Source organism: Pinus tabuliformis, chromosome 1_1 (genome assembly GCF_031772625.1).
Source record: "Pinus tabuliformis cultivar Carrire ecotype Pingquan chromosome 1_1, CPIR1, whole genome shotgun sequence".
Taxonomy (NCBI): Eukaryota; Viridiplantae; Streptophyta; class Pinopsida; order Pinales; family Pinaceae; genus Pinus; species Pinus tabuliformis.
In genome coordinates this window covers 495,637,941-495,782,119 of record NC_142297.1, presented here as the reverse complement: position 1 = coordinate 495,782,119, position 144,179 = coordinate 495,637,941, and positions in this window count along the sequence as shown.

Here is a 144,179-nt window from a genome sequence, read left to right as displayed (position 1 = left end):
AAGCAACTCAAATTATATAGCCTAGAAGGACAGGATGGAGGCCATGTTGGAGGATAATGGCTTGAAGGAATTCATTGATCAAGACATTCCTAAGCCACCAACATCAGATGCAAAAGATCTGGCCAAATGGAGGAAGTGTGTGGTGAAGGCAAGGTGGATAATCTTTGGGGGAGTTCGAGACCACATTATCTCGAGTCTCCATGGGAAGGAGGCTCCGTACGCTATGTGGAAAACATTGACAGACCTTTTCCTGAATAACTGTGGCCATAGGAAGTTGGCACTGAAAGATAAACTTTGAAAAATAAAGATGGAGAAAGGTGAGACCATTCCAAAATACTTGACCAAGTTCACAACCTGTAGAGATGAACTTGGAAGTGTTGGAATAACCGTTGCCGATGATGATATGGTGAGCCTAGCTCTCCTAGGCCCCCCTAAGAGTTGGAATAGCTATCAGGACTCTGTGAATGGAAGGGGAAAGCTGCCAGATTGGGAATGACTGTGGTCTGATTTGATGTAGGAGGAGATGAGAAGGAACACCAAAGGTGGTTCCTCATCAAAGACTGATGATGAGAAAAATTGTGCCTTAGCAGGTAAGGCAAGGAAGGGGAAAGGGAAGGCTTCCCATTCCAAATCAGATTCTTTCCATAGAGGTAAGAAGAAAGACACATTAAAAGTTAAGTGTTTTCATTGTAATGAGTTGGGACATTTTGCTATAAATTTTTCGCTCAAGAAGTCCAAGAAGAAGTCCTCAGGAGGAGCAACGGGTGAGGCTTTGGCCTCTCAATTCGAATTGGAATTTACTCTCATTACATGCATGGTGTCATTGATGATGGGTAGTGTACGGTACCTTGATAGTGGAGCTTCATTCAACAGGACTGGTGACATGGATTTTTTCAGTGACTTGGAGGAGAAGGATATCCAAATGCATATCGAGATGGGTGACGACAGGAGGTATAGTGCTATAGGATTGGGTACGGTTACTTTTCTGAGGGAACATGGTGCTACTCTCACCTTGAGGGATGTTATGTTTGTTCCTAGGTTGAAGAAGAACTTAGTATCAATCGCCATGTTGGAGGATAGAGGCTATGATGTGGTATTTAGCAAAGGAAAGGTGTTCCTTAGACACATAGCCATGGGTAAGGTAAAGAAGAATGGGATTCGGGTGAATAATCTTTATAACTTGGAGGTAGAGGATTGTGTTGCCTTGAGCACAAAATAAAATATGGTGTAGAGCAAAGACATTGGTAAGTTGTGGCACAAGCGATTTAACCACTTGCATCATGGGGCTTTGAAAATCATGCAGCAGATTTCTACTAGGCTTCCCAAAGGTACACTAGAGAATGTTGATACATGCAAGGGGTGTACTTTGGGAAAATGCACCGGGGCTTCCTTTCACGATAGAGACAATCGAGAAGAGGCTATTTTAGAGCTAGTCCATTAAGATGTGTGTGGAACATTCTTGATAGAATCCGCAACCAAACACATGTATTATATTATGTTTGTTGATGACTTTTCTTGTAAATGCTGGATATTTTTCATGCAGAAGAAGGATTAAACTTTCACAAACTTTTTTGAATTTAAAGCATTGGTTGGGAACGAGTCGGGGAAGAAGGTTAAATCTCTAAGGAGTGATAACGGTGGTGAGTATGTCTCAAATGAGTTTAAGAGTCTTTGTGCACTAGAAGGGATTAAACGGGAGTTGACAACACCCCATAACCCACAATAGAATGGGGTGGTCAAGAGGAAGAGCAAAAGCATTGTAGGGGCAACATGGGCGATGTTTCACGATCAGAGCCTACCACTACACTTATGGGTTGAGGCATGAAACACAACAATCTATTTGCATTATAGAAGCCCGTATCAAATACTTGGGATGAAGAAACCAGAGGAGGCTTTCTCCAGTAAGAGGGTAGATGTTGGTCACTTCAGGATTTTCGGGTCATCGGTATATTGCCATGTGACCAAAAATGCAAAGAATAAGCTTGAGCCGACAACGGAGTTGGGGATATTTGTGGGGTACAATGATACACCTCACAACTATCGGGTGTACTTGTCGACCAGTAGGATAACAGTGGTTCATAGGGATGTCATGTTTGATGAGAAGAAGGCCATGTGAGTTTCCCTTGAGAGGGAGATACAACTACATGCGGTTGAGGAACTTTTGGTTCCTAAGATTGAGGAGCCTTAGATTAATGTGGAGCAGCCACATGTAGAGGATCTAGGAGTGGAGACATCCACTCAGGCAACATCTTCCATAGATGGGAGAAAGCACACCAGAGAGGTTGATAGATTGTTGCATGTTGAATGGGAGAATGTGGGAGCACCCACATCTCAACGCAGGTAGACGAGGTCACCTGAGAGGTACACTAGATACATGGCTCTTATGAGCAAATGTGTTGTGATAGAGCCATCTTCATTTGAGGAAGCAGTGCAACATATGGTTTGGGTTGATGCCATAGTGGAGGTGTATGATTCCATAGTTCGTAAGAATGTTTAGGATGTGGCCCTAAGACCGGAGGACAAGTCAGTGGTGAGATCCTGATGGATTTACAAGGTAAAGCAAGTTGTAGATGGTAGTGTAGAGAAGCATAAGCCCAAATTTGTGGCTCGTGGCTTTTCAAAGGTAGAGGGGTTTAACTATGATGAGACCTTTTCTCCTGTTGCAAGGTACTCATCGACCAGATCTATATTGGCACTATCAACACAAATGGTTTGGAAGATACATCAGATGGATGTAAATACAACCTTAATGGCATGATTGAGGAAGAGGTGTACATAGAGTGGCCTGAAGTTTTTGAGACGTTCGACCGTGAGTCGCATGTGTGTCGGCTCAAGAGAGCATTGTATGGCCTGAAGCAAGCACCCCGTGCTTGGTACACCAAGATCAATAGCTACTTCACTGGGTTAAGATTCATTAAGAGTGAAGCAGATGCGAACCTGTACCACATAATGGTGGAAGGTAAATTGTTGATCATAGTTTTTTAAGTTGAGCATTTGATTCTTACAAGTGATGATCAACTGATCAAGTCTTGCAAGGAGGATCTTGCAAGAGAGTTTGAGATGAAAGACATGGGGCTCATGCATTACTTTCTGGGCATGGAAGTATGGCAGGGTGGTGGGGATTTGTTTGTGTCTCAAAGCAAGTATGCCAATGAGATACTCAAGAGATTTCACATGGAGAGCAACAAACCCATGGAGACTTCTTTAACAGGTAACTGGTGGAAGGAGGATGTTACTTCAAGGGAAATAGTGGAATCTACTATTTATAGGCAGCTTGTGGGTTCACTCATGTACTTGGTGAACACACAACTAGATATGTGCTATGTAGTTAAACATCTTAGTCAAGTGATGGTTAGGCCTACCAAGTTGTATTGGAAGGCGGCGAATCATGTGTTGATATACCTAAGAGGAACTTCTCAGTATGGATTGTGGTACAGATGGACAAAGGGAGTGAAGCTTAAAGGCTTCACTAATGCAGATTGGGCAGGGAGTCCATCCTTTAGGAAGAGCACATCAGGAGGGATCTTCAGTATTGGGTTAGTGGCAATTTCTTGGTACAAAAGGAAACAAAGATCGATTGCACTCAGTTCAGTAGAGGCTGAGTACATGGCATCTAGTCAAGATACATGTGAGGAAATCTAGATGAGGAAGATCCTGGTTGGTCTGTTTGGTTAGCAGATGGATCCAACTGCGATTTACTGCGATAATCAGGTTCTATAAAACTCTCTAAAAATAATTCTTTTCATGATCGGTCCAAGCATATTGATATCTGATATCATCATCTCAGAGATTGTGTATTGAGGCGGATTACGTTGTTAGAGTACATTCCCATGGAGGAGCAAGATACTGACATTTTGACAAGGCATTGTCAAGATGTAAATTCGAGTTTCACGGAGACAGGATCAGGGTAGATGATAACCCCTTTCTTATTGAGAGGGAGTGTTGAGAAATGGCAACAAGAAATTCTAGTTTAATTTGTCCTTGAATTAAACTGAGAATTAAAATTGAATTCTATTCTCATAGCAACTTGTAAATAGTTAATTAAGTTTAAATAACTTAATTAGCTTAGGAATTTCGAGTTGGAATTCTTTCTGTAGTCATGTATATGTTTTCCCTAAGTTTTAGGGGTCCAAGATGAGTTTATTTGAGTTGTAATTAGATAACATAGTTCGACTGAGTTATAAACAGTTAAACTAGTTCTAACTCTTTGTGGAACTAGTAGAGGATTAGTAGTCAGTTGGTGCACTGATGCATCCACAGATGCTACTCCAGCTAATTGAAGATTCCATCATGAGAAACTCATGCATGTCAGTTTAGAAAAAGACCCAATTGAGATTAGAGTGCAGGGACAATGTACTATCAGTTGTAATATGATCCGAGTCGTACAGATCATGCATGCAATCAAGAAAAGGACCTAGTTTGGATTACGCAGTTTTGAGGAAGGATTTCCTGCATTAAATATGGGCTAATCCTCATATAAATTGCACAATGAAATAGGGGCTTAGCAGACAAAAAAATTGGATAAGTATTGGCTTGAGCGAGCTTGTGAGGCAGAGAGTGGATCATACTTGTGCAAGATTATTTCTTGTGAGAGAAAGCTTTATATTATCACTCAGATTTCTAATTAATGCAATAGATAGTCGAGGTTTTGAGCAGTGGATTTCCCCAAAGAAATTATTGTGTTGTGTGCCATTGATTATCTTCCTCTTTTTCATTATTGTTTTCATCGATCTATTGGTTTCCACAGTTTAAAGAGTAGAGTAGATTCTTGTCTTGTGCTTTAGTACATTACATGAGCTATGAATTTAGAGGAAAATCTACAAAGTGTTAGTCAAATATGTGATTAAGGGCATGGATTTATTTTCAGATCAAAGAGTTGTGTGGTAAGAAATCTGGATACAGGTAATATCATAGTCAAGGGAACAAGAACCCAAAGCAATGTTTATATCTTAGAGGGTGGCAAAGAGCATTGGTTTTTGAGAAAATATGAAGAAATCTGGCTTTGGCACAAAAGGTTGGGGCATCTTAGCTTTTCTCAATTATACAAATCAAGCAGGATGGGAGCAATTAGTGACTTTCCCAACATTTCTCCACCTGAAAACAACATTTCCAAATCATGTCAATTTGGTAAGAAATCCAAAGTTTAATTTAAAGCTAAAAAAGGCACTTCAAGTAAACCCCTTGAACTTGTTCACATTGACTTATGTGGACCTATGAGAAAGAAGTCTCCTCGCGGTGAATAATACTTCATTTTATTTATTTATGAATTTACAAGAATGTGTTGGATTTATTTACTAAAGTAGAAAGATGAGACAGTTGATAAGTTTAAAGTATTCCGGGATTTGGTATAAAATGTATTTGATAAAAAAATCAAATGTCTTAGATCTGATAGAGGAGGAGAGTTTATATGAGATGATTTTTTCAATTTTTGTGAACAACATGGCATCAAATGATAATTTTACATAGCTAAAAATCCTCAACAAACTTGAGTGGCAGAAAGAATGAACAAGACAGTTCAAAAAATGACATGTACCATGATGGATGAGTCAGTAACACCTCACACCTTCTAGGAGAAGTAGTACATACAGTCGTGGATATAATTAACAAGGCTCATGTTCAAGTAAACAATGATAAAACTCCATATAAACTCTGGTATGGTAATCTTGCAACTTTCAAACACTTTAGAATATTCGGAAGCAAATGCTTCATAAAGAAAAATGATGATAAGCTTGGAAAATTTGAAGTCAGAGCAAATGAAGGAATCCTCCTTGGATAATCTTCTAGACGCAAAAGATGAATGTTGGGTTAAGGCAATGCATGGAGTTATTAATCAAATATAAAGGAGCCATACATGGGAACTAGTACAAGGGCCTCATAATAGACATATAATTGGGACAAAGTGGGTGTTTAAGAATAAATTGAATGAAAATGGAGAAGTGATTTGAAACAAAGAAAGACTTGTATGCAAAGGTTATGCTCAATAGGAAGGGATAAAATTTGAAGATACATTTGCACCTATAGATAGACTTGAATCCATAAGAATGTTTCTTGAATTTTCAAGATTTTGTAACATCAAAGTATATCAAATGGATGTTAAATCTGCATTTTTAAATGGGGATCTAGAAGAAGAAGTTTATATTGAACAACCTAAAGGATTCATACTTGGAAATGATAAAAATCTTGTTTGCAAACTTAAGGAGTTATATGGGTTAAAACAGGCTCCTCGTGCATGGTATTATCGTCTCGACATGTATCTTTAGCAACAAGGGTTCAAGAAAGGATTTGTAGACAACCATTTATATATCAAATATGACAAAGACAAACTTTTTCTGGTAGTGGTATATGTTGATGAAATCATATTTGGGAGTAACATTGAATCTATGAGTCAAGGAATTGCTTCAGCTATGTAGCAATAATTTGACATGTCCTTACTAGGTGAGATAACATAATTTCTTGGTCTTCAAGTTCATCAAACCAAAGGTGGTATTTTTCTTTCTCAAACCAAGTATCTCAAGAAAATTATGAAGAGGCATGGAATGAAAGGCTGTAAACCTATGTTCACACCAATGGTAACAAGATGAAATATTAGTCAAAATGATGATTGATAATCTACTTTATCTTATCGGTGCAAGACCACACATTATGCATGTTGCTGGGATTGTTGGATGATTCCAAGAAAATACCAAGGAAAATCATCTTAAATAAGTCAAGAGAATATTCAATTATCTTCAAGGCACTCAATATTTTGGTCTATGGTATTCAAGAAACATAGATTTTACACTTCATGCTTACACAGATGCAGTTTGGGCAGGTAATGTTGATGTCCACAAAAGTACTAGTGGTGGAGCATTCTATTTGGGACCTCTCTTAGTTTATTGGTTCAATAAGAAACAAAGTTTTATTTCCTTATCGATTGTTGAAGAAAAGTATGTTGTTGTTTCCTCTTGTTGTACTCAACTTCAATAGATGATCTAAACACTGCAAGACATTCAAGTCACTTTTCCTCAACATGTACATATTCTTTGCGACAACACTAGTGCTATAAGTATCTCTAAAAATCTTGTCATGCACTCAAAAAGCAAGCACATTCCAATCAAATACCACTTTCTTAGAGAGTAGGTGCTTGAACAAAAAGTCAAGTTGGAATATGTTCCTTCAAAGGAACATGTTGCAAATCTATTTACCAAGCCTCTTCCATGTGATTCCTTTGAATATCTCAAATAGAAATTAGGAATGATTTATGCATCCTCTCTTTGCTAATTGTTCTTACATGCTTGTCATGTTCAAGGGAGTTATGGTTGTAAACTCTCGTAGTTTACTTTCTGTACGTGGATGGTATGAAAGACAGTTGAGAATATACATGGTTTTTAGCTAGATAATCGTGTATACCTCTCATTAAATGAAAAGGAGTGGCACAGATTCTGAGGGAGCTTCCTATATGCCTTCATCATTTAATTTTTGGTATTATGGTTCTAACATTAGTTTGTTGTGGTTTGTTGGTGATGCTCATATGTTTCTTAGTGTGATGTTGGTTCATGATAAGTTTATGAACAATTATTGTTGTTGTTAGAATAGTTCCTTGGTACATTTGTTGATTGATGAGATGAATATAACATGATCAAAATTGATGGTGAAAACTTGGCACACGTTTAGGGGGAGAATCTACTATGCTTCTCATGGTTCATTGTTGGCATTATGCTTTCTTTAGAACTCCTTGTTGCATGATGGTTTTTTTGAGGAGTTCATGGTTAGGGCTGCTATTGTCAGTCCTATTTCCTTTCTTGCTGGAAAATACACATGTTTTTATCATTATGTCATATGTTATATAGCACATCTAATGCAACTTTCCCTATACCATTCCTACAAGCACACACAAACTTCTAAATGAATTATGAATGTTTTTCTTTTCATTCCTTTAATGTTTAGATGAACATAAATAAACTAAATGCACAAGCGATCAATCAATGCTTTTCACAAGAATCGAAGACTTTATGATAGTTTCTTTTTCAAAGAAATGAAGACTTTACGACAATTATTTTTCAGAAACGTAAAGACTAATCAATGTAAGCTAACTTTGGGATTGATTCTACAATGATAAAGAAAACATAAAGAAATATTGAACAAACAAAGCCAAAGTGGGCATGGAAAAGAAATGCTAATTTTGACTTCCGGGATAGAGAAATATTGACCATTCAGCGAACAAGATGTGAAACAGTTTGGAAAAAATCAAGCAAAAAGATGGGTTTTTGGGTTAACAAGGACAACACAGCCCTGAGTGGTAGATAGTGCATTGCAAAGCACTGTCTCTAGGCTAAGGCTACTCTGCAACGCATTGTGTCAAGAACAATAGTGCGTTGATGCTAGAGAGCACTATCAACACACAAATAAGCACACATTTTGACCAAAGAAGCTTCAAAATGACTGAATATAGGTAAATGAACCCAAGCAACGTCTACTTGTGCTACTAAGACAAGGGATAACTACCAGCAACGATGGTCATTCCCTAGCGGAGTTTCCAATTTTTTATATAGAATTTATACCTGCGGATAAGTATATATTCCCTAAGTGGGTAGTTACACTTAGACCAACTGAAGTAAAGATGTTTAACCTTTTCCTATAATAAACAAATACGATAGAAGAACCTACTTGTGATCATTCCTTTGATCTCCTTTGAGTTGCTCCCGTCACTCCTGCTCAAATTGAATTCACTGAATGGTACCTACCAACATAAATAGAAGATGACAACATTCAAAGCATATGATCTATTTATTGTAAACAAATGGAATCGAAAACATTTGAACATACATTCATCATAGATATAGACAAAATTATTGAAAAAGGAACAAACAACTTTATTGATTGATAGAACGAGAAGTGACACCCAATGTGGTTCGATCTCATGTCACTCATCCAGCTTAGTCCAAGCCCTCATCACACCAATAGCAACATCAATCCAGCATCATAACATTACTTTGACAATGATTTAAAGTCTCTAAACCAACAATATTTCTCTATAATATCCCAGCCCATTGGCTCAATGATGGGAGAACAATTTATAGATGAATGCAAGTGGTTTTGTCATTAACATGGCATTGAATGGTTTTCCATAATTAGATGATTAGTTTCCATGTTAAAATGAATGAGAGGATAGAGGATTAGATGATCCAAGGCTATCCTAACTCAAGCTCATCTTGATAGGATAGGAGTTGGTTTCCTTCTAGAAGGCTCTAGAAATGAGGAATATACTCAGGATCCAATGAACATTTCTAGGATTCTTGCCTAGTGCAGGCTTGAGTGGGCTTGGGTGCTCTGCAACGCAGCCTTGAATGGGGCTACCTGCTCTGCAGAGCACTTACCCCGACCAGGGGTGTGCTAGTGACCCAAGGAAGCACTTCAGCAGGGTTTGAAGTTAGGAAACTCTCATGGATGAAAGCACTCAATGAGGTGGCATGTCTATGGCATGTAGCAACTGAATTAGGGTTTGATAGACCTTATTTATATTGATCTCATTGTTGAGAGTGATGTGACCAAATAGATCTGTAACACCCATTATGTTTGTTTATCATATACAAATTAACAATGATATACTTCCAAACATTTATTCAGTATCTCAATTTTCCCATAAGATTGAGGATGATAAGATGAGCTATGAGCTAGAGTTCCAAGATAAGAAAATAATCTTGTGCAAAAATTTCTATTGAAAATGGGATCTCTTTCACTTACTATAATCTTTGGGTTTCCATGAAGCTTTTGAATTGTTTCCATAAATGCAGTAGCAAGTGTATTGGCTTTAAAATGACGAGACAATGCAAAAAAGTCTTCGTACTTGGTAAGCATATAAACTACCACCATGATGACACTCTTTCCTTTAGACTTGGGTAAAATTGTGATAAAATCCATTGAGACCTCTTCCCAATGTTGACTTGGAATGGATAAAGGTTGTAATAGACCCGGGGTCTTAATTGCCTTAACTTTATTTTGTTGCCGAACCAAACATTCTGCCACAAACTTTTGAATATGAGATTTAAGGCCATCCAAAAAAATTTCCTTCTTCACCCTGTGGTAAGATTTTAAAATCCTGAGTGCCATCCTAAGGGAGAGGTGTTCAATTCCAAAAGAATATTTTGTTTGAGTTTGGAATTCTTAAAAATATATAAGCAATCTTTCTACCATAATGAATCTTTTTTTTGATTTAAATGTATTAGATGTAGTAGGTTCTTGCTACAAATTTTGAATGAGTGTCCACACATCTTCATCATTTTTCCATTCATCTCTTGCTTTGGTTATCCACTCTTGTTGGATAATAGAAATGGCACAAAGAAATGATTCCACATCCTCATCCTTTCTTGAGAGTGCATCTACGACAACATTTTCTTTCCCTTTTTTGTAGGTGATTTCAAAGTGATAACTCAACATATTTGTGACCCATTTTTGTTGTTCTTCTGAAGATAATATTTGTTCCAAAAAGTATTTAAGACTATTATGATCTATTTTTACCTCTAAGTGTCTTCCCATTAGGTAAGGTCGCCATTTCTTTAGTGCATATAGTATTTCCAACATTTCCTTCTCATAAATAGGTTTGTGTAAATACTTTCATTTGATTGGACGACTTTGAAAAGAAATGGGTCTTCCTTCTTGCATTAAAACCGCACCAATTCTATTTTCTGAGGCATCACATTCCACAATAAGTGTTTTTGTGAAGTATGGCCTAGATAATACTGATGCTTGGCACATTGCCTCTTTAAGATGTTCAAAGGCCTTATTTTCTTCTGGAGTCCAAGAAAATGTATCTTTCTTCAGTAATCATGTTAGAGGTGCCGTTATTCTCCCATAATTCTTAACAAAATTGTGATAATACCCTATCAACCCGAGAAATCCTTGAACATGCTTTATGGCCATGGGGATTTTGTATTCCTTAATGGATTTAGTTTTGTTAGGGTCTACCTTAACACCCTCATGAGATACAATATGACCCAAATATGCCACCTTTGTACTCCAAGGAAACATTTGGAGGTTTTGCATATAATACTTTCTCCTCCAATTGTTTGAGCACCCTGTCAACATGTTCAACATGCTCCTTCCAAGACTTGTTGTAGATTAGTATATCATAAAAAAATACTAACAAAATTTTTCGAAGGGTTTGAAAATGGAATTCATCAAACCTTGAAATGTGGAAGGTTCATTAGTAAGGCCAAAAGGCATGACCAAAACTTCATAATGACCCACATGAGTTCTGAATACTATTTTTAGAATGTCTTTAGTCTTCATTCTAGTTTGATGATATCTTGAATGAAGATCCAACATGGTGAAGTAAATTGCTCCATGTAATTCATATGACAATTCATCAATGACGGGAATGAGAACATTATCTTTAATAGTGAGCTTGTTGAGCTCCCTATAATCTGGAAACATACACCTTGATCCATCCTTCTTGTGAACTAATACTACTGGAGTAGAGAAATAACTTTGAATAGGTTGAATTATACCAGCCTCTGGCATTTTTGAAACCATACGTTCAATCTCACTCTTTTGGGCATAAGAATATCTAAAAGGCCTGATGTTTGGAGGAACACTTCTTGTAATCAAATGAATATCATGATCATGATAATGCATAGGTGGGATGCCTTTGGAAGTATCAAACACCTTGGAATTATTGTCCAAGACTTTTTGGAGATATGGAGAAATAGACAATTTCGATGTTTGAACCTTTAGTGAGCATAATTGTGCAATTATGCCTCGTTGTTATTTCTTCAGAAGATTTTTCATGACATTAGAGATGATTATATTTCCTGTTTTCCCTATGATACCCCTTAATTTAAATTCTTTTCCTTCCCAAAATAATTTTAAGAAACGTTCTTGAAAATTAAAGTCTATCGTCCCCAAATATTGTAACCATTGGACTCCTAGTACAACATCAACACCACCCATTGGAATGGAAAGCATTGAACTATTAAATACATATCTCCCCATGGTTAGGTTGATATTATGGCACTTTCCAGAGTGTTATAGCACCATTTACCACCCTTGGTATTTGTGATGCTTCATTTATGGCCTAGGGCAACCCCTCCTTCTAGACTTGGTCCAAATATTTTAAAAACAATGTTTTATTCCCTGTACGCTATTTTTACCTGAGATAAAAGTGTGCACACGCGGGTTAGTCAATACCCAACCCATTTATATGTGTTAAAACACTTAAAAAAATTAAATTTCCTTAATTTTGGGCGGAGTTCATGGGTTTTACCTGTTGATTACCTCCTAATGCCCATGGCCCAACTGTTTCCCAACTAAAAAACTAATTGGGAGAAGTATAAATAGACTTCTATGGGAAGGCCTTAAGGAGGAGAAGAGATAGAGTTATTATACTGAGATTATCCCCTGACTGAGTCTGAAGTATCCCTGTGCTTCATGCACTTCCCCAAGTTTCAAGAAACCCTTGTTTCCTTGATTGTTGATATTCTCCCACTTGCTTGAGATATCATGGTATTAGTTATGGAAGGAGGTTGTTGAAGACTGGGATTGGACGGATCTGGAGGACAGTTCCGCTTGGAGCCGGAAGAAGAAGACTCAGGTGAATTCTCTCCATGTTAGTTATAGCTTTCTACAATAAAAAGAAGCATTGTCTTGTTCTTGAGATTAACTGTGTTTATGCATCAGATAATATTGTAATTCATATGTGAATGTTATTTTGATGTATAACTAATCATTTTCTTATATGATACAAAGTTAATTTCATTAAAATGCTTTATCTATATGCTGCTATGTATGTTCGAATTGGTTGATTTGCAGGTTCAAATATCATCAGGAGTTGCATAGGGTCTAAACCCTGCTGGAACTACCCAAACGAAGGACATCCAGGTATGTGCGCTCTCGCATAGTTTCTTTATATAAGCATGTTTCCTGAGTTGTATGAATGTTTCTTTCTGTAGATTTCTCTTGCTCTATTTGGGTTCCAACCCAAAGCCCTAGGGTACTTACTCCTGTAACATAGAGCAATTTATAGTTCCTCCATTTGCAACCATCACTTGACACTCTGGTGCTGCATATAGGAAGAAATTCAATTCCTTGGCTATCTTAGAATGAATAAAATTATGGGTACTACTCGAATCAATCAACACTATTACATTTTTCTTCTTGATATATCCTTCTACATTGAGAGTTTAAGGAGTGGTAATTCCTACCAATGCATTACAAGATATGGTCAAATTCATTTCTTCTTTCTTTTGGTTGGTTCCTAGGGTATATCCTCCTCTTTTGATGTTTCTTGTTCCTTTTCTTCCTCCTCTTCACAATCTATGTAAAATATTTTTTTCTCAATGCACTTTTGACCTTTAGTGTATTTTCTATCATAACTATAACAAATCCCTTTTGCTCGTTTTTCTTCCAATTGTTGTGGTGTCAGCCTTTTAGGTTGTAGAAGGCTAGGAGTAGCAACACTTCCATATTTATAGTTGTGAGTGTTAGACTTCCTTGTTGCCATAATTTTCATTTCAACTTTTCTTGCCACCCTAAATGCCTTCTCCAATGAATCAGGTTCCCAAAGGAGAACATCATGTTGGATGATATCCTTTAGAGTCCCTATGAAGAAATCAATCCTATGATCCTCTGGAATATTAGTTACCCTGATATTCAATTTTTGGAAGTCCTCAATGTGCTCCGCCTTTGAACCCTTTTGTTTGAGATTTATCAATTGGCTAAAGAAGGTGTTTCTCTTTGTATCCTTCTAATGTGTTATCATTTCCTTTGTAAAGATTGACCAAGTGACAAGTGGTTTACAAGAACAAAGCCATCAATACCATACAAACTGAATGGGTTCTAAATACAAAGTTGCAATGCATACCATTTGTGAGTGTTGCACATCACGGAGATCAAAATATTGCTCCATCTGTAGTATCCATGTTACCGAATCCTTGATATCAAGCCTCCTCATATCAATCTTTGGAATGTGGTGTTTATTAAACCCAACATTGGAGTCTCTAAAATCATAATTCATATTCATTTTTTCCTCATCATGATTTTCATGGTTTACCTTGTCACCACTAGGAAGCCTTTCTTCTAGCAACTTTGCCAAACCTTCCTTCAACACCTCTATCTTGAAATTCATCATTGCTTCCATGTATGGTTTCAAACCATCATTCAAAAGTACCATGTCCCTTTTTATACCATCTATATTAACATTCACCATGGCTTCTAATTCATTTTTTGTTACTTTTTGAGAGAGCGAAATTTGTTGCACTTGGTCTCACAATTTTGATATATCATGTTGCATTTCTTCGTCTTCTTCATGCATCATAGAAGAGTTTTTTGGTTGCTTACTAGGTGTGTCCATTTTTTTTATTTCGATGCATTTTGGAATCAAACAATTATATATATGCTTATGTATGGCCTTTTAATCACTTCAAACTATTTTTTCAAACAAACGTTATGTCAAAAAAAAAAAAAAAAAAAAAAAAAAACACCATTTTCTTGCTTTATAGGAGCTCGAGATTGAAACTATTGTATCTCTATAATTTCAGATCTCAAATATCTAAAATTGTGACCTTTAGTATTCCTTTGAGTCTTCTTTCCAACCCCACATTTCATACTGATATTGGATTCTTCAAAAAATATTTATGCCCAATCTCCCACGATGTCTTGATTATAGATTTGTTCGGTAGATCAAAGTTGTAAGGAGTGCCACGTGTCATTGTTTCAGCCTTAAGCCATGAAATTGATTCCCAAAAAACTATAGGCTATCTAAATTCAGCCACTTCTTACGAAATTCAAATCTAATGCTCAGAGTGAAATTTATGATGATTTTCCCTAGGTTACTTGTTTGAGATGGAGTTCTGGAGCCTGCAAAAACCCTAAATTCGTCGAATCATATATTCAAAAATTTAGCAAAACAAGATTAGAAATTCATACACAATATTCATCAATATTTTGGCTCTAGGTTGTTTTAAATTAAGCATATGAATCTTCATAGAAATAAAGTTACATTGAAAATACCAATATGGCCTGTTTGAAGAAGCAAAACCCTAGAATCTAAAGCCCTGATACCAAATGTATGCAACCAACTCACAAAATAGAAGAAAAGATAGATCAACGACTTAAAAATTAGCCTCTTCAAGGGGAAACCTCCATTAAATTACATGAATGAAAAATTCTTGGATTATACAAATGACAATACCTCCTTTGTATATATAGGAGTCTAAGGGGTCACAATATAATCAGAGCCTACATAACAATAATAATGTAAGGTCACAACAATAACAATTGTGGGATTCTATGGGGCACAAAAATAAAAATATGGGGGCTATATGTGAACAAAAATAAAAATATGGGGGCCACATGTGAACAACAATAAAAGTAAGGGGGCTACACTAGTATTATAGGAACCTAACCCAGAGATTCACCTTGGATGGATCACTTCTTGGCAATGGGCTTGAGCAACCAAGAAGATATTATGCTCATATCACATAATTTGTTCTAGAGTTTTGAAAAGTCTTGTAGTTATTTTTTCTTCATATTCTCACCTTGTATTTTATAGGGGGGAATTGATGGTAATCTACAAGTTTCAAAGATAAATCAAGCGAGCATGAGCCACAACCTAAAACTACTACCTAAGCAACTAGAGTCAACCATACCCAGATTTAGAGTTGTGGCTAGAGATAGAGAAGCCCTAAGCATGCCTTTGGTTAGTGGCCTTTCTACCGCAGGTTGCATACCTCACTTTTTCTAGGTTGAAGGTTTCCCTAGTTAAACCATTAAGGAGCACTTCCTCTAGCAAAATACTTTAGCTTCTTTCCATATTTGGAAGAGTTTTGGGAATTGACTAAGTATTCAAGGTTGAGACCCCAATGGTATCCCTTTTCAAAACCATAGGGAGAACTTCCTCTAGTACAAGACTTCAACTTCATTCCAGATTTGGAAGAGTTACAGGAATTTCACTAAGCATTCTAGTGTTGGTGGTCATCCTTAAACCATCGTCGGTTGAGACCTCGAGTTCTCCCACCTTATATCTTCATTTCATAGAGCATATTTAATCATTGGATGCCACTTTTGTATTACAACTCTCTCCTTAGACTTGTATATACCCCTTCAAAATAAGGGGGAGACTGTTGGACACCTAATCCACTAAGGATTATGGTGTGGAATTTGAAAATTTAAAGGGAATCCAAGAGACCTTGGATTATGAATGCAAGATTCATAACAACGTATTATAAACGCATATCTTTGTTAACATAAATGTGACTCACATTCTATGCTATCTCCTATATTCTCCATGTGTGATTTTAACAACAAGATTAGTGTGTCTATCTACTTCTAGGTTTTGACATCTAAGAATGTGAAAGAAATACGTGAGGGGGAAGTAATCTAGGGCATGACTAATTCTATATAAAAGAAGTTTAAGATGATTTTATTTAGGGCAGGATCATTTTCTCAACTTTTTTATTGTGAGGAGAGAGTCCCTAAGGATTGTGATCTTATAGATATCCATATATTTCATGAAGTTTAATGCAAGCAAGAGGCTTAGGGGAAATTTTAGGGGTGAAATTTTGCTAATTGGGAATTTTTTGAACATTTAAAAAAAAAATGTCCATTTGGTTTAAAATTTTCCTATTTTTTACATATATATGATTGAATGGATGTTATTTTTCAAAAAAATACCAATTTTAATAGTAAATTACATGTTCTTTATTGAATATTCACCTCCATTATTTATGTATCTCTATTCAAACCAAAATACTCACCTATAATACTATACATATGAAAATTTTTTGAATCCTTAAAAAATACCTTGAAGAGGCCATGCATTTCATCTTGATTACTAGTCCTATTCCCAAGCCCACGTGAGTACCCGATAGCTGGTTTTCCTTTAGGATTAAAGATAATCGCTATCCTTGCTACCACCCCTGGATTATTTTTGGAAGATTTATCAAATTGAGGCATCCAACAATTCTTCTTCTTTTTCCATTTCTCTAGATCACCATCTGATAGCAAGAGCTTCTAGGTATTCTCTATTGGGTGAGACTTATGTGTGGAAATGTGAAGAGTTTTCAAAGGATCAATGAACAAGTCCATCCACTATACTCATATTGATATAAGAGAGAATCTTAGGCACTTGATTTTGTTTTGCTGAATTACAAACACAAAGAAAGAGCCTTCAAGGTTGTTCTATTTGGAGAAAGGATTGCATTTTTGAATATAATGCCATTCTGGGATAACCAAAGGAATATATTTGGGGAGAGAGATCCAAATCCATTTAATATTGGGTTTCCCAAAGTGAACCTAAATAGTGTTTATGCCAAGATGAGATGAAGGCAAAGATATTGTGAGGCCACATAGTGTAGGGGAATAGAGGGCTAAGGGAAATAATCCAAACTCTCCTTGTGTAAGGACATTAGAGGAAAATATGGACTATTGTTTCTTCTTGTTTTTCACATAAAGGGAAGCGAGAAGGGCCTTGTATGCCCCTCTTTATAAGGTTTTCAAAAATCAATATAGATATATATATATATATATATATATATATATATATATATATATATATATATATATATATATATATATATATATATATATATATTGAGTGATAAGGCAACATAAGGTATTTACTTTAGGAATAATATTGTTAAGTCAAAGCTTTTTCCAGATATAGGACTTTGAGGGAACTTGCATGGAGAATAATAGTTCTTCATATCCATTCCTGATAGTATAAACATGAGACTTGCAATCAAATTAATCTTTAACATGTTGATTCAAAAGAGCGTAAGCCATCAAATTTTCCTTCAGGATATCCACAAGGGGAGGGAGATTATTGGGGATTTCTTCAAATTTCCATCCAATCCAAGAGATTGAATCATCCCACAACGAGATGTGAGCCAACATGACCAACTCTTTATTGTTTAAGAAAGTCTTGAGGGGGTGTAGGATAGATAATTCTTGATGAGGTGGGAGATCCATTATGGAGTTTGTACAAAAGTAGATTTGAGATCCATTCCCTAGTGGCCAGTAAAGGTTTTTAATAATAAGACTAGCCATTGATAAGATAAGCTTCCAAATAGAGGATCCTTTACATGAAGGATGCGTTGGGCTGGTTCCCCTTATATAGTCTTCCTAAGCATGTTTTTCTATATGGACTTGAGCCCACCAAGTCTCTAGTTGAGACTTGAGTTTCCATGCCAAGTTAGCTTCTATGGCATGCTTCATCAGAGAGGAATCACATATACCAAACCCCCCATGTGATTTTGGGGAATGAACTATGGCCTAATTGACCAAATGGAATTGTTTCGTGGAAGTTTTACTACCTTCCTAGAGAAAATTCCTAATTGATTTTCCCAAACATTGGAGAATATATTGATGAGATAAAAGGGAAAAAAATTGATACATGGGAATAGGGAATAGGAAAACCTTTATGAGGACGATCTTCCCCACCACATTTAACGATGTAGCTCCCCATGAGTTGATATTTCCTTTTACTTTTGAGAGCATATTTTTCTAGGCCTATGGTGAATGAGATCTAAGATAAATGGGTATGCCTAGATACTTGAATTCCTTCTAGATATCCACACTATAAAACCAAAGGCCTCACTAATATTATTTTTCTTGGAGGTTGATATATTCCATGAGAAAATTTGGGATTTTGTAGAATTCAATAGGTTCTAAGAGGCTAAGATGAAGTTATCCATAACCTATTTAAATATATTGGCAATGATTAGGAAAGCTCCACCAAGAAAGATAGTATCATCTACGAACTAGGAATGGTTGGAACTTTTTATATTTTTCTCATATTGAAGACTTGGAAGGTAGGAATTATTATATTTGTACTCCATTCAATAGCTAAGGGTCTCTTCCATGAAAATATATATGAAGGGAGATAACGAGCAGCCTTGGTGGAGTCTCTGAGAAGCTTTGTTGAAACTAGTAACTCTGCCATCCACCAATGGAGAAATTTAGGGAGTGCCTATACAAAGATTGATCCATTCGATGATATTGGGATCAAAAACCATTTTTACCATTACTTTGAAGAGAAATTTGTGCCCGACTCTGTCAAAAACATTAGCCATATCACTTTGATAATCATTCCTTTATTGCCCCTTTTCTTAATAGAGTCTATGGCTTCTTAGACTAGGATAATATTGTTAATGATCTATCTCTGAGGCACAAATACTTGGTTTTCTTAGATGACTTCTAGGACGAATCTCTGAAGTCTTTTTTCCAACAAATTTGCTATAATTTTATATAAGACATTACAAAGGGATATAGGTCAAAATATGGAAAAAGAGGAAGGATTGGATTCGTTCAGGACTAACACCAAGAAGGACAAGTTAATTCCACCTCCTATGTAGTTTGTTTTCAAGGAGTATCCTACCATTATAAAAATTTAACTTTTAATAATGTCCCATAAGTGTTGATAGAAGTGAGTAGAAAACCCATAATTCCTAGGAGCTTTGTCTCGACTAAATGAGAATACTACATTGCTTATTTACGCTTTAGTGGGCAGAGAAATGAGCTAGCAGCTCATACCTTCCAATATCAGCTTCAATATTTAATTTAAAATATTTAACAATAGTTCTAGTTCTTGTTGAAATTGAATATGAAATAAAAGAACCACAATAAACATGTGAAGATGATATACCTTTCAAACCCATCGCTATGATTTGTTCCTCATTTCCAAAGTCTGATCCTAGATCTTGTTCGACTATTATTTCCACCCTATGGTTTCCCTTCCTATCTCGAAACCACTTAGGCATCATCTCTAGATAAGACTTCCAATAATGATCATTATTGTGTCCCTCTTTCTTCTAATGGGAATAAGAAAGTTTCTCATCGCTCTTCTTCAAAGAAGTTGTTTTGTTTAGATTCTTCTTCCCTTTGAATATATTGTCTTTCAAGTGAATGTCTTCCACAAAGAGTCCACCACCTTTTTTACCTACTTCAATGTAGGTCGCTTTGACACAAACCTCCTCTAGGTTAGATGGTTTCAACAAAAACGTAGTATTGCGGATATGACCATGCAAACTTCCAATATGCTTCAAAATAATATCTAGTGTATTATGTGGCATTAAAAATATTTTGATGTCTAAAATGGGCCTCCTAAGGGATATTATAAAATAATAGTGGAAACAACAAAATAAGATTAGATTACATCAACAAATTTTAGAGGGAAAAAAAACTATTGTTTCAACTCGTATTTTCAACTTCTCTCCCTATAATTTTTCTCAAATTTCAAGCGGGAGAACTCGTTGGATGAATAATTTAATTCCTCATGCAAGGAGTGCCATCATTGAATATTTATAAAGGACCATGCTACATGAAAATGAGAAATACATACAAAAATGTGATTGCAATCATGTTTTTTATGTATTTCTATTTTTTTTGTGTAGCAGGGTTGATTGAAAGTATGCAACATGGGTACTTTGTAGATGAAGAATTAAATTCTAAATCCAATGAGTGCTCCCACACAAAATTTGAGTAAAACCATAGGGAGATAAGTTGAAAATACAAGTTGAAAAAGTATTTTTTTTATTTTTGTATTTTTTAATCCTTTTCCCTTTTTACTCCAAAAATGGTGAATCATCCCCCATGGTTAACATCATCATCTTGAATCCTATTGGTTCTTATAAAGTTTATTTTCGTTGTAGATTTTTGTTTTGAGGGCCATTATAGACCTCAAAATGTCTCTAATGAATATTGAATAGTGTGTTTTTCCTAAATTCCTCTGTAAATGTTTTCACACTTTGGCCTTTATGCTTCCACATAGCTTGCCATTCTATTATTTCCTTCTAGTCATGTGCCAAATGATAGAATTTATTTTTCAATGCCAAAGAAAATGCAAACCATGAGGAAAGAGTTTTACCTTCTCAAAGTCTAGTCTCCCAGCATATTAATGCAACACCTTCTAGTCAAAGTTAGGCTAATTGAATCTTTACCTCGCTGTCGACGATCTTGTGCACATAGTAATAGAATTACATGTTGAAAACCCAGTTGTCAATATTTTCAACATTAAGATCTCCATCATAAAATCACAAGTCGAATTTAATATCCAACTTCAAAAATGACTTCTTTGAAGTGACATTTCCCCAAGTAGATGGAGGAGAAAAATGAGGAGGAAATGAAGGAGGAGAAGCGAGAGGATTCTTTTTTGAATCACCCTCATTTATTTCAACTTTAACTTCCTTTTTGATGAGATTCTAAAATCCTTTTGTAACCCACTCCTCCCATATTTACCCACTTTCACTAGTTTACCTAGAGTAAACATGAGTTGAGGATCACTATGATATGACTCAACCTCCTATATGACCTTAAGGAAATGGAGTCAATAACTTAAGACCTTAATGACTTCCCTTAGGTGCTACAAGACCTTCAGGGGAAACCCAACCCCTCTAGGCATCCAACCCCTAACATAACTCTCTTTTTCACTGACCTAGAGCCTCAACCGCTCCCTTTCCAAGGCTTGCAAGCGACTGTCAGCCTCCAATCGCTCCCATAGGCTTGCCTATCAATGACTGTGGAATTTTCTAGTCTATTCTATGCTAGTGACCCTGAATTTTGAGCCATTTTTTTCAGGGTTAGTACTCAGGCTTCTGCCCAAAACCCATTGAAACTTTCAGAAATGTTGAATCACATAAAAATAAAGCTTATAAACCAAAAATTGAACCAGGAATTGACCTGAAGTCTCCTATTTCGGATTGACATTCTGTCAAACATTTGCTAAACACACAAACTACAAGTCATGAATGCATATCTGAACATAAGGATTTGGAAAATTATTTGATATTTAACAAGAAGGACCAATGCATTCTCACAATAGCTGTCATAACACCAATTAATTCATGTATTGATTACTCATTCTGTTAAAAGTAGAAACATGAAGAGAGCCATGACTAAGATTTGTCAAATAACCATGCTTATTACCAACATATAACCAGATAAATAAAAATGACAGAACAAACTTTAAGACCTCATAGTAACAATTACATTTACTCATCAAAATAAAGAGAAACTTAGCTCTTATTATACACATGAAAAATCCAACAAGGTCTAAGACTTCCATGTACCGCCTGACCATATATTGGGTTGAACCAAATCTTTCTTTTAGCCAATCACCCTCATTCCATATTCCAAGCATGAATGTGGGATCTCATGGGATATAAAAATCCAAAAACAACCAAGGGAATCTATAGGTTAAACCACCTCCATCCTCACCATACCGTGATCTCAACCATTTTCGAGATGACAAATCCAAACTAATCTTGGATGCCTCAGAATTCCTTCATCATCCCTTGAGGAATTTTCCTATCTCCACCCACTCATTTAGGGAATCCCAAAGAAAACCATCTCCACCCCCAACCCTTGTTATTTTCCTGGATCACCTCACCTAGATCCAAAACCTTCAAACAATCCAAAGCTCAACCGAGAAAGAATCCCATCACACCATGGCTATTCAAAAATGGAAAGGAAAGGCTAAAACCACTGTTAAAACCCGACAAAATCCATGCCATTAACAACAAATAAATCAAATATACACATGCATATGCCATGTATTCCACAACTATCTAGGAAATGATACATGCAACTTGTTATCAACATGTATTCCCGCTGAAGCTACTTGATCCTTTCTTTTATTTTCTTTCCTTGTCCTTCCTTTTCTTGCTTACTTTCCTTCTCCTATTGGTGCTCTTATCCTCTCTAAGACTAATTCCAAAAATAAACTGACAAAAGTTGTGAACTGATCCTCATAATCATTTTTTGTCATTGATGCCTCTATTTTCTTCAATTTCCTCTATTTTCCTTCATTTTCCTCCTCACATGCAACTTGTGACCTTTGACCTCCCTTTTCTCCTAATTTACTTTATTTTCATAAATAATATGCCAATTAATGCCTCATTTCCTTTCAAAGCCTTTGCAATTGCCTTTGCCAATTTCCCCTTATCCATAATAAACAACAAGTGATGCCCACTACGATATTTTTCACAACATTCAGCTTGGAATACATGTCCCATGACATTGGTCTTATGTTGTCGTTAATAACTTTATTACATGATCTTTTAATCCGAGGATGTTATAGAGCCCCCCCCTTAGGGGAACATCATCCTCGGTGTTATATGACACCTACAACCAAAAAAACCATTGAAAATCAAAAGATATTGCCCACAAAGATTTGTAACTTAGCTCATTGCAATATTTATAATGAAAAACCTGCTCAAAAGCAACAACCATCATGACAAACATGGCAACATGAAAACCATATCACTTACTAGAGATTTATAACACAACTCGTTACGATATTTACAATAACAACCACACATACTTATGCACATTTTCTTCAACCAAAAAATAACCACACTGTCTATGGAGTTTTATAACCACAACTTGATACAATATTTACACTGATATACACATATACATATGAACATTTTCTCAACCAACAAATAGAATGATATGATGCCTGCATCTGCAGCAAGGGAGTCTAGAGGCTCACACCTCTGCCCTCAAAGTAATACCAGGATTCACCTCCTTCCCATGAAGTCCAGAATCTACTACTAAATTCAGATTCGCACCCAATTTCTAGTGCTACGATCCTTACACTACTTGTTCTCTCAACGAGTAGTCACTAGCTCATTGTTCTAGGGCACACTCCCAATGTGTAGCAAATTCCATTTGGTGATTCTAATGACCAAAATAAATCCATCCCCCAGCCTTCCCTTCTTTACTACATAGGCCCTCGGGAGATCTAGTCACCCGCTTCTGTGTAGTCACTCAACTTCCAAGTTCCCCAACATCCCCTTTCCCATGCAATCCATCCCTTGGCAAGGTTTCCTCACATCAGAAGTTCCAAAAACCAAGGCATATACCTACCTCAAAACCATCATACCGATCATAGCATGCTCATGGCAATCAATGGACACTATTGGGTACTGGTGTCCCATAATGACCTTGCTCCTAAAGTGCTTTACGAACATACTGCTACATGTTCCAATTCCTTTCACTGTTGCTACTAAATCTTGCAGTCAATTTCAACCACCCAAGTCAGGTATTTCCCTGCTTCCTTGTACCAAGCACATAATTTCCATTAGACTAAAAGGAATTGAAACTAATTCAAATCATACCTTATTGGTGGCCTATCAATAAGGTACACTTGTAATCCTATTTACTTCCTGTCAAAAAAGTAAAACTAGCTCTTTGAATAAATAATAATGTAAAATCATATCACATCCGGTTAGCTCAAACGCTACCATCATATATCACATGTAACCATCATAAATCAGAACCATAGATCACATGCATTATTTAAAACTGAAATAATATATCGATAATTATCTTTCAATGATTGTTTTCTTCTATCCTTGTTATTTATCCTTTCCACGCACACATTGAATCAATTTCCAAACTCAGAAAACTACAGTGCCTTCTATTTAAGCAACAAGGGAATATGGAGACTAAACAACCTCATCCCTCAATATCAACAACAAGGGTATCCTGAGACTAAATCACCTCAATTCTGAATATCAGCAACACGGGCATCCAAAGACTATACCGCCTCAACCATCAATAGCAACAAAGGTATCTTGAGACTAAACTGCCTCAACCCTCAATATCAACAACAAAGTAATTCAAAGACTAAACCTCTTGAAACCTCAATAGCAACAAAAATATCCAAACAATACCAAACATGTTTGTCTCATCAAACTACACAACACATACACATACACATACACATACACAGTGTACAACACAACACATAAACCAACACCCGGTGTACAACACAACACATAAACCTACACCTAGTGTACAACATGGCACATACACCTACACCCGGTGTACAACACAACACATACACCTACACCCGGTGTACAACATCACACATACACCTACACCCGATGTACAACATGACACAAACACCTACACCCGGTGTACACCACGACACATACACCTACACCTAGTGTACAATACAACACATACACCTACACCTAGTGTAGAACAAAACACATACACCTACACCCGATGAAAAACATAATATATATACATACACACCATACAACACAAAAAATACACATGTCATGATACAATGATTGCACAATACATGTAACACCATGCCAAATATACAAAACAGAACATGCACGATGTGTACACAATACCACATGTACACAGCGCCACCTGCACATGTGCACAACACCCAATGTACACATCACCACTTGCACTACATTCACACAACACCACATGCACTCAGTGGAACATGTACACAAAACCACATGCACACAATACCACATGTACACCATGCACCTAACACCATGTGTACGTAGCACCACATGTACAACATGCACAAAACGCCATATGTACATAGCACTTCATATGGAATATGCTCAGAACACTATATGTAGAGAACACCACATATACCATATGTACACAACACCATCTGTACATAGCACCACATATACAACATGCACAACAGACCATCTGTACACATCACTACATAAACAACATGTATACGACACCATATATACAACATCGCATGCACACAACATCAGAGGTGAAATATGTACAACATATATGCAATATTAGTACTACACATCCATAGACCACACACTAAATCTACCATTCAACCTTGCTTTTAGTGTCTCTCCACTATCCATGCTTATCCCAACATGTCGCAGATCACATTGCTTTAATTCCGCTAATCTATCCCTTAATATTACCTGCTATAACATAAACACAGGCATACACAAATAATATAAAATCATGACCATATGTTATTAACCTCATAGACCTATCAGGGCTACTCTTCCCATCTGATACCTCATAAGACTAAGAACCTCTTCATGCCATTAACCTGCGTACACATTCATTCCTCCATAAGAATGATCCCTGATGATCTTGTTAGACAACGACATACATACATATAAACATCAACATAAAACAATCATCATATCTGCTGACCTTGTCAGACAATGACATACATATATACATACACACACACACACACACACACACACACACACACACACACACACACACACACACACACACACACACACACACACACACACACACACACACACACACACACACACACACACACACACATATAAACATTAGCATAAAATAATAATGATCCCTGACGACCTTGTTAGACAATGACATACATATATATATTTATATACATATATAGACATCGTCCTAATCATACAACATAATGACCAAATATCATAATGTTAAGGTTAAGATAACTCCCTTTATCGGTGCACAACATGCACAACATTGAGAACAACAGTTCCCAACGTAGCCAAGGCATTTGACACCTCAAATCCATTTACATTACCTTTATCATGACTATCCTTCCATTGTGCACTATCCCAATGGACCCAACCAATCCAAGTTGTTGTCATACCCTCACCTTCAACTTCCCTTTGCATGCACTAAGATTCATCTGAGTCTTACACTTACCTGTTGGGTACCACCTAGCTCTTCCTGAGCCCATTAACTTCCTCCTTCCCCAACCAATTTCAAAGACCCTCAAAACATAAAAGGAAAGAACCAATCATGCAAAACAGAAGAAAAACAATGAAAACCAATAACATTATGACACCACAAACAAAATGGAATGACCATGCACCATATACAAGAAAATTTCAAATCAAATGCAAAAAAAATCACAAAACACTAAAAGAAAAAGACTCTCAATAGAGACCATGAATCAATCCCCATGGGTTCCCAATTCTTCTAAGGGAAATTTCAACCTGAGCATTCTTCGGGATATTAAGGAAATATCTTTCTCCATGCAATTCCTATATCATACTACCATAAACACATAATTGTCTGTGCATAAATAAATATAGAAATACACCAGTTAGCTTACCTTGTTGTGCCAATCACACTGCCTTGTAACTGAACACATCCATGCCATATATTAAGGAAATCAAATTCCTTGAAGACTCCATTTATAACTAGACACCAGTTGTTATACCTATCAAATAAATGATCAGGAATATAGAACATATCCACACAATGTCAGACGAAATCAAGGTTAAGAATACTTCCCATATTCATACAAAGCACTCATTCGTTTGGAATTGTGTTTTCCAAACATATCCAGAGGAATCTTAACCCAATTCCTTTCTTTTACCTTTTTAGCTTGCTACAATTGAGTCTTACTATGTACTGTCACATCACCCAACTGATAGTTATATAAACAAATCAACTATTACCTTGACATGCTAATCCAAGCATGTTTCCCTGCAATTGTTCACACATATTAGCCACATGTTCCAAGGATAAAAAAAACATGTCTATTAATTTGAAATAAATCTTTATCAAAACTATATCCATGACATAATTAATAGTCAATTCACAGTCACAAATCATAATACTACAACTAGCACACAATTGCACTCAAGTGTATATCAGTTATCTCAGCGCATATATGTTTTAGTACAACCATCTTAAAACAAGATTGTTTCTACATACAATCTAATAGACACACTCATATCATGCGGTTAATCAAACACTCAAACAATTTGTAAGCATAACATGTTTCATAAACAAAATTGATGACATAGTCAACTCATACCTCAATGTATCTCTAGGGAGGCTATCACATCTGCATAGTCAATCTAGATTAGTATGACACAATATCACAAATATATCAATTCATACCTGAATGTCATAACCATAACCATATGCATAGACCAATCCAGATTATCAGGATACTTATAACATCAAGATCTTAAATGAAATGACCATAATCATTAGGAATATGACCACAATGCATATAACAACAAAGTACTACCATTTATTACTATCTGATGCATGCACATAAGACCACATTGATTAGCTAACATATATTGTTCATATTATCACAACAATAATAGAATGACAAGAATGTGCATAACCATAACGCTTATAACAATCATTAACCAACATGCCTGCATTCCAAAAATACAAACCTGTATGATGATTTTCTCTTACCCTGAGGTCCAGTGTTGCAACCTCGCTTTGATGATCTGCTTCTCCTTCTCTATCTCAGCTAACACATCAAAATCATTCATGATAACATAAATTATGACACCTAATATATACATGAAAACCATAGCCACTATCATGCATGCATAACAATCACATTCTTCTCATCCAGTCCAAGTATTGAACCATGCTTTGATACCACCCTATAACCCACTCGTCTCACATTTACCCACTTTCACTAGTTTTCCTGGGGTAAACATGAGGTAAGGGTCACTATGATAACAATCAGCCTCCTATATGACTTTAAGGAAATGGAGTCAAAAACTTAAGACCTTATTGTATTCTCTCAGGTGCTATACGACCTCTAGGGGAAACCCAACCCTTCCAGGTGTCCAACCCCTCAGATAAATATCTTTTTCACTAACTTAGAGCCTTAGTTACTCCCTTTACAAAGCATGAAAGAAACTGTAAGCCACCAGTCACTCCCATAGGCTTGCCTTCTAGTGACTCTGGACTTTTACCGTTAGTTCTATGCCAGCGACCTCGAATGTTGAGCCACGTTTTCAGGGTTAGGACTCAAGCCTCTACCCAAAACTAAGTGAAACTTCCATAAATGATGAATGACATAAAAGCAAAGCTTAGAAACCAAAAATTGAAACAGGACTTGACCTCACCTCTCCCAACTGAGGCTGACATTATGTCAAACACTTGGTAAACATGCAACCTACAGGTCATGAATGGATATATGAACATAAATATTTTGAAACTTATATGATATTTAATAAGAAGGACCAATACCTTCTCATAATGTATATCATAAAACCAATTAGGTCATGCATTCATTACTCATTTCGTTACAAGTAGAAACATCAAGAGAGTCATGACTAAGATCTGTCAAATAACCATGCTTATAAACAACATATAACCAAATAAATAAAAATGATAGAATAACGTTTAAAGCCACATAATAACAATTACATTTACTCATCAAAATAAAGATAAACTTAGCTCATATTAATCATATGAAAAATCCAATTAGGTCTGGGACTTCCATGTACCACCCGGCCATAGATTAGGTTGAAACGAATTTTTATTTTAGCCAATCACCCCTATGCCATATTCCAAGCATGAATGTGGGATATCATGGGATAAACCAATCCAAAAATAACCAAGGGAATCCAGAGGCTAAAACACCTCCACCCTCGCCATATCTGATCTCACTCGAACAAGTTCCGAGGTCACAAAACCAAACCACACTTGGATGCCTCAGAATTCCTTCACCATCCCTTGAGGAATTTTCCTATCTCCACCCACCTATTGAGGGCTTCCCAGAAAAACCATCTCCACCTTTGGAGGTGAAAATTTGATATGTCGTAGAGCTACTAGTTTGAGTCAATGTTATTGAAATAGAGTTTGGAGCATGGAATTCATATATGATAGATATACTCCATGATGAAGCCATTAATTTGTCCCTTTCTTTGCTATAGCGACAACTTGTAATATTAGAGTTTTGTGTTTATTGAAGCATTGTCTTATATGTATTTTGTATTTTGTAAGTAGCGGGTCTAATGTAAAGACTCCAAGTGGCAGAAGTGGAATTTGAAAATTCATAAGTGGAATTTTAAGATTCAAATGCAGAATGTGAAGAGTTACATGGAAGCCGAAAGGTCATGGTAATCAAAGAGTCATGAGGAAACTCAAGACTCATTGTTGTTTTTAATAAATGGATCCTCATAACTCAAGCAAAGGGTTGGGACTTGGGATAATTTTGACTTTGTCTTTGGCTACTCTATTGTTACATGGGAGAGAAAATCAATCTTTGGAGAAGCAAGTTGTAGCTTCATGTTCCACTATTGGAGCTAGTGTTCTACCTATGTAATTGTGTATTCAGAATCTTTTATTAATAATCAGAATCTATTTGATCCAACACTCTTTCATGCATGTATCTTGAATGTAATAACACTATTGTTTTTATGTTCGTAGTTTATGTTGGTGTAACACGTGCTAAAGATAATAAGTTGTTTTGTTGCTTTAGATATGAATCTTGTTGAATGGGGGTTGTAGCTCCACAATTCTCTCAGTATGTCTCTCTTGCAAATGATCTATTTTTTAATTAAGCCCTAATAGAAATTGTAAATTTTTTTATTAGTAAAATAAATGTCAAGCAAGGAGGTAACTCCAGAAATTGAATTATGTTTTCAATTAAGATGGAACATGAATATATACATGGAGAGGGGGACTATGGGGTTTCATCTCCCAATGTCTCTTCATCTTCCAATTCTCTTTATTTTGATATTTACAATATTTACATGGATTTACCTAATCCCAAAGATTAGTTGTCAACCTTCCCACCTTAATCTAAATGGATGTTAGTGAGTCCAAGCATCATTTTGAATATTTCAAACTTTTCACTTCCAAACGCTTTAGTGAAGATGTCTATCTTTCGCTCATTTGTGGAACAATGGCATAAGTGGATTGTCTTGGCCTCAACATGATGTCGGATCAGATGGTATTTTGTATTGATGTGCTTCGTTTGATCACGGAACCTTGGTTTCTTGGCTAAGTTTATTGCAGAAGTGTTGTCAATCAAAAGAGGAGTTAAATGCCCTTGTGTCTCCTGCAAATCTTCCAAAATTTTCTTGAGCTACACAATTTCTTTTCTTACTTTAGTTGTTGCCACATATTATGCCTCAGATTTTGAATCTGCTAGAACTAATTGTTTGTGTGACCTCCAGGACACAACTCTTGATCCAAGACTCATAACATAACCCAAATTAGATACCCCAATTTCTTTATCTCCATCAAAGTCTGGATCAAAGTATCCAATCAAGCTGAAGTCGGCCACTTGTGTGTACTTAAGTCCAAAGTCATGATTTCCCTTCAAGTACTTTAGGACTCTTTTTGTACCAAACCAATGACCCTTACAAGGTTTTTGCATAACCTAGAAAGGATTCCGATAACAAATGAAATGTATGGTATGGTAGTAGTCAGGTAGTTGAGGCTTTCTTCGAGCTGTTTATGCTTCATTACATCCTCAAATTCTTTTCCTTCAGTGGATGTGAGCTTTAAGTTTTTTTCCATCAGAGCATTCAAAGGATTGCACTTAGTCATGCCAAACCTATTCAACAAATATCCAATGTATTTATTCTAATAGAGGAATATAAACTTCAGATGTTGAGTTACTTCAATACCAATATAGTAGTGAACATATCCCAAATATGTAATTTCAAAACCTTTCCTTGATTCCTTATTTATGTATCCAATGTAGCTCTCATTATTCCCTATCATCAGAAGATCATCTACATACACCAAAATATATACAAATTTTTTTCTGACTTTCTTGAAAAACAAAGTTGTATCATCAAGATCATATGTTTGCTTACCAGGATCACAGTGCTTGCTTAAGGCCATACAAGGATTTTACAAGCTTGCATATTTTGTGTTCCTGACCCTTCACAAAAAATCCTTCTCGTTGGGACATAAATTCATTCTCTTTCAGATCTCCATCCAAGAAATAATTTCTTACATCCATTTGATGGACTTTCTAAACATTTTGAGTTGCCAAGGCAAAGAGTGTTTGGGTGTTAGCCCATTTTGTTGTGGGGACAAAAGTCTCCTTATAGTCAACCCCTTCCTTCTATGAAAAACCTTTTTCCACAAGCTTAGCTTTGTGCTTGATAAGTGAGCCATCTTCTTTATACTTCATCTTGAATACCACTTGTAGCATATTGGTTTGGTTCCAAATGGAGGATCAACTAGCTTGCAGGTGCCATTCTTTATCAAAGCATCATATTATTTTTGTATCACTTCTTGCCATTCATCATGAGAAGAATCTTCTTTGAAGGAAGTTGGTTCTAAATCTGTAGACAAATTTAGTTCACAATCGTAAGAGACATCCATATCAACTGGTGAATTAGGATTATCTACATCACCTCCATTTTTTCTGGTTGAGATTTTTGTTCCTTTATTTCGAACCTCATTAGGACGAACACTTTCAAGTGTCTTTGTTATCCATTTTGGAGGACCTTTCTAAGATGGCCCAAGCTACTCAGTTGACTGAGTTAGGGCCGAATCAAGATTTAGTATCCCAATTATGTTAATAACATCACTCAAACTATCATTTGGATTAGTGGTTGGAGCTTCATGTGGGGGAGAGAGTGCTTCAAAAGAAGATTCCACAGATTGATCCAGAATAGGAAGCCCCCCTTCAAGATGTGGAATCTCATTATGAAACTCTTGAAAATATTTTGTATGTTTGAATCTATCCAAGCGATCAAGCTGGCTCTCAACAACATTGTCAACCTTGAAATATTCAAGAAATATCACATCTCTAGATATTATAAACTTTTATTCAAATCATCATAGAGACGGTACGCTTTGGAGGTATTTGAGTACCCCAAGAAGATACATTTGTGACTCCTTGCACCAAGTTTGTTTCTATGTTCCTTGAGTATCGAGGCATAACAGGTGGAACCAAAAACCTTGAGATTCCTTACCGAAGGAATGTGGCCATACCACATTTCATAGGGATTCGTGTTTTTTAATAGCATTATATGGACACCTATTCTTTATATACACAACACATAGATCTACATCAACCCAAAATATTAGTTTAACATTCTTGAAAAACATCATGGAACGTACCATATTTAAGATTTTCTTATTCATTCTTTCGGCTACCCCATTCTATTGGGGATTATAGGTCACAGTTATTTGATGTTTGATCACATGCTAAAGAAGATAGTTTTCAAATTCATTTGAAGTGTATTTTTTTCCATTGTCATTGCCAATAGAGCCAATATGAGATTGTGCATAATTTTCAATCCATGCATTAAATTTCTTGAATCTTTCAAAAGCTTTAGATTAGTTCTTCAATAAATAAATCCAACACATTCTGGCATAGTCATCAATAAATTCCATCATATATTTATCACCATTTGCAGAAGGAACAAACAATGGGCCACACAAATTAGAATGAATGAGTTCAAGTTTTCTGTGTGCTCTGGAATGAGAATCATGAAAATACTGTTTGTTGTGCTTTCCTAAGATACAAGCATCACATTTCTTAAGTTTCCTAGGAATTGTAGGCAAACCAATAACACCATTGTTGGCTTAAGGGGGCCTGACCTAGGTTCAGAGTTGTTTGCGCCAACCATCAAAACCCTCAACTGCTAGCCCTTTCGGCAACAACCTACGTAGCGCAGGTTGTAGTCTCACCCAAAGCAGTATTGGGGGATGCTAGAACCAAGTTTTTGCATCGAGGGATATGTGATAAGAGGTTTCTAAGTCTGCACAAATTTAGATCTGCCTTCGTGTAGATCGATATATTCCTAGGGCATGTCACTACAACTAGGGCAAGATGGCTTCTAGACCTCCGCGAAGGTCTACGATCGGTCTTTGCGGACCTTAAACAATATTATCTATTTACGCATATCAATAATAAATCCTAGATCTGAGTTCATGCATATATATCAATTCATCAGAAAACATAACAAAAATAGATTTTAACTTCGCGAAAGTAGATAACTATTCATACCATTCATCATTAAGATAGGTTTAGTGATTTCACACAGCATTCATTCATTATTTCATAAAACTATACCATGAAGAGACAGAATATAACATAAACAGATTCACACAAATGCACAATAATTCTTCAAAATCAGTCTTTATTGATCTTCCACGTTCAGATTACAAACTCTTCTACCTGCACTCAGCTGTGGGGGTCCCTACGCTCAATTACGGTCTCTACCCAGGCCTCCTGCGCACTCAGCTGAAGGAGCCTTCTCTTCTTCACCTAAGTATAGGAAGTAGGGCCTTCCTAACTTAGCACTTGCCCAAGACAACAAAAACCATTCAATGTACCCAATTCTATATCAAAAGTTATCTCTAAGACTTGCTATGACTCAACTATTTATAGCTTTCCTTCATACAATACCATGGTCCATGGACCATGGGAGAATCTTAAAACTGACCCAGGCAAAGGGCTAAAACCCCTTTGACTCCTATCTATTTGCGTGCTCTACATGGAGACTTTACATCTTTTACAAAGATTGTGACTCACCCTTGAGTCACTCACCTAGCATTGCGATCTTGCTGTGAAGACCACCCACCTCGACCTGCATCACTGCAACTTTAGGAGTGCTCTATTCCACTGCCTATTGTACCTCTTCAACCAATTTCTCTGTTGTTGACCCTTCCACTGTGAGGCACATCATCCTCTGTGTCTGCTGTAGCACCTTTAGATTTTCCTCCATTGACAGAGTAAGCTGACAAGGTTCCTATAGCCACGGTTGTAATCTGGGTTTTTGCAGTGCCTCTTTCCACTGCAATTCTTCCACCTGTGCTTGCAACTGCTTTCCCTCTTGTACTTCATGAGGCCTTGCACTGGTGTAGTAAGCGTAGTTGCTCAGACCTCATCATACTTCTGCTATGTCTCTAGTACATCTGTGTTCAGCTTCTACAGGCTTGGGTCCTCCTACAGATTCGTCCATAATTCCATCACTGCATCAAACATTGAGGAGAAATCATTGACTGCAGTATCCAATGTATTCATTCCCTTCTTGATTTCTGCTCTGTGCTGCACCTAAACTTTGGGTGGAGTCGTTATCTACAACTTCAACTGCAGCTCTGCTATTTTCATCTGGGAATCGAAAGTCACCCTACCGGACTTCCTCCTTTGATGCACGTACTGCAACAGCCAATTTCCTCACTTTGGCTAAGGCCTCTTCATCCTCTAGAATGTTTAGTTCAGGTATTGACTTGCAAGCCTACTTGATTGTTGTTTCTAGGCTATGTTGTTGTTTCTGCAACTCCTCCTTTTCCTTTAGTGCCTAAGTTTTCTCTATGAACAACTGTTCATTGTTGACCTTAAATTCATTGACGACGGTGCGGGTACGTTATTCTCTAATCATCAATTCATTTGACACCCCCTGATGTAGTGCGTGGAGGGTCTGGAGCGGAAAAGCGGTGAAATTTAGGCCATATCCTTCACTATGCTGATCACAACACGATCCTCATTCGATTCTACGTGGACTGACCCATCTGGTAAAGGTATGAGTCTGAGGTCCAAAGTCCATTCTAGCTCTGCCACTATGCTACTTCCCTATGTCAGGCTCGCTTGTGCTCCACTCGCTTTCCTGACGCTCACCTGGATCCTGGTAGCCTGGATCTATAGCTCGCGCAGATCCTTTTGTACACTCCCCAACATTTGCATATATTGTTTCTCAAATTGTTGCAAAAATTCTGTTGTCGTGCCCCTCACCTTGTCTCCGATCTCATTGATATCACCCTCTATCAGCACCATCAGATCGATATGTGTATGCTTATTAGAATTTTTCTTTTTACGTTGTCTACCCGTCTGCTCCTGACCTTGTCTCTTCAGGATGAAAGGAGTGTGCTGCTCCTCACCACCGCCTCCTCCCTTCTCTGATAGTTCTTGCTCCTCAGTGTGCTGCAAAGCTGATTTGTTTCTTTCTTCTATATCTTGTTGTTCCTTCTCATCCTGCTCTTTAGCAGTGTGCTCTTTCACTTCCCTCTCTTCCTTTGTGGCTACCTTAGCAACAAATTCCTTTTTCTTCTGCTCAGTGAGAGCTTTTGCAACCTTCTGAGCGGCCTCGTTACGTTTCTGTGTAGTAGAGCTCTCAACACCTTTTCTAGTGCCTACATCACCCCCTGTGGGTTCGCGCCACTCTGCTAGCCAATACCCCACAACCTCCTTAATGTCCATCTCGAATACTAGATAGGGCAACAGGTGCCATGTTTGTTTTGGGTCCTTTCGCACTTTGATGGAGACATTGTGAAAGTTTGCCTTGAGCTTCGTGTAGGCTGAAAACTGCGCAAATATGGTTGGGGACAACCTTGGTCTTTGACTAATCACCATATGAAGGTCCATGTCTACCAAAATCCAGAAAATTTTTGATTCCTTGATCCTTCTTGGATCCTTTGTTGACCACAATGAGGCGAACTGCGTTGCCTTAGGTAAATCTTCTTTATGCCGGGGAAACTGACTGTCCTCCAGCAATCTCCAAGCGACTAAAATAATAGATAACAAAATCCATGCATATTAGAATGGCTTGCCCTCATCCTAGGTGTTTAGCAAGGTCTTCCATATTCTTATCAACCTTCTTCTACCTTGTTCGACCATTTGGACACCTCTAAAACCTTCAAACTACCTTTAGATGAGAACTAGGACATCATGTAGTAATTCATGTCAAAACTACAGGAAACCTACAAGAAACCCTGTTAAAACTACATGATACTAGTTTTGAGTATAAATGATAGTCTGAGGTTAGGGAAGGCCCTTACTTGACTTCCATGCCTTTTTCCCATTTTTATAACATCTTTTAGGCCTTGGAAAAAATCTAGAAAGAGATTAGATACCTCTTCGAAACCCTCTTTTTATCACTGCAGTTTGAGTTCTGTTTTCATGGCGAATGCCCCACTTCCTTTTGTTGCCTTCTTCTTCTCTTTTATGGCCTAGGTGACTGCCTAATCACCTTGGATTTCTCTAAAAAAGCTTTGCCATCTTGGGGTTTAGCATAATTTTTTCATTTCTTGCTTCTTGTAGCAACATTCTGCCTTCCTGTAGTAGTCATTCCTCTTCTTTCAAGGCCTTCTAACTATATGAGAGTCTTCTTCCCTTTATTGTTGTTTTATGATGATGCCTTTGTTTGTGCAGGTACCTGTGGTTGAAGATAGTGGTGTTGCTGCTGCTTTAGAACTCCTTCTGCTCTTGGATCATCATGCTGGAGGCTTGCTGCTGTTATGATTTGTATTCTGTGGGATAGGTTGCTACAGGATTTCCTACAAGATGTCCTGTAGCTGCTTCTCCCTCAGAACTCTTAATCATACACTTTGCTGAGATGGTGACATGGATGGAGAGAAAGACTAGGAGTGTGGAGAACAAGGAATACTCAGGTGATGCTCTCTATTCCTCCCTGTTTCCCTTCTTTTCGAAGACTGATTTTTTTTTTTTTACTTTTTGCAAACTGATTTTGTTTTTAAGGGTGAATGCAGGGGTGATGATGGTGGACAAGGTATGGTGATGGAATGATGAAGGGGGTGCATTTTATTGGCATAGAAATTCATTTATTTTCCATAGAACTGCCTCCTGTAGGATTTCTAGGTCACTGTAATTCCTACAAGATCATCCTGTAGAAAACACATTGCCTTTGTAAATTGAAGTAAAGGAGTGGACAAAATGACAGAAATGGTGGAATGAATGGTAATGAGCGGTAAAATAAAAATGTGAGTGACAGGGGTCTCTTTTTGATCCTCCTTTGCTCTTTGACTGTCCTTGTTGCTGACCTTGGCCTTTGGAAAAATTTCTTCTTCATTCCTTGAAATCATCACCCTTCATAATTTGACTTTTCAACATTGCATGAGTGAAGGAGTGAGCTGCAATCAACTAGTTGAAGGAGGCCGAGACTACTGACCCATCCTTAGCTTATAAAGCTCATCTCTCATGCATTGACAATAGATTTCTAACTATAATATGCTCAAGAGAAGATGTCAAGAATATTGCATACCTGTACCTACCTGATAGTTGTTGGAGAGACATGCATGTTGCTGTTGAGTTCATGTTGATGTGCAGGTGTTGGATGGTGATGCTGATGATCCTGTTGCTGCTGCTAAGCTCTGGAAGAGCTTCTTTGACCTCTGGATCTCCTTTAAAACTGCTCACTGCCAATCCTATAGGGGATGTTCTGTATCCTATAGGTTTACAAGACAATGACTTGCTTTGTCCATATCTCCCAAACGGTAGACTGGATTGAGCTGGAACTTTTTGAGCATGTTGCCATCATCATTATGAACCTCCCCATCGAAAACCTTTGGTCAATGGATGCACGGATCTCGACAAAAACTAAAAATGGCTGAAGTTTACGGAGGCCGCTTTCTTGGAAACCATGCACTGGAATCTATTGACATTGCTTGGGCATGTTACTATCATCCATATGCATCTCCCCATGAAACAACTTTTGAAATGGATGCACGAATATTGAGAAAATATAAAAATGGTTGAAGGTGATGGAGGCCAGTTTCTTGGAAACCGTGCACTGGAATTTTCTGAAATTGCTTGAGCATGTTACCATAATCCATATGCATCTCCCCCTGAAACAGCTTGGCCAATGGATGCATGGTTTTCAATTTATGGCAAAAACAAATTTCTGCTCTATGTATTTTGTATCCTATAGTAAAACAGAGCATCCTGTAGTTTTTTAGGACAACAAAGAAAATGAGTGGTAGAAGCTTGAGAATGATGGGTGGATGGTGAAAATAGATGAGGGTGATGGATTGGCATGGCCTTGGCCTTGTTGGAGCATTTGAGCGAAGTAGGAGAAAGTCAAAATTTGACTTCTTTTGACTAGGCTTGACCAATTTTCCTTTTGGTACTAACTTGTTCTTGTTGCTTGCAGATGTTGGAGAGTACATGTATGCATGGAGCAAGGATTCTTTTATTTTTATCTTTTTTTTCTTCTAGGCCTCCTAGATGCCTCAATGAGGTTTTCAATTAGTAGGTCTGCCTCTACGCCTCAAAGGAGGTTTTCACATAGGATCTTCTCTTTTTTTTCTTTTTTTCCAACCCATTGACTACCTCATGGAGGTTTTCAATCAATGATCCAATCTGAGGTGCCTCCAAGGAGGTTTTCACCTTAGAGTTTTATTTTTTCTATTATTTTTCATTTTGACATGTACCTGGATTTTAGAGACCAAATGATTTGACTTTGAAAGGATCAAGAATAGTTGAGGAAGAGAGTGATGCTGCAACTTAGTGACTGTCTGGAACCATATTTCAATATAATTGTGATGTCCTTGGTCCTTTTGCTGATCTGGATCATTCTTCATGTCTTCTTCTACCATTAGCTTCAAATCTTCCTCTTTTTGCTGACTGATCTCTTGAATACATGGAGGATTTGATGGTAACCATGAGTGAGCTTTCTCACTCTCTGATTTTGCTGTCTTCTCTTCATCAAATGTAGCCCATGGTTCTTTGATCTTCTCTTTTGAGCCTTCTTCTTCTGGATGTGGTCCTTCAATGATATCAATATAATCTCTTTTTTGTAATACTCTTCCTGAGCTATGGTGAATACCATTGAGCTCAAGAGGAGTTTCTTGGAATTGTTGTACCTCAACATTGTAAGTGGCTGAGCTACTTCAATGTGTGGGTTTGGAAATGGTGGTATAGGTAGTTAAGCGGGAGTGTATACTTGAGATGGATGTGGATGGGGTTGTGGTTGTGGTGGAGGTGAATGGTAAGGATAACATGGAGTTTGGTATGGAGGATAATGAGGAAAATACTGAGGATATTGTGCATGGATCCCATAAGTTCCTTGCCAACCTTGTTGCTAAGATTGGTTTTGGGGTTGAGATGGCCAATGTTGCCAAGGAAAGGGCGTGTTCCAATTACTTTGAGGTGGATGTGCATAAGCTTGAAATTGTGAATTAGGTTCTTGCATCATATCAGGCTGAATAGGCTGTCGTTGTCCTCTTGGAGCTACATAACATTGTTGCATTGACAATTGACTTGCTCCATTTTCCTCTTGGTAAACTTCCTTCAACCTTGGTAATGATGGAAAATGTTTGACATCATGTGATTCTGCAACACAAATATCAACATTTTCTTTTCCTTCATCTTGCATTCTTAACATTTCTACTTGTTTTGTTAGATTGCTAAGAATTTCTGTTTTAAAATCATCAAACAACTTTCCAACTTTAGCTTGACTTACTGATATTGATGCTGATTTACCTACTCTTGTTTTTCCTCTTGATATGTGTTTGCAATTTTCACAAATTTCCTCAAATGATAATTGATATACATCACCTCTACTCATGAGATTAAGGAGATCAATCCACTTATCCTTGATTGTCCTAAGTAAGAGGGATTTTAGTGTGTCAGATCCTAAATGGTGTAGCTTTTCCCTCTTAACATTATACATGAACCTCTCTATTAGATCCTCTAGACTCTCATCTTCTCTTTGATTCATTCTAAACATTTCTTCTTTAAGATCATGATCTTTATATTTTTCTAGGAATATCTTTTGCATATCATTCCATGATCTTATTGAATTAGTCCCTAAACTCTTGAACCATTTAAGAGCTCTATCCTTCAATGTTGCCATGTTGGGCCCCTATACTGCTAGTGTAACCCCTTACTGTTATTAGTACAACCCCCTTATTATATTTTTGTACCCATGTAGTCCCCATATTGTTACTATCGTGCCCCATAGAAATCCACTATTGTTATTATTGTGCCCTTACATTATTATTGTTATGTCAGCTCTGATTATATTATGACCCCTTAGACTCCTATATATAGAAAGGAGGTCTTTTCATTTGTATCATCAAAGAATTTTTCATTTGTGTAATGTCAAGGAGGTTGCCCCCTTGAATAGGCTAAATTCTAAGGCGTTGATCTATCTTTTCTATCTTTTTGTGAGCTGGTTTCATAACATTTGGTATTAGAGCTTTGAATTCTAGGGTTTCACTGCTCCAAATAGGTCATCATGGCATTTTTGCTATAACTTTTTTCTGCGACGTTTCAGACGCTAAAAAAACACCCATTTGGGTCGAAATCGTTATGAACCTTTGGTCCGAATTTAAGAGCTTTTCGTGCTAACTTTGCAGAGATATGATCCGAGGAAGTTGGCATTTTTGCAGACTCCCGAATTTCATTCCAAATAGGTGACCTAGGGAAAATCGTCATAACTTATGTTTTGAGCATCAGATTGAAATTTCATCAGAATTTACAGAAAGAGGACGAACTTTAGTTTCTTGTGTATATTTTTCAGATACTAAGGTCAAAACAGTGACACGTGGCACTTCATACAAGTTCGCTCTTTTGGAAAGGTCTATAATCAGGTCATCTTGGGAGATTGTGCATAACTCTGCCTTGGAGAATCTAAATTCGATCAGACTGGTGGCATTGGAAAGAGGACACAGAGGGCTACTGCAGGTCGCAATTTCAGAACTTAAAGATCTGAAAGTACAGAGTTACAGTCGTTTCAAGATCGAGCTTCTAAAATCAAGAAAAAGCGAGATGAGGAAGTTTGATGGCAAGGATCTGGTAAATTGGATACTACAGATGGAGAAATATTTTGATCTACATGGTGTACCACTATTACAAAAGGTATGTATTGCATCTTCATATTTAGAACAAGATCAATTTTTATGGTATAAAGAGCTTTGTTGTCGTAAACAACTTGTTACGTGGTCAATTTTCATGGAGCAAATTATAGCACATTATGAGAATACAAAGAGCAACACCTTTTTTAGAGAAACACCACAAAAATTGGAAGAAAAAAGAGAAAAAGGGCTTTGTTACAAAGTGGAAAGCAATATTATGGCAACAAGGAATTCTACCCCTCACCACTATAAAGATGGAAGTGTTGTTTCTCCTAACCTTCCACAACCTACAAGGGTTACACCACAACAATTGGAAGAAAAAAGAGAAAAAGGGCTTTGTTACAATTGTGATAGAAAATGCACTAAAGGTCATAAGTGTGCTGAGAAGAAATTATTTTACATAGAGTATGAAGAGGAGGAAGAAAATGATCAAGAAACATCAAAAGAAGAGGATATACGGCAGGACCCAAGCCTAGAAAAACAAGAAATGAATCCGACCATATCTTGTAAAGCATTGGAAAGAATTACCACTCCTCAAACTCTCAAGATAGAAGGACATATCAAGAAGAAAAAGGTTCAAGAAGTGAAAGATCACATCAAGAAAGAAGAAATGAATCCAACCATATCTTGTAATGCATTGGCCAGAATTAGCACTCCTCAAACTATCCAGACAGAAGGACATATCAAGAAAAAAAATGTTCAAGAAGTAAAAGATCACATCGAGCATCAAGAAATGAATCCGACCATATCTTATAGAGCATTGAAGAAATCACCACTCAAACTCTCAAGATAGAAGGACATATCAAGAATAAAAAGGTTCAAGCAGTGAAAGATCACATCAAGCATCAACAACAAGTTCTCCAACTTTTAAAGGATAACGCCACTTTGGTGCAAAATCGAATGAAACAATTGGTAGATCAACATCGTAGTGAAAAATGTTTTGATGTAGGTGGTTGGGTATTTTTACTGCTACATCTCAAGCAAGCTATTTATGAGAAGGAGATGTTGGCAATACTACATGCACTTAATAAATGGCGACATTACCGAATGGGAAGACACTTCAAGGTAAAAGTGGATCATGATAGTCTTAAATACTTTTTGAACAACTATTATCTTTAGAAGAACAGAAAAAATGGGTTACAAATATGTTGGGTTATGACTTTGACATCATCTATAGAAAAGGGAAGCAAAATTTTGTTGCAGATGCACTCTCAAGAAAGTATGAGGATGTGGAAGCATTGTTTTGTGTTATTTCTATTATCCAACTAGATTGGATAAACAAAGCAAGGGATGAATGGAAGAAGGATGAATAAGTATGGCCACTCATTCAAAAGTTGCAAAAGATCCCAATTCAAACAATATTACTAGAACTTGAAGAGGAAGGAAAAATCATATTGGAACCTAGAGCAGTCACAGAAATAAGAACCCGACAGCTACGAAATCGATCAATTTCAGAGTATCTCATCAAGTGGAAGAACTTACCCGCTGAAGATTCCACATGGGAGGACAAGAATTTTATACAGAAGCATCAAGAACTACTCAAGCGTTGAGGACAACACTTTTTGAAGGAGAGGGGCATGTTAGGCCCCTATACTACTAGTGTAACCCCTTATTGTTATTAGTACAACCCCCTTATTATATTTTTGTACCCATATAGTCCCCATATTGTTACTATTGTGCCCCATAGAATCCCATTATTGTTATTATTGTGCCCTTACATTATTATTGTTATGTCGGCTTTGATTATATTATGACCTCTTAGACTCCTATATATAGAAATGAGGTCTTTTCATTTGTACCATCGAAGAATTGTTCATTTGTGTAATGTAAAGGAGGTCGCCCCCTCGAAGAGGCTAATTCTAAGGCGTTGATCTATCTTTTCTATCTTTTTGTGAGCTAGTTCCATAACATGCCGGAAATAATCTCAATTTTTGAGTTTTTAATAAGTAACCATAAGATCTACAAACAATCTCAAATTCAAAAAGAAAGGTTTCTGGATCCTCTAACCTTAGACCATGAAATTTTGGAAGAAAATATGGAAGGATGTTCTTCATGTGCACACTTCCAGGAGTATCTTGAATGGGAAATCCGATAGGATCTTCCTCATTGTCATCATCACCATTAATTTCTTCTACATTCTTCGCCATGTTCTTCTTCTACCTGCAAAAGTGAATGGTGATATGGCTCTTACTGCACCATAGGATCAAATGTGGGGGGGAGGGGGGTGGGTTGGTGTTGGAGAATTTTGTTTTTGTTTTTATGATTGAATGAAAACTATAATGTAATGCAATTTTCTACTTTTGAAATTAAATATGCCTAATGAAAATATTTCTTTTGTTTTCACAAAAATTAAAAAGAAATGAATCAACTAAGGAAGAAAACAATGCATACTTTGACACCTCCCCAACAACGGCACCAAAAAGTGACGAGCCTCGGTATTGCAACAAGAATTTTGAAACTCCCAAGGCTACCAACTTTAAATATCAACTCGGGGTTCGTACAAACTTAAGAGGTATCGACACTATATGTGCGGCATACAATGTGTCCTTCCTTTTCTATCATGATGTAATGGAGTGCATTTACTAAAGTCAAATCCTAAACTAATTGCAGAAAATGATATGCTTGAAATAAAACCTTAACCTATTGCAAGAAAGAAAGTACAAGGAAAGAGACTAAAATCAAATGTTAAAACACACCATTTTCTAATTAACTGCTAAAAGGATTTGCTTCAAAAGAATGCTAAGTTAACATGTATGCAATCCTATTGTCCTAAGCATGCAGATTCAAACCATCAAACCTTCTACTATTGTGCATGTAAATGAATAAAATAACTTTGTTTTTTCTTTTGTCTTTTTTATTTTTTATTTTTATGGAAAAGTGTGAAAGCTAATCTCTTTTGGCGATGTGACAGGTGGCTTGGAGATGATGGTGAATGGTTAGAAGGCTTGGGAGACAAGTATGGACTCTTTTCTAGCTTACTAGAGGATTTTTCCTCAATTTAGCCTCAAAACAGGATTTCCTACAGGATGTTACAGTGATTTCCTACAGGATGCACAAATTTACTATAATTCATCAAATGACCAAGCAACTCAAATCCAAATTGTATGGGATAATTTTTTTATTAACTAGGATTTATTAGGTCCCCATTCCAAGTGGAATCACTCAAAAATACCTTTGTTAACCCATGCAAAAAAAATTAAAAACATTACTAGTCGAAAATCTAGAAATTCGAGAAATAGTGAGCTAGTAAATCTAAAAAATACCTAACCAAATTAAGTGAAAATTCAATTGGGTAATTTTTGTTATGAACTAGAATGTCTTTTTGATCTAATTCAAGTGGAACCAACTCAATTGAAGCTTGTTAGCATCCTCTAAAAAATAGTAGAAATTTACTGTTCCTTGCTAAAAAGGAGGTCCAGCAATCTAGATTTGGGAATAAGAAGACTAATCCAAGAAACTCAATGATTACTAGGAACTTACAAAGATTTTCCAAGGATGAAATAGTGCTTGTGATACTACAAAAGAACTTACATCAACCATTTAACTCAATCCTACAACAAGAAATCATGAATACTAAACGTAGAAGTAGAAAGAAATAAAAACTAGAGATGCATGTGAATAAGAAGTGAAAAGAAGGAAAGAAAATGATACAAAAGGGATTTGAGGTTCTTGGGATGGCCAAGCCCAAAGAAACTCAAAGAGCTATGGAGGAGAACAAGATTTAGAATCTGATCATGACACCAATCTTCATTATTTTCATCAATAGAATTACATCCCTCCAAGAAAATACAATGGAGCTGCAAAAATACAAGTTCTCTCCACAAGAACACTAATGAAAATCCCCCCTAGAGGAAAATTTGACTTGGTACTTATACAAAACTATTAAGAATCATTCCCCATGAATGGAAGAAGCTTTTCCCACCAAAATCCCTTGATTAGTGGATCTAGTCCCCAATACTAGGAATTTGCATTAAATGGCAAGGAACACATTCCTAGATTTTCTCAATCATTCCCTAGAGGAAGATTAGACTTGGTACTTATACAAAATTATTAAGAATCATTCCGCATGAATGGAGGAAGCTTTCCCCACTGAAATCCCTTGATTTTTGGATCTTCTCCCCTGATTACTGGAACACATTCCTAGATTTTCTCAATCATTGGAGTTCCACAATTTGTGCCATAAATCCATAATATCTTGTTGAATTATTATTTATTATTGATACTCTAATAGTAGGGAACAAGTACCTAAATTATCTTCTCCTCCAACTCTTCATAATCTACCCAATATTCTCATAATATTTCACAAAAAATAAATAATATTAGGCACAAATATTCAATTATTCATAAACCTTCCTAATGAATATATTAAAGTTAAAAATAAATTATCTAATGCAAAAAGAGAGGTTTAATGTGCTGAAGGATGGTCATAGGCCCTAATTTATGTTTTAAATTAGAGGCATGGGTCTTAATTTATGTCTAATTTAGAGGCCCATCACTAGGCTTCTCGGTAGTTCGCGAGGGACTCCTAACAGAGATACTTTGCCCAATTATATTGGACACCTTTCGCCCACTATGCTGCGAGTGATGCTACCGCACCAGAACTTCGTCTGCATGACACTTTCTCATAATTTTTCCCGTAACAATGTGGGTAGCGAACTGCACTGCTTGGCCTTGAATTGAGTAGATAGAGTATCCACGCGATTTTTTAACAAGGCCATACTCTTTCTTCATTTTATCTACCAAGTCTTTTTCTCCAGTATTTCATACAAACTCCTTGGCAAGGTCCGCTCCTTTATAAGGTAGCCTCGTAATTCGCTGAGTTAACATATCAGTGATCAGGATGGCCTACCCAAGCAATAGAAACCCATCATATACCAATGCGAGCAGCTGGTGCACACATATTGTGTTGATAATTGAGCATTGATAATGAGGTACACACAGCATGTTCAACAACCCAGCCTGCTTAATGCCTCTAATCCACTTCATGGGTTCTATGTGTGTAACCCTAGTCTCCTCATAATATATTTTAGTCATGTACTTGTTGGTTGCAAAATATGGGAACCTCTCATGGTCTGTGTTATAGCTCTGATACCACTTGTTATAGATCTGATATGACTTATTATAGATCTGACCTGAAAATATACGATCTGAATACAGAAATAGAAATGCTTCTTTATTGATCAAACCCTTAAGGTAGGGCAACACCATACATTCACTCCTTAAGGAAGGAGAACACTCCACAAGCCATATGCCTGTTCATACAATAATCCTTGATATTTCTCAACGGGAAGTCTCTAGCCTCTATATAGGCCTCATACATACAATACCATGGGTCATTACCATGGTTCCCTCAATACCATCTATCTAATACCATGGGCTTATTACATTATTGTTAACTACTTGTGGTCCCTTACATGATACAGGTTAACCACCTTATTTATTATTATGGCCCATCCCATTATTACATTATTCCCTTGGGTACCTCCCTTTGTACCCCATATTATCCCCCCTAGGTATACTACATTCCACCCCCCTTAACATGTTTCGTCCCTGAAACATGGGAAGAACACAAATAATAAGATCTACTCAAAAGAGTAGTCCATTGGTACCATGCACATGCATCTAGCCATCCTAGAGAAAGGTGAGCTCTCGATCTAGCTGGTGCCTCGCTCGCTTGAGATGGAGGTTGACCCTGGCGGCTCTTCTGTGTTGATGCGTAGTAGGTGGATCGTCGCCCCTCTCTATCTGTCATGTAGGGGTTGTTGTCCCTGTGGTTAATTCTTTGCCATCTTGTTGGTTGTTTTCTTGTGGGGTGATGTGGGTGGTGATATGCTAAAGTGTTAACCAACGGTGTATCTTTCTTTAATTCACCACCTAATGGAGCCTGATTGGTATCTGGTACATGTTATGGTGCCTATTGTTGTTTCTTATCTTCCAATATTACTTCAACCACTGAGTCCTCATCCGATGTAACATTTTCTACTTCAGTCTCCTTGGACTCTACCTGTTTTTGTGGTACCTGGTTTGATGTTTGTGTTTGGTTGTCAACCATCAATGGCTCATCATCTGATATGTCAGTCCTTGGAACATCTTCTGCTTTAGCCTCCTTGGATTCTACCTGTTTATTGATGGAAATATCCTGTAATGTAATTTTCTTCTTTTTATACCAGAGCTTCAAGAATTTCTTCTGCACATTAATATTTATAGTACCCACCGATTCCATCCAAGGGTATCCCAAAACAACATCCTCATTAGCCATATCTAAAGCATAAAAATCAGAATGCAATACATACTTTTCCATAGAAATCTTCAAATCTTTATAAACTTGAACATCCTCATTATCAATCTGTGCAGTTTCAATGTGTTTTGCTGGAACTTGCAATATTTTTGCCAAATTAACACTTATAAGATTTTGCTTGCAACTAGGATTTATAGACACAATGATCTTCTCCTTCTGAATCAATCCATGAACTTGCAATAAGGAGATACCAGTGGAAAATAACCCTTTAGGTTTCTTGGTTTCCTTATTTCCTATAAATATAAAATCTTTGCTAGGTTTTGTGGTTTTCTCCTTTCTAATATGAGAAAATTAATCCAAAAGTAGTTCTTTCTATTTCATCAGCGTTACATAACTGTAGAAACTCACTGTCAAGTGATTGCCACCGCATAGCGGCCTCATTTCTCAAATTAGACCCTATTTTGTCCGTCCAACACCCTGGACAGTCCAACTTATGATATGCTATAAAATTTTCAACAGAAGTCTAATCATATTTTCCTTTAAAAAAATTATTATTATAAGCCATGAAAAGGGTTTGTAAAACAAATCGCTTACTTGGTGAAAATTTGAAATGGCCACAATTCCATCAATATTGCTCAGAATACCTATTATGACCTGTTTTCGGAAATGGAACAATCATTCTGCATCTTCCCATATGATATAAATCCCAATCTAGGTAATGAAATTTCCTATTCGCGTTTCACTTTTCCCGCCATCACAAAAAATTTCTAAAAAAATAGCTGATTTTAAATCAACGATATCTCCCTCATCCGGACTCCGATTTGACTAATTTTTTTTCTGAACTTGGGTATTTTTTCACAAACAATCCAGATCTGCAATTAGATTCTACAGATTTTGCACCACAATGTACAAATCTGCTCCGCAAACTCATTACCTCGAAAAATGTCTGCAACCCAACTGATTTTTAAATCAGCAATATCTCCCTCATCTGGACTCCAATTCGGCCGAATTTTGGTTTTTGAACTTGGGTATTTTTCACAAACAATCCAGATCTACAATTAGATTTTGTAGATTTTGCACCAAAACATACAGATCTGATCTGCAAACTCGCCACCCCAAAAAATTCCTACAAAAATAAAAAAAAATATTCTCCACTTTGCCCAAGAAAGTGCTCTGATACCACTTGTTATAGCTCTAATACCACTTGTTATAGATCTGATATGACTTGTTATAGATCTGACCTGAAAATATATGATCTGAATATAAAAATAGAAATGATTCTTTATTGATCAAACCCTTAAGGTAGGGCAACACCATACATTCACTCCTTAAGGAAGGAGAACACTGCACGAGCCATATATCTGTTCATACAATAATCCTTGACATCTCTCAACAGGGAGTCTCTAGCCTCTATATAGGCCTCATACATACAATACCATGGGTCATTACCATGGTTCCCTCAATTCCATCTATCTAATACCATGGGCTTAATACATTACTGTTAACTACTTGTGGTCCCTTACATGATACGGGTTAACCACCTTATTTATTACTATGGCCCATCCAATTATTACATTATTCCCTAGGGTACCTCCCTTTGTACCCCATATTATCCCCCCTAGGTATACTACATTTAGGTATACTACAGTCTACGAGGTCCCAATCCTCCATCTTCGGTATGGGAATGTGTGCTAATAGAGGACCTTCAAATTCCACATGTTCAGGCAACAACGTTGTCGAGATCGAAAATTTCCCTGAATCTAGATCCTTAGGAACTTGGATCTTTCCCTTTCATGGAGGTATATACTCGGGAAGCCGCGAGATAGGCTCAACCTCTTCGGCATCCACTTCCTCTACACCTTGTTACTCCTACTCTTGTAAATCGACCACCTTCTCCGACTATTTGTCTTTCTTCTCATTTTGTCGCACCTTCAAATTCTTCCTCGGTGAAAATCTCACAAACACTAGCTTCTTTTGCTTCTCCTTAGCACCTGGTTTCTTCTCTTTTGGAGCTGGTTTCTTTTCTTTCGGAGCTGGTTGCTTCACTTTTGGGGTTGGTTGCTTCGTTTCCGTGGCAGATTTCTTTGGCCTCAACAACCTCGACATGGTAGGTATAGGGGTTGTAGCTTCCATGCTTGAATTTGACACTGGCGTGTCAAACACAGTAACTTCTGAACTTAGGGCTTGGGCGGGGTTGGTATAAGTCATTTTATGGAGAATGACCTTCTGGTTCCATGGAGGTAAGGCAGAAAATGTTGGGCTTGCCACGAAATCCTCCTAGAATTGTCGACTCATAAATGTCAGACAACAAATCGTGCAAACAAATCTCAGAATGTAAAGTGTTCTTTGGTGGTCCATCATGCGATATTTATAGGGATTTTTGAATTCAAATTCGACCATTCCTCACAATTTCTGATAATAAATGCCACTTTGGCAACAGATATTCAAATATTTTTTGCCATAAATAGCACCTACCCACTCCTCTTTAAAGATTTTTTTTCGCATTTAGCTTCATGAGATGAACTACGCCGCCATCTGTGATCTCCTTGATAACATACGACCCCAACCAATGAATTTGAAACTTTTCTGAAAATGTAGTAAACTTGCTATGATATAACAACACTAAGTCATCCACCTTAAATGTGTGCAACTTAATATGCCTATTGTGCCATGCTTTCTCGCACTCCTTTTGAAATTTCTGATGAAATTCTATAAGAAAGCGGTCTTCTTCCAACTCCATCAAATGTGAGAGTCGTTCCTCCAAGGTATGGCGGTCCGCCATCTTAGTCAGGGTTGTAATCCATAAAATTGGCATAATATACTCCATTGGCATGACTATTTCAATCTCATAGACCAACCTGAATGGAGTTTGGCCTGTCAGGTTCTTACAGGTTGTCCTATAAGACCATAACGCAGCAAGTATGCACATGTCCCAATCAGTCCTCTATGTATTGCAGACCTTCGTCAGTGCATTCTCCAAAATCTTGTTAAAATCTTCCACTGTTCCATTTTCCTACGCATGATAGGGCATACTCTTCTGATGATAAAATTGGAATTCTTCAAGAATCACACTGATAGTCTCATTCAAGAAATGGGTACCCCTATAACTCATCAATATCTTAGGACAACCAAACCTAGTCAAAACATATGCAAATAAAACCTTTGCGGTAGTGACTGTTGTATAATCTTTCACCAACTGCGCTTGCGCCCATCTGGTAAAGTATTATGTCGCAGTGATGATATATTACACTCCTGTCTTCTTTCCTTGTGATTGTATGGGACCTATAAAATCAATGACCCATTTCTCAAATACCTGCAACGAAATTTGGGGATTCAAGGGAAATTCATCCTGTCATGAAGGCTTCCCCATTCTTTGGCAAGCATCGCACGCCTGGGAGTATGCCTTAAAATCCTTGTGTAATGTAGGCCACCATAATCCAACACGTAAAATATTCTTCATCGTTGCTTTTCCACTCCCCCATGCGCTTCAACTAGGATTGTTGTTGGGAAAAGTATCCAATACGGAATGACCCTATCCCACTCTAAGGGTGATAGATCCTTAGCAACAATCAAAGCAAAGCTATCTAAGATTACTTCTTTATGAGATGCAAAAGGGGGAAGAAAGAGATCCACTCACCAATGTCTTTCGCCAATGGTTGATCCTATCTTCTCTCCTTGCTGCTTTCTCCCAGCTCCTTGTTCTCTCATGGGCCCAGCTACATCAAGATCCTGCAAAAAGACAAGAGAAGGAAACTACAAGAAGCATGCATTCATAATTGATTCAAGGATTAGAATAAATCAAATACGCAAGTACAACAATACATCATTGAAACACATGCGAATAGAAGAACCTCAAATGCTTTATTAATGGAAGAAAGTAAGGTTCAGGTGTGATACAACCATAAGAGGCCCAATCCAGTATCACCTTCCCGACGGAAAGAAATCTCCTCTTCACCTCCTTCAAGCAATCACCCAATAGTTCCAATTGTAAACCAACAACAATTCTTTGCACAAAATTCCAGCCTCTAGATCTCATGGGATGAGATCCTTATATAGAGTTTTGAAGAGAAGATGAGTCAGCTTGATGTGTGACTAGTGTCCTCTTCAACTCCAGTTCTTCTTCAGTTCTTGAGTCCACTTGGAGATCCTAGCTTCCACTTGGAGTTTTAGAACCTCTTACTCATCACTAGGCGAATTCTTTGATCCAAGTGTCATTTTAGAAGCTTCCTGGGCACTGACACATTGAGGAATGAGACCTCCACATGTCAAAACTCGCTCAGCGCAGGTAGCCTTTGTTGAAGTTGACATTCAGCGTAGGTAGACCATGGAGCAGTTGACATTCAGCGTAGATGTTCAGTGGAGCAGTTGACATGACCCAGAATTGACTTGTTTTTGAGTGTTTTTCAGTGGAGAACTGATTTGAATTGCTGTGGTTTGCTGACCTTGTTCCTCTAGGGGTAGGAACAACATGTTTAGGGACTTTGGATCCCTTAGATTATGGACATTTCATGCTTCATGCTGTAAGGCACAAAAATGTCTATAACAGTTGCCCCCTAAAGTATGAGGTCGTTTATCGGGTGAAATGCTTTATCAGGAGGATCCGAAGTTCATTCAATCGCCGGGAGGTGACCTGTAATAAGATACAATACAATACATTATTTTTCATACTGCTTTCATGATCTAGCTGAGGCGGGCATTTCCCATGCTCAGCTTTATAAATACATTTTCTATACATAGAACAGACAATCGTCTGATGGTAGACTGATAATTCTCTGCTGAAATTATCATCCTTTGAGTAGGATGATCATCTGCTGCACATGTCAAATGTCTTTATTTCCTGAACATATATCGCAGCCCGGATGGATGAAACTAGATCCGGGGTCTTCAAACTCATCCGATCTTCACTCTAAGTACAAGTCGATCCATGTGAGAATTTCTTGGAGTCGAACATGGAAAGACATCGCTTGATTACCAGTCAATGATGTTAACTGTTAACAAGCGCGAGAGGAATCATCGATAATGATGATGACCCTCAAGGTACTGCAGTACAATTCACATGGTGTGAATAGAGGACTTGGCGTCGAACACCACGAAAAATCTTTCGGTCGAAGGTCATTGATGTATACCTGTCGCCGAAAGTGAGAAACTTGCCATTGAGGCATGCAAGCTTCAAAGTACTGGGGGGGGGGGTGTTCCTAGATCAACTTCTTGGATAATGAGCTGATGTCGACAAGAAGTGATCCGTCAAAGGAGGGCCTTAATGAATCCCACATCAGTGACATGGAACGGAGCTAATGATTGTGATGAAGGTGAAAACGATCTGTGAAATATGATTCAGGGTGGCGGTCATGAAAGGATGAAAGATGATGTATGGCAGTGGATGGGACACGGTTGAATCTTTCTGAACGACATCTCTTGAACATATAAAGACACTAGTGTGATGGATCGGTAGCATTACCCCAAATGTGGATGGTATGGCGAGACCATGGTGATGAGACCGGTGAATGAAACAACCCAACCCAATGTGGTACGGAGGCAAGAGTGTCATGTTCAAGAGCGACTTGCTACCATTACAACTTTTGAGATTCTCCCAATTTTTCCCGAGTCATTTCTGACCAGTACCTCTTTATTTTTGTCAAGCTTGAGGAGGATAACATATGCTTGTTCTATAACCTGCCCTTCGGGCAAGCCCATCGCTATGTTTTAATGAGCCTAGCGATAGGGAAACTCGTTCTCGTCTAAAGACAAGTTTGTCGCTATTTAATGCATTTAACGAGTCTAGCGACAAAGACAACTCGGTCCTTTTCATTTTTAGAGAGTCTGAAAAGGTACGTAAAGTCAACTCCAAAGGTCCTTTTTCGTCATCTAATCCATTGAGTCCGAAAAAGTATAAAACAATACAGAAGGAATGAATGTTCGATAGTTTTATCGAGCCGAACTAGACAAGCGCTCGATCTTTTTGTGCAATAATCCCTCAGGTCCAAAAAGATTAAAATCTAGAGGAGGGATAGCTCTTCCGGTCGCTTTAACGAGCTGGAAGGCCAAAACTCAGCAAAGTTTTCATATTTTACGAGTTAGTGAAAAGAGCTCAAAGAAGACTCGTATTTTGAGGAACGAGTGATAAACAGGGATAGCAGCAGATTCCAGGTACAGGTTGGAATTTTCCAATCACGGCAGTGTCACAAGGATGGCTAGGTGAAATCACTCTTCACAGCTGTTCCTCAAAATAGGTAAACAATCAAGTGGAGGTGAATGATCGGCCAAATGAAAAGTGGAGGTGACGGTGCAAACACGACCAAGGCTTTTATGGCTGATGAATTTACAGTCTCAAATGGTTATTTACCGGTTCATTTTTTCTGGATGAGCTTGAACTCTGGGGGAAGCTTGCTCACATGCTTATGTTTATTTTTTAGCGAGCATGAATTCCGCATTAAAACTGCTCGGTTGGCGTTTATTTTTTAATGAGCATGAACTTGTGCTAAAACTGCTCGTTTATACCAGTCATAAGATAAGAAGGTCTCCTGGAAGATTGCTATTTTTTAAGGAGCTTCATCTCCCTACGCTTTGCTCCATCTCCTTTCTTTATGCAAGTTTGGGTTACGACTAATCCAAAAAGCAGATAAATAATCGCTCCTCGCTTGCACTCCAAAAGGTTTGCATGCCCCCAGGTATAAAGTACAATTTCAAGGTTATCCCTCCAATTTCCACATCTGCTTTTCTTTGGGTGTTCACAGCTACTTGTCTCCTTGCTAGTCTAGTTTTACTGGGACTATACGACATCACAAGAGAGCAGCTACTTGGTTTTTCTCGATAGTCTAACTTTGATGGATCTTTGCAAGATCGCAAGAGAACAGCTACTTGCGACAAGAGAACAGCTACTTGTGACAAGAGAAGAACACTCCTCAAAGATAAAACATTTGTTTTACCAAAAGCATACCTCTTTCAAGTTATCCAAAGATTGTTCCATTAGTAGTTTAAGCAGATCATTCCTTGGTGGTGTCTACCGAAGTAGACAAAGGTGAGATAGGCGTTGCCACAAACACATAACTTTGACAAAAGAATCTTATTCCAGAACAACCCCACTTCCTTCATCTCCTTCTTCTCCATGGGAGCTTGGCTTTTGGCGGCTCTGCCTTGCGAAGAGGAAGGAGGGGACGGGGTACGGACTAGTCATATTCTCCCGCAGAAATTCTACCTTATACCCAGGTTTTTCTCTGCCCAAAGCAGACCAGGATGCATGCCCCCTGGGTTCCAGCCCTATTTTCCCGAATCACTCGCACTCATCAGGAAGAAGAACCGGGGGTGGAGACCTTTCTTGATTGAATAGACCATTCAGGGTTGGTATGTGACTATTTGCAATGCGTGATCCCGGAAATGAAAGTTGGTCTACGAGCTTGACCATTCTTCCTTCGTGTGGAAAACACATTACTCTAAAGAGTGAGGAGACTATTGCTCCCATGCAATATATATAGTCTCGTCCAAGGAGTAGGTTATAATCCAAGGGTCCTTGGATGACCATCACGTTCATTTGAACAGCCTTCCCTTTCAATGTAATGGGCACATTGGGGAGGATCCCTAATGGTCGACTGGTTCCTTTATCGAAACCTGAGAGATTTCTTATCTCAGGTAAAAGCGTCGGGGAACCCAGTGCTTTCCAAGCAATAGAGGAAAGGATACTCACAGATGCCCCTTCATCAATAATTGTTCCAGCCATTCCCATTCTGTATATTTGGACTATAATTCTGAATGGTATACTGGCTGGTAACCGGGGTCTGCCTAGTTGGTTCCAATCAAAGGACACAACCAGGTTGCTTGGTGGTGGGACCGAATACACGGCCGGATATGACCCTGACAATGTTCCTTCCTGCGATAAAGGAATGGGCGCATTTCCCTGATGCTCATTAGAGTCGGTGTTGATGAAAATAATTTGGATGGTGTCATCCTTATTCTCTTCAGTGAGGGTGTCAGCTGAAGATGAATCTTCAGTGACGGTGTCATTTGAAGATGAAACTTCTGAAGGGAGAACCGGGTAAACTGCTGTTTCGACCTTTGGACTTTCGTCCGGTCTGGATTCAGTAGGTTCATTTTCAGTGACTGACGCTTCAGCTGACCACTTGAGCGGGCCAGCTGCATTTTCAACCAACGAAGGACTTGGCGCGAGTCTTTTGTATCCAGGAGGAAGTCGTAACGGTGAAACCGGACGATCTTCCAAAACTCTCTTTGCTTCGTCTAAGAAGGGACAACGGTGGATGGCGTGATCGCCTTCACACAGTCTACAGGGGGATCTTGCTCCCCGTCTTTGTCTAGAACCTTCACTTTCGCTGGTCGATGGTAAGCATTCAACATGGCTATCAGAGGTTGATGCTTCCAAACTGTGCAAACGAGGGGACCAATCCCTTAGTATCCAGGGAATACAGGGACAATCTCGGTGGAAGTGGTCTCCTCTACATATGACACATGGCGATTTAGGCCCGGTCCGTGCTGTGTGTGGGTTTTTGTCAGATGTCTTTTTCTTGCCCCCAGTCGCCTTAGGCTCCTTCTTCTTCTTTTCTTTCTTCTTCTTCTCCTTCTTCTCCATGGGAGCTTGGGTTTTGCCGGCTCTACCTTGCGAAGAGGAAGGATTGGAGGAAGATTTATAAGAAGTAGAAGGCTGGAGGGCAGCTCTAGACTGATCTAACTGTTGACTCGACTGTTCAGGAACCGTGGTGTTTTGAACTACACTAGTTGAGAAAAGCCAAACTGGCAGGCCAATTGTCAGTCCTGGAAGCGACAATGTGGCCATGTGGGGCGCACCAACTTCTCCCCAAGAGGAGAAAGGGCTAGGATTTCCATCATGGGGAATTCCTTGGTTGGTGTGTTCCATGTTCTCAACCTAAAGATCAACGCAGGAATGGGGGGTGATTATGTTCCGTTTTAAAATAAATTTTATACAATGACGCTTTAGACACAACTTGCTTTTTCACTTTTTAAGAGTCGAGAAAAAGCTAAAGATGACTCTAGTCTCCTTCGATGTTTTAACGAGCCCGAAGTGACAAATTCTCGGATGGACTTTTTCAGTTATAGAGTTTGAAAAAGGCCAAAAGAAACTGCTCTGGAGTTCTAGGCAGAGGGTGTGCCAAACCTTTCGCAAAACCACAGAATACGTTTTACGGTACGGGTGGTTGATCTTCGTGAATGCTGTGTTCACTGCATTGCGATCAGTAGGGCGGCCGACACGGCTTCCTATGGATAAAGTCTTTATTCCTATAGGGGTCTCCCAATATATACGCGACGGTACGTGGGAGCACAAGTCCGTATTGATACTTATCGCTTCACCGTGGAGGAATCACCCAACCAATCGACGCTAAGATATCACGTTTAACGACGCCGAAACACGTCTCTAGCTTAGACCTCTATGTGTTTTCGTTATGTTTCAAAGCGTTGTTATGTAAATTCAATTCATTTTAGGTTGATCTTGCTTAGCAGTTTGCCTTTATGGATCACCACGTGATGTATGGTACAACTCCTAAAAGCAGTCTAAGAATGATAAGCAAGCTTTTCAATTCTTTCAACTTATGAAAATCTTAACTACTGAGGGAAAAGAAAGACATCAACTTTTCACACAGATCATAGAGCACACACTGATGCACTTTTTCCTAAATCAACATGCAAGCTGTCAAAATGCACATGCACAATGGAGGTATTTCTTTTCTTCTTTCTTAATGTTGATGTATTACAAAAAGAAAGCTGTTGTATAATTTCGAATTCAATTTCAAGTGAAAGCAAACAAGCTTTTTTCCAAAATCAAAAGAACACCTTAATATTTACTTGTTTCAACACTAGAAATACTTAAATTCAAGCCATATGACGAAAGCAAAAGCTCAATCAGCTATGAACAACAAACAAACTAACTCTTAGGATCAAAACGACACTTTATCACAAGTCTAGATCTAAGAGGCCACAGCAAGACTAGTTCACTTTCGTTATGGGAAACTGTAAATGAAGTAAGAAATACAAAAAGAACAATCACAATTTCTTTATACAACCGAGGCGGAATAGTGGCAAAGAAAGGTAGTTTCAGATAGGTACAATGGTTGATAACAGGCTGCAAAAACAATACTGAAAACTGGGCAACAGAAAGCAGAGAACCCCAGTTGCACAAGGCAAAACTGGTTCAGCGCAGGCTCTGCACTGTCAATTTGACATTCAGCGCAGGTAGCCCCTTCGGGACCTGCGTTGAAATGCAGACTGCCTTCACTGCAGTTGCGCTGAAGAGAAAACTTACGTTTCTCTCAGGTTCCGGGTCACAGATTGCTCAAAAATCAACTATTTTAGGCCAAATCAGAGGCTATCAATCAAGTACACACTAGAGGATGATTAAAGGAAGATGAAGACTATCACAAAGAGCTATTTAGAGTCCTTGTGGATCAGCTCTTCAAATCATAAACATGCCCAGAAACTGAGCTAGAGTAGCTGCCCTCTACTTTGCATCTGAAAGATTCAAATGCAGTTCGATTCGGTAATCCCTTTGTTTAGGAAATGAATAGCAAGAAACACAAGCTACCAACAAGATACGATCCCCAGCGGAGTCGCCAGTTTGTTGTTGGAAAAAGTATCCAATACGGAATGACCCTATCCCACTCTAAGGGTGATAGATCCTTAGCAACAATCAAAGCAAAGCTATCTAAGATTACTTCTTTATGAGATGCAAAAGGGGGAAGAAAGAGACCCACTCACCAATATCTTTCGCCAATGGTTGATCCTATCTTCTCTCCTTGCTGCTTGCTCCCAGCTCCTTGTTCTCTCACGGGCCCAGTTACATCAAGATCCTGCAAAAAGACAAGAGAAGGAAACTACAAGAAGCATGCATTCATAATTGATTCAAGGATTAGAATAAATCAAATACGCAAGTACAACAATACATCATTGAAACACATGCGAATAGAAGTACCTCAAATGCTTTATTAATGGAAGAAAGTAAGGTTCAGGTGGTGATACAACCATAAGAGGCCCAATCCAGCATAACCTTCCCGACGGAAAGAAATCTCCTCTTCACCTCCTTCAAGCAATCACCCAATAGTTCCAACTGTAAACCAACAGCAATTCTTTGCACAAAATTCCAGCCTCTAGATCTCATGGGATGAGATCCTTATATAGAGTTTTGAAGAGAAGATGAGTCAGCTTGAAGTGTGACTAGTGTCCTCTTCAACTCCAGTTCTTCTTCAGTTCTTGAGTCCACTTGGAGATCCTAGCTTTCACTTCGAGTTTTAGAACCTCTTACTCATCACTAGGCGAATTCTTTGATCCAAGTGTCATTTTAGAAGCTTCCTGGGCACTGACACATTGAGGAATGAGACCTCCACATGTCAAAACTCGCTCAGCGCAGGTAGCCTTTGTTGAAGTTGACATTCAGTGCAGGTAGACCATGGAGCAGTTGACATTCAGCGCAGATGCTCAGTGGAGCAGTTGACATGACCCAGAATTGACTTGTTTTTGAGTGTTTTTCAGTGGAGAACTGATTTGAATTGCTGTGGTTTGTTGACCTTGTTCCTCTAGGGGTAGGAACAACATGTTTAGGGACTTTGGATCCCTTAGATTATGGACATTTCATGCTTCATGCTGTAAGGCACAAAAATGTCTATAACAAGGATACTAACATGTTCAAACTTTGGAACATACCTTTTCAATATCTCATCCGACCCCATCTTATACAAATGACCCACAATTAACGAAAAGTCTGTGACGCAAACTACTAACTCCTTCTTTTGCTGCGTGGAATATCCTTCGGGAGCGGTTCCTGTCGTTAAAAACTAAATAATGTCAGCAAAATTATCATCCACGATGTGCACTGCAAATAGTTTCACATCCGACAATCCTTCTAAATTACTTGGTCCTTACCCTATTTCAATCCATGACAGATGGTTTGGTCCAACATTCAAGCTACCTAGCTTCACAGTCACTTCAAAGTCATACTCATGTAGCAATAGTAACCATTGGCAGATCTTCCCCCGCCCCCCCCAACATAGGCTTATTGACTAGGTATTTCAACATGCATTGATCCATATACATCTTTAGGTTTCCTTCCAACAAATAATGTCTGAATTTTTGCAGCACATAGACCATCGCCAACCCTTCACGCTCTGTAGTGGAATAGTTTTTCTCAGCTTTGGATAAATTTTGGCTCGCAAAAGCTATCAGATTATCAATCTCTCCTTCTCCTGATTATGTTAATAATGCTCCCAGCGTAATACATGAGGCATCAACATACACATGAAACTCCTTTTTCCAATCTGGAAACACTAAGATAGGTGCTGTCACCATTTTCCCCTTCAAAACATCCAAGCTGCACTGACAATCTTCATCCCAGCAAAACATCACATCCTTCTTTAACAATTTTTCCATCAGTGTGGTGATCTGAGCATATGCCTTGATAAACTTCCTGTAGTACCCAGTGTGTCCGAATGTCACACATAGTTGTTTCACGTTCCTAGGGGGTTCCAAATTCATAATAACGACGATCTTCACAAGGTCCACCATCAATCCCTGCTTACATACAACGTGGCCGAGAAAAATCCCAAAAGGTACACAGAATATACACTTTTTCAAGTTTAGCACGATATGATACCTTCGACAGGTATCCAACATGAGGTGCAGACTTGCAACATGTCGCTTCACCAACCCGAACACGGTCCAATCATCGAAATATACTTCCAGTAACTTGTGAATAAATTCCTTGAACACCGCGATCACTACCCGTGAAATGATTATAGTCACGTTCTTCAATCCGAATGGCATAACTGTATATTGGAAGCAACCCCACTTTGTCACGAAGGTTGTTTTGCTTCGATCCTTCGGCGCAATCTTTATTTGATGATAACCTGAAAAACCATCAGTGAACGAATATGCCTCCTATCCACCAAAATTTTCTAATACTTCGTTAGTAAACGGTGTCGAAAACAGATCATGTACACAAGCGTCATTCAGCTTCTGCAGATCTACACATATGCGGATTTCTCCCTTTTGTTTCTTTTCTTAGACTACCACTGGGCTTACCCAATCGGACTCTTCTACAGACTCAATAATGCCATCTTCCAGCATATTATCCAGTTCTAGGTGCACCTTCTCCTTATACTTTGGATTCAATCGATAAGGTTGTTGCTTAATACGCTTCGCATTTGGTTTCAATGTAATCTTCATAACGCCAAAATCTTCGACAATACCTTTCAAATCTGAAAAATTTGTTGGAAATAAGTCCTCGCACTCGCGTAGCAGCTCGAATACCTTATCAACCGTATCTTCATCCCAATAATTTCCTATCTTCATGAACTTAGGTTCTTCTTCAGATCTGATGTTTACTTGTCGATTTTTCAAAGGTTTTGATATATCCGGGTTCACCATATTTGGTCCTTCGACTTCGTGTTGTCCTTTAGTTTCAGGGATGGTAATATTCTGCGGATCATCCTATTCTTCAGAAATCACATTATAGCATTCTAGTGCATGGTGCATCTGTGTACTCCAATATGGCTGAGTCCATTTGATGGGTTCCTTTGGCATTCTAATTATAGCTGCTTTAATTTCTTGTAGCTCTTCATCAATGCTCTTAAACCCATCCTCGAAGTTGAATGTTAATAGAAAACTCTCCCTTAAAACTTCTCGCTTAATCATTCCATGGCGAAGCTCTGACTCCAAATACCAGTTCATTTGGATTGTATCTAATGTATGACAAAATATATGCACCCACTCTAATTGTGGTTATGTTCCCCACGCCTTAGTCCATCTTACTAAATGATTATGTGGATCATCCTTCCCGTTGTATTTTTTTGTCATTCTAGTATTATCATACCCAAATCTTAACTTCATCATCCTTTAGTATTCTTTCCATCCACTAAATTTCTCCTTGTACGTACCCCACCAATGGGCAAGCGTAGCACGCAACCAATTCTAGTGCTTGGAATCGATGTTCTTTTGGTAATTCCTTTTTAGATTCATCAAGAAAAAGTTCAACATCATTCAAACCATCATAATGCGGAAGATTCCTTACCTCAGCCCAGACACACCTCAGCGACTTGGTCATCATGTTGTAGCGAAGCGTAGATACTTCAATGCAGCCTATTCTGCTAGTTTTCAAGTTCTTCATCTAAATCTGAGGCATAGGAGCTATACATGTCCCACGTGATTCATCCATTGGCTGTAGGATTGATCCAATCCTCATTGCGAGTTCTTATCTTGTATATCTGATCTAGATCTTCGTCACTTTCTACATAGTCGCGGATAGGTTCAGTATATCACACTCCTTCTGCAGGGTCTAATGGCACTATAACCCTGAGAAACTTCCTGTCAAACGACATTTTCCACTTCTTCAAGTTGATTACCCCATTCATATCAATAGCATAGGCAATACCTAGCAGCCCAGGGTAGGGATTACTATCATCCACTATTTCGATGACTTCAAAGTCAGCCGACGTGCTTGCACCCTCAATGTCCACCGTTACACCATATAAGCACCCCATCAAAATAATGTTTTGCTAATTTTCCATGCACAACTGAATAGGAGACCACTGTAGCATAGGTATCCCCATCCTCTCCCATGTTTTCTTAGGAAATACATTTGCATCAAACCTGAGATCTAAGATTACTTGGTCCATTTCATATTCACCTATCTGTGCGATTAACCTACCATGTCAATGTGTGGTCCTGTAAGGCTATCACCAACTGCGCTTTCTTAATATTGTCATTAGTAATCTGTTGCACTGTCCACGTAGCTCCTACAACAAACCAAAATTTTTCTGGATCTTCATTCTCCGTTCCCTTGAAAATCGGCATCTTCATCATGTTTACCATGTTGAATGGTGGAAGTCGAGGTGGAGTTGGTGAATGTATAGGTGTATGAGGCGAAGGTGGAGGTGGAGGTGGGGTGGATGGATGAGATATCCTAAGAACACCCTGAGTTATTAACTGAACTGCACTTTGCAGCGTAGTCAACATCGTCCCTTCGTCGTTGCTTGAAGGGGGTTCAATGAGTGGACTATATATTGGGCTAGATCCTCCGTTTCTTCTAAATAATCTCCCATTTCGCATAGCCCCAAACATCAAGGTAGTTGCATAACCCTGTTTTCAAACAACAACTTTTTAATCGAAGTCTTCAATGAGTTCAAATACTTACCTCGCAGTTATTTAAATATTCTTTGTTCGGCTTTGTTATAGCTCATGTTCCTATCAATCACGCAATAAGTCACAAAGCTTCCCAATGTGCGATCTATCTAGTGATCTACAACTTGCGCGATATTGCTTTCTAACGCCTCCAGACATCGCACCAGTTTAGGAGTCCACATTATAAGGCCTTCGAGCCTCCACATCCCTTGACTATCAGCTAATTTAGACAACCACTCATATAGTTCTTCAGGGAAGAAGAAGAAGAACGTGTTCATCTCGTCTGCATACAAAAATATTTGCAACCACTACTCCTTAAATAATTTAGGGCTCCTATTTCCTGATCCACAAATGTGTGTGATTTATGATCAATCCACTTATCAAGGTCTTTCTTCGTAGGAAACCATTTATCACACATCTCTTAGATAGATCCCGGTCCCAAAAATGGAACCATTTGTTGGCTTAAGGGGGTCTGGCCTAGGTTTAGAGTTGTTCGCGCCAACCAAAAAAACCCTCAACTGCGGGCCTTTTTGGAAACAACTTGCGTAGCGCAGGTTGCAGTCTCACACGAAGCAGTATTGGGGGATGTTAGAACCAAGTTTCTGCATCCAGGGATATGTGATAAGAGGTTTCTAAATTCGCACAGCTTCAGATCTGCCTTCACGTAGATGATATCTTCCTAGGTCCTGTGACTGCAACTAGGGCAAGATGGCTTCTAGACCTCCGCAAAGGTCTACGATCAGTAGATCTAAGTTCACGCAGATATATCAATTCATCAGAAAATATAACAAAAATAGCTTTTAACTTCGTGAAAGTAGATAACTATTCATACCATGCATCATTAAGATAGGTTCAGTGATTTCATGCAGTATTCTTTAATTATTTCATAAAAATATACCATTAAGAAACATAATATAACATAAATAGATTCATAGAAATGCACAATAATTCTTCAAAATAAGTATTTATTGATCTTCCATGTTCAGATTACAGAATCTTCTACCCTGCGCACTCAGCTGTAGGGGTCGGTGCACTGATCTGCGGACTCTACCTAGGCCTCCTACGCACTCAACTACAAGAGCCTTCTCTTCTTCACCTAAGTATAGGAAGCAGAGCCTTCCTGCCTTAGCACTTGTCGAAGGCAACAAAAAACATTCATCGTACCCAATTCTCTATCAAAATTTATTTCTAAGACTTGCTATGACTCAACTATTTACAGCTTCCCTTCATACAATACCATGATCCACAAACCATGGGAGAATGTTAAAACTGACCCAAGAAAGGGGCTAAAACCCCTTTGACTCCTATCTATCTACGCACTTCGCATGGAGACTTTACATATTTTGTAAAAACATTTACAAAATTGGGTTAAATTAACCCCAAAACTAACCTTAGGGACCTTAACCCAGTAACCATTTTTCTTCAACAAAAAAGGTTTTCATAATTCAAGTGTCCAAATATAGCATGCCATAAAAGACTTGATGGAAATGTACCTGTTGGGATGGGGTCCCCTAGGTCCAATTTTGTTAAGTTTTCTGTAAAGTCTCCACATTTTGAGGAGAATAGCATGAGTAATGCAAGTCCATAGAAGTCAAAGGGGCTTCAGGAAGGTTAAAGCCCCTTAGTTTGTTAAATTCAAGTTGTTTTGAGACCCGCCTATGGTTCGCGGACCATAGTATTATAATGAAGGAAGAATATAAAAGGAAGTCTTTGAAGAGTCATAGCTAAGAAGTAGAGAAGTGCATAATTTGAGTTTGATTTTGTCTATTCTGTACTTGGGCAAAGGGGAAGGTTCTTGCAGTTGTGTGCAAGGAGACATTGGTAAGTCCGCAACTGAGTGCGCGGGCCCTTGTTGTTGTGTGTGTAGGGTTGGAAAGGGTTGTAACAGAGAATTTGAAGTATAATAAAGACATATTTTAGAGAACTATTTGTGTATATGTGTATCACTGTTTATTTGTGAAATTGTTGTATTTATGAATTGTTGAATGCATTTAATTAGGAAAATTACTTAATAGATTCGCGAAGACGTAGATCTGTTTATTTATACGATGTTATGCATATTTAGTGCAACTGGCAAAGGACATAAATCTATTTGTTTTTATTTACTGTAAGTTCTGTGTTTCAAGAAGACTTATGCTCGCACTCATCATTCCTTTTTTTGGACAAGCATGAAAAAGGACATTCTTAATTTTGTAGCTGAACGTGATGTGTGTCAGCACCACAAAGGAGAAACAATGAAGTCCCTAGGCACTTTACAACCATTGCCCATCCCTGCCTCAATCTAGATGAATGTCTCTATGGATTTCATTACTGGTCTTCCGAACTCAGGCAACAAGTCAATCATCATGGTGGTTGTGGACAGACTTTCTAAGTATGCTCATTTTTGCGCCCTACCCCACCCTTTTACACCCACTTTGGTGGCTCAATATTTAATGGACCAGATCTTCAAATTTCATGGCATGCCCACTTCCATTGTGTCTAATCGTGACCCGATCTTCACCAGTAACTTTTGGCAGGAACTTTTCAAGCTACAAGGCACCCAACTCCAACTCAATACTTCCTATCATCCCCAAACTGATGGTCAAACTGAAGCAGTCAACAAATGTCTGGAGACCTACCTCAGGTGTTTCACTTCAGAAAAGCAACATCTATGGGTACAGTGGTTACCTCTAGCCGAATGGTGGTATAATACTAACTATCATGATACCACCAAGATGACTCCATATGAAGCAGTTTATGGTCAACTCCCCCCTTCACCTACTTCTTATATCCCTGGATGCTCTAAGGTAAAAGCAGTGGATCTACTCCTATAGAACCATGCAACCATGCTCACCCACCTCAAATATAATCTCAATCAAACTCAGAATCGCATGAAGCAACAAGCATACCAACATCGTTCAGAGTGCACATTTCAAGAAGGGGATCAGGTATTCTTGAGGCTGCAACCATACAAGAAAAAATCACTCAAAGACAAGGGTCGTCAGAAATTATCTCCAAAATTCTACGGACCATATCAAATACTTCAGCGCATTGGAGAAGTAGCCTACAAGCTAACCTTGCCACCCACTACAAAAATCCATCTAGTCTTCCATGTCTCATGCCTCATGAAAGTGGTAGGGAACAATTGCAGAATTCAAACTAGTCTACCAGAATTGGATGAAGAAGGTTCAATTTGGCTCCAACCTGAACAGGTTCTTGACACGTGAGAATGACACCAACGCGGCCACACGATCAAGGAAGTCCTCGTCAAGTGGAAAGACACCTCTCTAGAAGATGCGACCTGGGAACCAGCCACTATTCTCCAGCAGTTTCCGCAACTTCAGCCTTGAGTACAAGGTTGTTTTTATGGGGGAGGGCATGTTAGGGTCCAACCCTAAACCCCTTATTTATGTAATAGGGTCAAGTCATAATTATAGTTAGTTAAAGAGTCAATAAAGCCCATATTAATAATTGTAAGTGGTTGACCGGCATTTAAAGAAAGGGACCACAGTTAGTTGCAAATGGGCTAGGGTATTAGATAGATGGTATTAATATAACCATGGTACTGACCCATGGTATTGCATGCATGAATCCTATATAAAGGATAGAGACTCCCCATTGAGGAATGTGGTGTCTTATTTTATAATCGAGCCCTGCTCTATTGGAGGTTGCCCCCTCGAAGAGGCAAGTGAACATTGCTTTCATCTCTGAATAATAAAATACATGCTATTATTTCTCATTTTGCTCTATGTTCTGGGTTGTATTTCTTCACATATTTGGTATTCTGGCATCTTCTCGCAGGTTAAGATCATAACAAGTGGTATCAGAGCACTTTCCAGGGCTGGTGGTATCTCCATTTTTAGCAGATTTTTTTTTTGGCTAGAGACGTGTTCTGGCATCTTTAAACCATGGGATTTGTCATTGAGTGCATAAACCTACGGATTTGGGGAGGCATGCACGTAGGAAATACAAGAGGTGGTTAGGCTTGTTGGACTCCCTTGTAACCCCTATGGGTACCCCTTCGAGTAGTAGCGCATTAGGCAGAACCGTGCACAGACTGTCTTCCACGTACCCTCTGGGTATATTAGAAGCCCCCTAGGCTCACCTAAAACCTTGTTGTAGATAAACCGTCGACCATCTTGCTACTATAGTACACCGAGAACAGCACTCGGGGAGATTACTCGCGCGTATGATAGGGTAGTTGGGTAGTACAGATAAGGGTACGGTTGATCCTCCTTAGTTAGTTCCATGAAAGATTGGGCCGAGTACTACTGTTGGACCCTTATGTATATTGCGATCTGTAGCACCTGACACTCCTTGAGCCCACAGTTCCCTTAAGATCACCCATCATCTTCTTTGGCCAGATCAGATCTAGCAGGTTGGGTTCTGTTGCTGTCGCCACAATTAGATCCACTAGGACACGATTCAGATCTAGCAGTGAGGGTTCGGTCGCTGTCGCAGTTGAGGGTTTCACAGACATATCTGACCATTTGCGCAGGGAGGCTTGTGGCTTCTATACCTTGGGGTGATTCTCGTAGGACATTGGGCAAGATTAACTTTTATGGGAATTTTCTACTGTAGTATTGAGAAGCGGGGAGTAAAACTCATTTCGGAGTTAAAAAAAAAAAAAAAAGTCTAAGGCCCTCCCGGGACGCTTATAAGAGATTTATCCCATAATAATCAGGATGACGGGCTGAGAGAGGTGGTACCATTCACTTGTTAGCTTGAATTTTCGGGTGGTTCCAAATTTTTTGACAGTGATGACAAGTGAACCGAATCTGTGTATGGCAGAAACTAGAGCTCAAGCTATGGCCACTAAGAAGATGGAATCCCTTGAAAACAGGTTGGATGAGTTATTGAGGCAGATTTAGACATTAAATGCGACAGTCACAAAGGGAAATTTAGCGTTACAATTGGAGGCATATGATTTTAATGAAGTCCATGAAGGAGAATCTAGCCATTCTCTTCACTTCCATGGAAACCACCAACATTCCCACCCTCGACCACCCAAGCTGGACATGTACAAATTTGATGGCTTTAATCTAGCAATATGGCTATCACAAATGGACCAATATTTCACATTGAATCACATCAGAGATGATGAGACTAAGATACATGTGGGAAGCCTTTACTTGGACCAAGAATGATGACAATGGTGGTAGTGGCATAAAAAATGCTATGCAAGACCAATTACTTGGCAGGGGATCTCAAAATCCTTTTGTGACCACTTTGAACATGAATCTAATTTTTTGGGTCGTCTTACTAAGCTCAGACAGACAGGCACAATAAATGACTATATTACAGCCTTTGAGGCATTAGTCTTCCGCACAGGAGGTCTGGCAGCTAACTTCTCTTGGAATGTTTTATCAGTGGTCTCAAAGATGCCATATAAGACCACATCCAGATGCACCACCCACCCACATGGTTGGAAGCTTGAAAAACGGCTCACGAAGTGGAATGCACTTTAGCGGCTCAGTTGCCTCGTCCAAATTTCATAGCCAAGGGAAGCCCCACCTAGGCTCCAGGCATACCCAAACACTTAAGGTTCAAAAGGTGTCACCAACAGAAATGGCGGAAAGAAGAAAGCAAGGATTGTGTTACTACTGTGATGAAAAATACTCCCTGAGGCATAAATGCAAGAAACCCAAGTTCTTTCAAATTGATGCTACTAATCACAGTTCATCTGAGGAAGCCCCACCCTTTGAGGGACCGGTGGAGGAAGATGAGGACAACCAGCAGGACAATGAGCTCCTAGCTACACCCGCAGAACCAGTTATCTGGCTCCATGCTTTGGCAAGCATTTCTTCTCCCCAAACTCTCAAAATCAAAGGTTTTATTAAACATCACCCTGTAGTAGTCTTGATTGATAGTGGCAACACACATAACTTTATCCATTAGCGAGTCATAGAAGTTGTGCATTGTTTTGTCAGAGTAGTCTCTAATTTCCAAGTCCAGATTGCTGATGGGGGGGACAATGAAATGTGATGGCCGTTGTGAAAATATCAAATTTCAGATGGGAGATTACCACCTAAAGACCCACATGTTTTCCATCAACATGGGTGGGTGTGACATTGTCTTGGGTGTTGAACGGATCCAAACACTCGGCCCAATCACAATGGATTTCTAGGAGTTATATATGAGCTTTAAGCAGAAGGACCACACACATACCCTCTGCGGACTCCAGGCAGGTACTCCTTCTATCATCAGCTCGCATCAGATGGAAAAGTTGTTAAAAAAGGGCCACCATGGAGTTTTCGCCCAATTTAATGCCACCTAGGCCTTCGAGCCCACTACTCCTCATATTCATCCTGAGATGCAACAGGTCTTAAACAACCGTCTACAGGTCTTTGACAAACCTCATGAGCTTCCACCCTCGAGAGGGGAACGTGATCATAGCATTACTTTGGTCCTAGGGGCACAACCACTGAATGTGCGCCCATATAGATACCCTTTCGCCCAAAATAATGAAATTGAAAAAATCATCAGGGAACTCATGGAAGCCAGTGTCATTCGTCCTAGCATTAGTCCTTATTCATCACCTGTGGTCATGGTGCTCAAGAAATATGGGGAATGGCGTATGTGTCCAAACTTCAGGTCCCTCAACAAGTTGACAGTCAAAGATAAATTCCCCATCCCGGTTGTTGATGACTTGCTGGATTAACTAAATGGGGCTCAATTCTTTACTAAGCTAGACCTTCACTCGGGCTATCACCAAATTCGCATGAAAGAGGTAGACACCCTAAAGACTACTTTTCGAACTCATGAAGGCCATTATGAATTCCTGGTCATGCCATTTGGTCTCTGTAATTCCCCATCCACTTTTTAGAGCCTCATGAATCACTTGCTCAAACCATATCTCAAAAAATTTATCCTTGTTTTCTTTGATGACATTCTCATCTATAGCCTCACCTAGGAAAATCATCTTCAGCATGTAGACCTGCTCTTGCAACTGCTCAGGAAGCATAAATTATTTGTCAAATTGTACAAGTGCTCTTTTGGCATGAAATAAGTCGAGTATTTGGGCCACATTTTGGGGCGTGAAGGTGTCAGGGTGGTCCCATAAAGATCCAGGCAATGCAATATTGGCCCCAACCAAAGACCTTGAAGAGTTTGAGAGGATTCTTGGGTCTCACAGGCTACTATCGCAAATTTGTCCACAACTACAGTCACATTGCTAGACCCCTCACTCACATTCTCAAGAAAAATTCATTCCTCTGGATTGATGAAGCAAAACAGGCGTTTATAGCTCTCAAACATGCCATGTGTTCCACTCCTTTATTGGCACTACCCGACTTCACCAAATCTTTTGTGATTGAATGTGATGCTTCGGGTACGGGTATTGGGTTTGTCTTAATGCAGGAATGTCGACCCTTGGCCTTCACTAGCCGACAACTAAGTGGGAAACATCTGGGACAATCTACCTATGAGAAGGAGATGACGGCCATCTTACATGCAGTGGATACCTGGTGACCATACTTATTGGGGCGACATTTCCAAATCCACACAGACCATCAAAGCCTTGAATATTTTTTGGAGCAACGCCTATCCTTGACACAACAAAATAAATGGCTAGCAAAAATGTTGGGATATGATTATGAGATAATTTATAAGAAAGGGCGTGAAAATGTCATAGCAGATGATTTATCACGCCAATTTGAGGAGGAAAGCACCCTACTAACAATCTCTCTTCCCATTCCAGAGTGGATTGAAGAAGCTCGCAAGGAATGGTTTTCACATCCTTCTCTCTCCCAACTCATTAATAACTTGCAAGCATATCCAAATTCCACAGCGGGCTACTCTTGGAAGGATGAAATTCTTTACTACAAGGACAAAGTAGTGATATCACCGACATCCACCCTCAAAAGGCACATTTTGGCAGACTTGCACTCATCTCTAACTACAGGTCATTCAGGCTTTCAAAAGACTTATGCTCACACTCGTCGTTCCTTCTTTTGGACAGGAATGAAAAAGGACATTCTTACTTTTGTAGCTGAATGTGATGTGTGTCAATGCCACAAGGGAGAAACAGTCAAGTCCCCAGGCACTTTACAACCATTGCCCATCCTTGCCTCAATCTGGACGAATGTTTCTATGGATTTCATTACTGGTCTTCCGAAGTTAGGCAACAAGTTAGTCATCATGGTGGTTATGGACATACTTTCTAAGTATTCTCATTTTTGCATCCTACCCCACCCTTTTTCACGCACTTTTGTGGCTCAATATTTCATGGACTAGATCTTCAAATTGCATGGCATTCCCACTTCCATTGTGTCTGATCATGACCCGATCTTCACTAGTAACTTTTGGCAAGAATTTTTCAAGCTACAAGGAACCAAACTCCAACTCAATACTTCCTATCATCCCCAAACTGATGGTCAAACTGAAGCAGTCAACAAATGTCTGGAGACCTACCTCAGGTGTTTCACTTCAGAAAAGCAACATCTATGGGTATAGTGGTTACCTCTAACTGAATGGTGGTATAATACTAACTATCATGCCGCCACCAAGATGACTCCATATGAAGCAGTTTATGGTCAACTCCCCCCTTCACCTACTTATTATATCCCTAGATCCTCTAAGGTAGAAGCAGTGGATCTACTCCTATAGAACCGTGCAACCATGCTCGCCCACCTCAAAGATAATCTCCATCAAGATCAGAATCGCATGAAGCAACAGGCAGACCAACAACGTTCAGAGTGCACATTTCAAGAATGGGATCAGGTATTCTTGAGGCTGCAACCATACAAGCAAAAATCACTCAAAGACAAGGGTCGTCAGAAATTATCTCCAAAATTCTACGGACCGTATCAAATACTTCAGTGCATTGGAGGAGTCGCCTACAAGCTAGCCATGCCACCCACTGCAAAAATCCATCTAGTCTTCCATGTCTCATGCCTCAAGAAAGTGGTAGGGAACAATTGCAGAATTCAAACCAGTCTACTGGAATTGGATGAAGAAGGTTCAATCTGACTCCAACCTGAATAGGTTCTTGACATGCGAGAATAGCACATGCGTGACCGCACGATCAAGGAAGTCCTTGTCATGTGGAAAGACACCTTTCCAGAAGATGCAGCCTGGGAACCAGCCACTATTCTCCAGCAATTTCCGCAGCTTCAACCTTGAGGACAAGGTTGTTTTTATGGGGGAGGGCATGTTAGGGTCCAACCCTAACCCCCTTATTTATGTAATAGGATCAAGTCATAGTTATAGTTAGTTAAAGAGTTAATAAAGCCCATATTAATAATTGTAAGTGGTTGACCCGCATTTAAAGAAAGGGACCACAGTTAGTTGCAAATGGGCTAGGGTATTAGATAGATGGTATTAATAGAACCATGGTACTGACCCATGCTATTGCATGTATGAATCCTATATAAAGGATAGAGACTCCCCATTGGGGAATGTCATGTCTTATTTTGTAATCGAGCCCTGCTCTATTGGAGGTTGCCCCCTCGAAGAGGCAAGTGAACATTGCTTTCATCTCTGAATAATAAAATACATGTTGTTATTTCTCATTTTGTTCTGTGTTCTGGGTTGTATTTCTTCACATATTTGGTATTCTGGCATCTTCTCGCAGGTCAAGAGAATAACAAGAAGTCAGTTGAAGTTGTATAGGAGTGATACTGCCCCTGCGCGATGACTACATGGATGCAGGACAATATTAGTACTTCAAGCATTTGGAAGGAAGTACAACTCTATAAATCACTCTTCCAGGAGAAACGTTTGGCAAATAGATTGGATTGCACGACACTTAGGAGAAAGGAACATATGGGAGCTGCAACGAAGGATCTGTACTAGCAAGGTGGGTCGTGTGTAGCCTAGATAGAAAGTGACTGTTGGAAGCAATGTAGATGATTGGATGGCTGATTTTCCGTTAAAGGGAGCGGGGGAAAGAATTTAAGGAGCATATATTTGGAAAGTTGCTACCAAAAGTGAATTAGTGAGGGAGTTCTAGAGGGAATCGATGGGTTTGAATTAAAAAAGGGCTATAAATACAACATCTCACTCCACATTCAAACACTTTTCTTCTAGAGATATAGTCTTGAGATTTTGCGCCTAAGTTTGAGCTAGACAATTGTTGTATGTTTGGACAAGATTGGAAAGAGATAGAGAGGGAGTTTTTGTAGAAGGGGCTTAGGTTTGAGGTAGATTTTTCTAGTGGTAGAAGAAACTCTTCTGGGAGAGCCTTGACAAGATGACTATAACACTGCCAATCCCTACCACAGCTCCTAGGTTGCCGAGGCCAAAATCTACTACCCCCATGGAAGGGGAGAATAAATAGATGAAGCCACATCAAGCCCCAGTTCGGCAATCATCACACACAATCCCAACTGAGATAAGATAGAAGGATCGCATGGATAAAAATAAGCAATCGACAGAACCCTGGGATCTGGATGAAGAAGAGCTAACTATGGGGATTGAAAATAGCAGCATAGAGGACACAAAACCAATTACTCAGCTACCGCCATATATACCCCCTATGAAATCAACTACCAAAGTGACTAAGGACCCTGAATCATTGAAATTAAAGGTACTCATGCCATTGCTGCTAGAGGAAGTACCTATTGAGGGCGACGTGTTGGCCTGGGTAACCTTTCTGAATATGGAGGATTGGGATTTGGGCGATCATGCAAAGTTTCCTCAGTTAGAACCCAGTAAATTCTTGAAATCTGTCTAGTATGAGGAGGCGGGTGTCACAAGGCTTGAACGAATGAAGTGGGCAGCCAATATTGAGTGCGCAGTGTTGCTTAACATGATGTATGTCCCTCATTTTAGCCACAACATTATTAATTCCATATGTGTGAATCAATTTTTGGCGTTAGTTCATGATGGGTGCCTCTAGCTAGGAGGGCCCATGCAAATTGATGATATGTTGGTCCATAGAATCACAACGCTACCTTATCAGGGCGCAAACCACTCAGATGCTTTTGTGGGGAAGTCACTAGAGAAAAATCTCGTGGATCAGATGAAGAGTGACTTCGGGTTGGTGAAGAAGTCGCGAGGCTATGCCATTAGGTCTATCTCAGTTGGGGCTATGTGGTTTTCTTCACAGAGCTTGGCAAGAAAAGAAATGAGGAAGTGTCGTGTCGATGAAGTTCCAGCATTGGTGATATCCTTAGCTATGCAGTGTAGCCAGGGGTCCAATTCAATTGGGTGAAGTACCTCTACCACTAATTCTTGGATGATTTCCTCAAAGCCCAGGAGGACGAAAAGCATTCCACTATGCGTGGTTACTGTTATTGATTGCACTAGTAGCTTGGAGGATGCCCAAGGATTCCCAATGCCAGACCCAGATTTGCGCGAGGCCACAAAATTCGTCTTGCTATGGGCAATGAAAGACCCTAACCATATCATTAAAAATAAGATGTTCTAGGTATTGTTTGAATAAGAGTTTCGGATGGTGATCAACCAACGGCCATGGTTGTCACCCAGTCTACATGCATTATATACAAATATAGCAACCTTGAAAGAAGATTTTCACAATCTGTCCATGTGCATGAAGAAGGATGTTGCAAGAACATGGCACAAGTTGCTATATTTAGTCATGGAGGATGATATTATGGGGGTCATCATCCGATGGCCAAGCGATTGGTTCAACCCATCTGGAGAAGCTGCAGGAACAAGTAAGGCTGCTGAAATAGAAACAGGGAAAACAACAGTTGCAACAAAGGCCATGAAAGACAAGGAGAAAGAAGCACAAACTGCTTCTCAGAAAGACAAAAAGAAAGAAGTGCAGAAGGCTTCTACAAAACAGAAGGCAACGCAAAAGGAAAAAGATATGCAGGCATAAATAAAGTGTTGGGCCGAGAAAAAGGTACGTTTTCTCCTCATAAATAGCTCGATTAAGCATTTATCTTCACATGTTTATCTTCGTTTTATGGAAAAAAATAGAGGAAACAACAGCTGAAGCTGGGTAAAATCAAATAGTAACAAATTAGATAAATATGGGCATGAAAAACTGAATTTCACTATCTTTATGTGCAGAGACACATATTGGACAATGGTTGTTCAATCGAAAGAACAATAGCAGCCAGTAAATAAAAAAGACGACGTCTGGGGAAAGGAAGACGACGTAAGACCGGGCATACCATTGCTATTATGATGAAATCAAATCGAGTGTTGTGAAATCCTCAGGATCCCTTGATCTTGAGGATTCACTTCTATCTATTTACTTTTCCAAATTTTATGTAAAGCCGAAAGGCGAACTAAACAACTAGTCTAGGAATTCACAAATTGTAACTACTCTTTTGGACATATAGTACTTTCATCTTGGTGATGCTATAACTCTATTACTTATTTTAATGAAGAAGACTGCATTTAATTCGTAATTGTATTCTGAGTATCTAACAGTGGGGACTTCTGGAGACTTTGGGCCCTGTCAAGACAAGATCTATTGCTTCAACTATGTTATAATCATTTATGTTTAATCTTTAATGTTTATTATTTTAAAGCTAGTATCATTCTAATTACTGTGAGGATTGACGATTTTGATTTTCGTTTGTTGTTCATTCAAGATTCAAGATTTAGCTATGTGTTACATATGCGTGATGCTCTTTATTGAATTGGTTATGTTAATTCCAACATTAGATTGTTGTTCATTCTAGTAACATTATCATAGATTTCAAAGTTAGAATTGAGTTCTTTCTGTGAGATGCTTAGATGGTTATTTGTTGTTCAATTATCATTTTTTGTTCAATTGTCATAGCTCTCTTTAATATTAAGTGAGTTAGTTTCAATACCAATTAAGATTTCGAAGTGTGATTCTTTCTATTTTGTATTCATATTCATTTTCTTTCGGAATAGATTAAGTAGAATTGCAAAGTGTGTTATGAATTCCTTTCAAAGTTGTTTGGTTTGAATTTAAAGAGATAGACATTAGCAATTGCAACGATTCCAATTCATTTCATCATAAGCTGACCTTTGAATTCACTGCATACATAGTGCTGACACTCTTGAAATAAAAATACTTGCCTTGGGTTGATGATTAATGTATGAATTAAGATTTCTTATGATAAGACATCTTAGTGCACCAACATTTTGGCGCCATTTCTGGGGAGAGTGTTTCAAAGTGATTTCCTTTTATCTTGCTGTAAAAGAATTGGGTTTTAAAAACGGGAGGTAAGAACCTGCATAACTAGCAAGTAAAGTGCTTTCTCACCAGCCTGTTTTTCAGCAAATGCATAGAGGTTAAATAGGAATAGGTTTTTTATGAATGACTAGGAATAGAAATATAGAAAAAGATCAAAACCCCCCACCTAAATTCACAAAACCCAAGGGATTAGTGAACCTTGGGAGAACAACTTTTATAGAAGAAATTGTAAGAAAAGTAGAGTCTCAAGCATCAGTAGGATTCCAGACTGTATCTGGGAAAAACCCTACTGTAATCCCTCAAGCAGTAGGCTCACCATCTACAGCCTACGTTGAGATTCAAAGCCAAATTGGAGGATCTGAGCAGAGTCTTTAGGTTACAACAAATTTACATTCTGATCCTCTATAAGAGGGAAAATCGTGCAACTTATGAGAAGGAGAGGGAGAAACCAGTGGAACTAATAAGGTAGGACCTCAGCTATCTAAACAAGGATCTCCTATGATCCTAGATATAAGGAGTGCTGCAAAACCAACTCAGATTGCGAATCCTCCACTTATTCAAATAGCACCCCATGAAATCCTTGAAGGATATTGGAACATTTTTGACCAAATGGCAAATCAACCACCTCAAGGTCAGACCTCGACATTGGAATACCCCATAGTCGACCAAGTGGCCAATGCCCCGATGAAATATATTCCCTTGCAGAGCATCCAAACCTTTCATGGGATGATCACCGAGGATCCTGATGCCTTCCTATTCGAGTTTGATGTCCTCTGTAAAGGATATGACTATATCACCAACCCTCAAAAACTAAAATTGTTCCCTTATACTCTAAAAGGAGAAGCTTTAAGGTGGTTCATGGGTCTGGGTGGATGTACTATTAACTCCTGGGATGACATGAAAAATTCCTTTCTCACAAGATACCAGGACTTTTTCACGACTATGGAATTAAAAGATGAAATTTTTAAGATGGCTACAAAGGATAATGAAACTCTAGAAGAATATGTCGAATAGTTTCACTATAATTTGTAGAGATCTCCTCACACCACCTTACCAAAATAAGTCCTGAGAGTTATCTTAATTAAGGGAATGAAAGAAGAGTAAATAGAAACTCTAAATTTGATGGGGAAAGGAGATATTTCTCAAGAATATTATGACGAAATTGTTCGCTCATGTATTAGGTGTTCACGAGGAAGCACACGCATAGGGTCAGGAAGAGGAGATCCTATGACCAAATGAAGCAAACCACACAGAAGAGGCGTAACAAGAATGGAAATAAGTAACCTTCTGGAAGAATTCAAGACAGACATCCTGAGCACCCTCACAATGCAGCTGGATGTCCTACAGGCAAAACAAAAACAAGCCTTAGCAGAACAGAATTTGGTCATTTTCTGCCCATGCTGCCGGAAGAAGCACAGCTAATGAGAGTGTCCATTGGACATGGTTTAGACATGCAGCATCTGCGCCAAGGATCAAAAAAATGAACAATGTCCATTAATTATAGGGCTAAAAGCAATTTTCAAAGAAGCAGAAGAAGAGACAAAGCCAATATATTTAATGAACCAACGTCGATAGTGGCAGGCCAAACCCACAGTTATATCACAAGACACATCCCATTTCTTTCGTTCTTCACCATTTAATCAGCAACAAAACCCTAGGGCAGTATGGAAAGGCCAATCACCTTACTCGAATAGGAAATCTCGGCCATTCTCGATGACACCTTGGCCAACTCAATCCTTTCCAAGTAATGGTTGGCCAAATTCTCGTTTTACTCCTATTTAGCAAGGTAATCCATATCCATCCTAGTGGCCTGCCTCTACTGCTCAAAATCCAAACTAGTCTTCGAATTGGCAGTGACCTTTAGGGATATCAAATACACCTATGGGGACAGGTCCTCAACCTCAACGTGCATTATTATCTCCATATCCATTACAGAAAAATCCTCATCCTCTTCTGCGTCCTCAATTTCTAGCTCAACCGAATCCAAATCCCAATAATAGACCGGTTCAGCTGGTGCAAATTGTTGAAAGCTCAGACTATGAGATTGAACAAAAAGAATGTAATGAACTTAGATTGAGGTTGGGATGAATCATCACCCCTAAGGAAAATAGAGACCAACCATCAATTGAGTTGGAAACCCCACCTGTACATATACCATCAACTGTAATTGACACAGAAATAAAACAAGGAGAAGATACAGATCAACATAAAGATCTTGAGAAACTCATAGTCACTTCTCCCTCGTTCCCCGAAAGGTTAACAATACCTAAACCAATTGTTTATCCAGATTTTGATCTTGTAGGGGAACTAAAAAATCTTTGTATTAAAATTCCTCTCCTCCAAGCCATCCAAGATATTCCTATTTATGCTAAAACGATTAAAGAGCTATGTGTAAAGAAGCCTGTGAGGAAAGCAAAAACTTCACCCACCATTCATGTTGTAGGGACCTTATCTGATTTACTCTTGGGAGGGGAAACTTTGGTAAAGTATGAAGATCCTGGGAATCCCATAGTTACAGTTCAAATATATGGCCGCTCCTTTCCAAACACACTAGTTGATCTGGGTGTAGCCATTAACATCTTAACAGTAGAAACCTGTTAGGCACTTGGTATTATAGCTCTGGAACCAACCACCACCTTGCTAGAACTTGCTGATCGTTCGGTGGTAAAGCTAGAGGGAACTTTACAGGATATTACAGTTTCTGTTGATTCATGGGAGTACCCAGTAGATTTTCTCATTATAAACCCAAAGAGTCAATTGGATGGTCACCCTCTGATTCTAGTCTGACCTTGGATGGAAACAAATGATGCTTATATAGGTTGCTGAGAGGGCAGCATGACCATTGCTAAGGGGGATGCTGTAAAAAATCTTGTTTTATATCCTCCTGCCAAACCAAGTCTACCCATTGTAAAAATATGCAAATAACCACCCGCATATGTGGAAGAAAGCAGTCGTTCACCACTCACAGTAGCAGAGGCACTTGAATTCAAGGATCAGACTGAAGATGATGTTATCAACAAATTTATCAATTAGCGAGCTAATGTGAACAATGTAAAATGTAAAATGTTAAAATCAATTCTTGATAATGAAGCCTTGGAAGACCATTTGAAATATATTGATGATCAACATATCTAGACAACTGTTGTTCATAACAACAAACCTGTTGAAATTGAACCAGGCAAAGTTTTAAATATTAATGATAGTCTGGACAATGGTCAATAGCAAAAGCTCATTCAGGTCTTGCAAAAATATAAAGGGGCTTTTGCCTAGGATTATCCTAACATGAAGGGTATAGACCAACAATTGTGTACACATCATATCTACACCGACAAGGATGCTCGTCCTATCTGGCAGCCTCAACGAAGATTGAATCCGCATCTCAAGGACATTGTAAAATAAGAGTTATAGAAGTTGCTGGACGTGAATTTCATTTATCCCATTTCGGATAGAAAATGGGTCTCTCCATTGGTAGTTGTCCCCAAGAAAAATGGGAAGTGGCGTATCTATGTGGATTATCGAGAATTGAACAAGGGAACACAGAAAGATCACTACCCTCTTCCATTTATTGATCAAGTCCTTAATACTCTGGCAAGGAAGTATTTATTTTCCTTTCTAGACGGCTTTAGCGGCTACAATCAGATTCAAATCGCCCCTGAAGACCAAGAAAAAACAACCTTCTCCTGTCCCAGGGGTACATTCGCTGACAAAGTGTTAACATTTGGCTTATGCAATGCCCCAACTACGTTTCAAAGAGCTATACTCAACATTTTTGTTGATCTGATAAATGAAGGACTTGAAGTTTACATGGATGACTTTACCTCGTATGGGGATGACTTTGACCAAGTGCTACAAACATTAGAAAAGGTTTTGGAATGATGCATTGTTACCAGGTTGTGTTGAAGCAATGTCAAGTGTCACATGATGATGATCGAAGGCGTAATCCTAGGATATTATATTTCTGCAATAGGGATATAGGTAGATCCAATGAAGATACAGGTAATTATGTTACTGCCTACACGTTGTACTTAGATGGAGGTACGTAGCTTCATTGGATATGCAGGCTATTATCACAAGTTTATCAAAAACTTTTCACAAATTGCTGCACCTTTATATGCTTTAACTAGAATTGTTGATTTTAAATGGTTTGAAAAATGTGACACAACTTTTACAGATTTAAAGAAACTAGTTTCAACGACACCAATATTACATGGGCCAAACTGGGAGCTTCCTTTTCACATCTCCATGGACGCATCAAATGCAACAATAGGCATTGTCCTCGGCCAGGAGGAGGATAGAAAACCTTATGGTATATATTATATCAACAAAAATCTTACTACTGCTGAACTTAATTATACAGTAACAAAAAAAAATTCTTAGTTTTCATTTATGCCATAACAAATTTAGACATTATATAACTGGCTATCAAGTTTTTCTGTATACTGATCACTCCACCATTAGGTATTTAGCTGAAAAACCTATTACAAATGGTCGAGTGATTCATTGGCTATTGCTTTTGCAGGAGTTTGATATCACCATCAAAGATTGTTTGGGGAAGGAAAACCCAGCTACTGATTTTATGTCTCGAGTTCCAAAGATAGATGATCCATTGGCAATGGATAACCAATTTTCAGATGATTTTTTTTTTTGTCATGGCAGTCATAGTATGAAGATGTGGCAAACTATCTGGTAGTAGGGAAGTTGCCTAGGCATTTGATAGCAAGGAAAAGGAAACAGATTGTCCAACGTAGCGCACGATTCTCTTGGATTGGTAGATATCTTTTTCACACAAGGTCTGATATGTGTATACATAGATGCATTCGTGAGGATGAGATTTATGACATCTTAAAATCTTTCCATGATGAGCCCTGGAGAGGACACTTCGCAGATTGTAGGATAGGGCATAAGGTACTACAGATGGGCTATTATTGGCCCACTATTTTTAAAGATGCTAAGAAATATGCCCAGGCTTGTGATAGTTGCCAAAGGATGGGCCGACTTGTCCAATCTAATGAAATGCCGCTGCAGCCCCAACTGGTAATAGAACACTTCGAACGATGAGAATTGGACTTTGTTGGCCCATTTCATCCATCTTGAAGCCAAAAGGCCTACATACTGGTTGCGACAGATTATGTGATGAAGTGGGTAGAAACAATAGATCTCCCAAGAGCTACAGAAGAATTTGTAATTAATTTCCTTTTTGGGCTATTTGTGCAGTATGGTTTACCTCGAGAAGTGATAACAGATGAGGGAGGGAAATTCGTGGGACACAAGATTACATCCACTCTCAGGAACCACCACTTTACACATAGAATCACTTCCCCGTATCACCCGTAGGTGAACAGGCAGGTTGAAAGCACCAATAAGGTCATCGAAGCAATTGTGACCAAGGTAGTCTCAACACATCGATGGGACTAGACTGCTAGACTGCCAGAGGCCTTGTGGGCCTATCGCATGACTTGGAGAAATAGTACTAGATATTCTCCATACCAACTTGTGTTTGGAAAAGAACCTATTTTTCCTATTGAATTTGAAATAAATACTCTAAGAACGACTCAGGAACTGGGATTGGATCTAATAGAAGCCCAAACCAAGCGACTTCAACAAATAAATGAATTGGACGAGGCTTGACTAATTTCTATACAACGTACTTTAATTATTCAGAAGCAAAGGGCAAAGTGGCATGACAGTCTTATAAAAAAGAAGACATTTCAAAAAGGAGATTGGGAACTCCTCTATGACTCTAGATTCCAAGACTTTCTGGGCAAGTTACAAACAAGGTGGCTCGACCCTTATGAAATTCAAGCAGTACATAATAATGGTACTCTCACTTTAAATACCATTGACAGGTCTGGCCATTCTTTTAAGGTGAACGGACATCGAGTGCATCTTTATCACAAATCAGTCACCAAGGAGTCTTTCTTCCAACAGGTACGTGATGACCCCACCATCAAAATTTTAGCTATAGGGAGTGATGACCTGACAACTTTGCTCTCGTAAAATTGTATCTTTCTTTAGCTGTAAATAACGTATATATTATTTTATGGTTGATTGAAATTTAGTTAGGAATCACCATGTAAATACAAGGATTTTTATTTTTTTTAGGTGTGTTTAGTAAGTGTTGTTCAATCAATTGAACGATTGTTGTTCAATCAATTGAAGAACACTTATTTTTGTGTATGTGTTTTTGTTCAATCGATTTAACAATTGACACTTTGTGCATTTCGCTGTTCAATCGATTGAACGATTGTTGTTCAATCGATTGAACAACAATTTATGTGTTTTTATGTTCAATCGATCGAACAACACTTTATGTGTTTTTCTGTTCAATCGATTGAATGATTGTTGTTCAATCAATTGAACAACACTTATTTGTTTGGGTGTTTTTTGTTGTTCGATCGATTGAACGATTGTTGTTCAATCAATTGAACAACACTTTTTGAATTTTTGTTGTTCAATCGTTTGAGTGATTGATGTTCAATCAATTGAACTACACTTTTTGCGTGTTTGTTGTTCAATAATTTGAATGATTGTTGTTCAATCAATTGAATGACACTTTTGGTGTTTTGTTTTTCAATCGTTTGAACGATTGCTACTCAATCAATTGAACAATACTTTTGTTGTTCAATCATTTGAACGATTGTTGTTTAATTAATTGAATAACACTTTTGGTGTGTTTCTGTTCAATTGGTTGAATGATTGTTGTTCAATCAATTGAACAACACTTTTGTTGTTTTGCTATTCAATCGTTTGAATGATTGTTGTTCAATCAATTGAACAACAATTTTGTTGTTTTGCTGTTCAATTGATTGAACGATTACTGTTCAATCAATTGAACAACACCTTTTGCGTGTTTGTTGTTCAATTAATTGTTGTTGAAGTGTTTTAAAGAGCATAATGAACTGGTACAGTGCCTCTTGTGTGAATTGTACATGCATAATTTCTTTTTAGAAGATGACTTAGACATAAATCCTAGCCCCTTCATAGAGGGTATCTAATTCCAAGCCTTTCTTTCCTTTTCCACTAACCAGATCAAATGGGTTAAAGCCCATATATTTTTCAAAAGAGAGAATATGGCATCGACCTATGGGTTAGGGGAGAACCTACAAAACCCCAGCATCTCTATGTCAAGCACAAACAATTCATGAAATGAACGGGTGTTATGGGCCAATTAGGGTCGGTCCAGACAAACATTATACAAGTAGGGAACGAGTACTTCTAGGAGATCAAAAAAGAAGCTTTATCTACAACCAGACAAAGGTGGGAAGCCTCCAGTAATACTGTTAGGAATAGAGAACCATTTGGATTTAGGAATTTTAAAGCTGCCTGCACTCGATTACACAAATACAGTAACATGGTCTTAAGCATGGGCCCTGAGTGGATAGGGTGCCGATATAGAAGTCCAATTATATGGTATCCTCCAGATGGGTACCACAGTGATTATAACTTGTCAGATCATCAAGTGAACCAGGCCTTTGCAATGCTCAAGAAGAAAAATGGTTTCAGAGTATATAAGGAGGAGGTATATCCTACCTATTCCTTAACTCAACTACACCTTAACCATCTGATTGCATGAGGACATGCAATAAGGTAAGCAGGGGAGTATGTTGGGTCGAGAAAAAGGTACATTTTCTCCTCATAAATAGCTTGATTAAGCATTTGTCTTCACATGTTTATCTTCGTTTTATGGATAAAAGTAGAGGAAACAATAGATGAAGCTGGGTAAAATCAAATAGTAACAAATAAGATAAATCTGGGCACATAAAATTGACGTTCACTATCTTTATGTGCAGAGACACAGATTGGACAATGGTTGTTTAATTGATAGAACAGTAGCAGCCAGTAAAGGAAAAAGACAACGTCTGGGGCAAGGAAGACTTTTATCACTCAGGTTGTTCCCTTTGACTCCTAAGGGAATACGGCTGAGGTAACCACAAACCAATCTTTGGACTGCAGGTCCTAGCCTACCTACAGCCAGAGAGGGCTCTCTCTTTATGATTTAGCTTTGTTTAGGGGTGATTTTAGGCTAGATATGAGTGCATGAGTTTGATTTAAGTTTGGTGGGATGGTTGATGCTTTTCAGACAGAGTTGGCATGCAAAGTGTAAGAAGTTCAGACCATTGGGCATGGAGTCAATGAATGTGAACTGATGGGTGTGTTTTCTTTGGCAGAAGAGAGGAATACAGAGCAGGATAGCTACACATAGAACAATCTTTAATGCTGGAATTAAGATGAAATGGAGGTCAGGGAACGAAAGGCAACGAAGGATCTTTCATTCAGCCAACAAAGGGAAAGTGAATGAAGACTATGTAGGAGCAATGAAGGATTCCTAAACAGCATTCAAAAATGAGAGAACTAGCTTAAACATGATCAATAAAGTATTCATATTTATGACTAATTAAGAAGAAAACATAGAAAAATCACAGAAGTTGAGCACAGAGTACAGTTAAGCAACATCTGAGCTATTCTTTCTTTCTGCAACTTAGATCATGATACATAGATGATATAGACACATAGAAACTGATAAACATAGGGAGGAAAGACTTATTGGACCATGAGCGAGCAAGAGAATTCCATATCAAGCTCTTCAGCCATTGAAAGCACAACCAGCCATTTCAGATGCAAACATTCCAACAATCTTTGATTACAGAGGTTCTTAAACTTACAGGGCAAATCCGGAAAGAGGAAATCAACCAACCAACCCTTTTCACAATACAGAGGGTGGTATAAATAGAGAAAATATCTAAAAAATATCTACAACAGCAGATCTGATGGCAGATCTGGAGAAATGAATGCCTCTAACCTAACACTTATTGAAATAAATGCTAAAAATATCTCTATGAGCTGCGCTGGAAGCAACAGCCATAAGAATGAATTAATAAGGGTCCTTTGCTGCAATGCGCTGGCAATTTTCCATAACTGCGCCTTGAATACTGAAGCGCTGCCCATATGTGTCTTCATACACTGCTTCTGCAATATCTGGGCCTAAAAACACTTGAACTGCCTCTTTTAGGCGGTTCCGCTGCCTTAAGCGGCTTTAAAGCTCATAACTGCGATCTGGTGAGCCTTTATGGCTCAAAACTGCCTTATTGACTTTGATGGGGGGCCTTTATTATTCATCTGCGCAGGCTTTAAGTCATTTCCTGCAAAACACTTTAACTGATACTCTTTAATTGCTGATCGGGGCTTTTCCCACTGCTGATACACTTTGCCGCTTCAAAATCGCCCCTTTATGGCCACTTATGGCGAGATTTGACTGCTGCAATACCTTCCGTGGCCTCTAGAATGCTATCAGCGCTGGTCGATCAAAATATTGCCAAAACTGAAGAAATGATTGCAAAATAGAGGAGGATCTGCACCCTGATAACTATGCTAGGCCGAGGCTGGTTTTCTGGAGCAAAATTGGGCTTTGGGAGCGATAAAAAATGGTTAAAAATGCATGCCTCCCTTTACTGGGCACACACAGGTGCAATTGTGAAAATTGTGAAGAAATGGCCTCTTTTCCCTTTACAAAGAAAAAACCAAATTATATGCAAAAATCGTAAAAAACACAGGCGGGAGTGGCACTGTAGCAGGGATTAAATCCTGGCCGTTGGATCGCGCGAAGGCAGATCCAACGACTGGCGCTAAATTGGCGATCGGCGGATCGACAGTCCCAAACTGAAATACCTCCGATGAGCGATGAAGCCTGCGGACCCGAACTGCTTATAGGCCCACTTTTATTGATATCGGGTTCGGCCCATCGGTGAACCCTTATTGGCGGAGTTTAATAAAAATGGGTCTGCGGACCCGAAATCCCTTCAAAACTGTTTTTTATAGCTTTTCGGGCCCGGAAAAGGAACGTACAGTACTACCCCTTTTCGGACACGACACACATTAGGTCTGCTTTATTGTATTTCGGCTCCGGAATATCAGAGCACTCCCTCTTCGCTGTACAAAAGGCCTTTTCGGACCCGAAAATTTATATGCTGCACTTTATTTTATTTCGGCTCCGGCCCGTCAGAGCTATATATGGGGGCGATGCGACTAAATATGGGCCGTTGATTTGAGGGCCCGAATGGGCGGTCACGATTAACTTGGAATTTCGCTATCGGCGGGAACATGGGGTTTATACATATGTGATCGCTGAAATGGGCGATCACCGAAATGATCTGAGCCGTGGATGGGCGAGGGCGATGGATGGTTGCGATTACGTTGCAATATCGCGTCGGCGGGGTTTTTGTATGATCAGAAGGGGGTTAATGCAATCGGCAAAGGCTTTTTGCAATCGGAGAAGGGAAAACTGAGATCGGAGGGAGATATCTGTGCATTGGAGAGGTTCGTTAATGCATCAGAAGGGGTCCGATAGCATTTAAAGGGGGTTTTTGTGCTTTGGAAGGAGTCCAAACACCTCGGATGGGAGATTTATGAAGAAATGAGGGCTCTTACTAAGTTTCAGGCAAACTTAGTAATTCCCAAGGGAATATTTATGGTTATATTTCAACCAGAGGGAGGGGATATGTAAATAGGGGGATTTTATAACATATTTTAATAGGGGAAGGGGAAATAACAAGGGATTTATATAATAAGTTAGAAATTAATATGAAACCGATGAAGAAAGCACTAAGTATAGAAATCTTAGGCTTTAAAGGGGAAATAGGACTTGTAGAAGAATATGAGCATCCTTAAGTAAAGCAGATCTTTACTTAGGCAAATGTTATGGAAAATGATGAATTTAAGAGATATCAAGCAGATCTCGACCTCTTTAGGGGAAGTTAGTGAATGATTTTGGGAAAAAGGAAGAAGGGGAAGTTAGACATGCCTTGCTTGAGTTGATCAAAATGGAAAACTGCCTCATACTTGTGATCTGAATAGATATAACACTTGAAAACATGAAATGGATCACAATTCATCATTCTGCCACCACAAAACTACCTACCCAGCCTACTTACCTAGCATTTTATCTTCTTTTTGGTTTGGGTGCACTTTGAACTAGCAAACCCAGCTTTTCTCTTTTTCTTTTAGCTGTCCTCCTATCTAACTCTACCCTTATTTCTGCCAGGGGCTCAGATTAAGCTGTTGAGCACCCTTGTTTCTCTACCTATCTAATAATCTGCCAAGATTAAACAGTTTGGACAGATCTTTATTCTCTATCTCTAAAAACAAGAAATTTAAACCTAGGGAAGCCAAGATTAAGCTGTTTGGCCTTCCCTTAACTGAGAAATCTTTCAAAAATGGAACTTTTGCAGCATGGAAAAGATGAACATTTTTGGCACTTCCACTGTCAATCATGAAATATGAAACCTATTGCAATGGGAGGCTAACAAAGTCAACGAAAGGCCAGGAAGACCAATGTTGTTTTATGATGAAATCAAATCGAGTGTTGTGAAATCCTTAAGATCCCCTGATCCTGAGGATTCACTTCTATCTATTTACTTTTCCAAATGTTATATAAGCCCGAAAGGCGAACTGAACAGCTAGTCTAAGAATTCACAAATTGTAACTATTCTTTTGGAAATATAATACTTTCATCTTGGTGATGCTATAACTCTGCTACTTATTTTAATGAAGAAGACTGTGTTTAATTCATAATCATATTCTGAGTATCTAATAGCAGGGACTTCTCGAGACTTTGGGCCCAATCAAGAGAAGATCTACTTCTTCAACTGTGTTATAATCATTTCTGTTTATTCTTTACTATTTATTATTGTTAAGATAGTATCATTTTGATTGCCATGAGGATTGACGATTCTGATTTTCGTTTGTTGTTCATTCAAGATTCAAGATTTAGTTGTGTGTTGCATATGCGTGATGCTCTTTATTGAATTGGTTATGTTAATTCCAGCATTAGATTGTTGTTCATTCTAGTAATGTTATCATAGATTTGAAAGTTAGAATTGATTGCTTTCCATGAGATTATTATATGGTTATTTGTTGTTCAAATTATTATTTGTTGTTCAATTATCATTTTTTGTTCAATTCTCATAGCTCTCTTTCAAGTTAAGTGAGTTAGTTTCAATACCAGCTAAGATTGCCAAGTGTGATTCTTTCTATTTTGTATTCAGATTCATTTTCTCTCAGAATAGATTAAGTAGAATTGGAAAGTGTGTTATGAATTCCTTTCAGAGTTGTTTGGATTGAATTTAAAGAGATAGACATTATAAATTGCAATGATTCCAATTTCTTTCATCATAATTTGACCTCTGAATACACTACATACATAGTACTGACACTCTTGAAATAAAAAGACTTGCCCTGGGTTGATGATTATTGTAGGAATTAAGATTGCTTGTGATAAGACATCTTAGTGCACCAACATAGAGCACACATATGTTCAAGTAGAAACCACGGATGAAGAGGAAGGGGGTGCAGACCGCTATGTCGGATTAGAGGACTTAGAGTCCCCCTTCAAGATCAGGAAGAGACAAAAGCGAAGTTCGATGGAACCTCACAAGAAGAAAAAGTATGATAAATCTGCAAGTACTACACCATTGGTCATCATGAAGGGGGACCTTAATGATATAAGCGATGTTGTTCGCTCCGCTACTAAAAATATATGGGACACATCCAGGACTAGTACCACCAGGTACTAGGCAGAGTGAAAAGAGGCCTAAAGGAATTGTAGCTCCATATAGGAGTGATCCAGGCAAGCATGGAACATGCAAGCATGATTCAAGTGAGCACGAGTCAGGTGAGCGGGACATCAAAGGTAGAACTGACTTCATATCTTTGCATAGTGATGCTACCGAAGGGTTCCTTGCATGTCGAAATAGCTGAGGATCAGGCTAGACTGCTGCATATGACCAAGATGAGTATCAACCTTACAACACTTCCTACCCAAACATTGCACGAGTTGAACCAAGGAATTTCAGACGAGCTCCGCATCTGGGAGAAAATAGCTCTGTTGGTTATTGACAAAGTAAAGACTAATAATCACCATATATTTGCAGAGAAAGTGTAGGCCTTCCAGGCTAGTGACGAGGTGATGCATCATAATCAACAACTAGAGGCAACCCTTACCCAAGTGTGCAGTGAGCTCCCTAAGCTCCAAATTCCAGTAGAGGTGGCCTCAGTAGATAAATTCACAAGTTAGTTGCTAGAGTAAAGGAATCCAAGGAGGAAATTGTTGGTCACTTTAATTGCTCATTAAATTAAACAACCAAGTGCTACATGAATTGTCAACCCAGGGAAGTCTGTTTGTTTCAAAGGTAATCACACACTGTATATGCTCAATCCTAAAAGCAATGAAAAGTTGTAGTAACAATTACACTAATCACACCTTGCTTTAACAAACTGAAGTTCTACTCTGAGTTATAGCAGAAACAATCTCTCTATTGAAGACAATTATCAAAAGAATCCTGGATTACGTTAAAAAGAACAATCTAGGAAAAGAAATCAATCTACAGAGGAAAAGACTAATTGTGCTATAACAGAGAACATGACCCTATTCCCCAAGCAAGAATCTTCAGCACCTGTTTCTGATTACCATGCTTCACAAACTCACTCTGTAAACCCAATTACCAATTAAAATAATCACTGATTACCTATGAATGAATTTATGAAAACAATGCAATAATCAAATAGAAACAGAGTTTCAGCAATAAATACAGAGTTCCAATAACGCATAAGTAATTTCAGCAAACAAAGTTTAACAAGGCATGAATGAAAAATAACACTTAACATACTACAGAAATTAATGGGTGAATCTTGTGAGGAAGGTGGGCCCTTTCCTTCTCATAAGATTCCCCAGAAAAAGGAACTAAGAAGGAGTGCTCATAACAATATTTTATTCATCTGTCAATGTATCATATTACAAAAAGATTCAAGTTCCTTTACTTTCAGCTAGACCTTCCCGTAGTCTCCCCCCCACTAATGCTGATGTCTCCTCTATTTAAAGAGGAGACATCTATTATACATTTGATTACATTATAAATCTTATTCTTAACCCGATAGGCTAAAATAGGATAATTGGTTCTTTCGTTAGCAAAATGCTGTTACAATGGTTGTGACAATGCTGACTTTGGAATGTAGTTGTTGCGGCCAGTGTAACAGCTCCTTCGATGATCTCTTCTTGTTGCTGCCAAATCTGAAATGAAAATCATGGGCTGTTTCAGCAACGAGATTTGCGCACTGTTCTAACTGTTTCAGCAACGTAGACCGCAATGATAAATCTGCAGTCTTTAGGCTGTTTCAACAACTATATATTTTCAATCAATGGTTAATTATGAAAGTAATGTAAAATTATATGTAAAACAAATTAAACATATAGTAACGAGAAGAAATGTCATATACCTTTGGAAAATCGATTAAAATAATAATATAGACTTTAAATATGGATTGAAAAAGGGTGGAATGATAGCAAAATATATGAGCAAAAAGGTACAATGTAGGGTCCTAACATCCCCCCCAACTGAAAGGATTGCATGTCCTCATGCAACTTCACTCTGAATATGAGTCCGAGTACTAGTTCTTAGAGTTCAAATTACTTAAGCAATAACTATAGAAGGTACTGTCAGTTAGATCTTTGAACCCTTGCACCTTTTGTAGCCTCTACCATGCTGCTGCTTCTTCCTTTTTAGTCAACTTGTAATGAGCCTTATATTCTTGTGCTAGCATCCATAGAAGAGGAAAACGAAAATGATACCCTATCCAATTTTCAGCACATTGCTGAACACATCTGATATAATCGGGTACCCTTGAGATTGCTGCTTCAAAATTAGGGGGATTGAAGGGGTTATACTCTTGCCTTTCCTTAGAGGATTGTTGCCAGAATAAGTTGTTTGCTTTTAAGGTAGCAGCTTCCTTGGTCTTAACAAAGTGTTGGCAGTCTTGTAGCACTATTGCTTGTAGTTGCCTGGTGTGTTCAACCATCCCTGGTTTTTTCAAAAATTGATGATACTCTCCAACAAAAATGGTAGGATTTTGTGGTTCTGATCGAATCCATAGGAGACGGTTGTCTTCATTATGCCTTGCTGCAAGAAAGGCAGTCTGCCATGTGATCTGATTAGCAAGGAAGGAGGCAAATGCCCTGATCTGAACATCACCAACCAAAGGGTTAAGATTGAGCTTCCTATTCTCAGGGATAGCTTCATTGTGGAGATACAACTCACAGAGTAAATGTTGATCACTGGTAGATGCTTCTGCGAAAGTTTTCACAAACTGTTTGGGTCCAAATACTTCATGAGGTCTCCCATCTTTAATTGCCTTTATTTGAAAGAACGCTAAGCATTCTGCAAGAAAAAGAGAATAATTGGAAGATGGTTTCCTGGCAGCTAATAATTTCTGAACCAAATCAAACATAAGGAGCAGTTTACTTTTTAACTCTTTATTCTCTTTCTTCTGGGCGTGAGAATGTTGGAGTACTTGCTCCAAGGCTTCCCAGTTTGAATATATATGATTTTTCCAGAGTAATTTATGCTCCTGCAAGATCTTATCTTGCAAAATAACATATTATTTCTTCCACTTGTCCATTATTTGGTGCTTATCCCGAGATTCAGTTTGTGTTTGTGTGCTGCGAGTGGTAGGTTGGCGTACAGTCTGAATAGGATCTTCAGCTTTAACAATTAGAGTAGGCCGAGGTACTTGTGGTTTATCTTCTTTTTCAGAAATTTTTGAAGGCCCTACTAGTTCTTGTGTGATAGTAGGGCGTTCCTCTTTGATTGCAGAAGATGTGGATGCAGGGGAGGCTCCAGGTAGTGGGATTTCAACTATTTTATACCCTGCTTGATGATAAATGTTACCGCATTGGCTGCACATATATTCCTTATACTGATCTTTCTCTGTATTTTTCTCGGTTGTGGATGCTGCATGGGCTAAAGTGTACAAATTAAGCTCTTTGTCGTAGGCTTCCCTTGCCATTACTAATTCCTGCTTATAAGCTTCGAGTTCTGATTTTAGAAACTCGTTTTCCTGTAAAAGGGAAGCCAGGGTGACTGGGCTTTGTGTAACAGTCACAGTCTCAGTAGCTGGTTCTTGTGTGGCAGCTACTGAATGAGTAGCTAGTTCTTGTGTAACAGCTATATGATGTGCAGCATCCTGGGCATCTAGATTTTGTATATTGGCAACTGGTTCTTGTGTGGCAGCTACTGAATGAGTAACTATCTCTTGTGTGGCAGCTACTTGTTCTGAAAGAAATGGTGTCGTAAAATCCTGGGCATCTGGTTCTTGTGTTGCAGTGCTCGAGAGTGAGATAGGTAAAGATTCCGGGACTTGGGACTGTGGTGGGGTATGGGGTTTTAAATGAATAGGTTGAGAATTTAGGATACTGTCAACATTTTCTGCTTCAGTTGACACCCTCATTCGTCTTCGGGGTAAAAAGGCAAGGAGAGTAGTAATTTTCGTTTTATGAGTGGGTTTTTTCTAAGGGGGAGGGCTATCAGAAATGGTAGCTTCTTTGGTTGAGGCCCTGGTTTGTTTTCTTGATAGGAAAATAGTCTTAGTTTGCCTTTTCCTTTTTAGCATGGAGATGGGAAGGTTATCTTCAGAATCATCACTAGGGATATGAACAATAGGATTAGATGATTTTGCTAAATTGCAGGATGGAGTTGATATGGTGGGAAGGTTAATTGGATCAATTGATTCTGCTGGTGGGATTTTTGGAGGGTCAGCGATGTTCTCTGGTTGCTTCTCGTGGGGATTTTCAAGGATTTCTTGAGGATTTTTAGTAGCTTGCTGAGGGATTTCAGCAGTTTCTTGAGGAATTTCAATAGCTTGCTCAGGGTGTAGGGGTGGATTGTTTAGAGGAGGGTTTTGTTGAGCAAAACCCCTCTGAATCAGTAGCTGAACAAGATGGTGATGGGTGAGGGAAAGGAGTGGGAATTTTACCTGTCTGCAGTAATGTGACATATTTCTTAGACACCCAAGTAAATAATAAGGAATATTTAATAGTCGACCATGTCTCAAATGATTTAATAAGACAAAATCATGCTGATAGACTACCTGGTAGTGACCTTCACAAGTAAGGTAATGTTTGACGAATTCAGCAACCTTCGGCCACGGAGGTGGTAATGAGTGAAGTCGAACACCCCGGACTTTGGGCTCGACTTGTTCTCCTGGCAGAAGAAAATCATGTTGTGCATTCAAAATAATATGCTTGCGACTAAACCATCGAGTGCCAGTGATCGGTAGACCTGAAACCTGTGCTATGTCACCCTCTGAGACTAGAATTCGAACTCCCTGGATAGTAGAATGATCTTCCTGTATATTTCGTGCAAATTCAAGGACCTGTTGTGGATCAAATTCCTGAAGCCTCTGAAAATATCCTATCCAGCCTGCCTGCTAAAAAATCTGATACACTTTTGGATATAATTCAAGTAAAGCTATCGAGCCGGGCTCGTGTCGAATAGCAGGTCCTCCCATAGTTAACCAGATTTGGTAAAATGCACAGTCAAAAACCAAGTTACCGCACTTTGAACAGAGTAAATTTTGTGAATGAGAACATGGAGTAACAGTGAAGAGGCAAGGTGATAAGACAGGATAGTGGGTAAGAAAAATGACGGTAATTGGCTTGCTGTGAAATGATGGCATATAATTTCGGTATTCCCCCCAACTATGACTGAAATAATGACTTTAAATGTATGGGGATTGTGGTAATGATGAACGTAATCTTCTCATTTAACCATAGTTTAATTGTACTTACACATAATATTTACATACCTCATGTTTACCTTTAATTCATATTTCGAAAAATATAGTGCTCGTTCATAATAGATCAACAATAGTCATGGAAGAAGCTTTTGAAACATGAGGGAGATTATATTAGAGGTCTGTATAATCATAGGAGAAGGCAGTGAAAGGACAAAATTAGCATAAAAATAATGGAAGAAAGTGATTTTCATGACGGAAAGTGCTATATGGTGATGTCTTTGAAAAGAAATGGTGTTTCAGCAATGGGAAAATGGGTAAAGGGTGGTGTTTCAGCAACAGGAAAGATAGGGAAAATGTTGTTGAAGAGTACTGTTCCAGGAATGGGAAAAATAGGGAAAATGTTGCTGAAGAGTGTTGTTTCAGCAATGGGAAAAATAGGGAAAAATGTTGCTGAAGAGTGATGGGAAAATGGGGAAAAGAATTGAGGGGAATTAATGATGGAAATGTTACTGGAGGATGGGCAAATAAACTATGGATGGATTAAAATGAGATGAACAATGCTTCACAAGATGAAGCTTGGATCTACTTGTAGTAGGATTATCCTTTCCAATAAGCCTTTCCTAGAATATGCAAAATAATCAATTGTAACATGCCAGCCCTTGACATGGATTATTAGTTAAGAAACATAATCTAATGCTAAAAATACAATGCAGAAATTAAATGCAATGAGGGGCAGAAGGCTCCCCCAAAAAGAGATAATGTGAATCTGCCATGCAAGTGGCCTTAAAATCCTCTTTGGAAATGGGTCGCTGGTACAAATGGAGCCAATGACCATTTACTAATAATGGTGTTCTAGAGTCATCAATTGTTAGGAGCCTTATTGTTCCATTGGGAAAAACAATATCTATTTCATAAGGTCCTAGCCATCTTGTACATAGTTTCCCTTGAAAATTTTCGAACCGAGAATCATACAATAAAGCCTAATTACCTTTTTGGAACTGCTTATGCTTGATGATTTTATCATGCCACTTTATTCTTTGTTGTTGGATCATAGTTGTTTGATGAATGGCATCTAACCTCTTTTCATCCAATTCCTGAAGCTGCTGCAACCTGGCTATCTGTGCATCAGTGAAATCAAGGTTAACAGCTAAAGCAGTTCTTAAGGTTTTAATTTCAAATTCCACAGGAAAAACAACACTTTTACCGTAAACCAATTCATAGGGAGAAAATCTTGTAGTATTTCTCCAGGTAGTTCTATAAGCCCATAGTGCTTCAGGGAGCCTTTGAGACCAATCCTTCCTGTTTTCCTTCACTGTTTTTGTTAGAATGGCTTCTATAACTTTGTTTGTACTCTCCACCTGTCCATTGGTTTGGGGGTGGTATGGTGTAGTCATTCTATGATGAATATGATATTTTTGAAGGGTGTTTTTAAAACCATGAGAATTGAAAGGAGGTCCTCCATCTGTAACTAGCTCTCTAGGCACTCCAAATCTAACAAAGATTTCTTCAAATAGAAAAGCTAAAACAGATTCTTCATTAGCTCTAAGGAGTGCTTCAGCCTCCACCCATTTAGTCATATAATATATGCAAACCAATATGTAAACTCTTTGATTGGATGGGGGATTAATGGGCCCTACAAAGTCTAAGGCCCATCTTTCAAATGGTTCAAGTATTACCTGGGGATTCAATGGCATTTCATCTCTATGATTAGGTTGCCCCATTCTCTGACAGCTATCACAAGCCCAAACATATTTCTTTGCATCCTTAAAGAGTGAGGGCCAATAATAACCCATCCTGAGAATTTTATGTGTCGTTCTCTTATCAGCAAAATGCCCTCCACAAGGGCCATCATGACAAGCTTTCAGTATATCATAAACCTCATCTTCTCTAATGCATCTTCAGATTTCATGATCAAGTCCTGTGTAGAAAAGACACCCACTTATCTAGCTATACCGAGCACTTTGTTGAATGATCTTTCTTTTCTCTCGATGTGATAGGTGTGATGGTAACTTCCTTGCAACCAGATAATTGGCAATGTCTGCATACCAAGGTGAGTGAGCATATATTGCAAATAAGTATTCATCAGGAAAGGAATCATCTACTGGAGTATTATCATCAGCTTTTAACCGAGAAAGGAAATCAGAAACTACATTTTCTTTACCTAGTCGATCTACAATTGTAATATCAAACTCTTGTAATAACAATAACCACCTAGTGACTCGAGCATTTGTGACAGATTTGTTCATTAAATACTTAATGGCCAAGTGATTAGTATGGAAAAAAGTAGAGTAACCAGTAATGTAATGTTGAAATTTATTAATGGCATAAATGACTGCTAAAAATTCCTTTTTCAGTAACTGTGTAATTAAGCTCAGCAGGAGTCATATTCTTACTAATGAAGTAGATAGCATAAGGAAGATGGTTTTCCTCTTGTCCCAAGACAACTCCAATTGCAGTATCCGAAGCATCAGAGGATATATGGAAGGGAAGTGCCCAATCAGGTCCCCTTAAAATAGGAGCTGTAGATAACTGATGCTTGAGTTCAACAAATGCTTCCTGGCAAAGATTAGTCCACTTGAATTCAACATTTTTCATAAGTAACACAAACAAAGGAGAAGCTATTTTGGAAATTTTTTTGATAAATCTTCTGTAGTATCCTGCATGTCCTAAAAAACTTCTCACATCAGTTTGTGTTCTAGGAATACGAATATTCTTAATTACTTGTATTTTGGATGGATCTACCTGAATTTCTTGAAATGAAATAAAGTGTCCAAGTACAATTCCTTCATTCATCATCATATGACAATTTTCAGTACTTAAGGAAAGGTGAGCTTGTACACAATGTTTAAGTAATTTCTCAAGGTTTTGTAATGCATCCTCAAAAGACACACCATAAGGGGTAAATTCATCCATAAATATCTCCATAGAGTCATTAAGCATATCAGAGAAGATTCCTATAATTGCTCTTTGAAAGGTTGCTGGTGCATTACATAGTCAAAATGGGAGAATTCTATAGGCAAAAGTTCCCTAGGGACTAGTAAAAGTGGTCTTAGCTTGGTCTTGGGGTGCAATTTTGATTTGATTATACCCACTAAACCCATCTAAAAAGAAGAAGAATTTCTTCCCTAACAAGCTATCTAACACCTGATCAATGAATGGCAAGGGAAAGTGATCCTTTTGAGTGGCTTTATTTAAGGCTCTATAATCTACACACACTCTCCATTTCCCGTTTTTCTTAGGGACTATTACCAACAGAGAAACCCATTCACTGTCAGATATGGGATATATAAACCCTGCATTAAGCAATTTTTGAAGTTCCTCTTTGACAATTTCCCTTAAATTAGGATTCATTCGTTGCTGGGGTTGACAGATTGGTCAGCAACCCTCCTTGATATAGATGCGATGAGTACATAATTCAGGAGAGATTCCCTTCATATCTGTATAGTCCCATGCAAATGCTTCCTTATTTTCAAGAAGTAACTTCATTAGTTGTTATGTTTCATCATCTGTCAAGTTGGGGTTTATGTTCAATGTCTTGCCAGGTTCAATTTCTACAGTTATGCTTTTATAGGAGATGGTAGTTAATGTTTGAGGTAGATCTTCAAATTTAAGCTTTTCCTGGGTATCAGATTTCAAAATGGAATTCAACTGATTATGTGTTTCAGAAGTCACCGAGGAGGGTTCACAAATAAAATTATTAATTACTTCATCCTCAGTGGTATTTTTCAGGCTTAGAGCTTGTTCGATAGTCAAAATAGGTTGAGTAGCATTATCATCATAGTCCAACCATACAAAATTATCATTATTAATCATGGGTGTGGCGTGAGGGTAGAGAGTAAGCTGTTTTGTTTCATATCCATTAGAAATTGTCATTGAACCAAATCTACAGCTGATAAAGGCATGGACTGTGGCCAACCAGGGCCTTCCTAGAATTAGAGGATGTCCCCCCAACTTTGTTTTAGTTTGTAATACCACAAAGTCAGCTGGGTAATTCCAGGATTCAACTGAGATGATTAGGTATTCAATGACTCATTCTGGTTTGAATGTAGAACGGTCAGCTAACTCTAGAATGGTTGATGTCTCTCTTATTACATTCTTTAGTTGTAACAGTTGTGAGCTTTCAAGAGTCATAATATTTATAGCAACACCTAAATCTACCAGAACTTGTGGAACGATTGTTTTTCCAATTTGTGCTATAACAGTAGGATGGACTGGATCACCATATTTAACAGGAGGGGCTTTACCGGACATTAAGGCAGATAGATCACCCCTAACATGAACCGTAAGGGGATCTTTAGCTTTCCTACCTGGTTTCTTAACACAAATATCTCTCATAGTTCTGGCATAAATTTGTACATCTCTTAGTGCTTGTAAAAGTGGAATTTTAACATAAAGATTCTGTAAATCCCCTAAAATATTGAAAGCAGGTGGCTCAGGTGTTTTAGTCAAAGCCAAACGCTCAGGGAATGGTTGTTCTGCTATTTCAACACCCTTATTAGAGGATGGTTGTACCTCCTTATGTGAATCATTTTTCTCTATCTCTTATTTATCAGAATCAGAAGAGGTAAGATCATCAATAATAGGTTCGACTATTTTCCCAGATCGTAAATGAATATCATTACACTGTGTAGGGAAAAAAGGAAGTATAGGCTGGTTTTGAATATCAATAACTTGCATAGCTTTATTATTGGGGTTAAGGTTTGGTTGTACAGGTAGCTGGGGTCTCATCATTTGATTATTTGGTGGAGCACCTGATGGTAGAGGAACTGATTGCTGAAACTGAGGAAATTTATTTGGAAACGGGAGTTGTTGACCCCTCCAATTTGGATTCCATTGGTTAAAGTAAGATTGTTGTTGTGGAGGCCAAGGAGTCCACATTTCTGGGTCTACAAAGGGAGGGTTTGTTTGTTTCATGGGTGGGTAATTCATTTGATTGAAGGGCAGGTATTGCATCTGGTTAAAGGGAGGGTAATTTGCTTGATTAAAATAAGGATAATTGTTCCAACTATTAGAAGACGTAATGGCATATTAGAGTTCAGACCTTGTCCTCATGGTTGCCATTGCCTTCTCTGTGTCAACAGATAGACTGCTTCAACTTCTTCTTTGGTTCGTTGCAATGCTGCTTTTATTCCTGGTAAAGAAGGGCATTGTTGTGTTTCATGATCCTTCTCACAAAGGGTGCAAATTGGTACTTTGTCTAATGGGCATTCCCTTAGTGGGTGTTTAGCTCTGCATTTGGGACAAAAGACAGCCAAAGCAGCTTCTGATTATGCTTGTTTCTTCTTAACCTGCAAGGTGTCAATCTGTGAAGCAAAAGAAAGTAACATTTCAGTTTTGAATTCCTTAAGTAAATTACCTATTTCAGCTCTTTTTGCTCCTCCGCTGGCTGATTTTTTAACTCTTGAATATGTATTATCCCTGTTATTTGATCTACTCCTTGCAGCTCCTCTTGAACATCTTTTACAGAGGTTAACAATTTCAACATATGATTCTTTAGATATGTCCCCTTTACTGAGCATATTTAGCATGTCTAGACAATCATCCCTCACCCCTTTTAATAATATTGTTTTAAGAATATCTTTACTTACATCGGGATGATTGGATCTCTGTAGATTATATTGTAGCCTTTCTACAAAGTCCTCCAGTTTTTTGTCCTCCTTTTGTACCATCTTAAATAATTCCTCTCTTTTTTCTCTCGTCTGGCAGTAGTCTTGATATTTGAGTAGAAACTTTTGTTTCATCTGTTCCCATGTTGTCATTACATGGCCTCCCAGACTCATGAACCATCTTAGTGCATTTCATTTTAGTGTTGCTGGAAATAGCTTCAATTTTTTAGCATTAGTAACATAATCATAGCTTCTGCATAATATATCAAACTCAAAAAGAAACTCATCAGGATCTTCAAAAGATAAATCATGGAAGTTAGGTAAGGCCGAAAGTGGGATATTCTTCATGGGATTTTCTCCTCTGGGAAGATCACTAATAGGAAATCCCAAGGTGGAGAGAGAATTCTCAACTTTTCCTTCTCCTACCTGTCCTCCACCAAAGAACCCTTCATTATTCCCTTCCATTGGTTGTTCTCCTACTGCACTTGCTTTGTCTTCAATGTTTTCTATTGGCTCCTCAATGTCTTCGACTGGTTCCTCAATGTCTTCGACTGGTTCCTCAATGTCTTCTACTGGCTCCTCAACTATTTCAGGGAGCCACAACTTCCTCCGTTTCATAGTTTGTTTGAAGGGAGTGCTGAGGTTTTGGCTTTCAAGAGCTTAGCCTCTGAGAAGTTTCAGCTTTTGATATAATCTCGTCAATAAAGGTCTTTCTTCCTCCTCTTCCTTTGCCCTTGCCACCTGTAGGGTTAGTTTTCTTGCGTCCTCTCATGCATTCTGCACATTTGAAAGAAAAAAATTAATTCTTTTGAAATCTACAATTGCCTTCCCCGGCAATGGCGCCAAAATGTTGGTCACTTTAATTTCTCATTAAATTAAACAACCAAGTGCTACATGAATTGTCAACCTAGGGAAGTCTGTTTACTTCAAAGGCTATCACACACTATATATGCTCAATCCCAAAAGCAATGAAAAGTTGTAGTAACAATTACACTAATCACACCTTGATTTAACAAACTGAAGTTCTACTCTGAGTTACAACAGAAACAATATCTCTATTGCAGACAATTATCAAAAGAATCTCGGATTACGTTAAAAAGAACAATCTAGGAAAAGCAATCAATCTGCAGAGGAAAAGACTAACTGTGCTATAACAGAGAACAAGACCCTATTCCCCAAGCAGGAATCTTCAGCACCTATTTTTGATTACCATGCTTCACAAACTCACTCTGTAAACCCGATTACCAATTAAAATAATCACTGATTACCTATGAATGAATTTATGAAAACAATGCAATAATCAAATAGAAACAGAGTTTCAGCAATAAATACAGAGTTCCAATAACGCATAAGTAATTTCAGCAAACAGAGTTTAACAAGGCATGAATGAAAAATAACACTTAACACACTATAGAAATTAATGGGTGAATCTTGTGAGGAAGGTGGGCCCTTTCCTTCTCACAAGATTCCCCAGAAAAAGGAACTAAGAAGGAGTTCTCAGAACAATATTTTATTCATCTATCAATGTATCATATTACAAAAAGATTCAAGTTCCTTTACTTTCAGCTAGACCTTCCCGTAGTCTCCCCCCCACTAATGCTGATGTCTTCTCTATTTAAAGAGGAAAAATATATTATACATTTGATTACATTATAAATCCTATTCTTAACCCGATATGCTAAACTAGGAGAATTTGTTCTTTCATTAGCAAAATGCTATTACAATGGTTGTGACAATGCCGACTTTGGAATGTAGTTGTTGCGGCCAGTGTAACAGCTCCTTCGATGATCTCTTCTTGTTGCTGCCGAATCTAAAATGCAAATCACAGGCTATTTCAGCAATGGGATTTGTGCACTGTTCTAACTGTTTCAGCAACGTAGACCGCAATGATAAATCTACAGTCTTCAGACTGTTTCAGCAACTATATATTTCCGATCAATGGTTAATTATGAAAGTAATGTAAAATTATATGTAAAACAAATTAAACATATAGTAACGAGAAGAAATGTTATATACCTTTGGAAAATCGATTAAAGTAATAATATAGACTTTAAATATGGATTGAAAAAGGGTGGAATGATAGCAAAATATATGAGCAAAAGGTACAATGTAGGGTCCTAACAGAAATAAAAAAGGTGCAGTTTAAGCTGCAACTCCAAATTTTGGAGCTTCAACTAAAGTTGCAGCCTACCATACCTCTAGATGTCAGATAGTAGTGTGAAGCTGCCATTAAAGTAGATATGACAACTCTGGCCGCTACAGTCAAGGACTGCAACCAATTATTTGAATAGACAATGGAAATGTGGGCCTCGTTGGAGGAGGACCCACACTTGCAAACAATCGAAGCTGACATCCGTGAAAAGAAACTGGAGTTTTATGACATTACGGTGATAATACAAACCTTAGCACATGTGTAGAGGTTCACCAGACTCCAAGAAGGGAAATTCATACAAACTCAGATTGATGAGCTACGTTAGAAGGTCGCTATCGTTTCTGCAAGGACACAACCCTGGGCCGACGATGCAATCCAACTATCACAGAACCTCCAAAACAAGTTAAAATCCCTTCAACAGACACAAGGACCATATGCCTTGCAGTTGAAGGTCCAACGATGGAGAAATTGGTTGAAGAATTTCGTTACACTGCTGTGTAGGGAACAACAGATCTTCAAGCGTTGAAGATCGAATTCAGTGGCCTGCAATCAAAGGTTGAGGCAACACCAATAGAGTGACTCATTATGAGTCATGAATTTTTGTTGGGGGCCTATTGGGACAAGGTCCCTTGGGTCCGATTTTGCTAAGTTTTGTTAAATTTATTGTAAAGTCTCTGCATTTTGAGGAGCAGAGTGTGAGTAGCACAGGTCCATAGGAGTCAAAGGGGCTTTAGGAAGGTCAAATCCCCTTAGTTTGTTAAATTCAAGATGTTTTGAGACCCGCCCATGGTTCACGAACCATGGTATTGTAATGAAGGAAGAATATAAAAGGAAGTCATAAAAGAGTCATAGCTAAGAAGTAGAGAAGTGCATGAGTTGAGTCTGATTTTTTTTATTTTGTATTTGGGCGAAGAGGAAGGCTCCTGCAGCTGTGGGCATGGAGACCTTGGTAAGTCCATATCTGAGTGCACGGGCCCTTGCAGTTTTGTGTGCATGGTTGGAAAGGGTTGTAACAGAGAATCTGAAGTATAATAAAGACATATTTTGGAGAACTATCTGTCTATCTATGTATTACTCTTTATTTATGAAATTACTGTATTTATGAACTGTTGAATAAATTTAATTAGGAAAAGTACTTAATAGATTCGCGAAGACGTAGATCTGTATATTTATATAATGTTATGCATATTTAGTGCAATGGGTGAAGGACATAAATCTGTTAATTTTTATTTACTGTAAGTTCTGGGTTTCAAGGGGTAGGGTTCACGAAGGTCAATATAAATCCCTAAGTCTGCAGAAAGCACATCACATAGCCCTCTAGATGTAGAAACTTGGTTCTACCATCCCCCAATACTGACTTGGGTGAGACTGCAACTTGCACTACACGAGTTGTTGCTGAAAGGGCCGATAGTGTAGGTTTTGTTGGTTAGTGTCGCTAACTCCCAACCTGGGTCTAAGACCCATAAAGCTAATAGTACCTTCATCATAGTGAGAACTGTATGAAAAGTTTTGTGCACAAGCAGAGGTTCCTTCCAGCTTTAGAAGTCTTTCTTCTTCTATCCTTGTCATGACAAGTGAGTGATCTGATCCTTTTTTGACCTTGACCTTGCCATCAATGATATGGATAGAGTTTCTTTGCTGCTGGATATGGACGGAAGACAACAAGTTTATCCTCAACTCCAGGAGGTATAGAACATCATGTAGAAGAAAGTCGAAAAGAACAGGTAGTTTGAGCTTGATGGTGCCAAGCCCTGATGGCTTGATTTTTGACTTGTCTACAAAGTATACTACTCCATCAACATTTTCAGTGAATTCTTAAAATAAATATCTCCTGAAATTCATGTTGTAAGTTTCTCTTGAATTAAGAAACCAATCATCCTTCCATGAAGCAAGTGAAGCATCGAATAAGTCTTCAGTTACACTAATGTTGCAATGTGCCACAACATAATGAGTGAATTCAAGTGCTTTACCTTTCCCTTTGTCAGGTGTTTTACCTTTTCCTTCATTTATTTTGTGCTTGATTTTATCCGAAGGAAAGTTACATGTCGATGAATCATGTCCATGTCTATTGAATCATATGCAATGAAGATTAGAGATTTATCCTTGGAACTGTCTGCCCTTCCTTCCTCTAAAATTTTTCCTTCCTCTTCCTCTTTGGCCACCTCTTTCTCTAGAAGAATCTTGTGCATGATTCTTCTTGTTGGGATATAATGGAATTAAATAGTCATTTTTTGTATACAATTCTGTAAAATATGTAAAGTCTTCGTGATTTGTGGAAGCGGAGCTCATAGATGAATAAGAGTCAAAGGGGCTTAGCCCCTTGTTTTTAGTAAAGTTTTGAGTCAGTTTTGAGATTCACCTATGGTCCGCGACCATGACAATGTATTGAAAAGTCTATAAAGAGTCAAGTCTTAGCGAGTCTAACAATAAGTTTTGACATATGTTTTTGGATAGAGAATTGGGTTGAAGAGTCTTGGGCAGGAGCTAGGGTAGGAAGTATCTGCATCCTGCGCTTAGGTAGAGAAGGCAAGGCTCCATAGCTGAGTGCGCGAAGGCCTAGGTAGAGTCCGCAGTTGAGTGCACGGACCCCTGTAGCTATGTGCGTAGGGTAATTTGAGTCTATAATCAACGAATTGAAGGTCAGTAAAGATAGTTTTCAGAAGAATTACAGAGTATTTATGTTTATATATGTTACTATTATATGCAGTTGATGAATGACATGTTTTATGAATTACTGATTGAATTCTACGTGATTATCTTGAATCTATCTTAATAATGTACGCAATGAATGTTTAGCCACTTCTGTGAAGTTTCTAGTGATTTCTCTTATGTTTTATGACGAATTAAGTAGATCTACATGACTTCCAATTTAGAATTTCTTTTTGATACACATAAGTAGGTAAATCGACCATTAAAGGTCTGCAAGGACTGATCGTGGGCCTTCGCGAAGGTCGGAAGGCCGATTTAACTTAGTTGCAGTAACGTGCCCTATAATTTTATCGATCTGCATAGAGGCAGATCCAATACGCTGAAAGACATCACACTAGTCTCTAGATGCAGAAACTTGGTTCTTGCATCCCCCCATACTGCTTCGGGTGAGACTACAGCCTGCACTACGCAGGTTGTTGCCAAAAGGGCCAGTAGTGTAGGGTTTTGTTGGTTGGCGCAACTAACTCTAAACTTGGGTCAGGACACCCTAAGCCAACACTTCTCCCTTTGTGCAAGGCATAGAACTTCTTCAGTAGACTAAGGAACTTTATTCTTCCAAAAATCCTTCTCTCACACAACAAACTTATTCTCAAGGGAGTCAAAGGTAATCTCCTTAAGGTTACCACTTGCTTGCAATGACTCAAGTTAATGTGAATATCTGGGATATATTTCCTTGACATATGCTATGAGAGGAATATCTATTTCAACACTAGTGGCTTTTATGTCATGCATAATCGATATTACTTGTGATGCTAAGGCAAGAGTAGGGAAAATTTTAAGAACCACCCTAAATTTATATGTATAATAAATGGGCTAATCACCATGATACATAGGAAAAATGGGAGGCGATTTTATCAATAATAAATTATGCATATATAATTTTTTTGGCGAATCTCCCACCAGATTATATTATCTTGTACAGTGATGGAGAATCTTTCACTGAATTATAAAATCCTGTAAGATCTTGGAAAATATTTTACTGAATAATAAAACATTGTGAAGTCTTGGCGAATGTTTTTTTAAAGTATGAAACCATATATGATAATAAGAAAACATATTCATTAAACTATAATATACTAACATACATGTTTGGAAAAAAGAAACATAATTTTCTCTTCCTACAAATAATATTCCAAGTTTCAGTGGTCGTGTTTGTCAAGGTTCTTACAATACACTCTTTCATATCCTTCTATTAGTTTTGATAATATTCCACAACAAAGTTATTGTAGGTGTTGATATTGACAACAAGTTCTGTCAAGGTAGGAGAGATTAATCTTTTCTCTACAACTTTTGTCAAGCTACCACTTTTTTCAAGTTATCAAATTTCTTTCTTATTCCATAGACTCCAACTGCGAGATAAAAAAAACACATCAATTTTGTTTACCCGAACATGCCAACAAGTAGCAATCCCCAACTATATTATATAAGAATGTATTAGGTATCCCAAAGGCTTGAATGGGATCTAATTGAAAGAAGTGACCATTGTGAGAATCCTTCCATCAATATGTGAATATATAAATGTAGATTTATTATTATTTTAATTGAAAATGTTCAATTAAATAATAAAATTTAATTACATCTCTCCCAATCTAAATTTCTTATTAGAATAATTCACTACCCTCATAGGTCTCGCATTTTTTAACAAAGCTGTAACATGTAGATTAATTTCCTTTTTGGTGCACAATCTCCACCTTTTAGGAAAATATGGTGCAATGGCTCCAACCCCTACAGATCATTAGGACAAACTAAGAATAGCACAGAAGATGAAAGGTTGTACAAACCAGCTTATTTTTCAAACAACTAATCCAACATCAGTACCTAAACTTTTTCATGAAGATATCATATAGAGAATGTTTGAATATGGTGAGAAATCTTTTGCGAGAGTGATGTGGAAAGAGTGATAAGGTTTCATTGTTTTGAATTTTTTTTGTTAAATCGGAAAAAGTTAAAAACCAATATTAATGGAGATATTGGTATTTTTTACTAAATTTTGTGAAGTGACTAAATGTAGCTTTAACCATTCACATTAAGATGTTTTTACAATATAATTTCCTAAGTCTATTTAATATCTTCATGATCATAAAAACAAACCTATATCCATCTTAAGTCCACATCTACCACTCTTAGGGGGATGAAATCTATTTATCCCTTTGAGCACTTGGTAGACCCAGAATTAAGATGGATCTAAGATGATAGAATTTCCCCTTTAAATAGTCTATGCTCACATGAATACCATGGTATTACCATGGGTCAATACCATGGGTTAGGTTAAAAATTACTATTAGTAATTTATAAAAATTAATAAAATTAATAATTGATTTTTATTTTATTTTTTATTTTAACCAAGTTAAAATGTTTAACATACATTAAATTACAACATCCATTTTTACTCTTGATCCACCAAGCCCCGAGAGGGATCAAATATTTTTTCACTCTATGCTAGTTCGCATATCACGATATTTGATCCCTCTCGGGGCTTAGTAGATCCAGAGTAAAGTTATCATAGTTGGTTTAAATCCCCCATTTAAATAGGCTACATTGCACGTGAATACCATGGGTCAATACCATGTGCCATTTTTATTTTTATTAATACTACTATTAGGGTTAATAATGTTTTTTTTCATGGTATTAATAATAATCTAGCCCATGGTATTTGGCCCATAGTATTTTTCCCATAGGTTTCACCTAAATATAACGCATTTTTTGAGTGTTTGTAAATATAAGGTGACTTATGGAGTAAATATAAAAAATTGTTTTATTTGTTTACCATACCTCTCATTTATTTATATTTTTATTAATTTACCATACCTCTTTTACAAATATGGTATTTGGCCCATAGGATTCACTTAAATAAAACCTTTTTTTGAGCCTTAATAAATAGAAAGAGGGTTATGGACTAAATATAAAAAGAGGTTTTATTTATTTACCATACGTCCAGTTTATTTATATTTTTATTTATTTACCATACCTTTTGAGTAAGTATAAAAAGAGGTTTTATTTATTTACCATACCTCCACTTTATTTATATTTTTATTTGTTTACACCCTTGCATGTATATAAGGTGACTTATGGAGTAAATATAAAAAATGTTTTATTTATTTACCATACCTCTTATTTATTTATACTTTTATTAATTTACCATACCTCTTTTATAAATATGGTATTTGGCCCATAGGATTCACTTAAATAAAACCTATTCTTGAAAATTAGAGCGAATGGAAGGTTGTAACTCCTAATTTCAAGGGCTAAATTTACCTTAAAATAAGGTGGGCTATTTGAGGCGATTTGTATAAATGTACTATGATACAAAATATTCACCCACTAAAAATTTAAAACCCCTTAATTTCGCTAAAGGGCGAACATTCGCCCCTAAAATTTTCCATGCGCAAGAGGGTCATTGATGAGCACCAATATTGTAGCAAGGATGTTGTAACTCCTGGGCTACCAACTTTACTTCATCAACCTGGGGTTCGTAGAAACTTGGAGGTGATAGTGTTGTATACACAAATAGATGTAATGGGTCCAGTCTTTTTCACTTCTGAGTTGGGATGATAGACCACTAGGGTTTCTCAAACAATCCTTCTATTGATTATAAGAAGTTTGATTACCAATTGAGAGAGAATAATTTTCCCCTAATTGAGAGAATTGAAATGCTACTTACTGCAGTAATGAAAGACTGAAAGAAATGCCTACAAAGCACATAACTCATATATCTATTTGTTAATATACGTTGCTTTAAAAAGAATTCTAATTTTAACACATATGAAGTCTTAACTAACCTAAGCATGAAGTCTGATCTAAAAAAGCACTTAACTGATGTGTGCATGAATGAATATAAAGACTTTTTTCTTTTTATCTTTTTGTAAAAATGTAAATGCTAATACTTCTTGGTTGCATGGAGGGTGAGATAGGTGTGGAGGGAGATAAGTGCAATGGTTCAGATGGCTTGGGAGGCAAGCAGGGGTCTACTCCTAGCTTTAGTGATGTTTTTTTTCACAATTCGGGCTCAAGACAGGCCACTACAGGTTTTCCTATAGGATGTCTACAGGATGTCCTAGTTCACCTACACGATCCCCTATTTTCCTACAGGAACATAACGAAATCATAGTGAGTGGTTTGAAAGGTGGTATGGAGCTTGGAGAAGGTGATTAAGGAGGAAATAAGGCAAGGGAGTGGTAGGAACTCACTCAAAACTCAAACCAAAGCTTTACGATGGTTGGATTTTCTCAAGAAGCATGACAAGTTTTCCTTGTAAAACGAGAATCGAAATTGAGAACTTAGTGGCTTTTCACGATCATGGGTGGATATGGTTGGATTGAGACTAATGATATGAGGTATTCCTAAAATGTAGCAACTCCTGCAACATACACATAATTTTTTGCATTTATCCATATATTCTTCTCAAAAGAAGAAGGGTTACTAAAATAGAAGAAAACATAATTTTCATCATTTATTTGCCAAGTTTATGCATGGGAATGCTTGAAACCATTATGAAAGCAACATGAAATCCAATACAAGACCTAAGATATTAGAAATTTCAATTGCAACCTATCTTCTAAAACTGAAAGATGATGACCTAATTAGCAAAAAAACCCTAAATTTCATAAGAAACCAGAATTCTGTCTTTTTTGGGCTGAATGGGAATTGTTCCTCAAGCCATGGTCCTAGGAAGGGAGGAATGAGGTAAGATCCACCTATTATCATCCTTTTTTGAATATTTTCTTATCCCTATAATGCTACTGTTAAAGTTATTCACAAATGGAAGCAAACTAATCAAATCTACCAATACTTGCAATTTAACAACACCAAAATCAATTTAACAACTAATCTATGAGATAACCTAAGCATACAAGTATAGTAAGAGGAACCTATGCTGCTAGGGTTGGGCCCTAACCAAATATATTCTACCCTCTGATTCAACTTAGTGCTAGATCAAGGGAATGCTGCTCATTTTCATTAACATATCAAAACATACATAACAGTGTTTGGTCACAATCCTTCAACTTGAAAACTTATTAGCTATATTGCATGAAAAATCTGAATCCTAATAAGGCTCCAGGCCTCTTTATTTATACAACTAAAGTTGCCAACAACTTCCTTAAATATAGGGAGGCTTGGCTCTCAATATTGATCTTAAGAAATCTCAAGCTAATGTCACATACTTCGATTTGTTAAAGTTAACACAGCAAAGAGATATGCTCTTGAAAGCTATGAATGAGCAGAATTGCAACTCTCCCACCATTTCGAGTAGCCAAACCAAGAAGTAGGCATCCAGACCTGTTAGTACCCCCAGTATAGCCCAAACAACATCAACTATGGAAGCCACTTTGTCAAAAATGAATCGAACCCCCCAAGATGTCAGTGCAGCCATGATAGGGAGGAAATTGAAATCCATGACTCCACCTTTCCTTATCACATCTGAAATCTTCAACATGAATGTACACAACTGTTTGGTAGATTCTGGTGCCTCATCCACTGTTATGCCTTACACTATTGCTAAAAGACTTCATGCAATACCTGAGAGAACTGGAACTCGAATTATGAAATTGGACAGAATGAATGTGAAAGTAATTGGGGAATTGAAAGATGTGTTGATTCGGATGACTACCAAACCACAGTACACTCAAGTCATTGACATAGTGGTAGTAGACATACCTGAGGCATATGGAATGCTGCTTATTAGGGATTGGTCAGAAAAACTAAATGGATATTTCTCAACTGATTGGTTCCATATCTTGCTTCCTTAGAAGGGAAAAGGTAATATGCTGAGAGTTGATCGAGAAAGATACATGAAGTATGTGGTGACGGAACTAAATGGTCCCAATGAACTTGCAATGTTTACCAACTCTATCCTTGGGAATTATAGTTTTTACCTTTGTGCCACCGAAACCTGTTTTGGAGAATTCCATGCAGAGACAGTGGAAGAAACTACAACAAACATACTATTGGAACCTCTTCCCCGCAGTCCAACTGATGAGCTACCCTGTAATATAGTAAATGATAGAACCAATTTCATAGGAAGCAGTTCATTTGATGTAGCATTAGATTCTATTTTCTAGACACTATACTTTGATGGCTCTAACTGCCTTGAAGGTCGAGGTGCTAGGACCATTCTCATTGACGCGCAAGGGAACCAACATCTGATGGCCAGCCGGTTGGAGTTCGCGTGCACCAACAACATGGCAGAATATGAAGGCTTGCTGTAGGGCCTGAAAAAAGCCATTGATATGAAGGTAAAAATTCTCAAAGTTTTTGGTGATTCAAAGATAATTGTGGACCAGATAAGGAAAAGGATACACTGCAATTTGCCACACTTGGTAAGATACCAACATGAGGTATGGAGCTTAATTGATAGTTTTGATTCTTTCAATATCACATACATACCTCGAGGGAAAAACCAAGATGCCGATCTGATGGCTGGTATGGCCACGAAACTTTTTCCTGATCTTAGATTAAACAAGAATAAATGTTACGTTGAATTGATTTTTAGACCATTTGTGCCTGATAACATCTCGAATTGACATGTGTTTGAAGGTGATGAGCAAATCCTTGAGTTCCTGCATTGTGAAAAAACATTCAAAAACGCAGTCATTGATGAAAAGGAACATAATAAACTTATGAACGGGAGTGATGATGAAGAAAAAGAGTAGTCCAATATAATTCCCAAGTTAGTTGTCAAGAGACTTGCATGATAAATTTAAGAAGTCGACCAATTGCAAAATGCATAGCTCATCCATGAAGTATGAGTCGGTGAACCTTGGAACCAAAGAAGACCCAAAAACTGTTAATTTGGGCTTGGGATGCTCTCCATAAGAAAAGGATGCATTTGTTGAGCTGTTTAGAGAGTACAAGGACGTTTTTGCATGGACATACGATGACTTAAAAACCTTCGACACCAGCATTATGCAGCATGTAATCCCTTTGGAAAAGGATGTTAAGCCCTACCAATAAAAGCTCCGTAAGATGCATCCAGGCCTGAAACTGCTGGTGAAGAAAGAATTAAACAAAATGTTGGATGCTAAAATCATTTTTCCCGTCAAGCACACCCACTAGGTAGCCAATCTTGTGCCAGTAAGAAAGAAAAATGGAGACATCAGACTATGTATTGATTTCAGAAACCTGAAAAAAGCATCGTAGAAAGATAACTATCCCTTTCCTTCTATGGAACACATTCTTCAATGCGTTTCTGGGTCTGAAATGTTGTCCCTATTGGATGGGTTTTCAAGATATAATCAAGTGTTGGTGGCGAATGGAGATCAACTTAAGACAACCTTCAACACTAAATGGGGCACTTACGCATATCGTAAAATGCCGTTTGGACTTATTAATGTGGGCACCACATTTCAGAGAGCTATGGATATAACTTTCCAAGGATTGATTAACAGATCAGTAGTGGTTTACATGGATGACATTACTGTGTATTCGTATCGCAAAAGGGATCATATTTACCACCTAAAACAGATCTTCGAAAGATGCCGAAGGTATGGAATATCGCTGAATCCCAAGAAGAGCGTTTTCACAGTTACAGAAGGGAAACTACTGGGTCACATCCTCTCTAAAGAAGGGATTATTATTGATCCATAAAGAATAGAGACCATCATGAGAATACAACCCCCTGCAAATAAAAGGGCAATGCAATCTTTCTTCAGGAAGATTAATTTCGTTAGGAAATTTGTCTCAGGTTTCGTAGAAATAGTGCGTCCCATGCAGCTAATGATGAAGAAATACGTTGTGTATAGGTGGAGTGATGAAGCTAAGAAATCATTTCAGAGAATTAAGGAGGCCATTGAAGAAGCTCTTGCATTGGTCGGCCCCAATTTTGACAAAGAATTCTTCTTGTACACTTTCACTTCTGATGTTTCATATGCTGCAATCCTCACCCAAAAAAACGATGATGGCAATGAAGTCCCTATTTCTTATATGACCTCTAATATTCAGAGAGCAGAACTAAACTACCAAGATGTGGAAAAACAAGGTTTTGCGGTTTTTAAAGCCATAAAACATTTCCTCCCTTATTTATTAAAGGCTAGGACTAAAGTAATCGTTCCCCATCCTGCTACAAGAGCCCTCTTCGTACAGAAAGACATGTGTGAACGGAGAGGCAATTGGATAACCGCACTTCGAGAATTCGACCTCGAGATTAAGCTGACGAAGATAGTTCGAGGGCAGGGATTGTGTAGGCTAGTAGCATAAGCCTTGGCAGATAAAGAAGGGCATCCGAAGAACCATAAGCGTAGAGCACGAAAAATGCACATGTAGAATTTAGGGAGGAGCCCCTATGGATCAATGAGATGCTGATGTGTGAGCACGAAACGTCGAAAGTCCCTGTGGACCCTGAGTCATGGTATTACAACATACACTTTTATCTAACATGGGGATCATGTCCTAAGCACATGGATGCATCACGAAGGAGAGCGCTCAGATTGAAATCTAATCAGTATCACTTGGTCAATGACACATTATACAGAAAAAATTATGATGGATTTTGGCTGAGGTGTTTGGAAAAGGATGATGCCGATCATGTCTTGAAAGAAATGAACGACGGCCCAGCAGGTGGTCACTATGGAGGAGAGACCACTGCTCACAAAATATTAAGAGCTGGATATTATTAGCCCACAGTGTTCAAAGACTTGCATGCCTATGCTTGGAAATTCAAGTTATGTCAAACTGCTGTAGGACGAGAAAGAAAGCCAGCCGTTTCCCTCAGGCCCGTTATGATTCATCACCCATTCTAGCAATGGGGGCTAGATGTCATAGGTGAGATCACTTCGAACTCTTCACAGCAGCATAATTATATACTCACAACAACTGACTACTTCACCAGATGGACCGAAGCCATTCCGCTTCGAAAGGTTAACGAAGACGAGGTAATATCTTTTATTGAGAAATTTATTATTAACAGGTTTGGCATTCCTAATGCTGTCATATTTGATAATTCTTCTTACTTCTCATCACTGAAATTAACTGAATTTGCTATTGATAAATCAATTCGCAATAAGGTATGCATCAAACGATTACCCCCAGGGAAATGGAGTTGCAGAGTCCTCAAATAAAAATCTCATCCGCATAATTCGTAAATCTGTCGTGGACAACCAGAGGAATTGGCACAATGCTCTAACAAGCACCATTTGGGCCAATAGGGTCACCCCAAAAGTAGCATTAGGAAACTCCCCATACTTCCTTGTCTATGGATAGGAAGCCATCCTACCTCCCAACGTTACCCTTCCCTCCTTACAGCTCTCCCAAGCTTCAAGAGGGACCCCTTCAGCCCTACTTCAAAAAAGGATCAACCAACTAGTGAGGTTGGAGGAATTGAGAGATAAATCTAGAAATCACCAAATGATTGTGAATAGTTGGTTTGATCGCCATCTGGCAGGAGATAAAGATTACCAAGTTGGAGAGCTAGTCCTAAAATGGGAAAATTTGAGTGAGCCAAAAGGTAAACACACGAAATTCCAACACTTATGGCTGGGCCTGTTCCAAGTTGAAGAAAAAATTGGTCAAGGAACTTACAGATTGAAAAATTTATAGGGAGAAACTGAAAAACTCCCAGTTAATGGCCAACACCTTAAAAGATATTTCCAGTTGCCACCACATGGTGGTTACCTCCTGAGTAGGATAGGATTAATTGTATTTTGCTGTTAGATTAGTTACATTTTCGTCTTGTCCATTATTGTTTTGTGCAAAGTTTATTTTCCTTCTGTTTTGAATCTCAGCCCTTTTCAGCCAATTGATTTTGGTCCTCCAGTCTCGTTTTCACCTTTATAACTCTCTTCAGATTGCCCTCATTCGCCACCTTCAGATTTTTTCCTCCCTCATTAACCTGCTGATGAGTCTTCCAATCCTAAATTCATCATTACCTTGCAAATCAAGAAAAGTTTCAATGAGCCTATGAGAACTGGAAAATCAGCCGTGGAATTCAAATCGAAGCCACTCATTAGCATCTGTTGGGAACTAGGTAGGATCTGTTGATAACCTTTATACCTTCAGCATGTAGGGGCATCTTTATAAAATGAAAAATGTGTAACCACAACTGGACTGGCATGGCAGAATGCTGCATTTTTAAAACTCCACTTGGACCTAGCCTATACTTTCTTGTAAGGTTTGCAGTTATTCTCCATTGGTCCCATCCACCACACTAAGTTTTCCAATACCTATCATCTACAAGTAAACCTCCTTTCATGGGCTACGCTCACTGTCATATATCCTGTGGCAAATCTAATTGTGCTCTAGTCCTAGTGCCTGAAACTAGAAGGACTTATTTAAAAGAAAATGAAATGTCGAGTCCTTGTGCCAATCTGGAAGGACAGGTTGTTTGGGAAGTCGATTGGAGTAGGGACTATTGCTAGACTCAGAATACCGATTGACACAACAAGCCCAACCTTGCTTCAGCAGTTTAAAAATATGGCATGATCCATGACTGCGCCCCATTCAATCATACGAAAGTATAGCACTAAAATTCTTATATAAAGTGAAAATAAACATATCTACATCAAGTTTGATGAGCGATAAAGAGTTGAGGTACACACTAGAATAGGTATTGACAGACCAGTGATGGCCTCGAAAGGATTTTGAAAATAGAAAACAGGTAAAGGAAGGTCAATAAATCCCATAATATGACCATTGGAGGATGCCTGTCAAAACCCTATCAGTAAGTAGAAGCTATTTTTCTTTATCCTGCCTAAAGCTATTAATGCTGAAGTGGAACCCATGCCTATCTGTCTATACAGTTTGCATTTCAAGTTTATCTTAACACCCTGATGTTCTACTGATCCAAGGTTTATTTGGTAACAGAGATAACTGGTTTGCCCAACGATTTGCCATTTGTTGTGGCCACAACCACCACCCTATTAAAACCTGCTCTGGTAGAAAATTTTAATGGGTTCCCTAGAAGTTTGATCTTTCATTTCTCCGAATGATTACTCTTCAAATGATATTTTTTTATCCCAGGGATTTTAACTCTCTGCCGTGTCAAATCTTCGATTCTTAATGGTTAAACCCCCTTGAATAAATCTATGCGGCATGATTCATTTATAACCCAGTCTAGCCCTTCATTCATATCCTTCATCAGGACTTTTTCAATCCTCATAAACCTTCATGGTGATCTATGCCCACAAAACCTTCTATCGCATCTTTATTCCTATTATAACTCTTTTATAATAGAAATTCTTTGCAAAGCATGCATGACTTAAAATCTCCACACTTCCTCAGTCCTTACACACCCTCGTTGCATACCTTTATCATATATCGCAGGTTGCATTGATCAAGGGAAAGGCCTATCTCTCATGAATAAATGCAACGCGATCAGGCCTCCAATCGCAAATCGTAATTGGCACTTTCACGCTAATATATATAAGGCACACCATGATATACCAGACCCGCTGGGATTATTAAACATAACATATATATCTTTCGGGTCCGGCCTAATCGCATATCACAATCGGCGGAGCCTAAGGATTATACATAAGGCATGATGCTATATGACAGACCCTTCGAGACTATTAACAGCAACACATATATTTTTGGGTCTGATTCCCCAATCGCATATCATAATCGGCGGAGCCTGAGGCTTGTACATAAGGCGTGATGCGATGAGCAGACCTGATGATAATTATAGACCCGGGTGCATAGTATTTGAAGTCTGACCTTATGGTTTGGCTGTGGGTTTTCTCGTGTATTCCCATGTGTCCTGATATAGTGTTGTGGTATGGGTTTTTAAAGGAAAATCTAATAAAATGAATGGTCCAGGTTCAACGGCTTAATAATTGCGATTGCTCTGCATTGTGATATTAAATAGAAATTGTGATTGAAGGCAAAGTTTGTTTGTGGGCATGTATGTCGTATTTCTCATAATCATAGCTAATATGAATTGTTTCTATAGGTGAGCACCAAGAGAAGAAAGGCAAGGTCGAGCGGACCTAATAACGGATAAATGTGATTTATATCAAGACGACACCTCTGCACCACCGATGTCAATATTGCAAAGACATACTTTGCAAGAAAGGGATACGAACTGCCATAGTGCATAATGGAGGCATGCTCTATGTTCAGTGGAAGCACTCATGATAGTGCTGATCCATCAAGATGTCAGTACCTCCAGATACACCTTAAAGCATGCCAGATGTGGGATGATGAGCGCAGTGTCTTCAGTTTCCTTCAGGGAATGATAGGGAATAACGTCCGCTCCATACAGGTGCAGAGAGATGACACACAGTCATGCTCTCTTAAATTGACATCCTTTCTTTTTCCCTAGAAAATAAAAATGCCCCAACAAATGTAGCCTCAAGGTGTCGACAGTTTGACGGACCGTTCTACATCCATATATTTAATTTGTATATTGAATAAGCGGGGAAGATGGAGGGTCAGGGGGAGAGAGAGTGTCAATTTCTTCCTGCATAATTATTACCTCTGGAAATTCAGGGAGGACTTTTTTTTTGGGCAGAAAAACTTTTGATTTATTGTGCTAATAAAGAAGATTGTTTGGGTCAAGAAGGAGCCTTTTTTCAGATTGATTTTCCTCGCCTCTCATGTGTTTAGAATTAGGATGTTGTTGCTGGCATAAATACAAATGTGTTTTGTCTTGTGCATATTGATAATATACAGTTTGTGATTAGTCTTGCTCATTCAAATATAATTCAATTGCATGGTTAATTCATGAGTGGTCATTGATTCGAAACCATATTAAACATCAGTCACAAGTTTTATTTGTATGGAAAGGAATGTGTATTCCTGTATGAGTAATTAGATTGAAATTAAGATTTAATACAATCCTATTCAACTGTGAACCATTAATTGATTCATTTTGACTTGGAATCTAGATATTGATGTTTAATCGCTTTTGTTATGCTCCTACAGGATAGATTAGAATAGTTAGGACTAGCATAAGTAGGTAAAATTAGTATAGATAGGACTTGATACAAATAGGTGAGCTGTTTATTTTGTTGATTTAACTAAATTCTTCCTTCGGGGAGCAATCTTTCAACACCTATAGCAGTTTACAGGATCCTTTAAAACCCATTGTAACTAGCCACTCCAAACGAAAGCAGATCTAATTGGGGCCTGCAATCGGGTTAGTTCCCCTTGTTGGCATAACGAAAATTTGCCACATCAATAGGTTGAAGAAGAAGAGAATGATTCAAAATGTACCCGAAGATTTTTGACAATCGCCCAAGCCACGAGCCTTAAAGAAAATTCAAAAGAAAATTTGATAAAGTGTTGTATTTCTAATCCTGTTTTTTTGCTGCAAGAAGAAGGGCAGTCTAGTCATAATTTAGATTTCATTACTAATCTACAAGGAATTTCATGAGCATAGTACAGTAGCTGAACTACATTCATCTTTATTATCTTCATTTCCTGCATATTCCATGACTGAATGAGGGATTAAGGTGAAATTTTTCCAACCTTTGAATATTAATTCCGCCTTAACCCCTGAATAGGAAAAACAGTCAATTCAAGCATTGAAAAAATTTTCAGACACTTTTTCTTTTGAATACATAGATATGAGAGGGATTCACCCAGACACATGCATTCATCATATTTATATATAAGAGATTGCCAGCACTATGAGACAGCCACAAAAGAGGATGAACCCTGCTTTAAGGGAAATTGTGAAAGATGAATTGCAGAAATTGTTAAATGTAGGGTTCATCTATCCTATCTCGGATAGCGAGTGGGTATCTCCATTGGTTATTATGCCCAAGAAGAATGGTAAATGGTGAGTGTGTGTGGATTATAGGGAACTAAATAAGGCTACCTTGAAGGATCACTTTCCCCTGCCTTTTATAGGCCAAGTGTTGGAGACTTTAGCAGGAAAAAAATATTTTTCCTTCTTAGATGGGTTCATCAGGTACAATAATATTAGGATAGTTCCAGATGACCAAGAAAAGACTACATTCACATGTCCTTGGGGCACCTATGCATATAGGGTATTACCATTTGGTCTATGCAATGCACTAGCCACATTCTTGCAGGTGGTCCTTGGTATTTTCTCTGATCTTTTGCATGATTGCATAGAGGTTTATATGGATGACTTTACAGTCATGGTTGATACTTTTGAAGAAGCTTTACATAATATTGAGAAAGTTTTTCAGAGATGTAGAGAAACTAATCTCTCATTAAGTAATGAAAAATGTTTTATGATTATGAATGAAGGTATTATTTTGGGTCATCATGTTTCTGCTGTAGGAATTAAAGTTGATCCGACGAAGATTGAAGTCATTGCAAAGCTTCCCCCACCAACCAATCAGAAGGGAGTCCAAAGTTTCCTTGGACATGCAGGGTGCTATAGAAGGTTTGTTGAAAATTTTATATAGGTAGCCTCTCCATTATTTAAATTATTGACTAAAGAAGCTGAATTTCATTGGGATGATGAATGTCAAGTTGCATTTGATACACTCAAGGAAAAACTTTCTTCAGCACTGGTCTTGAGAGGCCCAAATTGGAAATTGCCTTTTCACATTTCCATTGATGCCTCTGATTTAGCCATAAGAGCAGTACTGGGACAAAAGGAGGATCCTGTAACCCACGCTATTTATTATGTTAGTAAAAATTTAACTCCTGCAGAACTGAATTACATGGTAACTGAAAAAGAATTCCTTGTTGTGATTTATGCTATTAATAAATTTAGACATTACGTAACGGGCTATGAAATTTTTGTACACATCGATCACTCTGCCATTCAATATCTCATGAATAAACCAATTACTAATGGCATGATTACTAGGTGGATTTGGTTGCTACAAGAATTTGACATCACAGTATTGGATAGGCCTAGAAAGGAAAATCAGGCAGCTGATTTCTTATCTAGACTCAACCATGCAGGTGAGGATGTTCTTGTTAATGATATCTTTCTTGATGAAAATTTGTTTGCTATTTATGTTAAAACACATTAGTTTGCAGACATGGCCAGTTACCTTGCTACAGGAGAGTTGCCTCCTTACTTTTCATCTAATCAGAAGAAGAGAATTATTAGGAAAAATGTTGATTACTCTTGGATTATGGGATATCTTTTTTTCATTGGACCTGATTTGATTATCCGTAGGTGTGTCAGGGAAGATGAGATATATGAAATTTTGAGAGCCTATCACAATGAACCATGTGGAGGCCATTTTGCAGACAAGCAAACAACTTACAAGATCCTTCGCTCTGGTTACTATTGGCCAATTCTTTTCAAAGATGCACGAGAATATGTCTGGAAATGTGACAGATACGAGAGAATAGGGCAACCTGTATAATTAGATAAGATGCCTTTGCAGCCACAGGTTCTCATAGAACCTTTTGAGAGGTGGGCTCTTGATTTTGTAGGTCCCATCAACCATATGTCCAAAGGTAAGAAGTATATTTTAGTTTGTACTGATTATGTTACGAAGTGGGTGGAGGCAAGAGAACTACCTAGAGCAATAGAGAAAACAATGGTAGATTTTCTTTTTCTTTTTTATATTTTTGTAAGATTTGGGGTATCTAGGGAAATAGTCACTGATCAAGGTACTCAGTTTGTGTCAAAGCTTATGTAGGGAATTGTGTAGAAATATCAGATTACTCATCAAAAGTCCACCCCTTATCATCCACAGGCCAATGGGTAGGTGGAATCAACAAATAAGGTGTTGGAGACAATCCTTACCAAGATAGTGCAATTACATAAGAAGGATTGGTCTGACCGACTTCCTGAAGCATTGTGGGCCTACAGGATCACATGGAGAAATACCACTGGCTTTTCTCCATATGAATTGGTGTATGGAAAGAAAGTTTTATTTCTCATTGAATTTCAGGTCAACACTTTTAAAATGGCAGTAGATTTGGGTATAGACCTTGACGAAGCCCAACAACAAAGAATCGCGCAGCTCAATGAGTTGGATGATATTAGGCAAGATGCTTTTTAGCATACTAACTTGATTCAGAAACAACGAGCTAAATGGCATGATAGATACATTAAAAGGAAGCAGTTCAAAGAGGGACACCGGGCATTGTTGTATGATTCAAAATTTAAGAACTTTAAAGGGAAATTTAACACACATTGGCTGGGCCCCTATGAAATTGAGAAAGTTTTTGATATTGGATCTATTCGAGTTAAAACCTTTCATGATGGGAATGTTACCTTCTTGGTGAATGGGCACAGACTCAAGATATATCAAAAACCCCAATCCAAGGAGGAATTTGTGAAGAAAAGAGAGTTGGAGATGATGTGAGAAGGGATCATTCCTTCCACTATCTCTTCCCGATTTCTTGCTGACACAATGAGCTCACTCTATTCCTCCTCGTGCTCGGTAAAAAGTGAGATGAATTTTAATTGGGTATAGGTTATTCCTTTTTCTAGGCCCAATGGACTAGTTACGGAAAAGGAGCCCCCTTGGAGTCTTCTTTTCCAAGTATTTCAGACTCTCTAAAATTGAAATCTAGCAAGCATGGACTCCCTTGGGCTTGTTAAAATTATAGGTCAGTAGGTCCTTTAGGATCCTCTCAATAAATTTTGTTTTTAGTTAAGTATGGATTGCTCGTGTTGGACTGATGTGGGATTTCTTAAGGCCCTCCTTCCAACAATCTTGGCCCATCGACATCAACAAGTTATTTGGGTGCAAGATCAGAGTCTTATGATGCCTTGAAGCTTGTATGCCCTAATGACAGGCTATATCGCTAGCAACAACGGGGAATCACTATGGCTCCTTGACTGTTGGATCCTACAGGGGGGTTCGACAATAACTCATTAACTCATACCTAATAGGATGCATCATGGTACCTTGGTCCTTGCTCTTTGTTATCACCAAAAAATTGATCACCTAGCCTAATTTACTAGATGGATCGAAGTACACAATGTAAAGCCAATTTTACCATAGTAAAATTGCTTTCACTATGAGAAATTACCTAATAAACCACCTTTATTAAGTAATTTATAGTTAAACCCATGAAGAATAGTTAAATAAATAACTATTTATTCGATTTTATTCTAGGAATAATGAATTAAACCATTGTTTTATTATTATTCCTTGTCAAATTTGACCCAATAATGAAAAATAAACAGATAAATCATTATTTATCTTATTTTTCTCTAAGAATAGCTAATTAATTACTATTCTTTGTTAAATTTGACTAAATCCCTTAGGAATAATTAAATAAATCATTATTTGTTTATTATTCCTTAACTAATTCCTTGAGATAATAAATAAATCATTTATTTGTTTATTATTTCTAAATAAAAGTTTAAATACTTTCTCCCTCCTAAACAAATATAATAAAATATTCCAAGTGGTAATTCCAAGAATGGGATCAATAATATTTTATTATTGCTCCTTATTCAATGATAACTCAATATTTTGTTATAGATAGGAGGGTTTTCCATTCATTATTCATTTTTGATTATTTTCATTGTTGCACTCACTATTGTAACCCTGATTATTTTCATTGTCACACACCATACTTTTGTTGGGTTTATGAATTATAGAGGAGAGAGACTCTACAGAAGCTAAAGACTTTTGAGGATAGCCAAGAACCCATCCCATAGAGGGGGACTGGTAACATTTATCTGTTCTCTTCATGAGTGTTATTATTAAATTATTCTTTACATATCTAGTTTCCATTGGATGTTTAGGGTTATTACTCTTTCTTTCACTATTTAACTATGATCGTAGCATAGATCAAAATTATGACAGGTTTTGTTTCCATCAATAGTTGTAGATCTACAATGTTTAGCAATCATTTCTAGTGTTGAGATTGTTTTTCATCCACAATCTTAAGTGGGTTATTTTTTCACATCATTGAGAAGAAAACACTACAACAAATTGGCAACTCTATCGGGGATAGTAATTCCAGTTCATAAACCTAGGTATCTAATACAACAAATTGGCGACTCCACTAGGTTTTATACTTAAGATCTAGAAACCTGGATGACCTTTGATTTTCAACTTAGGGTTTCTTATTTTTTCAATTCTATTAATGTTTCCTAGTGTTTTAACCCTAGATCTGATAAATTTCTGACTTGCGCAAGCTTTCTAGCCGTTTCCACAAGTCACAAGAAACAGTCGCAGCAAAGGCGACACTTTTCTCTAAAATTTGTAAACCGAGAGTGTTGGAACATAAATTGCAGTTTTCAGCCCAATAGGTGCGATTTGGACTCTAGAACGCAACTTTCAGCCCAAACAGTGCGATTTCATAAAAATACAGGTTAGAACCTGCGATTTATGGGTTTTAGTGTTTTTCTGAGATCTGTTTCGGGGTTTTGATGATAGCTATCTGCTGGGTGTTTGACCTCTGTCTCATCCCACTTAGGCCTTGATCCATTCTGTTTTACTCGTCGAAGTCGAATTTAGCCTTCCTTAGGGCTTCTAGTACACTTCCAAATTTCTAGGAGGAGTTTAGATGAGTGAGAAGTCTGAGTTTCTATAGCACTTTCAACCACATTTTACAGACCTGTAACCTTTTTTTTCCAGATTTGATAAGATAGGTTGCTACCATCCATAGTTTCACATTAAACTTGTTTGGTCATTCTCTTAGGGTCCCATCAGTTGCCTTAGGTGTTCCACCTATCTCCCTATCTTTTTGCAGTGATCTTCCCCTCTGGTTTTTTTCTATTGTTGCACCACTTTCAAGCAGCTTAGAGTCACTTGATCTCGGTCACACCGACATTCAGATCTCTTGACCATTTCAGTGTATTTTCCATCGGTTTAGCCACCAAGCAGTATAGTATTTGCAAACCCAATTTGGGTGGGGTTTAGTTAATTGTTTTATTGTTTATTTTCTATTATTAATTTAAGTTTTTTTGTAGCAAGATTTTTTTCATTTTTACAGACACGATCTGGGCTTAATCAATTAATACACTTTCACACACAAGCACACCTTAAGCGAAGGATGCTTGGTTTACACACCAAGTCAAGACTTAACATAATAAATTTATCTCACCACATCAGAGACATAAGATATATTATTGATCTCCCTTCACCACTTCCGTGTTCCATGTGTGCTTCCATCATTTCGCCACCAAGGCATGTGTCGCAGACTATTAGACCTTCATCCCCAGTTTCCACTTGGCCGTATTACTCCTCCTCATCAGGTTCGAGTTCATAGCCCCTCAAGTCCCCATCTAGACTCTTCTCCTAGTCCTTCTGATTCCTCATCTGATTCCGAACCTCCTTTACCACTTATCGTCACCATGTTTGGACCCACAGCTAGTGTAGGAACCCAAACTGGTGGTGGCTCCGGTAATATACTAGTGGTCACATCAAGTGTAACAGTCTCAGGAATCGTTTCAACAGCCCCCATGCTCCCCTTTATGGTTGGGTTAAGTCTACCAAATCTTAACCAGTCGATAAACGACCCCATACACCATGATGCTAGTTGGCCCTCTATGCCGACTAAGCTTCCTTCGGACATCCCAAAGTTCGAGGGTACTGCTGGAGAGGATCCTACCAACCATGTTCGATCCTTCCACATGTGGTGTTTGTCTAACTCCATAACTGATGACTCCATTCATCTTCATCTCTTCCAACGCACACTCACTGGAGACACTGCAAAATGGTATGTAGACCAGCCCTCTCCCTCTCATTCCATTTTTGCGAAGCTTGATAAGGCGTTCTTATCATATTTCTAGTTACCTCTCTGGTACGAAACTGGTACTGAGCTTTTTACCGCATTCCTTCAATCCTCCGCTACTAGCCTTTCTGATCATGTTCAAGAGTGGCTTCGAAGGAGGAGCAGATGTTGTGCCCCACCTTTTGAAGACCGTTTTTATCTAGATTGTTTTCTCAAGAGCCTTTTATCCCCCATCGGGAAAGATATCGCATCCCATTTTCCTTAGACCGAGGAAAAAGCTCTCCAGACCGCTTTGAGATATGATCTAATTTATGCTCAATCAGGTTATGTCTATACTGTTATTCCAGACCTCCCTCATACTTCCAATGCTAATGCACCGGGGGAATCTCACACTGTCAACAATATCGTTGGATCCATTTCACACTCTTCACCATACACACAAAGTTATGGCTATCCACAGGGGCGCACTAGTTCCTCAAACATTTATGCCCCTCCTGCTAGCAACGTGTTTCTAGGGCCTCGACCCATCTACCAAATTTTTGCTCCTTCTCATGCACAATCGGGCACTCCATCCCCTCAAGAATTAGTGTCGCAACATCCCTTGCATCCTCAGCCCCATAGCCACCACCCCCTCAGGGTCAGGTGTTTTCACAACAAATTGATAACAATCCCCAGAATTCAAAGAAAAAGAATAAGGGGAAAGGTAATAAGGGTAACCAAGGTAATCAGCCTAGTGAATCCTAGGGGAACTAGCCTAACACCAACAACCAGTAATAGGGTGGCCAGTCCAAGTAGAAAAAGGCTATTCATACGAATAATCCTTGTGCATGTTGTGGTGTACATGGCCAATATACACATGTGAGTCCCCTTTTACCCCAGATGCGCCAAATGTGGGAAGCTCAAGCAGCTTCTTGAGGTCAACAATCGCCTCAAAATCTTGCTCCACCTCAACCGACCGTGCTCACAAATCCTTTCCCTCAGTAAGGATTTGTTGCTGCTCAACCCTAGCCAGGTCAAGCAACCCACCTCCCCCAACCTTTTGGTCTTGATGACTACCAGATCCTCATGATGAACTCTGATGAGGTTAACCCCTCCAATATCAACCTACAAACTCGGTTGCATCAATATGACAAGCCCTCCACTTTATCAACTGCCGAGTCCAAAACCAAAGTATTCACTGAGCCTCTTATGACACCAAATGGTCCTTTACAGATCCCTCAACCCAAAGTTGAGCACATTCCCAAGATCCCAAAGAGACTATTATGTCATAATGTAGCTTCTAACAGAGCTTCCCATACATACAACATAGTAGATGACTTGGCACAATCACCTACCATCATGTCGACACTAGAGGTCCCCTAGTCATGCCCTTCTGAAAACAAGGCTCTACTAACTACTTAGGGTGTAGTGGATCCTTCTGACGATCAATTGATTATCTTCCCGGTTTATACATCAGAGCACCCCCCATTGCCTTCATCTGTTGCTTTCCAGATACCAGTTAGAGTCCGTAATTCCATTATCACCAGATGTATTATTGACGAAGGAGCATCCAACTATGTGATGTTCGCTACTGTTTGGAAACAACTCAAGTCACCTGAGTTTTCCCCCTCCACCATCTATTTGCGTGCTTGGGATGGACACTCCTCCCAACCCCTTGGCATGTACTACAAATGTCTAGTGACCCTTGCGGGCAAGACTATCCATGTCAATATCGAAGTCATTTATGCCCCTTTGGATTACAATATTCTCTTAGGTCGTAGTTACATATATGCCATGTTAGCTGTCGCATCTGTGGTGTTCGTAAGATTTTCTTCCCCCATGAAGGGAAGATCGTTACCTTTGATTAGTTGACTTACTGCGAGCCGACATATGTGGCCTTCCTCGAGTCCATCATCTCGTCGATGTTCGACAACCAGTCTTCAATTCCTTGTACCAGTGTCTCACCCGGAGTCTATAAGGATTCCTCATTGTTGGGTGCCTTCCCTGGTCCTCCCCCTCCCATCTCTGAACCTAATTCCCTGAGTGTTTGCATTTTAGGAGCGTGGCAGGCTACCCTTAAGAAGTCAGCTACACCTGATCAACAGTTAGCTCCTTAACATCCTGTTGTTTCTATTCTAGCTAAACCCTCTGAACCCACTCCCCCAGGACCTCCTCCATTTGTGGGTGCCTCTCCTATGTTCCCCAAAGGCACTTTTCCTCCAGGTCTTAATCATCTAGGAGATATTCTATCGAGACATTATCCTACTAGCTAGATACCTTTCTTATTCCCCCCTCCGGGAATTTTTTCTGTACTTGTCATGTCTTTGCTGGTCCTTCCTAACATGACTCTCGAGATCCCAGTATGGTACATCGATCCCCCTGCAAACATTTCGCCTGGTCAGCCAAGACTGTATCATGCTTTGACCTTGGTTCAACCGGTCCCCATGACCCCTGCCACTACTTCAGTTCAATCACAACCTCAACAAGAACCAACGCCTATTGCGAAAGCATCTGGCCAAGGGGGCAAAGCCAAAAAGAAAGATTTGAAGGAAAAGGCTCCCTAAGCTCCTCCAACCCCTAAGTCCCTAAAGTTGTGCGCTTTGTGTGATGTTTTTGGGCACGCCACCAACAATTGTCTAATGAGCTGGTAATCCAATGAGCTCATTTCACATTTGACATCTTCACCTTTATTCATGTGTAATGAATTGTACACAAACGAGGGAGAAGTGTTGATTGATGGTTCGATTTCCTGCAAAAGCTCCACAAGTCATGGTCCAATTTCTTGCAAAAGGTCCATAAGTCATGGTCCGATTTCCTGCAGAAGTTCTGAAATTCGTGGTTCAATTTTCTATAGAAGGCTCAGTAGTCACGATTCCATTTCCTACAGAAGGCTCAGCAGTCTTGGTTCCATTTCCTGCAGTGACACCCTGATTTTCTGAAAAACAAAAAAAACTATAGGCATAACATTAACTTAAATTATTTAAAGTACAGACATATATTAATTAGTAGTCAAGGTCATGAATTATGAAGTAATATATATCTGATTTAACTATTAAAGTGGGTTATCATATCAAGGACAAGCACGCATCATCAAAAGGACTAGACCATTAGAAGGTAAGAATGGTAAAGTATAGCCAGTGACAGGACACTTTAGGTGAAGGGTAATTAACGCTTTAATTTTTAAAATTTGTATGATTTTTCAACTATGGTCACCCTTGCGGTAAAACATGGTCGTAATCTGATGCATTATAACTCTAGCTCCACGGCCGATCGCCATGATTCTGACATGACCAGTAGACGTACTCCCCATATATTTATGTAGGTCATGATCATGACCTGTCTCTCGAAAATCCTGTGTTTTTTGATAACTTTCTATAATAAGCCCTCCATTGTCACACGAATTCGTTGTAAAAGCTTAAGCACGTTATTTTCAAAGAAGTGCATACACCCTGTCTTCCATTTTTTCACCATGTCGAAATTGCGTACTCCCGTCCACTTTGAGCCACAAGGGCCTGAGTTGTTGGAGGCTGACCCTCGCAGTAAGGCGAGATTGGAAAAAGCAGGGTACCTGCCATTTTTCTAGCGATTCAGTGGCCACAATTCTGAAGTAACAAAGTCTTTCGCCCTGAATCTGAATGGTGATAAGGCTCAAGTTGGGGATGTCCAATTTAGGTTGACCGAGGGTTTGGTAGCATGGACATGCAGAATTCCACAGCTGGGAGAACACTGGTTTTAAAACCAATGTTTCAACAAGGGATTATGCACGTCTTTCCTCCATAAAGAGCATTCAACCCCGACTAGAGTAAGGGAATTTCACAGGATTTCTTGAAAAGTAAGTACCGAAACTTATTGTTTTTCCTGTAAAAATACATAACGTGTGAAGGTCACTTTGGGCTTGCATTCTTGTTTCACATTCGGCTCCTCGCCCATTTTCATGCAAGTCGTTAAATTTGTCATATTACTTGAGAATTTCTGTGATGAATATGTAGACGGCCACCAAGGAGAGGGGGGCCAATTTAGAGGAAAATATCTATCACCATGGGCTGGTGAAAATCATCCTGGTGGAGGTTTTGAAAGACAAGAAGCAGGCATGGGAGGAGTTCCTGTCTAAAAATTACTTTGCAGAAAATGAGGATTCTGATTCTTCAGATTCCATGGAGGAAACACGAGTAGAAAAAATGAATAAAAAGTCACGGATTCGTGGGTTGCAGATAAAATAAAACAAGGAAAAGAAAAATTATAACCCTTCAAATTATACAGATGAAAAAACAGTAGAAAAGTCGAAGAAAAATCCACGAGCTCATGAGCCACCGGTAAAGAAGGAAGGAAGATATGACTTTGAATCTCCAAAGCTCACCGAGAAGAATATTGTAGAAAAACCAAAGAAGAAGAAGCCTCAGACGCTTGGGCTATAGACGAAGGAAGAAGAAAATGACAAAGAAGTGGTGGTGATAGGGGATACTATGGGAAAACAGCCTAAGTCAAAGAATGGCACTTCCACCTCTGCAAAAAGATTTACCAGAAGCCAGGTTGTTCAGCTGGCTATAAAGGATATTGCAGATGTAGAAGTGTTGCCCGAGACACTGGATAAGAAGAAGGAGAAACATCACAGCCACCCAAAGGTAAAGAAAATATAGAGTCAACTGAGTTCATCAACGAAGAAGCAATGTCCTTTCAGGACTCCTCGCTGCATGGAAGTGGGGATAACACAACAGGAGAACAACAAGCAGAAGAGGACCTTGGGTCCCCTCAATCCCTCCAAGGACATTAGGAAGGGGAAGTAACCCCCCAGAAGAGACGGTCTCTGCAGGAATTGGAGGAAATCATCACTGAGCTCACCATTTCAGAAAGAGCCTTGAGAAAGGAAAACGAGACCCTGAAAGAGAACAACCTGTGTATAAAAAATGAACATGAGGAGTGGGTTCAGAAAACAACCCGAATTATGAAAAATAAGCAGGCTAGGATTGATAGCCTGAAAAAGAAGAATGAATTATATAAGGGTCAAATTCCTACAAAATCCAGTGGTAACCAGTTGGACCGGTTGGCAGAGGTAGCAGATCAGTTGGTTGTAGTAGATGCAGCTCAGGATAAGGAATGATTTCCTTTTTTTTTTTTTTTTTGGGGAAGATGCAACATTTTTTCTTGCATAAGGGGCATGCAAGAAGCTAGGTGTGGGGGAGATGTTGGGGCTTGGTTTTTCCAAAATTTGACACCCTTTTCCATACTTTACCTCTCCCATTTTGAACTATCTTTAATCCCTATTATGCCTATTTCAGTTATAATACTTAGATTTTTGCCAAAAGGGTGCCATATGTTGAAGGTATGCAAATTAACATGAAAAAATGTCTTTTACCTTGACTTTAAGTATTCCTTATAGCTAGCTATTATTTATTTAATTACCATTCCAACTAATCTAAACTTCTTGTGAAGATTTGTTTTGATTCAAAAACAGGCCCGCATTTCCTGCAGACAGGTGTGCGATCCTATTTCCTGCAAACACTCCAGAATTCCTACAGCCGCGGATTTCCTATAACTGCTTAGATTTCCTAGAGCAACTTTGTTGGTTAGCTATATTCCACAAATTTCTAAGTCAAACGGGAACATGAGTTTTGTGCGGAATTGATCACATATGGATGCTGTCTGTTGGCTATTTCAGATATGCCAACGATGTTGCCCAGATTCATAAAACTTCTCTCGTTGGCCATTTGGAGGAAAGATACAACCATGTAACGAAATTTGTCTAATCCATGATTTCAGTCATGGATTAGACCTAGTATGGCTAAATTTGATATTTTGTAACAAGACTGTTAGCCAATGGCTTAGATTAGTAGTGCTCCTTACTTTGAGCCATATATGGGCATTTGTAAATGTATAAATTATGTTCTAGTTTATATGATAGGGGGTTGTTGGGTTGGTTTTAGCTAAGACTATATATCATATTGTACTTGACTGTATCTTTTTCAGATTAATACAACATTATATGTTCTGTCTATCTCGGCAAGCAAGCTCTTCTAATTTGAAGGGGTTGTGAGTAAGGGAGGGCCCCCTTTGCTCAAAACTCCCATAGTTTAGTGTTTATGCATTTTATTTCTGTTATGTAATAATAATTTGTTTTTATAGCTAATGCACTCTTTCTGATATATCAACAGCAATTGATTGAATGAACTAGTTTCCTATTAATGTGTGGAATTCATTTAATTAAGATTTGATTTATAATGTTGAGTGAATTTCTGAGTTTGTTGTAAGTTGATTTCTGTATCTTTTCCTAATCATCATCAACAATCTTAAGAGTTGTAGAGGGATGTTTGATCCACTCTATAGCCTTTGCTGCTAAGTGATTGATATAGGAAAGAGTCATTAGTTTTGTATGATTGACTAGCTAGATTAATCAACACTCATAGTGTTAAGCCTGCATATATTTTGCGCAGCATCTCACAAGATTACCTACCCTGGGTTGATGATTTATGTTAATCAAATTATAAGGCTATAATTTGACTCAATAAATACTCAAACTATTGAAAATGTGATATGACGTCATGCAAAAGAATCTCTATCTTCTTATAAAATGTGCCCATACGTCTTAAATAACGTACTTGAATTCCATTATGGGTTACTGTAGATGCATAGAAGGGACTAATGCCTCTTTGTCATTCTAGTTAACAATTGTTATAGACATATTTGGGCACTGCAACCCCAATCACATATGTCCATAAACCAAGGGCTCTCAAACCCCTAAAAGTGTTGTTTCATACCCTAAAGGATCAAGTTCAACTGATTACATCATTTCCCAGAAGTTCTCCCTGAAAAAATGCTCAGAACTGGTCAAAACTGGACCATACAGACTACTCCATGCTGAGGGTGCAATGCATCTCACCTGCTACACACAAAGGGTACGATGCATACTGAAAAGACCTTCTGTAAGGTGCAATGAGTGAGAGCAGACAAATGGCAGAGGCAGTTTTCTAGGTGGAAACTCAGAGAATCTTCTAGAAACTGCTCATATGACACTTGCCTCTCTGAATTTTCTAGGGATGAGTAATAGATCATGAAATCTCCAAGTGGAACCAAGAACTATCAATGAAATGACACTAATCAAAATCCTAGAAGCTGACTCACCCCCCTGAAAATATCTATATATGGATCCCTCATCCTAGAGATCCAAAGGCCGGAATTTTGTAAGGAAGTGCTATTGGTTTCTCTTTGAGACATTGTATTATTGGGTGATATAGCTTTTCATGAGGTGAAGAGGGCTTTCATGCTGGGAGGATGATGTTGGATCAAACAACTAGGTTGTAATCCTCTCTTCTACTACTTCTATCAATAAAGCTATTTGAGTTTTCCTCCATATACTTGTATATTTCAGAATCTTGTATTTGTGTATGCATTTGTATGGTTAATGTACATCTAATTCTACATTGTTTATGGTTATAGATCTCTATACTTTGATGGTATTTTGCTGCTTTGACTCTACAAGTGTTCTTTGAAGCGGGACAAGTGAGAAAGGAGTGGCGAAGCTCTATCAAAGGAGAGAGGAAACAAGCAAGGAGCCAAGCGAAACACTGAGGTTGGTACTCTCTGCTTCTCTCTCATCTATCTCTCATAAAGGAAAACACAAGTTACTTTGAATTGTTTGTTTCTAAGATAGCTACCAGTGTTAGTGGGACTAGCAGCTCTGAATGGACACTAGTTTTCCCAGAAACAACAATCATGCAAGTTCTTATGCTAAATGATCCCATGTTTATATTCCTTCATGTCCTCATAACCAAATCAATGAGTATCTGACGATAGCACAACTTCCTCTTCAACATTTTCATATAGACAATGTCTACTCAATTCCATAGCTTAGTTATTCTAGAGGGAGAAGATTTCAATATGGAATAGTCAGGTCATTCAAGTTTAGATTGAATTATATTTTTGTGAATCAAGGAAATTTAGTTGAGAGTATTACCATGTTTCACTTCATGGTAGGAATTTAGAAGGATTAGTAGGGACTAAGCAAGCTTTATATTGTGTAATGATTTGATAGTGTATATTTCTACCTTCTTTAGTTTTGTATTCCTCTAATATGTTTATTAGGTCGATGTATATTGATCAATATAAGACTCGAAAGGTGTATCTTTTTCTCACTTTCTTTGTTACTTATTCTCCGTGGCTCTTTCCAAGAGATTTGATCTCTTCTATAGGGGCTTAGATTGTGTTAATTATTTGTTTTGTTGATTGGTATGTTGGTTTAATTATAGTATTGAGATCCATAGCAATTTAAAGGGATGATATTCATGTGTCATGGTTTGAAGTGTGGTTTATGGATATATCTGATGGTGAATAGATACTTAGGGGAGGGTGGCTCTTGTATATGGGATTATCAAGTCATGGGTATTGAAGTTGTTGTAGGTTGAACTGGCGGGATTTTCTAGAATCTCGAATATCTTTGGGGATCAAAGATCTGTGTTTTCATACTTATATATTCAAACTTTAAAAATATCTCCTAAGATGTGCTCTCCCCCTGATATTGATTCCCCTCCTTCAACTTTCTCATTTTCCCCATGGCCCCTCCGGAGTCTAATCCGAAGGGGGTTTTCTCTGCTGCTATGCCTTTTCCAGCCTCGTTTCTTCCCTCTGTCCCCCTTGAGACTGTCTTTTCATCTCTAATTTTGTAAAATATCCTAAGGACATACTATAAATAGTTTTAACTACTACATTTCCTAGTAGAGAAACTCTCTCCTTGTCTAAGAATGGTTTGGTTGGGCAATTCATTGGTCTATGGCTCTCTCCAAAAACTATGCAAAAATGGGTTGAACGAAACTAGTCTCCCTCAATTCTAGGTAAAATATCTATCTTCTTTTGTGGAAAAGGCTATTTCACCTTTTATTTTGAATCTAGAAAATACAGAGATCTTATATTAAAAAATGGGCCTTACTTCATGGACACTAGAGGCTTATACTTAAACAAATGGACTCTGAACTTCGATCTTGAGCTTGATGTTCCTAATGCTATTTGAGTTTGGGTCCACCTCCCTCGCCTTCATATTCATTGCTAGGGGGATGAATTTGTCAAATAAATAGGCAACGCATTTGGAAAATATATAAATTGAAGTGAACCAAAAGAAAATATGCATGCATGTGCTTGAATCTTTGTGTTAGTTGACTTTGGGAAGGGACCACTCGAAGAAGTGAAAATCAAGGTAGATAATTGGGCACACATTCAACACTTGGATTATGAGAAGCTTCCATTCAAATGTAAGGTATGTCATGAATATGGTCATTTTTAAAATAGATGTTTGAAGAAAGAAGTAAAAGAAACAACTAAATCACAAGACCCTCAATGGGAGTCTTTAAACGAAAAAAAATGGAACTAAGCCCTCAAAACATTCAGTGCATTCCTCTTCTTCCCCCCTCCTCCTCCTCTCTCTCTTTTCCTTCTTACGCCAATCCATTTTCCTCTATATATCCACCTCTTGATCCCCTCCCTTCTAGATAGGATGCTTCTCCTCTCCCTCTCGAATCCTTGGCCTCTCCTCCTCCTTCTCCTCTTTCCCCTTCCCCTCTTCCCCCCTCCTCCTACATCCTTTTTCTGCTAGCCTCCCCCTGAGCCCCCTTCCTCCTCCCTTTGAAAGGATTCTAAAAAGAAACCTGTCCAAAGAGTCTCTCTTCCCATATTACAGTCATAAGAGGCCTGGAAAGAAAACCAATAAGGAAATAAGGGATGAAGCAGTAATAAAAGAAATGGCCATGGAGACCCATCAACCAATGGAAACATACATAGAAAAAAGTATTGGAAACAAGTGAAAAACATATCAGAAAGTTCGAGGGAAAGGTCCCTCTAATCCATCTCAAAGTAGATAATGTATATGGCCTCCTGGAATTGTAGAGGCCTCAGACATCCCTCGAAATTCAATATAGAAAAAAACCTTGTTAAATTTGAATGTCCAGACTTCTTCCTAATTCAGGAGACCAAGTCCTCTGAACAAGAAATGAATCAGATAATCCAAACAACTAAATATTATGAAGGAACAACTATAAAAGCAATAGGTGCATCAGATGGTATTTGTACGATGTGGAAACAATCATCATGGGAACTTATATGTTAGTTCAAAGAGTTGCATTGGATCGAGACCGAATTTAGAAATAAGATCTTCGGTTATCAAATATGTATCTTCAACATTTACGCTCCCTCTCATTTCAGAGACAAGGACCATTGTTGGAAATCCTTGGCTGATTTTTTAAGCTTTGAAACCAATAAAAATTCATAATTGGAGGAGACCTTAATCTGATATTGAATGTAGATGAAAAACAAGGTGGCAACTTTCAGGAAAACCTTTTTAGAGATAAGCTGAAAAACATCTTAGAAACTCAGAATATAATGGAAATACTACCCAAAAATGGTAAATTCACTTGGAGAAACAAAAGGCTAGGCCTGGGTAATATCAAAGAGAGATTGGACAATTTTTTAATTCAAGGCAACATCATTTCAGATTATAACTCGGTGATCTCAAAGATCACCCCTTCAACAACTTGAGACTATAAGACTATTACCAAAAATTTTGGGGAAAGTAAAAATTTGGGACCTCTTCCCTTTCGTTCACTACAAGAAAAAAGGACATTGGTGAGGGGAAAAAAATGTCACCATAAGCTCATTAGTGACAGTCAAAAGAGAATTCATCACCAAAAACTGAACATCACCAAAGGTGGCGTCGCCAAAAGTATAGGTGTTGTAGTGACATATAAAATCTGTCACCAATAATGATTTATAATGATGGTTAGCAACTGTCACCATTTCATATGATCAATGGTGAAGGACCATAGCCTCCGTCACCAAAAACTAAATGTCACCAAAGGTGGCGTCGCCAAAAGTATAGGTGTTGTAGTGACATTCAAAGTTCATCATCAATAATTATTTATAATGATGGATAGCGACCGTCACCATTGCATATGAGAAATGGTGACACACCATAGCCTCGGTCACCAAAAACTGAACATCACCAAAGGTGGCGTTGCTAAAAGTATAGGTGTTATGGTGACATTCAAGGTCTGTCATAAATATTGATTATAATGATAGATAGTGACCATCACCATTTCATATGTACAATAATGATTTATTGTGATGGATCTTTAATGGCAGCCAGTATTGGTGCATATATATGGTGACATTCATAGATCATCACCAAAATCTGCATTGCTAGAAGTATAGGTGTTGTGGTGACATTCAAGGTCCGTCATGAATAATGACTATAATGATGGACAACAACCGTCACCATTTCATATAAAAAACAACGATTTATGGTTATAGACCTTTGACGGTCATCACTATTGATGCATATATATGGTGGCATTCATTGACCATCACCATTTCATATTTTTGGTGAGGGTCGAAAAATGTCACCAAAGCTCATTGGTGATGGTCAAAAGAGCCTCCGTCATTCCATATGGATGTCATGGTATGATGGAATTGAACCACCAACCTCCTGCCTGTAAATTAGGTGCTCTTCCATTGAACTAACACCCTTTAAAGAATTATATTTTTAAAAATTAGACCTTGAAGCTTCATAAATTGTAAATTTTACAACTTTCAATAAATCAAAGTCTCGGAAATATTTTACTAAACAAGCAAAGAAACATCGAATCTGTAGGTCCCTACTTAACGGTTATTGAAGTTATGAAAATTGGGTGGAGGGAAAAATAGTTATGCATAAGCGAATCAATATGTTCAGTTGAATAATCAATTAGAAGTGAAACTCCAAAAGACATTTATAACCTATAAATGACCTATAACTATCAAATGCTTGCAAAAGAAATGTCATAAGTGGATATCAAATGGAAGAAGAGGAGGCAGGTACTTGGAACCCTTGTACATCTTGGCATGCCTTAACACTTGGGATGATGCATATTTAAATAGGAACGCACCAAATTACAGAGGTAACCATAAACACAAAGATGCAGCAAAAATAATACTTCATTTCATTAATGTAAAATAATGAAATATGCTTACAAGCAGAAATGGAAATAAACCAGCTAGGGTGATGGTCGCTTATCTCTGAGAAGAGATGTGGTGGCCACATGCCTCTGAACTGTGTTATAATGAGGCTCAGAGGCCTATTTATTGTTGAGAAATAATGGAAAACCCTAAACATCCAAAAACATAACCCTAGAAGATGAAATGCCAAACTATGGGCCTCGTTTGGGTAAATTGGTATATCAACTTCCCGGGGTCGTAACTTTGGCATACGATCTCTGTTTGACACACACAATATCTCGTTAGAAAGATCTATTCGAGAACTACAACTTTGGAGAGAGAAACATTGATCCGTGGACATATGTTGCTCCTAGTTTTCCCAAAAAATGTCGTTTAGGGCATCAAAACGGCTCCAGAAGTTCAGGACCCGAAAAAAACTACTAAAAATAGTAAACTGTGCTACAATTAAGGAAACTAAGAAGCTGCAAGAAACAATGGTGGGAGTCCAAGTGAACTTGGCAGGTGGCCACCAATATCCACTTGGATCATTCCTCCCCCGCTTAGGAAGCAATGGTCCCCATTGCGTTAAGTTCCTCCATGAGATGAGGAAACTTCTACTAAACTTGGTCCTTGGTGAGCCACTTGCCCTGGTGAAGGAGTTGGCCTACTTTGACAACTCAATACAGTTGGATATTCTGCTAGTGAGTGTGCTTGATCTATGTGTCCATGATCTGATCAGTTGCAGCTTGTTCCTTTTAATCTGGATTTAACTTTGTGGGTGTGAGCTGTTTTGCAATGTCGGATGTGTCTAGTAATGGTGGAAAGTATGGCCGAAGGCGGTCCACATTGAACATTGGGTGCAGGCCAAGGAATGGGGGAATGATGAGCTCAAATGCATTGTCTCCCACAGCCTTGGTAATGGTGTAACGACCATATCGAAGTGGTCTAAGTTTTCGATAGGCTCCAGTAAGGCGTTCCTTTTGCAAATGCAACTAGACTTTGTCACCCACCTGAAACTTATGTGGCACCCGATGTTGATCATGTTGCTGCTTGTACTTGGCATTTTATTCTCTAGAATGTCATGGACCTACTGGTGAATACGTTGGATGTGCTCAATGAAGCTATTTGCCTTATCTGTTTCAGACTGGACATGAGCCGAATCTCCATGAGTAGCTGCAAATGGCATGGCCACATCAATGGGACATAGTGGCTGGAATCCCAAGCCCACCTGAAAAGGGCTATGGCTAGTCGAGCTATGGAGAGCCCAGTTGTAGCTGTGCTGAACATAGGGGAGGCTCTCGTCCCATGTGCATAGATGCTTTGAGTTGTACACATACAAAATGTGTATGATCATCTTATTGACAACCTCTGTTTGGCAATCATTTTGAGGATGGAAGGCTATGGACTTAGTGAGTTTGGTGTCCATCATCGACCAAAGACTAGACCAAAATGTACTAAGGAACCTATTGTCCCGATTTGAGATGATAGACTGTGGGATCCCAAAGTGTACCCACACTCGTTCAAAGAAGAGTTTAGTAGTGGCTTCTACTGTGATACTCTTCTTGCAAGCCGCCATAATGGCCATCTTCTAGAACTTGTCGATGACCACAAAAACACAGTTGTTTCCATGCTTAGTGGAAGGAAGGCCTGACATGTAATCCATGGAGACTGATATGGATTTAAACAGGAATGCAACAAATTATAGAGATAACCATAAACACAAAGATGCAGCGGAAATAATACTTCATTTCATTAATGTAAAATATTGAAATATTCTTACAAGCAGAAATGGAAATAATCCAGCTAGGGCGATGGTAGCTTATCTCTGAGAAGAGATGTCGTGGCTACATGCCTCTGAATTATTTTATAATGAGGCTTGAAGGCCTATTTTTTGTTGAGAAATAATTGAAAACCCTAAACATCCAAAAACCTAACCTTAGAAGATGAAGCGCCAAACTGTGGGCCCCGTTTGGGTAAATTGGTACATCAACTTCCCGGGGTCGCAGCTTTGGCATACAATCTCTATTTGATGCGCACAATATCTCATTAGAAATATCTATCTGAGAAATACAACTTTGGGAGGAGAAACATAGGTCCATGGACCCATGTTTCTCCCAGGTTTCCCAAAAAATTTCGTTTAGGGCCTCAAAATGGCTCCAGAAGTTCATGACCAACTCCTAAAAATAGTAAACTGTGGTACAATTAAGGAAACTAAGAAGCTGAAAGAAACAATGGTGGGGGTCCACGTGGACTTGGCGGGTGGCCACCAATATCCATTTGTCTCATGGCACATCTTAGCTTGTTTTACATGTCTTCATACTATCTGGCACATCTTAGCATGCCCTAGCATTCCCTAACACACCTTGGTAGTCATGACCTCACAACTAGCATTGTACTTTTCCATGACTTGGGAACCTTACATTCACTAGAACACCTTGGCACTCCCTAGTTGTCATGCCCTCTGTTATCCCCCATAATGTCTCAAGTTGATGAGGATATTGACGGAGGTAACCACAGACCATGCTTTTAGTTTGGTAGCTAGCCCTACTAAACTAGAGAGGGCTCTCTATGAAATCACAGCCAAGAGATGATTGGAATGTAAATGATTTTAGGCTAGATAGCTAGGCTCAAGTGGGTTTTTGGAAAATTTAGGGACTTCGAACTCTATCCACCAGTGTCTTGTCTGGTAGGGACTTTGTTAAGGAGGCAAGGACTTGGAACTATGTCTAGGAAAAAGTACCTAACATGCATGACAAAAGCTCCCTAGAATAGAGTACCTCCTAACTAGAAGAGTGTCCCCTGCTCAAAATATAGAACCATTCTCTACTGTGCACTTTGCTTAAAGATAAATCTGTGCATAAAATAGTACTAAGAAAAACACCTATATTAAGAAAAGTGAGCATCTAAGTCAAACTATAAAAGTATAATAAATATGGCTCTATATATGTTTTGGAAACACTAGACAAACATGTTTTCATACAACAACAATAAGATTCCTAAAATCGACGCAATTATTTCATTGTTCTTATACCCTCACAACAAAATTGGAATCTATAGCATGTACCCCAAAGATGTATGCATCTGCTGAAGGTGTAGATTGAAAGGATCTACTAAGATGAAGTACTATTGAAGGAGAAACACCTTCAAAAAAATAGATAAAGTCTATTTTGAATTCAACCCATTTGCACACAGATCAAGGCTTCTACTGGGTACACTTCTCTGCTGAATGGAAACTACAATGAATTGTAGTGCTGCTGAAGAAAAAAACACCTTTAGTGCAACATGGATAAAACTCTAATAGATATTTTCACTATGGCCTTGGTTTTTGATGATCTCATCAATATAGGTAACAACTTCGATAATTGAAAAACCAAAAGGTGAGATGCATAGATCATTTGAAATGACAAATTTGGGCATACTTTATTATTGTTTAGGAGTGTTAGTATAGAAAATGCAAGGTATCTTGTTGCGTCTTTATGTCATAGACCAAGGATGCGAAGAAATACATAAAATATTAAATAACATGGTATAAGTCGATTGCAAGTTCTTTTGAAACGGGAATAAAATTTTCATTGTGTGGGTTCTAATCTAGTGGGTATAACTTTAAATAAGAAATGATGAGCCTCATAAATGGGTAATTATATGGGCTCATTTTACCTCCTAACCTAGTCAAATCAACCATTCTCTTAGCTTATTGTATGATTTTCTGATTATATTTATGCTTATAGGGTGAGTTGAGTTAGTTATTATGCCATGTGGTCTAACATGTATTTAATGCAGATTATTGATGGATTTCGAGGTCAAAGTCAAGGATCTAGTGGTCAAACTGCAGCAATAACTCAAAGTAGATAGAGGAGAGGACTTATAGGAGGGCATCCACTCATTTATTTCTCCTCACTTTTAATTCCCCTTCATTCAGCTTGGAGTACAAGCAGCCGAATCATGCACTAGAAGGCAACCGAGCAAGTGGAAGATGATTGATAGTTATCTCGAGTTTTGGGAGCCAAGCCTCCCTAATTTTAAGGAATTTGTTGGTAGCTTCAGATGTATAAGTAGAGAGGCCTAGGGCCTCACTAGGGTTGACTTTTTTTCTTGTGTAAACTCTGCTCAAATTTCAAGCTTACTATTTTATGATAGTTTTATGTAATCTTGCTATTTTTTGATAATGAAGATGGAATCCTTTTTGAGCGAGCACTGAGTTACCTCAGAGGGCTGAAGCTCTTGGGTTAGGGCCCAATCCAAGCAGATAAGCTTCTCTATACTTGTATTTGTATGCTTTACTTCAGTTTGTAGATTAGTTTGCTGTTAGTTGTATTGCCCTTACGGTTAAGAATAGGTTGATTTTGATGATTTAGTAGCTTGCTTCCATTTGTGCTTTCTGTAGTAGGTTAAGCAGTGATCAGAGAAGATTCAAAAGGCTAGCAACAGTGTCTTGGCATCTCTTCCTCCCTCTGGGACCATGATTTGAGGCAAACACTCTCTTGTTGCCCCAAAAACATAGATTTTCCTCATTCCTAGGACTTCTGGTGTTTGTAGCTCTCTAGTAGGTTGATAGTCTAATTTTGCTTTGCTTTATATCTTCTTTATCATGTTTCATGAGCCCCAAATTTGGTAACATTTTGGGCTCATTTGGCCTCACTACCCTTGCTTAACCCTTCATTTTTCATGACTTATGCATCATTTTTAGTATATTTATGTTATTTGCACGAATGAAGGGCAGTCACTATTCCTAGGTGGCTAATATGTGTTTATTTCAGGTTTTTTGACAATTAATGGAGCAAAACCACGCAAATGAAGGCTAGGAGACAGCCAAGGTGGCATTGAGGTTTTGTAGGAAGGCTGTCCATGGCATTGAATAGCCTTCCTCGTGCTCTCCACCCACAACTCCGAGCTCCAACAGCTATCACCACCGAGCTAGAAGGCAGCCAAACGAAGTTTGAAAGAACAGCAGTTTACTTTTAGTTTGGCCAGCCAAGCTCCACTAATTTAGGAGGCCAGCTTGGCCCTCATAATGTATAAATATTGAGGCTGTAGCCTTCGATGGGGACTTTTGAAACTCTGTTGCAGATTCTGAATTTCGAGCTATAGCTCTGTTTTGCTCTTTGTAAGCCATTTTTGGCATGTCATCAGACTTTTGACCATTATCCTTTAATGAATAAGCAGGAAGATTTGAGGCAGCTCTGAGTTCTTAAAGGAGCTTAAGCTCTCAGGGTTGGGCCCAACCTGAGAGCCTAAGGCTTCCTTCCTTTGTATTGCTACTTGTCTTTCTTTCAGCATTGCATTTCTTTCCTTTACATGCACTTGGAAAACACAATTTGTTGAGTTGACTGTTTTGGTTTGGTTATGTAGGTTAGTTTTATGTATACAGTTGCTTTAGTAGTTCAGATTAGCGTAGGGAGGTTGAAGTTAATTTGAGTTCCAAAAAGGGTTGAATGCACACTCACTTTCACCTCTGTTTGGGGACCGGAAGTGCAGATCGTGCCAACTACCAAAAACACTGTTTTACATATTCATGAAAGTCTTGATGTAATGTTTTCGGTTGTAGAAGTGTCCATGCATTTCGATCTTGGAGAATAACTCTTTGTTTCAGCACCATGCACGATTTCCCTTTAAACTACATTTCTGTTCTTTGGTTCCTAATAAAACAGTTAGAATAGGTTGATGAACTTTCATTTACATGCAAGATAAGGGTGATTTGTTTCATTTACACTGCGCAGCACCACTTCATCATGTTCTTATCCTTCTAATCCGTGCCTAGGCCACCTAATCACCCTCCAGTCAGATCATTTTCCTCCCAACTCTTCTCTTGTCCACGTTGTTCAATCTTTTTGGCCTTCCATTGCCCCTACCCTCCTCTAGACCAACTAGCTTTGCACACACCCTCTCCATCTCATCTCTCTTTCCATAAGCCATCACAAGCTCCCCTCCTACCTCCCTATCCACCCATACAGCTCATTCACTCATCCATCACCCAAAACTCCGACTGCAGGACATCCTGTAGAAATTACGGGACTTCCTATAGAAATCATGAACTTCCTGTAGAATCCCCTGCAGACATCCTGTAGAAGCTTGCAAACACGGTTGCCAGGCATCTGAACTTTGTGGACTTCTCTAGGATGATGTGAGGGATCCCTTAGACCCTCTTAGAGTCCTCCTGACCTTTTCCAAGCCTTCCTTCCCTTGATTTACCCCTGCACAGTCAAGACCCAGTGAGAAGCACAGTCATAATAACTCCAACCACTTGAGCAAAAATGCAAAAACATGTTCTCTTCAGATGAAAGTAGTTTAGACACATGCATATCATCTCAATAGAATTAATGACATCACTTTCAGTAGTTGCATTCCCACCGTTGCACCAGAAGGACTAAGCTAGGTAGAATTAGGGTTTACTAGGGTTTCCATGTTCTGTTGGCTTTCAGTCTATTTTTGCAAAGTAGGTTAATTTCCTTTGAGATAGCTTTCGTTCATCACTTAAAAAGCTTCTTCTGAAAACATATAGAAGTTGGCTTGAGCCCGAGCGGACTTGTGCCAGCTGACCAAGTGACAGCTGCGCCAAGAGCTAGTACTTGTGCATACAGCACCGTCGCTTCCAAGTTTGTTACGAACTACCGGGTTGATAGAGAAGGAAGCCCCAGGAGTTGTAGCATTATTGCTACAATACTGGAGCCCACCATCTTTTTGGTGCCATTGTTGTGGGGAAAAGTATCCGACTCGGAATGACCCTATCCCTACTCTAAGGGTGATAGTTCCTTAGCAACAACAGAAAGCAAAGCTATTTGATATTTCTTCTTTATGAAATACATAGAGGAGAAAGAGATCCACCAACCGATGTCTTTCGCTAGTGTTGATCCAGTCTTCTCTCCTTGCCGCTTGCTCCCAGCTCTTTGCTCTTTCACGGGCCCAGCTACACAAAGATCCTGCAAAAAGGCAAAAGAGGGAAACTACAAGAAGCATGCATTCATAACTGATTCATGGATTAGAATAGATCAAATATACAAATACAACAATACATCATTCCAACACATGTATATAGAAGAACCTCAAATGCTTTATTAATGGAAGAAGTAAAGTTCTGAGAAGGTTACAACCATAGAGGCCCAATCCAGCAACACCTCCCAGCAGCAAGAAATCTCGTCTTCACCTCCTTCAAAGCAATCACCCAATAGTTCAAAACTCAAACCAACAGCACTTCCTTACTTTGCACAAAATTCTAGCCTCCCTAGACCTCATGAGAGAGCTCTATATATAGGAGATTTGGAGAAAGGACGAGTCAGCTTGAGGCTGGCATAAAGCTGACTAGTGTCCTCTCCCACTTTAGTTAATCTTCAGTTCTTGAGTCCACTTGGAGAATCTTGCTTCCACTTGGAGATCAAGACCTTCTTACTCATCATAGGGCGAATTCCTTGAACCAAGTGTCAGTTTGGAAGCTTCCTGGGCAGTTGACACCTTGCAGAATGACTGTGCCACTTGGCCAATCTCGCCCACCGCAGGTAGCCTTCATTAGATTTGACCTTCAGCGCAGGTACAAGGAGGAGCAGTTGACAGTCAGCGCAGATGCTCAGTGGAGCAGCTGACATGATCCAGAAATAGCCTGTTTTTGAGTGTTTTCAGGTGGAGAACTGATAGGAAGTGCTGTGGTTTGCTGACCTTGTTCTTCTAGGGGTAAGAACAACATGTTTAGGGACTTTGGATCACTGTAATTATTGACATTTCATGCTCCATGCTGCGAGGCACAAGAATGTCTATAACATTTACCCCCTAAAGTATGAGGTCGTTTATCGGGTGAAATGCTTTATCCAGAGGATCCGAAGTTCATTCAAGTGCTGAGAGGTGCCCTGTAATACAATACAATACAATATATTATTTTTCATTCTGTTTTCATGATCTAGCTGAGGCGGGCATTCCCATGCTCAGCTTTATAAATACATTTTGGTACATAGAACAGACGATCGTCTGATGGTAGACTGATAATTCTCTGCTGAAATTATCATCCTTTGAATAGGATGATCATCTGCTGCAATGATGTACATGACAAATGCTTTTATATTTCCTGAATATATATCGTAGCCCGAATGGATGAAACTAGATCCGGGGTCTTCAAAACTCGTTCGATCTTCACTCTAAGTACAAGTCGATCCATGTGAGAATTGCGCTGAAGTCGAACATGGAAAGACATCGCTTGATTACCGGTCAATGATGAAAACCGTTAACAAGCGCGAGAGGAATCACCGATAATGATAATGACCCTCAAGGTACTGCAGTACAATTCACGTGGCGTGAATAAAGGGCTTGGCGTCGAACGCCACGCAAAATCTTCTGGTCGAAGGTCATTGATGTATACCTGTCGCCGGAAGTGAGAAACTTGCCATTGAGGCATGCAAGCTTCAAAGTACTGATGGGGTTGTTCCTAGATCATCTTCTTGGATAATGAGCTGAAGTCGACAAGAAGCGATCCATCAAAGGAGGGCCTTAATGAATCCCACATCAATGACATGGAACGGAGCTAATGATTTTAGTGGAGGTGAAAACAAACTGTGACATATGATTCAGGGTGGCGATCATGGACGGATGAAGGATAATGTATGGTAGTGGATGGGACACGGTTGACACTTTCAGAACGACCTCTCTTGAACATATAACGACACTGATGTGATGGATCGGTAGCATTACCCCAAATGTGGATGGTTTGGCGAAGACCATGGTGATGAGACCGGTGAATGAAACAACCCAACCCGATGTGGTACGGAGGAAAAGTGTCATGTTCAAGAGCGACTTGCTACCATTGAAAGCTTTGAGGTTCTCCCAATTTTTCCCCAGTCATTTCTGACCAGTACCTCTTTATTTTTGTCAAGCTTGAGGAGGATAACATATGCTTGTTCTATAACCTGCCCTTCGGGCAAGCCTATCGCTATGTTTTAACGAGCTTAGCGATAGGGAAACTCGTTCTCGTCTAAAGACAAGTTTGTCGCTATTTAATCATTTTAACGAGTCTAACGACAAGGAAAACTCGGCCCTTTTCATTTTTAGAGAGTCTGAAAAGATACAGAAAGTTAACTCCATAATTCCTTTTTCGTCATCTAATCCCTTAAGTCCGAAAAAGTATAAAACAATACAGAAGGGATGGGTGTTCGGTACTTTTAACGAGCCGAACAAGACAAGCGCTCGATCTTTTTGTGTAATAATCCCTCAGGTCCAAAAAGATTA